This window comes from Sabethes cyaneus, chromosome 1 (genome assembly GCF_943734655.1).
Source record: "Sabethes cyaneus chromosome 1, idSabCyanKW18_F2, whole genome shotgun sequence".
NCBI lineage: Eukaryota > Metazoa > Arthropoda > Insecta > Diptera > Culicidae > Sabethes > Sabethes cyaneus.
In genome coordinates, this window is record NC_071353.1 from 130969305 (window position 1) to 131112325 (window position 143021).

General features: G+C 40.8%; 11 protein-coding genes across 14 annotated transcripts; 5 read left to right on the forward strand and 6 right to left on the reverse strand.

Annotated features, from left to right (window-relative positions):
- Positions 1-23183: 23183 nt before the first annotated feature.
- LOC128741888 (hydroxyacylglutathione hydrolase, mitochondrial) lies at positions 23184-24612 on the reverse strand. Of its 2 annotated transcripts, XM_053838002.1 has the most exons (3): positions 24517-24612; positions 24351-24373; positions 23184-24285 (listed from the first exon to the last, which is right to left on the reverse strand). In XM_053838002.1, the coding sequence occupies exon 3, from the start codon at positions 24233-24235 to the stop codon at positions 23444-23446; it is 792 nt and encodes a 263-aa protein (XP_053693977.1). In that variant the 5' UTR covers positions 24236-24285; positions 24351-24373; positions 24517-24612; the 3' UTR covers positions 23184-23443. The 2 variants fall into 2 exon arrangements, with proteins under 2 accessions (XP_053693977.1, XP_053693969.1); XM_053837994.1 differs by lacking the exon at positions 24517-24612 and having other exon boundaries at positions 24351-24510.
- A 2060-nt stretch (positions 24613-26672) lies between these two features.
- LOC128740830 (coactosin-like protein) lies at positions 26673-58753 on the forward strand. The gene is made up of 3 exons (XM_053836399.1): positions 26673-27174; positions 57587-57910; positions 57971-58753. Exons 1-3 carry the CDS (start codon positions 27124-27126, stop codon positions 58085-58087), a joined length of 492 nt encoding a protein of 163 aa, XP_053692374.1. The 5' UTR covers positions 26673-27123; the 3' UTR covers positions 58088-58753.
- A 2946-nt stretch (positions 58754-61699) lies between these two features.
- On the reverse strand, positions 61700-63068 carry LOC128745199 (replication factor C subunit 5). Its single transcript, XM_053842220.1, has 4 exons — positions 62865-63068; positions 62343-62793; positions 62065-62279; positions 61700-62003 (listed from the first exon to the last, which is right to left on the reverse strand). Exons 1-4 carry the CDS (start codon positions 62959-62961, stop codon positions 61774-61776), a joined length of 993 nt encoding a protein of 330 aa, XP_053698195.1. The 5' UTR covers positions 62962-63068; the 3' UTR covers positions 61700-61773.
- Positions 63069-65050: 1982 nt separating this feature from the next.
- On the forward strand, positions 65051-70384 carry LOC128734852 (uncharacterized). The gene is made up of 6 exons (XM_053829234.1): positions 65051-65609; positions 65669-66481; positions 66554-66665; positions 66727-69581; positions 69648-69916; positions 69972-70384. The coding sequence occupies exons 1-6, from the start codon at positions 65061-65063 to the stop codon at positions 70351-70353; spliced, it is 4980 nt and encodes a 1659-aa protein (XP_053685209.1). The 5' UTR covers positions 65051-65060; the 3' UTR covers positions 70354-70384.
- A 4623-nt stretch (positions 70385-75007) lies between these two features.
- On the reverse strand, positions 75008-87022 carry LOC128738648 (ubiquitin carboxyl-terminal hydrolase MINDY-3 homolog). Its single transcript, XM_053833957.1, has 5 exons — positions 86254-87022; positions 76781-77281; positions 76572-76725; positions 76213-76510; positions 75008-76131 (listed from the first exon to the last, which is right to left on the reverse strand). The coding sequence occupies exons 1-5, from the start codon at positions 86569-86571 to the stop codon at positions 75825-75827; spliced, it is 1578 nt and encodes a 525-aa protein (XP_053689932.1). The 5' UTR covers positions 86572-87022; the 3' UTR covers positions 75008-75824.
- Positions 87023-92772: 5750 nt separating this feature from the next.
- Positions 92773-94410, forward strand: LOC128746236 (putative zinc finger protein 735). The gene is made up of 4 exons (XM_053843285.1): positions 92773-92916; positions 92983-93850; positions 93909-94131; positions 94188-94410. The coding sequence occupies exons 1-4, from the start codon at positions 92773-92775 to the stop codon at positions 94408-94410; spliced, it is 1458 nt and encodes a 485-aa protein (XP_053699260.1).
- A 4320-nt stretch (positions 94411-98730) lies between these two features.
- Positions 98731-100826, reverse strand: LOC128745406 (transcription factor grauzone-like). The gene is made up of 3 exons (XM_053842480.1): positions 100634-100826; positions 99767-100482; positions 98731-99711 (listed from the first exon to the last, which is right to left on the reverse strand). Exons 1-3 carry the CDS (start codon positions 100793-100795, stop codon positions 99186-99188), a joined length of 1404 nt encoding a protein of 467 aa, XP_053698455.1. The 5' UTR covers positions 100796-100826; the 3' UTR covers positions 98731-99185.
- Positions 100827-101227: 401 nt separating this feature from the next.
- Positions 101228-102593, reverse strand: LOC128746237 (zinc finger protein 528-like). The gene is made up of 2 exons (XM_053843286.1): positions 101471-102593; positions 101228-101405 (listed from the first exon to the last, which is right to left on the reverse strand). Exons 1-2 carry the CDS (start codon positions 102451-102453, stop codon positions 101228-101230), a joined length of 1161 nt encoding a protein of 386 aa, XP_053699261.1. The 5' UTR covers positions 102454-102593.
- A 5065-nt stretch (positions 102594-107658) lies between these two features.
- LOC128742331 (zinc finger protein with KRAB and SCAN domains 1-like) lies at positions 107659-109212 on the forward strand. Of its 3 annotated transcripts, none has more exons than XM_053838666.1 (3): positions 107659-107753; positions 107814-108913; positions 108977-109212. In XM_053838666.1, the coding sequence occupies exons 2-3, from the start codon at positions 107835-107837 to the stop codon at positions 109101-109103; spliced, it is 1206 nt and encodes a 401-aa protein (XP_053694641.1). In that variant the 5' UTR covers positions 107659-107753; positions 107814-107834; the 3' UTR covers positions 109104-109212. The 3 variants fall into 3 exon arrangements, with proteins under 3 accessions (XP_053694641.1, XP_053694649.1, XP_053694657.1); XM_053838674.1 differs by having other exon boundaries at positions 107662-107753; positions 107811-108913; XM_053838682.1 differs by lacking the exon at positions 107659-107753 and having other exon boundaries at positions 107772-108913.
- On the reverse strand, positions 108974-110574 carry LOC128742354 (zinc finger protein 675-like). Its single transcript, XM_053838693.1, has 2 exons — positions 109593-110574; positions 108974-109531 (listed from the first exon to the last, which is right to left on the reverse strand). The coding sequence occupies exons 1-2, from the start codon at positions 110498-110500 to the stop codon at positions 109405-109407; spliced, it is 1035 nt and encodes a 344-aa protein (XP_053694668.1). The 5' UTR covers positions 110501-110574; the 3' UTR covers positions 108974-109404.
- Positions 110575-114765: 4191 nt separating this feature from the next.
- On the forward strand, positions 114766-117703 carry LOC128739896 (probable RNA-binding protein 19). The gene is made up of 5 exons (XM_053835402.1): positions 114766-114868; positions 114936-115925; positions 115986-116535; positions 116606-117254; positions 117316-117703. The coding sequence occupies exons 1-5, from the start codon at positions 114833-114835 to the stop codon at positions 117683-117685; spliced, it is 2595 nt and encodes an 864-aa protein (XP_053691377.1). The 5' UTR covers positions 114766-114832; the 3' UTR covers positions 117686-117703.
- The last annotated feature ends 25318 nt before the right edge of the window (positions 117704-143021 follow it).

The following is a 143021-nucleotide window of genomic DNA, read 5'->3' on the forward strand; positions in this document are numbered from 1 at the left end:
CGTTCTTTGGCAATATTGTCAATAATGATTAAATCTTAATTGCCCTACACCCCTTTTTCGAATTCCGTTAGGCTGAGGCGCTGTACTCAAAAGAGCAAAAACGAAGCAAAAAGAGCATGTTATGCCTGTTTGGGCCAATTGATAATATATATATATATGCCTAAATAACTTTATTTTTATTTTTACTGTGCTCAGCAGTCGTTATTATGCAACGCAAATAAAAAATTTACATTATTATGAAAAAATGAACGCATATTCGTAACGCGACTTTATTTTTCAACCTTCTCTTAGCTAAACTTAGGGCCGAAGCATAGCAAGCATCAAACAGCGTTAGTGCGATCAGGAAAGATGGCATTTTGAATATTTCTTAAATAACTTAATAACTTAATCTTAAATATTTAAATATTTCTTAAATAACGCTAAAACAATTTTTCTAATACATCGTTGTGCGTAAAACACGTACCTAATAAGATATGCCACTACAGTAAAGTATGTATTCAAAACCATCTAATAAAAGCTCCTACTGAAAATTTTGCTTCTTTTTTCTCACTCTGGTGCGCTGCCAAGAATGGCTGATGCGTTGTTACTGGCGGTGTTTTAGCTACATTTGGAGGACTCTGAGAACCCGGTTTTTGTGAAAGCTTTGGTGTGCTTTTGTTGGACTGACTGTAAAAGGATAAAACTTATTAGAATCGGTCGAGAATGGGTTAGTCTAGTTTTACCTTTCTCGGTGCCAGGAGCTGCAAAAGTGTTGCTTGTGTGCTAGATAAGTCTTGGTACTGGAGAATCGAATATCACAATTAGAGCAGTAACGATCGACCTGAGGGGGCTGCTGCTGCTGAATCTGTTGCTGCTGTTGTTGAAGCACAACGGATGCTGCTTGTGCCTGAAATTGCAGATGCAGCTGTTGACTAGCGGTACTTATTCGCCGTTAGAAGTATTGTAATTAAGCGCCGGTGATGATTGGAGCATGTGTCGATTTAAAGACTTTCTTGTCTGCGCTGTTTGACCATTGAGTACAGGCATACTGTTTACCGGTTTTGGCAGCCTTAGCTGGTGGTTCCGACCCGTTCGGATCGTTGGAGTGTGAGTTTTTAACACCTCCGGCAGTCTCGTCGGCATCCTTGCGGTGAGAACAGTAATAGGTTTGGTGAGCTTCTAGCGTTAAAGCGGACGAAAAGCGAATTCCACAGAGTCCACACATGGACACTGGTATCTGAAAGGGCCAATGAAAGTTGATTGGGATTGTGACGTTTTCGGTCTTGCATGGCTTTCGAATGACTGCAGCTGGCTGTGGTTGAGGAACGGCTCCGGGGAAGTCCGATTCGATCAATTTTTTCAACTGACTGTCGTATGCAGCGGTAATGTTTTTAAGATCTTTTGCGTTCGGATAGGTCGCCGGGTCAGAAGCTATCGCAATGTTTAGTCTAAGCATAGGTAAGCATAGGTCCAAGGTGAGCGAAGGTGAGCTTTGGAGATTTACTCTCTTCTTCGTTATCCGCTTCGGGTGCAGCTTGTTGGTTCTCAATCAGTAGGTCGGATTCGCTTTTTATTTCCACCTTTTCTGGAAGAGACAAATTTCTGGGGGGTTCTGGTTCGAACATTGTCGAAGCGATTGGAGATGTCGTAGGGAAGGCTACAGATGAGGTCCGACCACTTTTTGCTGCCACCTTTGGTGACAGTGTAGAATCTTCGTGAGAGGGTTGCTGTGCTGTAGGCGGATTCTCTTCCGGATCGATTTGATTCGATGGCGGACGAGAGTTTATCATATCTGTTTCGGGTGCTGTTTGATGCGCTACTACTTTTGGTGCTCCAACTGCTGCTGCTGCCGCTGCCGGATGAGGAGTTCGGTTGGTGTTCCTGTGGTGATGTTTGCTGCTCCCTGCAGCTTCCTCATTGTCTCCTATGGAAGAAAAACGGCAAAGAATGTTGGCATGTACACTCAAAAAATTCGAAACGTTTTATTCATGTTACAACGTGTAATCTGTTTTATGTGAAAGCTTTGGGATGTTTTATACCGACAAATTACATAATCCGTAATCCTACTACATATAAATTTAAAGCAACCCCCTTTTACTTTTGAATTATGATTCCCATAACAAATCAATTATTATTATTTTTCTTGAAACCAATAATGCACGGAACATTCAAAGCATATCACAAAAGCATTACGACTTATTTACATAGGTTTTTACATTTTATGTATTAATGAATATTAAACATAAATAAAACAAACATGCTTTCTATTAGTATAACTATATAACTTTCATACATTTCCAACATAGAATCCAAATTAATAGTTCATCTCATAAAACGTATTAGTTGAGAAAATTATCCCTAATGTCACTATTCAAATGATAATCATGTTTTATAAATGTTAACTTGTAATTATGTGAGGTGTTAAACTGTATTGTGAATGAAAATATATAGTTCAATAGCAACACTAATAACTATTAACTAAAAATCGTTATAGATCCATGCAATAATTCAAAAAACATCTAACATATGTGTGGGCCTCTATGGAATATACATATGTCACTATTTCGATTTAATCATTTTACTATAGGCTAGGCCTTTTTTCGCTTTTGTCTCAAAATAGCAAAAAAGCGAACTAGTAACTGTACCTTCGCATCTTGGTTGGTGTTTTGTTTTCGTACATTTTCGTCGTCGCAGCCAGACCAGAGATTTGAGGTATGTGTTTTCGCGATTTTCACTCTTGGTTTCTGTGAGCTTAATCGTTTTATGTTTGCAGCTCGCGCAACGAATCCGCGCCCGTGCTTTGGAGGAATTTTTCTCCAGCGTCTGTAAAGTACCGAATGTGCGAATGGTAGCACAACAAAACGAAGTTTTTCAAAGGAATAGTGTACATTGAGTTCAAGGATCCCAAATCGGCCTCACTGGCCTTGGGGTTATCCGGCCAACGGCCGCTTTGAATTCCTATCTCGGTGCAAAGACAGAAGAGAATCGATTGGCAAATTCACCACTAGTGGCTCCGTCAAAGGTAACAGCTGGCCCGATAAGATTGTACGTTGTTTCGTTACATTTCAACATTACTGATTACTAAAGATATGCTTCGCGGAAAAATGGACCGTATTCAGCTGCATTCGAACACAGAACGATCAAAGGGATACGGTTTCATAAGTAAGTAAGTATTCATTGTTATTTGTCGCATTCAGCTTTATTTATTTTATTTTTTTCAACTTTTCAGTTCCACAATGCAAATGATGTCAAGAAAGCGCTAGATTAGATTAGCCAAACAAATTTAGTTAGCAGGACGACCGATGAAAATTGGTAATATAACATAACAGTTTGATGTTACTACTCATGCCTCGCTCGACACGGACGAGATGAACCGCCATGGCATTAATCTTTGAGTTACCGGTCGATTAGAGCCGAGGCGGCAGATCTCACAGTTTCTCGAGCAGCACCAGATGCTTTGCTTGCAACTGCTCCACAACCGGCGCCTCAGCAATCATAGTTCAGTAACCGCCATCGATTGCCACCCAGTCCTATGTCTTAATGTCGAATATGTTCCAATTTTGAAAAATTGGAGCAACACGGAAGGACTTTGGGCACTTTGCTGTAATGTCTTGATGGACAGAAGTAAGCAATACATTTTTTAATTTACTGCTCCGGTTTTATTTGGAATTGGTAATATTTTTTTTTCTCTATTCATGTAGGTACAGGGAATAATACCGCAAAAGCGTCGATGTCCATCGAATACTTTTATGAGTTGCAATCGTCCATTATTGAGCAATGCGAAAAATGGACTAGCGTTTTGAGCGGTTTCTGTTTGGATCTGACAGAATGTATTCAACGTTACGTTCTAGATAGCGTAAGTAAGGAGGGATGAATCTCCTAAAGAAAACTATAAAATAGTTTTAATTTCTTTTTTCTTAGCAACTACGTGGCGGTACTTCAGAAAAACTAAAGGCAATCTGGCGATTCCCGATCCTGTCCTGCATATTACCCAGAAGTCGCATCTCGAACAAAGATATCCGCCATGTGTCCTTATCAACGACAATCATCAACAAACGCAGGCAAGCGAGTCTTTTGATAGACACCTAGCTTCTCAGCCACAACCGGATGAGTCGCCGTATTGAACAGCAGCCTGGGGCTAGAGGAAAAGCAACAAACGACAGCAGAATCCTTCATCTAACGCCAGTTCCTAAACTACTAGTGTTCCTACTGGCGAAGCAGTGTTGAATAACGTGCTCGAAAATGGAAATAAATGCTTAATAAAAATTGTGCACTTTTTTGATGGACATTGATATATCACAACAGATATATAAACAATAAAATATGAAACCATACATGTTAAGCATTTTTAATGTATTTTTCATTTTATTTAAACTTTGAATTTTATATTTGATAACATGTATTTTATTCAAAAACTTTTTTATATTTTATATTTATTATTACATTTATCAGAATTGCGCATGCTTAATATAACGTAAACGACTGCATTATAAATCATATGTTGATGAAACATAGAACTAAATGTGACGACACATTGGAGTTATGTGTGGTACACATAAACGTCAAAAGCTCATATCACATAGAATGCATGCGGCGCGAATAATACTTCTCATGTTCGGTGTCTAATAGATTCCAAAGACCATCCTTTATTGCACCATTCTATAAGTGTTTCCTTATAGCTTCGACGTTTAATTTTTTCTGAGTGTAGTAATCAATAGGGAAAGTATGAGAATGTACATTTGTGAGAAATCATTGTTTAATAGACTTACCAGCTGCTGAGAATATTGAATTTTTGCTCACACCAGTTTGAGTTGGGCGCTTTTTTGCAACCGAGTTTTCCCCTATCTTTGGAATCTTAAGCTCAAAAGCCGTTTTGCCGTAGTTAAATTTGACGCATGGCGTACTAAAGTACGCTAATGCGTAACCTTTGTCCTCTGCTTGCTCCATTTCCCCGTTGGCATTGTGCTGTTTCTGAATTTCCGTATATCAACTCACGTATCGTGTCGATCTGTCCAGCAGAATCAGTCGGCAGATTTTGTTCAAACATCAACCGAAGACATTCATCCCAAGTATATTTAGGATTCAACTGACCAATACAACTCCGCCTGTTTCGGCCTTTCGTTTTTCGGTAACCACCATCGTTGTCGTTGTCATCAAGATTCTCCAGTACCAGTTCGGTATCACCGGTAGTTCCCCAGTGGGTAGAAGTTCTAGGCGAATCAAACGACTGCCGACAGTCGAAGCAAACTAAGTAGCCCGCATCAGGACATACTTTGGTACGCAAACAATCAGAAAGTCGGTCTCGGTGCCGTTTACCAGTAATCCATCTCGAAGTACAGACACTAAATTGAAAACACCTCCAGGTGGAACCAGTTCTTGGCTTCCTGCAAAATGTTCTGTTCAAGTCACATTATTAGTATCGATCGAAAAGGTTACACCACACTCCTGCCAACAAGTCAACAACCCTACGTTTCGCACCTTACAATTTGTTCAAATGAATAGTCTCGTGAATTGCTGGTATTCTTGTTTTGTAATTACGGGAAACTTCGCTTTAGGAAGTTTCGTAGCGTGAATTAAGATAGATTAATCTACCTTCATGCGACCAAGCACAATCAGCGCATAGTAAAAAGTTACAGTAAGAATAAATACACCTATTGGGGAGTACAAACCGCACTAATGGAGGCCTCACTTTACCCGCCGTGAGTGACCAGTGATTTAGTGACGCTGCCGGCTTAGCGCACTAACCAACAATATGCAGGGTGTCGACTCAAATCCAAAAATAAAATTCCCTGACTTTCCCTGATTTTCCCTGATGCTTCAAATATTTTTCCCTGACTCTCAAAACTCGATTATCAAGCTTATTTGGGCGATTTCTGGCTTAAGTTTTTAACCCTTTAGCATGGTTTATGCGAGCTGCTGAAAACTAAAGCTAGATTACTTCATGTTTTAAGAACACATATCAAAGATTCTTAACCTATTTCTTACCAGCGTTTCGAAAACGCCCTCTTCTTCCCTCTTATGTTTGAGGTATCAACTTGAATCCAAAGAAACAAAGATTGAGAAATAATCTAATCGATCTGTTTTTGCACAAAGCTTAGATGTTATATACAACAAAATTACAGCCGTGTAAACATAACAAATCTTGCTAATTTTCAGTCAGCTCAAACTAGTAACTTTGCCGCTGGAAGGTGGACACATATCTGCGGTTTTTCAGTTAAACTAAAACAAAACTTTCCTGGAAGTTTCAGCTTGTTATCTTTGCTGCAAAAAGTGTGGGGTTAAGGAGATGATTCCCCAAAGATTTTTGGTACAAAAATGTGCGTTTTTCTGGCTTCGAGGTACGGCAAAACTTTAGCTAGATATATTGTTAGAAAATATCCAAATGGCATATATTTTAACCCTCAATGGTGGACAGTATGCGAAGTTAAAACTAAAGCTGTGTGTCATGATTTCGGATTGCAACTATCGAGGCTTGAGAGCAACATTGACTCGAAGGTAGTTCGGTGGCCGGCCGTTCGGTGCGATGACCGTATATGGGTGTTGAGAATTAAGGCAAATTCTTCAACTACAGCTTAATCAACGTATAGTCACCAACAAATCATAAATTCGATGATACTAGGGACGAATTGAACCGCCCAGTTAGCTTCGGAGACGATGCTGATCTAACAAGCCACTTATGTTCGAATCTCGGCTAGCCGGTTTTTATTAGATAGAATCAGTAGGATCGTTGCACTGACCCCGTAATTTTCCTGTACTCTAACAGCCAGCTGCGTAGTCTGTCGATAAAGAAGGATAATGTCTAGTAACGGTTAATGCTCAAGACTTTGCTTTGCTTTGCTAGGGACGGATTCTATGACAGGTTCGAAAATAAATCCTTTCGAACCTGTCATAGAATGCGTCTCTAGCCCCCCTAGGGGTGCGCACGACTTGAAAATTCAAGACTCTAGCTCCCAGATCGATCCTGTTTAACGGTCAATACTTTTTGGAAGTCACAATATACAGTCTTTTCTTAGCGACTTTGACCACTATCTCGTCGTAAGATCCACGCAAGGTTATCGAAATCGGCGAAGGCCCGCTCTGAGAGGATGTTGCATTTCAATATCTAGCGGTTTACGGCATATGACGTTGCAGTGGAGTAACCAGAAAGCTTGATCAACGAATCGCAGAACAGCAGGACGAAAGGGAATAAGACGTAAGTAGGCTGTGGAGGTTCCGCCATGGCGCCAACAACTACGAGGGAAGTGATAGGCACGACGTGGGGAATTCTGCGAGTCACATGACTCAATACGACAATTGTCACTCGCCGTGACTCGCCACGGCGAGTCGAATTGAGTGCTGTCACCTAGGTGACAACCGTGTCACCTTGGTAACAACCCCGTGTCACCTAAGTGACAAACCGTGTCACCTAGATGACAAAGCAAGTCACCTAGGTGACAAAGCGAGTCACCTCATTCGCGATTACTCCAAATTAGTAACGTCACTCGCCTCGCAGAATAAGGGTGAGTGTAACAGTTTGATGTCGAATGCCAGAAAACGACAGATGAGAAGAACCAGGCCAAGAGTCGCATGCTCACTGTGGATCACGTCAGAACAGAGAAACATGTAAGCTTTCTGCGTATTACGTAACCAGCTGAAGCAGTCCCGAAGGTTGCCAACTTGCATAAACGCAAATTCTACAGAACGTTATTGCTCCCGGTAACCCTTAACGGACATGAATCATGGACACTGAAGGAAGATGATCAATGCTTGGGGCTTCTGAGTGTAAAATTCTGCAATTGGTGAAAACGCTGTAGATCGCGTGTAAATAACAGTCTGCATCACGCTTTGTGCTCTTGATGTCTGCACCGTGAAGTGCGTGAGGCCTGCCATTGCCGATTTCGATTTCGAGCACTACAGCGAGTGAAGTCTGACAATTGTACGGCGCAAAACAAATAAAAAATTTACGGCAAACTGAAAGATAATCGAATCGCCACTAGACAGGTAACAAGTTTTAATTCAACCGATCAATCTGCGTATATTTTACACGAAAATTGATTTGATTCCAAAGTTGATCAACAATATTGCCGGATAAACAAAATTTCCCTGATTGAATTTCGAAATTCCCTGATATTCCCTGATTTCCCTGATCCAAAAATGAATTCCCTGATATTCCCTGATTTTCCAGGTTTTTTCAGGAAATCGACACCCTGAATATGGCATTGCAAGGCATTATTTAAAATAAGTCCGCATAACCCACGACAATTGCGGATCAAAAATTGAAATGGACATTGTTTGTCATATCTATACCTATAAAGAAGGATTTCTGTCTGTCTGTCTGTCCGTATGTTCCTTATAGAATCGAAAACTACTGAATCAATCGGCATGAAAATATGCATGTAGAGGTATTTTGGGGCCAGGAAAGGTTTTAGTGATGGTTAGAAAGCCCTCCCCCCACTAAGAGGGGGGGCTCCCATACAAATGAAACACAAATTTCTGCATAACTCGACAACTAATCACGCAAATAGAACAAAATTTGGCATGTGGGTGTTTTCGTTGACAAGAATTTATTCTATGGTAAATTGAGACCCCTCCCCTCTTTATAAGGGGAATTATAACTCCTCTCCTCTTTAAAAAGGGGGGGCTTCCATACAAATTTCCTCATAACTCGAGAATTAATCAAGAAAATGGAACCAAATTTGGCATGTGAAAGTTTTCTAGGGCATGAATATTTTCTATGGTGAATTAGAACCCCTCCCCACTTTAAGAGGGGGGGGCTCCTATACAAACGAAATACAAATTTCCTCATAACTCGAGAAATAATCAAGCAAATGGAACCAAATTTGACACGTGGGTGTTTTTGGAGACAAAATTTTTTTCTATGATGAACTGGGACCCCTCCTCACTTTAGGAGGGGGGGCTCCTATACAAATGAAATACAAATTTTCTCATAACTCGAGAGCTAATCAAGCAAATGAAACCATATTTGGCATGTGGGTGTTTTTGGAGGCAAGCAGTTTTTCTATGATGAATTAGGACCCCTTACCTTTTTAAGAGGGGGGGCTCTCATACAAACGAAATACAAATTTCCTCATAACTCTAGAACTAATCAAGCAAATGGAACCAAATTTATCATGTGGGTGTTTTTGTAGGCAAGAATATTTTATATGGTATATTTTCTATGGATTTCCCCACTTTAAGAGGCGGGGGGCTCCCATACAAATGAAATTCAAATTTCCTTATAACTTGAGAACTAATCAAGCAAATGGAACCAAATTTGGCATGTGGGAGATTTTGGAGTCTTGAATTTATTTTACGATAGTTAGAGAACTCTCACCCCTGTGGTAGGGGGATATAGACTCTCATACAAATAAAACAGAAATTTTTGCGAAACTCAAAAACTAATCGAACTCGAGAAATTCGAGACTCTTCCATAAAACATTAGTCAATACAAGACCACAAAAACTATCTATAGTAACACTAGATCATTCAGGACGAGACGGTCGCGAGTGTTGCCGGTGACCCGCCGGCGGAAGCGCCGCCCACCGGGGGGCTTGCAAAACTCGAGATTGTGACAAAGATCATCCGAGATTCATGATTTATGTACAACACAGGTTAATTTGTGGCAATACGAAGTCTGTCGGGTCAGCTAGTAGATTATATAAGGCACTAAGCGACATGCTTAGTCAGTCCGCGTCCTTAATCCGCCAGCAGCCATCGTTCTGTCTGTGCCTATAGTTAAATATGTATCTCTGTTAAGTGTAAATATAGTTAGTCTAGTATATAAATGTGTGGTGTATTTGTATCCCGAGAATCCGTCCGATCATCTCCACCGGCGCAAAGACGTCCTAAAGTAAACTACCTTAGACCTTAATTGCCTAGGACAGGCAATTCCCCAAGGACTACGAGACATCCCACCCGGTAATCTGCGCTGAATGGGGGGCTCCGTAGCCGCAAGGTTACCGAGTCTGCTTTGACATGCGAGTGGTCGTGGGTTCGAATCTTAGTAGAATCAAGCCATTCGATGTCAAGTGACTTTAGCATGGGTTTATTCTCAGGCCCCTCCATTTACCCTTCCTTCGTGCTGAATTCTATATTTACCCTCTGAAGCCTCTTGACAGTGCAAATGTCCCTCCTATAGTTAAGTGTACTGGTCAGAGGTACGAATGAGTCCTCACCAGGGACGGCTATAATATGGGATAGTGCTGGCAGCGAGGAATAAGTGGGTAAAGTAGATCAAGCTTTGAAGGAAGGGTAAACCCCAATACACGCAAGCACGCATACAATTTAAAATAAGCATATCGCTCACTCAATAGCGATTATAGCAAAAAAAATGCAGTGCAGGTCATACAGCAAACACCCGGGCGATATTACAATAGATCAACTATACTGGTCGCAGTAATGAGTCCACACATGGAAAAAAAAAAATCTGCGCTGATGGAGGAAATTAACATACTCAACGACAAACATACATACGACTCAAATGGCGGCTCAAAACCAAAAATGATAAAAATATTTGAAAAGAATGAAATTATAGTAATATAGTATTATAGTATTAGTATTATAGAAATTATACTTTAAAGGTACACGACATCCCCCTAATAATTACTATTTTTTCTATACTACTAAGAGGTAAAAATTTCACACGAAATATGAGCATGCCAAAAGCAACTTGTAAAACGTCGAATTACGAAACTGTAAGTATAGGGTTTGGTGCGGTAAGACGGGTCACGAGGTAAGATAGGTTAGTTGCATTAAGATGAAAATTTAAGCTTAATCCAAGCCAGCAATCTTTTTTGTGGCCGCCCATTTGCCACAATACCATTTGGCATAATCCATTTCGCATATTCATAAGGGGCCATTTGGTATAATTTCTAAAACATTTTTACTGCCTCTTGTTAGTACGCACTAAACAAAATCAAATTAAATTATGAATTATGTTTAATGACTATGCTATACGGGGTAGCCTCGATTTTAATCTAGTACCTTAAGTCATGTTCTTCTATAATCATAAATTATAACTTATCTTTAATCCATTTCCAAAAAAAACTACAAGATATACAGCTCTAAGGGTTGTGCGGAAGGGTGACGTGGGACTATATCAGATCATTAGATCAAAGACTAATGTAAACTGCATTTCTGGCATATGTATGTTTATAAGCGTCTGTGGTGACTGACTTCACCCCTGTTTCTTTATTGGGTTCACACATACATGTAAAACGATATATCTATTATTCATTACAAGCCAGCGTCGCGAGCGTTCACAAACTAAAATCTCGGTCGAATAAAAACCCCGTTAAACATTGATAACAAACCGTGCTTTATTCGTTTTCTCGATACAGATCCCACAAATCTGTGCCATTGTTAAAGTGAATGTTTAAAAGAGAGCGAAATATTCAGATTTAATTCTTCATTGAATGCAATAGTGGCTTTGAAAATACGTGGACGGGGGTTCATAAGTACAACGCTTGCAAGCATTGAGACATAGATTTCTTTTAAAAATCACTTGTGTGCACCATAAAGGTTGAAATAGTAATGAATGACCGCCTCCAGATTATTGAATTAAATATGATTATGCGTAGCTTGACATGTTTCAACAATCTTACTTTTACTTGCTTGTGACCTTTAAAAGAACCATTGGTTACATTAAAGCCAAAGCACGTATAATGTGCCATTCGAATGTCCTTCTCTTTTGACATCAATGGCAACAGGCACGTAAGTTAACGGCGTCGATTCACTGTCTTTAGCTCCGAGAAGGTTTTACTAGTTTACTTTCACAGCTTACCGCTTGTTACATAGCAAAAAATATGGCACATACCAGGGTGGCAAATCAACCAGGAAAAGACCAGGAATTTTTTTTCACCAGGAAAAACCGGGAAAAAACCAGGAATTTTTACCCAAAACCAGGAAAAAATTAGATGCTTGCTGATTGCTTAATTACTTGTGTTGGTTCGAAAAAAAAAACAAAAGGTCGGCTTTCCCGACTGTCGACGGTCATATGCCCTGACTTTCACCTGTCGCCAGGAGAGGTTTGCATCAACAGTCTCAATCAATTGACGGACGTTGACGGAGTAACCCACCATTAGCCCCTAGGTTTGCCTCTTCTGCTCTCCCTGTGGATTGCAGTTGAGTTCAGGTTTCCAGCAGATTTCGTTCGATTCTCTTCTCAGAATATGTCGGATAAACCTCTACCTACGTTCCCAAAACTCTGTTTCTATCTGGCGCTGGTGATATCGACGATCGATTGTTAGGCCACCAAGCCCGAATAATGTATTCAGCCAACGATTAATGAAGACCTGCAGTTGTCTCCGCTGAGAGATACGCAACGCACCACGTCTCGCGGGCAATAGACCGGATTTCACGTTAGAATTGAAAATCCGTGTTTGAGTCGGTAAAGTGATCTTATTTGAGCACAAAACATTCCAAAGTAAGATCCAAAAAATCGCCGCTAGTCATCCTGATTTGTGTGTTTATATCGGTCTTGGTACCACCGTCTGGGGTTGTGTGGCTGCCAAAATCTTCCACCTCAACCTCTGCTGTAAAATTGGAGGAATTGTTATTGTTCACTCCCACTGACTTGGTCTTTGCCACGTTGACTATGGTCGCAAAGACCTTGAGTTGTAGCAGAGACCATCTAAATTTCTCTGCATATCATATTGCCATTGGGAGAGCAATAGAATGTCGTCGGCCAGCTCGAGGTCATTTAATTACTCCATTGTAATCCTCGGTTAGGTTTGGTATCAATGCCAATTGAAATTTTATCCATAACCACGAGGAACAGTAGCGATTAAGGTATGTCACCCTGTCTCACTCCTGTAGCAACCCTTATAGGGCCCACAGAAGGATCCAATCCACCGGAAATGTTGCAGTTTTCTAGATATTGCTGAAGAGCTGATGCAACATTTGCGATGACGATACTGGGCAAGCTTTCAGCATCTCGGCTGAAATACAGACTATTCCTGGTGATTTACAAGACTTCATATATCCAATTTCAATCAACGACGGCACCTCCGGGTTGACATGGTCGATGCGACGTACTGTGGGCATCACGCGCTGCTGATTTTTCTAGTCTGCGGATTTTGAGGCACGGAAGAGTTGTTTAAATGTTTAGTTCAACGGTTAAGCTTGTCTCGGTCGGTGGAACGGTCGATCAGTAATTAGCCAGCTCTGCCCGTGGCGACATCCTCGCATTGGTGCTAACACCACTAACGTAGCAAAAAATTTTTTACCATAAGTGGATATATCTGCTGGTAGTGACCCTTTTCAACTAGTTAGTTGACCCTAGCTCTTTTGTCGCATTTACAGCTACAAGCTACAAACTGCTAGCTTTTCTTGCCCATTAAGCCAACTGGCAAGACAAGTTATTGGGCAATGGTCTGTGAAGTAATCTGTGGTCACATTCCGCAACTTTTAATTTTACAAAATTGAATAGCAAGCTTCCCATTCAAGTTACAGAATGACTTAAATTTTAAATAAGTACGAAATTTCTCTTTAAAGTAGTTAATCGTACTAAATTAAGTTAACTTATGAAAACGGGTGGTTTCAATCCTCAGAAGGTGTTTTTGGCTCGGGTGGCACGTTCTTCATATTTATTTTGGACATTTGTGCCTCGCCGCTTTGGCTTCTCATCATCACTTACCTGATGGGAAGGGAAAAGGATCAGGAAGGGAGGGGGATGGTTTGGATGGGGGAAAGAAAACGTCACAAAAACATTTAAATAAAAGAAAACTTGTACTCCCGTATAAAGATGCCAATACTGGGGGGTATTTCGAAAACCGGGGTTTCGGTATTGATGAAAACCGGTAAAAGTTAATAATCAAAAACTACACTTAAAAATTTTGTGATTTGAAGATCTTTCCATAATCAATGGTTCTCAATTTTTTTGGGCATAACTAATTGACTAGTTCATTAAAAAAATTAAGTTTTAGAATGCGAAGAGAATTTATAATGTCATCTCTTAAACGAGAACAAATGTTAATGAATAAATTCTCAAGAAAAAAATTGCGGAGGCAGAGAATTTTCATTCAGTGTCCTCGGAAAAAGGAAGTACCTTACAGAATTTTACTAGCAAAACATCCTTGATGTCATGAAGAATATTACAAAGTCATTTGTTTTTAAATCACGAATAGGGCGGTTAATTATAAAACGAATAAAAATTTAAATATATGAACTTTCTCTGAAATTCTACCAGTACAGTACGGTGGCCGGCCGTTCGATCCGATGACCGTATATGGGTGTTGAGAATTAAGGTAAATTCTTCAACTACAGCTTAATCAACGTATAGTCACAATCATAAATTCGATGATACTAGGAACGAATTGAATCGCCCAGTTAGCTTCGAGGTACGATGCTGATCTAACAAGCCAGTTGTGTTCGAATCTCGGCTAGCCGGTTTTTGTTAGATAGAATCAGTAGGATGGTTGCACTGACCCCGTAATTTTCCTGTACTCTAACAGCCGGCTGCGAAGTCTGTCGATAAAGAAGGATAATGTCTAGTGACGGTTAATGCTCAAGACTTTGCTTTGCTTTGCTAGGGACGAGTTCTATGACAGGTTCGAAAGGATTTATGGGGTGCGCACGACTTGAAAATTCAAGACTCTAGCTCCCAGATCGATCCTGTTTAACGGTCAATACTTTTTAGAAGTCACAATATACAGTCTTTTCTTAGCGACTTTGACCACTATCTCGTCGTAAGATCCACGCAGATCCACTCCACGTTGCAGTGGAGTACATCAGAAAGCTTGATCAACGAATCGCAGAACAGCATGACGAAAGGGAATAAGACGTAAGTAGGCTGTGGAGGATCTTCCATGGTGCCAACAACTACGAGGGAAGTGATAGGCACAACGTGTGGAAGACAGTGTAACAGCTTGTTTGATGTCGAATGCCAGAAAATGACAGATGAGAAGAACCAAGCCAAGAGTCGCATGCTGACTGCGGATCACGTCAGAACAGAGAAACATGTAAGCTTTCTGCGTAGTACGTAACCAGCTGAACCAGTCCCGAAGGTTGCCAACTCGCATAAACGCAAATTCTACAGAACGTTAATGCTTCCGGTAACCCTTAACGGACATGAACCATGGACACTGAAGGAAGATGATCAATGCTTGGGGCTTCTGAGTGTAAAATTCTGCAATTGGTGAAAACGCTGTGGATCGCGTGTAAATAACAGTCTGTATCCCGGTTTGTGCTCTTGATGTCTGCACCGTGAAGTGCTTGGGGCCTCTGCCATTGCCGATTTCGAGCACTACAGCGAATGAAGTCTGACAATTGTACGTCGCAAAACAAATAGGAAATTTACGGCAAACTGAAAGATAATCGAATCGCCACTAGACATGTAACAAGTTTTAATTCAACCGATCAATCTGCGTATATTTTACACGAAAATTGATTTGATTCCAAAGTTGATCAACAATATTGCCGGGTAAACAAAATTTCCCTGATTGAATTTCGAAATTCCCTGATTTCCCTGATCCAAAAATGAATTCCCTGATATTCCCTGATTTTCCAGGTTTTTCCAGGAAATCGACACCCTGAGTAAATCGAACAGCAGTTGTACGATACCTGAGAGGTGTTCCGAGAGCAGCTCTAGAGTCGTAGAGTTTGCAATTTTTCCGGTACAGCACTTCGACAGTAGCCAGAACCAGTGGCAATGCAATGATTTCTTCATTCTTCATGAATTACTCATCGCATAATTAGTACAGCGTATATTTATGATTGGAGCCCGTAGAATTGGCTCAGCCCTGTCAACAGGCTATTCTAACTAATCAGAAAGTTATTTTTATTCCAGTTTGTATTAGCAACCGAACGAATCCTTCTTCCGTGGTGTGTTCTAACATTTCTCTAGAGTACTCCGTCAATTTTCACTAAAGATTTTCTGAACAGCTTCACTGTATATCGCACATTTTTGTTGTTGCGCAATATTCTTAATTAATCGGCACATTCAAGTAGGAAACCGGACGTGGTTTGCCCTTCACAAAACGCTACAAGAAATCAAGAAGCATACGCCGCTGTACGAAGCTGACAATGTACAAAACCCTTATTTAACCGGTAGTTCTTTACAGACTTGAAGCTGTGACGTTACTTACAGTGGAAATACGCGCTCTTGTCGTGTTTGACCGGAAGATGCTGTGGATGATATTTGGCGGAGCACAAACTGAAAGCGGAAAGTGGGAACGTTTTATGAATCACGACCACGAGCTACATACACGTCTTGGAAAGATTGCAATCGTATATCTGGCTAAAGTCAGTAGGCTGAGGTGGGTTGGGCATGTCGTAAGGATGCCAAATGACAGTGCAACAAAAGCGGTTCTTTTCAACAACCCCACCAGCACTCGGTGGGATCGACATGCTCGATTGCTCAACCAGATCAAAAGCGACTTGTAACTACTGGGAAATTAGCGATGAGTGACCCATGGAGTGGACAGAGTTGAATGGAGACAACTGCTTAAAAAGCACGAGGCACTCCGGCTCTATGCTGACAACAGTGAGGTGTTTCAGGGGTTTCCCTTTGAAAAAATTACATGATTGAATTATTATTTGTAGAACTAAAAAAAGCAAAGCAAAGCCTAGGTGCTACATTCCGTTATCGAAACTTGACCTTCTGTTTTTATACGACAGAATTCGCAGCCAGCTTTTAGAGTGCAGGACAATTGCAGGGCCAGTTGCTACAATCCTATTGACTCTAACAGCTTCTCTCAGTCGGGATTCGAACATACGACGACTGGCTTATTAGGTCAGCACCATACCTCGAGGCCAACTGGGAGAACTATCAATCATGAAATTAAGTTTGCCCTAGACTTTCAAAGTTTTACCAGCGATTTAAGCTTCTTTAGTTGTTATTGAATCATGCTAGAAAATACCGGTTTATGATCGTGGAAAAACCAGTAATTCGGTGTTGGAAAAGTGCCTGGCAATACCGGTAAAACCGTCTTCGAAAAGAGCATAAAACTTTTAACTAAGTTAGGAAACTTAGCACCCCCGAGGGGATGACCTAGCAAAGCGTTTAATCCGTCATGCGGAATTGCAAGAGTTTAACCATACCACCCAAAATCTTAATCCATGCCTTTTATAAGTAGACATGAATGATTTGGGGGGTTTGGCACACAGAACCGTGTGCAGGCCTCTGAGAAGCGCATCTTTCAAAGATGCCGTAAAATGACGGCTTACCATCCTAACTTGGAACCGCAGGTCTGTAAAAAACAGACCCGGATGAGAAAAAGTATCTTGTCCGATTTTGTCTCGATTTTGCTTCTTTCGTAGATTTTTCTCATAATGTTTGCCTTTAGCAGAAGTAGCCGACTCATTTTCATGAGAAAATTCTGCTAGAGAAGACTCATCGTTGGTTTCAATCCTAGTCAGTGTAGCAAATATAAATTTTTATCTTTACTCTTTCACATTTAGTGAAAGGGAATAGATTACCCGGCAAACTTTCCAGCATTATATTCAACACAAAAAACTTGTATTTTTCCGTTCTTGATGCTAATTTTGAGTTATATTCGAAAACCAGGATTTTTTCAAAAATCGACCAGGAAAACCGGGAAAAAACCAGGAATTTTAAATCACAGATTGAGTTGCCACCCTGCACATACGCAAAAATTTCTGTTTTATTTGTATGAGAGTTCTTATCCTTCTACCACAGGGGTGAAGGGTTTCAAACCATCATAAAATAAATTCATGCCTCCATAAACCCCCACGTGCCAAATTTGGATCCATTTGCTTGATTAGTTCTCGAGTTAAGAGGAAATTTGTATTTCATTTATATGGGATCCACCCTTCTTAAAGAAGGCAAAGCTTCATAATTCATCATAGAAAAAATTCCTTCCTCCAAAAACCCCCACATGCCGAATTTGGTTCCATTTGCTTGATTAGTTCATTCTCGAGTTTTGAGGAAATTCATGTTTCATTTGTATAGGAGCCCCCCCTTTTACGCCGTCCATAAAATTACTCTGTCGCCCCTCCTTAAAATTGCTGATCATTTCATCTTTCCAACGACATATAAACTGTTCAGTTTCGTTCAGTAGTGTAGTAGTTATTAGCATTTGAAATCTTTCATTCCAACGTTACACCTCCATTTTCGTTTTCACAAAGTGCTACCCAGTCCCAAGGTTAGTCAAGAGAGGTTTTCTGATGTTGAAATTTGTTTTTCACCCACGCTGGGTTACCCTTGACGATCACCGAAATTTTCAAAGCGGAAACTGTTGAATGTATAAACAACGTCGATGGTTGCTAACCAATCGTTCCGCGCTTATGTTCTACAAACTGTGAAAACTAGATCACCTATTCTCACCTTGCCCAGTCCCAGATAGTAAACAAAGACGTAGTCCTACGCCAAAAATTCAATATAAATTTTTGCATTTCTTACGCGATATATGAAACAAACAAAATGAAGTGGACGTATCTGTAATCTGTGGGGGGTTGAGCGCCTAGGCCCGAGGGGTGATCTCTAAGACTCATTTCTATCTGCCGAGACAGCTTACGACATAGGGTTGCCAAGTCTGAAAATTAGAAAAACCGGCCGGTTGGTCCTGCCTTCAAAAATGTGGGGGGGGGGGGGGCGGTGGGGGCGGGGGTTGCGCAGGATATTAGAGGGTTTGTCTGCTGCTGATTTTAGAGTGACAACTACTTGCTTCTGGCGCTAGTGGACAATTTAATGTATATTACAGCCAGAACCAAGGTATTGTCACTGCTAAACTGACTATCTTCAATGATCCACTGCTCAGAATTGCTACTAAATTTATCAGAAAATTTAACAAATCAGGTAAAAAGTACAAATCCGGCTTCACATGTCGGAAAACCGGCCTTTTTGCCGGATTGACCGGTCACCGGCTTTGCAAGTGAAAAACCGGACGGGCCGGTCAAAAACCGGCCACATGGCAACCCTATTACGACAGCCAGTAAAACGCAGAAGCGAATTGACTCTGGAGATTCCAAGATGAGACAATGTCAAGTGCTTGGTCATAAAGTCACGTAGTAGTCTAGTTATCGCAATGTTGTATAAAATGGTAAGCGTTTGAAGCTAAGAGATTCATATTCCGTTCCTCTTAACTTTTTATGATGGATTTTACCTTAATTTAATACGAGTTCCCATTCCCATTAAAGCCGTTATTGCCTTGCTTCCATCAAGTGTAGCTATTTTTGCCCTGCTTAGTAGTAGTACGTCTTGAACCATTCTGCCGCAACTATTTTCATTACTTTCCCCTACCGTCCCTCCATCAATTGTAGAACCATCGTTTCAAACGAATATTAATATTAATGCCTGACCGCACTTCAAGGTCAAAGACTGAAAAAAAGAAGTTTGGTCTATAGAATCAAGAGTGTTAATCTCAATGTGATGAAATTAATGATAATATCACCTAGTGCGCGGCGACTGGTGCTTTCACGGTATCTCCATAGAAAATGTTTCGGTAGCGCAACCAGGGATCGTGCATCAACTTCGAACATTTATCCCGGCTGACGTAATTTATACCCACCCTCCATAAAGTATCAATAGACCCATATTTACTGAGATTTATGCGACTTAATAATATCAGACAATTTGCCTCAGTACACGGCTGAGCTACTCGCCAAACTTCACAGCACCCAATTTCCTTAACTTTTAAAAGTGAACCCTCATTAGGTTTACAGGACGACAGACTTGCCTTGCCAATGTAATTCCCTCGAGTTATATACATAATATTCATATGAACTTCATCCTTCCACGAGTCATCAAATGCTCATAGATGAATGTGGCAGTTCATAAAAACTAGGAAGTCGTCGCAGACAACTGTCGAATAAAGCCTCTGGCAGTCGGAGGCCTATTCTAAACTCGAGCACTGGAATGACTGGAATTGAGACCAAGTATAGTAACTCAAATCTAGTTGGGAAATGAAATGGGTAGACCTTAGCTTCAATTTAACTGTGAACCCACTGAACGTACATACAAGATATCTTTGGCGGGCGTGCCATGAACATCATGCAAACACGGCCAGCAATCCCCAGAGAATTTAGTGGACTCTCCCGGTGCCTTTAAATTAACCAGGTAAGCCCTCCCGGCTGCCTAGACGGGTTTGATTTAGAATTCGATTCAGATCCGTTCAGTTACGCTTTACGAAACACATACTCTACATAAAGGTGAATTATGCAATTCTACATATACATATACCTATCTGACTTAAACTACCGTGCCATGGTATCCATGAGCATAATTAATTTTTTTTTCGACCAGAGTTACAGCAAGAGGTGCTGCATGAGCTAATCCGAAACAAATAAATAAAGTATCGTGCAAGCACCATATTCAAAACAGTACCTAATTCTGAACAGCTGCAATTTTTTCTTATATATTGATAAAACTATAGCTATTTAAGCCATTTTAATAATATGAAATGTGATGTAGTGATTAAATTGTTTAAATAGCTAGAATTTTGTCAATATTTATGAAAAATTTGCAACTGTTCAGAATTAGGCACTGTTTTCAATATGGTGTTTACACGGTAACTTATATTAAGCTTACCTACTAACAAGGTCGTGTGGCTCAGCCGTCATCCAAACCCGCAGTTTTTTAGATGTCTCTCTCATTGCGGGTGTTCTTTTTCTTGACTACCCGACGGAAGCAGCTATTGTTAATGTGCTTCGGCAGCCTGATGTTCTTCACGTTCGATCGGGTCTTGGTGGCAATAACGTAGTTCTACGGAATGCGCCGGAGCGGGCAGCTTTTCCAAGCAAATGACTCGGTCACGAGCAGCAGTCCCGATTTAAGAACCTTCAGCAGGACAACACGACCTGCCGACGTCTTCCGGATGTTACGCTTGTGGTTGCTGAAGCACTGTTTTCCCGTACGCTTACGGAAGATAGCTTTAGTCGACAAGTAGCTCTTGTTTTTCTTCAGAAGCACTTTGTATTCGCTACTGCCAACTTTTTTCTTGACTTCTTGTCACGCACTTTCTTGAGGCCATTCAGAGCAAACATTTTGTTCCTCTGCACTTGTTTTCATTTGAAAAAACCGAAAAAACGATGGACGCCATCGGCCAGCAAGGCGTTTAAAGTGAAACACACTCGGATAACACATAAACCCGCGAGCCGCGATAAAAACCGAATTGTCAAAACTTTCTTTTTTATCTCGCACAAAAACTAAAACGAATCGCGTATAGGGCTTTTCACACTAACACTAATGCGACTTCTGGGGGGCACACATTGCATTAGGCCAGCTCAAGTTAAAATGTAAACATTGAATAAAAAATTGTTTAGCTGCATTTCTCACTGCTTTTTACCATTTGTTATGTACGAAAAGCGAGTAAAAGAATATTGTTTATGTTTAATTGGTTAAATCTTCAAGCCAGAATATAAAAAATGGTATTTTACTTCGCAAAACTTGTGCGATAAATAGACGCGGTGTTCGTGGGGATCATCGAGCAATTTTTATAATATTTCTTATAATACTTAAAATCTACATACTGTAACTACTGAAAAGTTGCAGTGAAAAATTTATTGCTGCAACATGTAAACTTGCTGCTTCCAATCTGAATATTGTCAAGGCAATTGCAATATGAAGTTTGAACCAAGGTTTGAACTATTTTGATAATATATATAGACCTCTTATTAAATCTTAAATCTTTGAAAACGTCTAGTCTACAAGAGTAGCTAAACATTACTTAACTATTTTGCTGACATTAACTATATTTAAATATAGTACTTTAGAAAAATGCCATTAAATTTGCCGCCTTCAATCTTTGATAGTAATTATTAAATTGTTTATTCCTTCAACATTTTGCAAGCTTAAGGACTTATGTATATGATTTTCATAAAAATTGGTTAGATATTTAACGATATCAAATTAGATAACATTTTTCGGTAAAGTATAGGTTAAAAAATACTTTTAGTACAGTTGACAGAAAGCAAGACTTTTCCAAAACTTTTCTAAAGCAAACCAAAACATTGTTCATCATTCAAACTTATCGCTATGATGTTTTCGAGTATCGTAAACGAAATACTTATTTAAAAAAAATTAAAATAAATCTTATTCAACACCTTTCCCATTTATTTTTGCTTGGCTGTAAGACCATGTGTGCCCCCCAGATCACTAATACATTTACACATAGGCAAAAGCCCTATTGAGCTTGACAGTCCGAATGACACCGAGAAGAGACACCGACGAACATAAACAACAAAGTAAAATTCATAAGGTAATATTATAAATTTATCGAATTTACCGAAGTGGTGCCAGTATGTTTTTCATATTTAAATGAGTTATATTTACCTTAAGGTGTTCGTACAAAAAGTAACAGTACATGATTCAACAATCTTATTGTTCTGTTAAGAATTCCATACGTACCTTATGAAATTGAAAATTATTGATTTTTCAAACGTTCATAAGGCAAATCTTATGAATTTTGTCAGGTTATTTTTCTGAGTGTAGTTGTACTATTAAAAAAAAATTCTTTGTTATTATTTTGTTCATTTACATGGAAGAAACTATGACAATCCTAATTTAGGTCCATTTCAAAATCAAAAATAGGTCCAATTCAAGATCATGTTGGATCCATTCAAGATCAAAAAAAGGCTTTGGCAAAAAACGATATATTTAATAAAAGTTTCATCAATTATACATTTTTAAAGTACTGATAATGTAGAAAAAAGGTGGTACTTTCCAACAAATAGTAACATCACCACATATTATTTATAAATGACGAGTAAATTGAGCAGGAGTGCGAGTGGTGGTGTTAAAAAGCGCTAAATAGGTCCATTCAAGATCAATTACCCTACTCGTAGTTACGCGGACGGAACCATGCTACAGTTCTGGGTTGCGTAATGGGAGTAATGGGAAAAATGTAAACATAGACGTTGGAGTGAAAGTTAAAACAAAGAATATGCCCTGAATTCTGTATGTTGTTAATATCGTCGATGGATAACTTACAAGCATTACTGGATGGATTTCCAGAAAGTTATATTCAGAGGCAGAATCACTTAAGTTAGTCTTACCTACTACTCATGAGAACTTAGCCTAAGTAAATTAACGTTCCACAAGAATTTGATAACTATGGAACGCGAAAAATATTGGTATTGCTGATTGAAATTCATGAAATTATTGTCTCAAACTGGCTGGGTTTAACACAACAGAAAATTTGCACCTTTCGCAGTTCCACATATGCTATACCTTTCTCGAGGGAAAAGATGAAAATTCATCTAAATTTTCTCTATTGGGACTAGCAGATTAGTTGCAAAATAAATATTACAATTTAATCATGATCTTAAAATCTATTTTATTGACCCAATAAAATAACACAGTAATTTGATTTTTTGTTTTGTTAGTAATTTTGCCCTCTCCTCCAACTATGTTGGCCTTGGGAGTACCAAGAAATTAAAATTTTAAACCCTTATCAAACGATTTGATAGTATAGAAAATTATAACACACACAAGCTCAGCATGTATCAGATGAAATAGATAATCAAGATGAAATAGAGCCAAACTGGGCAATATAAACGATTCGTAAATCTTATTTCTAGATTTCCTTCAAAATTTATCCTTTGCTGCACGCAAAGCCTGCATCGTATCCAGTGGTACAGTTTTTCCCACAAACTGTTGCACGGATGGTTCGTGCACTCGCATAAACACGTTGGTCCTCTTTTCCTGGCCGATTGTCGACGGTACCATAGCGCGACGTCCGTCTAGGTCGGCAGCCTTAGCAACCGCTAGCAGTTCGGCAATGTCAGCATTGTTCGGTTCAACGGTGCTTGCGAAGCGTAAATTGTTCAAAGCATACTCGTGTCCACAGTAAACTTTTGTATCGTCCGGCAACACGGACAGCTTTACAATTAGTGCATCATACATCTGCTGTGGGGTGCCTTCAAAAAAGCGACCACATCCAGCCAAAAACAGGGTATCGCCTGTAAAGACAACCTTATCTTCGGGCGTTTCTATGTAATAGCAAATATGTGACGTTGTGTGACAAGGCGTAGAAATGCAGCGAACTTTCAAATTTCCAATTTCCAGCGTATCATCCTGACCCACGGGATTGGTAAGATTCGGAATACGGTCATCCTGGCCACCATAGATGGATAACTTTCCGAGGGCGGGATCCGCCTGGTAGCGTTTGAACAAATCGGCATTACCGCCGGCATGGTCCCAGTGATGGTGAGTAGTTAGTACTTTATTCAGTGACACCCCCGACTCCTTGGCCACCTGCAACACACGGTCTGGTTCGACCGGATCTACGATGGCTGCATTTTTTGTTTCGTTGCATACGACCAGGTACATGAAATTATCCTTCAGTGCTGGGATCTTTTTTACCGTTAGTCGAGTCATATTTGTTGTTTGAACAAGCGTCGAACGCTGGCGGAGGCTCCAACTGGTCACTGCGTAATAGTGAAGTGTGTTATTCCGATTTATTGTTAACGCACTGACCTAATACGATACGTACCAGTAAAATACGCTGCGGTAAGACTTTGTGAAAGACGATTCGGAAGCAGATTCAGTAGAGAAGACATCGAAAACAGAGAAAAATAATCGTAAAACAAATCAAAATCCGCTATTCACAGCACTACTACATTTACTCTCGCTAGATAAGGTTATCATCTACAACTTACTGATAAATATGAATGATGTTTTGCTATCAAATTTGTAGGAAAGGAAATTCAACGATTTTGTAATCACACCCTGATGCAAAATTTGACACGACCGGTCGGAATGATGTTGATAAACAGATGGCTGCGTACCGAGCAGAGATGCCAAACCGTTTTGAATTATTGTATTCTGGAAGTGCTCGAAAACCGAGAAAAACTGCTCGAACCCCCAAAACGACGCATTCACACAACAAATATTCCGTAAAAATTTGCACATTTTTACAGATACTGATGAATTTTTTTCTAGTGAAACCAGATATGTGCATATGCTCGAAAACCGAGAAAAACTGCTCGAACCCCCAAAACGACGCATTCACACAACAAATATTCCGTAAAAATTTGCACATTTTTACAGATACTGATGAATTTTTTTCTAGTGAAACCAGATATGTGCATATACCTATAAAGCTGAATTGAAAAAATATCTGGGTAGAGCGTTGGACATAACGAAAAAGAGAAATTCGACTATTCCTTACTTGGCTTTTCCACATAATTAGTTTTACATAAAAATTACGTTTTAGTTTTACATAAAAATTACTTGTTTTGAGTGTACTTTCATGAAAAAATAATCATTAGATTGATCGTAGCATTTTTACGATACTGATTTCATGATTAATTTGTAGTCTGGATTTAAGTTCAGTTTCGCGTTTAATTTTGAGTTCAATATAAAGTTCAATTTCCAATTCAATTTAAAGTAATTGAAGTCTTACTTTACTACGTCCACATTGCCCAAAAACTAATACCAATTTCATGTTAGATCCCGCGCCAATGGTATAGTTTAATTCTATGTTCAATTTAACCGACTCTCGGCAGACGCAGAACCAAGGTGAGTTAAAATAGGTGATCTAGTTTTCACAGTTTGTAGAACAGGAGTGCGCGGAACGATTGGTTAGCAACCATCGACGTTGTTTATACATTCAACAGTTTCCGCTTTGAAAATTTCGGTGATCGTTAAGGGCAACCCAGCGGGGGTGAAAAACAAATTTGAACATTAGAAAACCTCTCTTGACTAACCTTGGGCAGAACTTCACAAAAATGGCCATGAACCATTAGTATCTAGTATTCATAGGCAGTATCATGAGAGCTTTATGGGGGCCCGTGCTATTAAGGATAAAAATTTTACTCCGACATTTTTATTAAGTCCAACTTAAGTTGAGCTTAATTCCGATTTCGAGCAAGTCTTCGATTTTAAGTATTATTTCAAACTCAGTTTTCAAGTTAGTTTCAGGTTATTAATTATTGAGAGTTCAATTTTTATACTGATTTTATTATTGATGATGAAATTAGATTCAAATAAAATTTCGTGTCTAATTTTAAGTCCAATGTCCGCTCCGATTTTAAGTTTCATTTCAAATGCGATTTCAAATTCAATTGTGTCCAATTGCATGTCCCATTTCAAGTCTTATTTAATGTCTGATTTCAACACAAATTTAAAGTCTAAATTCAAGTCCAATTTTAAGTTCGTTGCAAAGTCCAATTTCCAATTTTTATTTGAGATTCGGGTTGGTTTTTCTAAGCTGAAATGTCGGTGCCCCACCTTCTGCTTATGACTGGGCACACCAGTAGTGTAACGAAGCACTGAACTTGTAACTCTACTTATTATTAAATCTTATACACTTTTATTATAAAAAAATATTAAAAATATGTATTTATAGTACTTCAATACTATACTGATTTTTGATTTCTGAACAAACTTAAACTTATAAAATTCGTTTTTTTCTTTTCAATTTATAGAACTATTGTAATGGGATCGAATAAAAATCAATCCCTTCGCCGCTAGTTTTATTGATTCGGGTGGTTTAGGAAGCTTGAAAATTTAGTTTAGTATATTTTTATGTTTATATTCTACATAAATTTATGTAGAATCAAATTAAATTTATGACAACAACTACAGGTACAGAAAATTTTAATTCCAAATTCGATCTTCGCAAGCTGCTAATTCGAAACCCTCACCCTGTCGGAGGAAAGTGAGTGTCGTACAATTGAAGAGAAAGAGCTCGGCTAAATTCTCTCGACATGCGCGTTTTCCGCGGTCCGCGCATTCTCACGCCGGAGAGCGCGAGTGATAGCGGTGGAGTTTTGCTGAGCTTGTCGGTGGCCACCGCGGCAGACACGACGTGGGACAACAGAGAACAGACGAGGCACGGATTTCAACTTTCTGCTGCTTTCAGAGACCGGTTCGAAGCGATTGGAAACAGTCCAGCTTCTTCAGTTATTTCTTTGTTTCGCACGAGTTAAGTGTACTTAAGGCAAAGTAGCTGCTGCAAGCTCACCGGAAAACGTCCTCTATCTGGTAGACGGTGTTGTGTATTTGACTTTCGAAAAGAAGAAAAAAACGAAGTGACGGAACCGGAAGTACTGTATGTGCGTGTAAAAAGTTTCGACTATCGTCGGTAGATGCTAGCTTGTGCTTTTAACAGAACGCGAAACGTGGATTAACGGAGCTCTGCGCGTGAAATAGTGAAACACCAAGAAAGAAAAAATAAGCCTGAGAGTTCCTTGCCCGCACGGAGGAATATAGCCGGACCCACAGGCACATACAGGAAACGAGTAATCGAAAAAATCAACAAAATGACCGAAGCAGTTGAAGTCGAGCAAATCATCGAAAGCAAGCCAAGAAAGGTAATAGTAGTTCTACGCAAGCAGCATGCAGTCTCAGCCCATATGGCCATATTGGGTTTGATTTCTGGGAACGCCTAATTTCGAACATTCAGCTCAAACGATTTAACAGTACCCAACGTACGAAATAAAACTCCATTATCGACTCGCAAACAATTTTAATACTAATAAGAGGCAGTTTAAATTTTTTTAAAAAGGTTTTTAATCAGTGGGATGGGTTCTTATACCAATAGAACTTTAATTTTTTTTTCTTTGTTGAAATATTGTCTTATCATTGTTGTTAGAAGTCTTCGGACGCCTATAATCCTGACAACTGGCAGAAACTTCCCAACATAGGTTTACATATTCATAAAGTTTGAGGAAGAAACAAACGAAAAAAGCTGGTATTTTCAGTCGGAACTATCTATGCATGTACAATTGTATGTGCCTTCAGGCCAGACATGTAAAACATGCGGGAAGAGGATTTATGCGAGTCCCATATACAAGCTACTAAGTAAATACACTATGCTGGCACATGCACATGACGACAGCAGCACGACGACCATCAACGAGGGCGAGACAGATCGATAAAGCCTGCTGGTGGTTACTCCCAACTTACTCCCGATGCTTCACCCGGTGACTATTACACACCAGACCGGGCTCGGGGATGTATGTTCGACGAATGGCAAAAAAAACGACGACGATAGGCGACGGGTGATGATTCTGAACGTAGTGAAGTGCCATCGAATACATACAGAGCCTAGAGCAACCCTGCCGTACATACGGGATAGATGAAAACCCCCGGCGGAAGGTCATGTACCCCTCCGCGGGCGATTATTCAGTCAGAAGAAAGAAGAATCGAAAGCCATGTTGGCTGCTCCACCGCAACAGCTCGAGAGTCGAGACAGAGAAAGAGGAGAAAAATAATAAAAGTTGAATTCTGTACCTCACCTTGCACCCAGGCTAAACCCACCTTTTCCGTTGCCGTCTGCTCTTCCGCGTTTTCGCCTTCCCCAAATCCAAATCTACCGGTTTTTGAGATCATGCTGCAGTTCTTTAGCATTTTTTTTCCTGTAGAGACTGCTCTGTAGACACCGAGAAGAGAAGAGGGCCCGGTTAGTAAACGGGAGGAGTGCGATGCGCTGCTCTTCCTTCATCGTACGTAACGATTAAAGCTATTTTGATTTCAGAACTTTTTTTCGGGCTTCTCCAGTTGTTAACGAAGGTTGAAGTCATCGGAGGGAAACTGCGTGGGCGAACCGATAATGTTTCCTTGTTTTGACCAAAATTTATTTTTTTCTTGGTGGAATACGAAGATTACAGAGATTATTAAATATTAAATCGAACAATATTAAATATTTTTTGGTGCAAATGAAATTTTGCTACACCTTATTCTGCCCCACATAAGTCACTTTGACCGTATTAGGGCAAAAAGTTTGCAAGCTTTGCTTGCCACTTTATAAATAAAATTTATTCCATTACTTCCAGTTACAAACTAATTTTTTTACTGGAAACCAGAACAACTTTGCTGGATTTTTCCGCAGGTTTTGGCAACATCCAGCAGTCGATTTTACTATTTTTACAGTACCAACCAGTATCTCCAGTAGTAACCGTTTCCACATTATGCGGTCTTAGGCTACCGCTCTCCAGTTACCCATAGCACCCGCTGTTCTAGCATCCTCGTCAACAGCGCTCATCCAACGGCTACGGGGTCTGTCTCGAAGTCGCTGGCCTCTTTCGGGTTCTCTGCTAAATATTGTTTTCGCTGGTCTCTCATCCGGTATCCTTGCTACGTGGCCAGCCCATTGTAGCCTGCTGTATTTTAATCGCCTCACAGTATCCGCATCTTTGTATACTTGGTATATCTCATGAGAGGAATGTGGCGCACGTGCCACACTTTGTCTAATATGCCGCCAAAAATTGATCGCAGGATCTTACGCTCGAAAACGCCAAGAGCTTGTCGGTCGCGCTCTTCCAACGTCCACACTTTGTGGCCGTAGAGTACACCCGGGAGAATTGGCGTTTTAAAGAGCATGAGTTTTGTACGGAGTTGTAGGTTACGGGGCCTCACCACCACCACCATATACTTTGCATTGGTAGAATTCTTGATAAGCTCTATCCTCGCAGCTTCCTTCTTAAGACGCGTGCACACTTCTTCCACAGCTCTACGGTTAACATCGATAATATCGATGTCGTCCGCATACCCTAGGAGCATTTGAGATTTCGTGATGATGGTACCGCTTCTCTGCACGCCTTCCCCTCGAATAGCACTTTCCAATGCAATATTGAATAGCAAATCCGATAGTCCGTCACCTTGGTTCAAACCATCTAACGTCACAAACGAGTCCGATGTCTCACCCGCTACCCTGACGCTTGATTTTGAACCATCAAGGGTAGCACGTACCAGCCTAATCAGTTTTGTTGAAAAACCATGTTCAAGCATAATCTGCCACAGCTCATTTCGTTTAACTGAATCGTACGCCACCTTGAAGTCTATAAACAAATGGTGAGTCTGCAAGTTGAATTCCCGGAATTTATCGAGGATCTGTCGCAAGGTGAACAGTTGGTCCGTCGTGGAGCATCTCTCTCAAAAACCGCGCTAGTATTCGCCAACAAAGGTTTCCTGCAACGGCCTCAGTCTGAGAAACAGCATGCGGGAGAGAATTTTGTATGCAGAATTGAGGAGAGTAATGCCTCGATAATTGCTACATTCGAGTCGATGGTCCTTTTCGTAAATAGGGCATATTAGACCTTCCAACCAGTCCGTAGGTAATTCCTACTCAGTCCATACCTCTAGTATAACCTGATGGATTGCACAATACAGTCGTTCGCTTTCGACTTTCAAAAGTTCGGCGGGGATGCCGGCCTTTTCAGCTGCTTTGCCGTTTTTCAGTTCTCTCGCTGCTTTTCTAACCTCAACCAAAGTTGGTGGATCCACAGCTTGTCCATTATCCTCAATCGTTATGCTGTTTCTGTTGACGAAAAAAGGTTTCTGTGCTAAGTTGTAGTAATATATAATTAATGGTTATACTTAACATATTTGGATGATTGTTGACGAAAGGGTTAGATCGAGGATTCGCTTTTAGGTATTCTTTTACACTATCCGTTAGCGCTTCTTTGGTAACTGAAAGTCCTTCTTCTTCCTCCATTGTCAATAACATCCGGCAAGAAAGCCAACGAGCCTGATTCGAACGTCTTCGCGAAAAATGTTTGGAAATGACATTCGTAACAGAGAAGTATTTGGATGATGATATTGAGGATGAAGTGAAGTACTTGGGCTTGACTTTTTAACTTCAAACCTGACTGGTTCATAAACGCTGGCTGCCCAAAGGGCTCAGCATTTCAAGTTATTACTTGGAATGGAAAAAATCAGAAGGGTTATGTTCCAGACTTAGACATGACCACATGGCTGATGTAGTACTACGTCAGTACAGCAGGCACTTCTGGATGTACTCTTCTCGTTGGATTTGCCGGTTGATGGAACCCGTCATAATGTACGAATGGCTTATCTTGCCGCACCGACAGAAGAACTGCCGAACGAAAAACGCTTCACTACCGACTTACAGAAACGGTCAACAGTAATGTGGCAATATAAAACTTCTATCCTACTTCGGCAATTACTCTGTGTCCGTCTTGATGCAAGTCTCGTGGTGAATCACGGCACTCCTGGGTTTCGCCAGGCACTCTCGGTACAGCTCCTTGTTGCAGGTTTTGCCCACCATTTTTTGCTTGTCATTTCTGGTCAGTGATTTTCGGAGCTTGTAGGCGGGGACGCCAGAACGTTTCATCGTATGAACAAACTAGATAAAAAAATTGCCTTCTTCGGCTCATCGCGGATGAAAATGTTCGTCCGACGCTAGAAAAAACTCAACACCTTGCTGACCTACACTAGGTCAGCTATCTTCGATTTTCCGCCGCTACCTGACCGCCGCTAGATGCTCTCCTTGAATGACTTCGCCACCCTGTACAATGCCGAATGATGGATTCCAAGGTATTTCTTAATCCATTTGTAGAATACAGTCAAATTGTGCACGACGCGTGGAACGACCGGGCACATGATTTTTTGGTAGATTTCTTCTTAGTCCGATACCATCTAAATAAGCACTTAACAGATTGTAGTGAACTTCTGCCAACGCAAACATTACTCGCTCACCAGTTTAAGTGCTAATTGCAGTCAAAATTTCATCAATTTTTGTCCACACGCTAAAAAGTTACAAGCTAATCTATATGTGCCTCACTTTTTTAAGTAGGTAAAGCTTTTATATTTTTTTCATGTCAACGTTTGCTGCGATTATGATTGAACACCTTGGAAGTTCTTGGAAGCTTGGAAGTTCCAAGTAGCCAATAAGCACTAACATAAGCAGTAAATCAACCGGTTATTGGCATCTCTATTCTATTCAAATTTTTCTTGTCAGCTTTAAATAAGCATTGTCAGCACTATAAGAAGGTAAGCAGTAAAGTAGTTGTATGTTTTGCCAAAATAGTTTTAAGCAACATTTAAGATGACTTAAATGCTTATTCGCTTGCATTTTAAGAGATTTGGTAATGCTTATTGGTAACTTGAAGTTCGTGAGGAAAATATTTGAACAATTTAGACAGTCTTACTTATTACCCAGTAAACCATTCGGTTTGTATACCTCAATTGCAACCAATATGTACCAAACTGGAGGCGATATGCGTGCGAGAATTTTGACAACTATTTGTAATTCTGTTTTGCGTAGTTTTTATAACACGCAGCTAAATACTCCTAAATATATGATTAGGATATAATCAAATACTGCAATCGTCTATACTCCTTTATAATTCACAGTCATGAATTGTATATGAAGACACGAACGACTGCAAAACAACTTATTGTTCACTTCGGTTTGACATACTCTAATCATTATACAATTCCAATCTGAAATTGGCATGAAAACGATTTAATGTGAACTTTCTATTACGATTTTGTGTTATCTGGGTATCAATTTTCGAAATACGATCCTTTTTTGCAGGTAAATCAACTCGTACAAAAATTTCTGGTTGATTGATGGAAAAATCTTGCTAATTTGTTGAGAAATAAAAAAGTTATAAGCGCGTTATAATGTACCGCTTTTCCACTTTTTAGATTTTGATTTTACCCCTGACCTTCCTGTCAGATGTAACGCTACGTCAAAGGATATCAGTCTCAGTTATCTTATTGAGTGCTTTTACACGTTTATTAGCATCTGAATATGCTAGTTTTTTAAAGACAAAACATGTTTTTAAGGGTTGCACCGTCCAGTGTTAAGAACTATCGAATCAGCAAGGCGTGGATTTCCTTCGAGCAATGTCGATAACTCTTGAGGACTTGAACCTAAACACATATCACTGGTTGTATACGTCTGTTAACTGACCAATCCTATCGTATGGTTATCTTGTACAATGGCATAAAAAAGATGTGGTGAGTGTTTAGACATAGTGGAACCATTTTTAAAGGATGTATAATAGAAAAATCGCAGACACTTACTACCCAGGAAACATTCTTGTTGTATAATAGTTTATCAAGTGCTTTTCTTTTGGGTTTTAGCTATATAACTGTTGAATAAACTACTCTTCACAGAAAATGTTCGCGAGGTATAACCCTAACTATTGCCCAGCTTAGCTCTTGCACCTGGCGTTATAATTTCAAGCGTAGATATAGATTTTATTCAAGCAGCCTTCCTCCTAAAGACTTCAAAAACTGTTACAAGTTACAAGTTACAAGGAAAGGAAAGTTGGTGGCCATGTGTTTTCCTATACCAGTATGGTCATTCCTTGGATGGTCGCGAGGGTGGTGGTGTCTACCATCATGAACCGAAATTGGAGGTTTTCTATGAGCTGAATAATTACTGCGCCGTTTTCCAATCTTTGCATTCTTTGCAATTATGTACAAAATTTCTGTTTATGCTTTGGTTTGGTAGGCAAGATTATTTTATTTATTTCTAATAGGTGGCTATTAAACACTCTTTGTGCGGATAAATCAAGATCGAAAACAGTCATCGCATTCCTTCACACTCAAGTAGAGCATTATGAATCATCATTCATCTGGCCTAGCTCGTCGATCATTCTGCTATAACCCAAGACGAACGAAATGATAGACAACATCTGCCGCAGAAAAGTCAGTTTTAGATCCAAAAATCTGGTTCATCAATGGTAGTAAAATAGTATTGAATATTGTCATAGTAATTTCCGTTAGGATTAGGTGATCTTCAGTTTTCAATTATAACCCATGGCTAACAATGTAATCGGTCATGTTTTGCAGTCTAAACACATCGTTAATGTAAATTAATATAGACCTAGATACATACTGCCGATGTTGCAACTTCAAGACACCGTGAAAAAGAGATGTAAATCAGTTTTAATTACGAAAAAAAGATCAACTACGATGCGAGCCAACTCAGAAGCAGGTCTGAGCTGTAAACGGGGTTGTCTCGTCCCATCTTGTGTCCGCTTTGTTCCTGCAAATCGGTTTCGCACATTTTCCCTGCACTCTTAAAGTTCAATCAAGCAGAAACACGGTTGTTTTGGTCTTCTTCCAAGTTTTGCAGCAAATCGCACATGCTTCGCATGTCCAAGCAGAAGAAGCTGCAAACGGCGGCTAAAAAAACGCATAACAAAGTCCGGAGAAATTCCGACAATAACTGCTGCATTGAACCGGTCACTAGCTTCGAGGCCGCTCTGCGCTACCCTGCTGCCGCACTAAACCCAGAGAAGAAAGTTAAAACAAAACCTGATGCGTGTAAAATGGGCTCACTCCGTCCCTGTCCATGGACTCACCGACTAACCCGCCAGAGGAGATTGATGAATTTTGCAGTCGGCGTGCGCGCAGTCTCTTCATTATTGTGGCCGCCAACGAACGGCTGCAGTATTGTACCGTAAATACCATCGCTATTATATGGTGCAGTGCGCAGCTTTAAAGTACCAAGAGCATGCGAAGAAAAAAAGGCAAATAAAAGAAACTACTAAATCCGCTCATCATCACAAATCTCACCTTACGGCTCACCGAGGCTCCGCTCGGAATGAGGGCGTTCGGGGGAAACGGTCGATAAAGAGCCAACTCTGGACGACTCTGTCGGTCGCAGCCGGTTCGGTTGACTCACTTGTTTAATTGGTGGTGATGTCCAGCTGAAGTATTATGCTCGAGCACATCTTCACCGGTTGATCAAAATCTTGGATGAACGGACGTACGATTATGGATGACCTACGGTTGGCGTGGCTTTCACCTTTCCCCAATGGCAAGAGGGGCAATGGCAAGTTTGTATTGCTGCGCAAATTTCACATTTTGATTGTCGAATTTTAAGCAACAAACATAAACTTAAGTAGTAATTGGGCGCGGAACGAAGATACAAGTTCGCATTTTCCAGTAAATTTTCTACTAATTTCTGGTTGGATTTCACGAACTAAATAAGATTTGAAGGAACTAAATGTTTTTAGATTTATCTGAGTCAGTATTGAAAGGCAATGGCGACATTGTGACCCAATGAAGATCGTACAAACATATAAATATACCCATTGGGGTACCAGATTGATGACGCTTAACAAACAAAGACGGCTCATTACAGGAAGTGCAAATGTTTGGAAAACGTTCGTTTGAAACCATCTTCAAATCTGCAAAACATAATTTGCACTCCATGCAAAAAATGAAGCGTAGCCAATTACCATCGTTATGGAAGTGTTTAGGAAAGGGGAACGACGACTGTTGCATGAAAGCGGCAGCAGAGAAAAAATGGCCCCACACCAATCAAACGAATACGTCAAATTAAAGATAATGCGCACCGCCAAGTGTGAATCATAAAAAAATACGTACACAACATTTCATGAAACGGTTGCAATGAGTGCTTGCGTGAATCTATTTCATATTTTTTTCTTAGATCCTCTCATCCGTTGTATACGCAGAGTGATAAGGCGATAAGCGAGAAAATTTCTGCATAACCAGCATGTGATTATTTGGCCGGAGGTGTCGGTGTTTCCTATCGCGTGTGTTATTATGCAATAATAATAAATATGAATCAATTCGCTTATTGCTACACGCATAACTCACCGAGATATCAGTTTTATTATTCTGGCCATCCCACATTGTTTCCAAAACCGGTCCAACCGAAAGAGAAGTTGCCGACATTCGATACATCGCGGGGCTGAGGTCATTGTTTGAGAAAAGATTGTGCAAACCGAAATTAGATCACTGCTGCAGTGCAGACAATCGATGACAGCCAGATTAAGAGCAAGCAAGCCGGTTTGAACCCCGACTTTTAAGGACAGACGCATTACCAAAACTACATCACTTGAGTGACCCAAGCAGAGGGGCAGCAGCTTGCGCGATCCACAACGGCCCTAGTCCACTGAAGAAGAAGCAAGAAACCAGAGGAACCGGTTCCGTATGATGAGCCCAAATAATTGCCATCACACCGGCAACTATGGCACGAATCTCTGGGCATGTGTGAGGATAAACCTCAGTGTTGCAATGCACGAAAAAAGGCAACAACAGAGAAGAGCAGAGATTGCTTTTACAAAAAATAAATCATACATTTGAGCTTCGTCGTTTTCGTCGAATCACACTAGTTAAAAGTTTGAATGTACGTACCTACCGTGAAACGGAATATCTAACAGTAACATAAGTTCGACCAAACTCGTGTTTTTGCGGTTTGAACTTTAGGGGCCAAAATCAAACGAGGTCGCCTAATCCGAATGTAACGGTAGTTTTGTGAGCTCATACGGGGAGGGACCTCCAAATTAGAGGAGCACTGCAGTACAACTTGCGTGTCATTGTCCCTACCATAGAATTGTCCGTTGGATTATTCTAACTAGGAAAGATTTATACCGAAAGATGAACGAGTTTTCTATGACGCGTTAATATCACGTTCCTTCTAATGTAAGGACTTATCCGGTTGCGTGGATATGTCAAAACAAGTGTTCTCGATCACCAAGGTGATTAAACTATTTTTAATGGGCCATTCTGAGTAACCTTGCAATCCAGGTCGAAGTGGTATTTGTAAACACTCCTTGACGTATATTTTTCAGTTCAAAGAAACAGTTGTAATGAATGGTTGCAAAACTTTATCACAGTTACAAATAGCTTGTCAGACCATAGTCTTTTAACAAAATGTTTCTACCGCCTAAATGGATACTTCAGGACTGATCTAATATTGCTCTTTGCACCGTATTATACTGTGGCCCCCGCAAGCATCATAGTCGAGTTTCACGAATGTTTCGCACTTCGAATTCCTAGCAAGCATCGTATCGTACAGCTTTCGCATTCTGACCCTGATCGATGATTGTTGTTTTAGGGTTCGTTTTGGCTGTTCCTACTTCTTTCACGTTCGCAGATTCAAATGTTAGGTAGAGCATAGGAGTTTAATTCTTTGATCAATTAGAGAAGCAAGATGGAATAATTAGTGATGTCCGAAATTTTTAATTATTCGCTTACCGATTAGTCGGTTAGCGTTGTATGCACTAATCGATTAGTTCAGTATTCGTGCTAGTAGTATTTGATTATAAATATTCGAATATTTCGTTTAATAATTCGATTAATCGGACGATTATGTACGATTAATGGGGATTATTCATATTCCTTTTATCCCATTTGAACTATTCGATTAATGAATTATTCGTGCCGGCAGTATTCGATTACAAATTATTCGATTATTCCATGCTCTAATCGATTACTCGATTACCGGACAGTGCTAAGAATAGAGCAAATTTTTTGGAAGTTTCTTAAATTGTGGTTAGATAAAGAATTAAACAACTCTGTTATATTTATAAAGGTTATTACAAAAAAAAGTTCGTTTGAGCAATGAATGTCTGGTTTTGACGTGTCAACCTTTTTGGCCATTGGCCACATCCCGTACTGAAACCTCCTTGCTTGCTCGAACGCCTTCATTATACGATTATACAAATAACGGCTGGCAGGATCTTTTGACCTGTTTTCGATTCACTGAATTTTCTAATCGATGCATTCGTACGAGTTTCTCTCTTACACCTTCCATTTTCACTAACTTGCTTGGTAACAATCGGGGTTCTGTACACCATCTTTGCACAATTTTTCAACATTTTGCTATTTATAGTCCACGCCTTTTGTAAAAAAAAACTCTGCCGAAAAAAATACATCGCTGGACAGGTGCTGAGAGACAAAAGTAAACAACGGAACACAGCCACAAAAATGGACTAAATCTGAAGGATTGCGAAATGGAAGCGGTTTTGGACTGCACGCAGAATTGACATCGAATTTTAGCTCAGTGAAATGTCGAAAAATAAGTTTTATTAACCGAGTAGGTAGACATTTCCAGAACTGGCTACATCATCTGTTGAGGTCATCACGGTACGGGAGAAAACAATAACTCGCAGCTATATAAACAATCACACTCCTCTGCTTGTCCTTGTTATAGTCGTTTTCTCGAATGCTCGCGTAACTCGCTGAGGATAGAAAACTGGACCATACTGCCTCGTGGTGCTGCACGCTTACGCTTGTATTCCCTTCTATGGTTAACTGAATGTCGCTGTCCCTAAATGGAAGTACCGCCATCGATGACTGTGCCAGCAAGGTAGCGAGGCGGCTCTACCGAAACCTCGGCTGCTAATGGTACATGAATATAACTTAAGGCGTGAAAAGGATCAAGCACCTCCACACGAACCGGTTCCGAAACCGGGCGAGCTGAGCTCTCGATAAGTCATAAACCCGTGCCGTTGATCGTTTATGACCATACCGGTCATATAATTTGTCACCGTTTCCTCCTCTTGAAAAAGACACTGATTATTACTAATAATAGCTATTGCAAAAAGTATCGATTTCTGGGTGTTTAGATTAGGCAAATTAGCTAAATTTAAATTCAAATCATAGCTCGAAACAGGAAACTGTCATCGGAAGTCATCAATACGCTCCGTTAAGACGCTTGTTTTAGCAATGTAGTCACGTGTCCAACCGATAACACCTCAATGATGAAGCTCTTTGCTGCTTTCGGCAATGGCTGGCACTAATCCATCATCGCACAACTTGTAAAATAGATTACACCTGTGGACACGCGCTCCGAATTCATAAATCACGTTCATAATAACTATATCGCTTACAGGTATGAATACCTAACATCGAGTAACAACGCCGTGCTTTTTTGCTGGTTGTGTTATTTTATCCACTTACCATCTTTCCTCGTACAGCTGTCAGTCTCAGTCAGTCCAGTACAAAGAAACATGTCTACTGCCTAGCGAGAAAGCAAACTTGCTTGCCGGCTGCACCCAGTTCTATGCATTCTGCTGCTGCTGCTGCTGATATTGCCATGAATCAATCATCATTCCAAAACAACGCCGGATCGGTCGGGTGTCGGTCGGTCACCATTTGCGATTCACTGTGACGATTGTGTCATGCATGCCTCGATTCATACATTTTTGGACTAGATGGAGATACTAAGCAGTGCGTTATTGCTTACACGCGATGACAGGTTTGGTTGTCTGTCTGTGATGATGAGCCGTAAGCTGGCTAAAATTAGTGGCATTTTAGTGTATCCAGCGATGGTTCGATCGATCACTTTGACTCAATTTTCATTCATTTTACATTTATATATGGGCCTTTTGTAGTACTAGTTATTAGCTTCAATTTTGCTGAATTAAGTTTTGCTGTATTTTTAATGAGGTAGCTGCATTGTAGCACCGTAAAAAAAATCAAAAAAGTATTTTATAAACACTACTGTCACAAACTTTAGAGTTTTTAGGACACAATAAAGTATGTGACAATTGGAAAATTCAAGTTTAAGCTCTATCGACAAAAAACGATGACTCGGAGGATGTTGTCATACTTAAAATGCACAAGGAACAACACTTTAAACATGTGGACTTGATGATCCTATGACCAAGGCTCGGTAGCTAGCAGGAGGCATCGCAATACATCTCATTGATTTGGAAAAAAATGTTTTCCCTGCCAAAGGTTACCACTAGTGAAGCTTATTACAAACGTCAATTAGCAGTTTTCAACTTTGGAATACCCAATCTAGCGACGAAACAAAGATACATGTATCTTTGGTATGAGAAAATAGCTTTACGTGGAGTGCAAGAAGTGAGTTCCGGAGAACAAAGTTAAGTCCATGAAACTGATGTGCTAATCTGATGCATATAGCGGTCGAAACAGGAACATCAAAACCGCTTTGATTTGGATGTATATTGTTGATCTCGAGCGCTCTTTAGCACCATAAATACAAAACATAAAACTATACTTTCTTCAACAATATTGTAGATAATAATCAACTCTACAATTACCCTATGAGTATGCACCGCTTTTTCGAGTTCGGTTTCGTTGAGGCGGTGTAGTCAAGAGCATAAATTCAGCAAAAATAGAAAATGAAGCGGGACAATAACTATTAACTGTAGGTTTTATCCGAAATTAAAATAACCATTTCTACTATCACCCTAATATACATGAATACTAATCGGTGAGTACGAAAATTAAGTCGAATCGCTGGAATGCGTAGTAAAAAACTGTTTCATGACAAGAAGAAATTGAAACAAAGAATGGCAAGCATGAATCAATGTTGCCCCGCCACGCCAGACAGGCGGCCGCAGTTAGTGGATTACAAAAATAAACAGGATAACTCGTCAATGACGTCGTCGCATCACCGCACAAACATTTAGAACATCTTTTCGATCGCATCCAGTGCAGTAGTGTGCAGACTGTGTGAAGCCTGTAATAACAGACATTTACCGCTGCACTGTGCGCCTGGGTATGTCACAATTGAAGCCATTTTAATCGATTAATTTCTCAAACTCGTTAACTCAGTCGTTAACTACTAAACTCAGTCGTCGTGTCAAGTTGTCCTATTTATCGGCATTCTTTTCAAAAGCAGTAGTAGTAGTTTAGTGATGCGACACAACTGATACAACAACCACGAAAAAAATTAATTAAAAATCGCGTTCGACCTCCGTTCATTACAAGACGCCTCTTTGTGCGTTCGCTGGATGTTTCTTCTTCCAGACGCGAAGCAATATGCAAATATGTTGTTCTTTCCACTCCATTTTGCAGTCGTACGCCGGCCGTACGCTCGTCGAGACTACTAATGTATTTACATGCATATATGCATAACATTATCCCTTCGCTTCGTTCAATGGGCAGCTCCAACCGAGAGTGAGAGTGACTAAGCCCGTGTGTGCATGTGAGACGTCCGGTTCAGGGCCGTTAGAACATTCATCGCGCGCTTTCATGATCAACCGGTGTGGATGGCTGAAGAATTGCATATGTGCTGCAAATTACTTCCTGTCTCATCGCATCGGCGACATATTGTTTTCTTTGGCCATCAATTTGCTGCATCGTCAAATGGCGGATTGGAGAAAGAAAAATGTGCGTAGCCTATTTGTGGGATGATTAACGAACGAAAGTTGGAAGATAAACGATCACTGAGCTTCTACGGCAGCTGAAATTATAGAGACAAAAACAAGAATTATAATAGTGATGCATTTTTTTAAACAAAAGAGGAGAATGAATCTTCTTACTGGCTCTTTAATTCATTATAGAAATTTGACTTGCGAAAACCTTTTAAATCTAATAGAAAGATTTTACTGGTTTTTATAATTTTTACGTGAGACTGCATTTTTTTAGTTAAAAATACTGTCAAACAATATTGCTAATACACAATTATCTAATCAAGATTTATAACAAAAATAAACTTGTCAATGTAAACCGCGGTAAAATAGGATCAAGCAACAAACTGCTCAGTTGATCCAAAACGATAAGAAATTACGTGACATTAAACCCCCTTTTGCAAACGTGTTGCAAGCTCGATGAGTCCAATTATCGCAAAAATCGTACCGATAATAAAAATTGAGAAGAATAAAACGAGCAACAATGCGAAGTGTGCAACATTTCGTAAAACGCGTTATCACTTTTCGATGCATCGTTTCTTAGAAAACGTTGCTGCGGCCATTCCGTTTGCGACAGCAACCATAAAAGGGCGTGTTGTTGTTGGGTTTTAATGATTACTGATAACCGACTGTAATCCCATAAAATGAGCGAAGCCGAAGGAAATAGGCGCTCGAAACAGTACTTCCCTAAGCTCTTCAAGGTGGATACTGCAGAATGCACTCTGCTGCTGATAGCAGATATCGCCTGCAGTGTTGATTCAGCTGATAAGAAAACACTGATAGCACATTAGAAATACAAGCTAAACTCTTAATGATACGAACAAGCTGTTTAATTAGCTGCTTCGCCGCTCAGAATGCCACTCAATTCAATTGGAGAGTCGAATCAACCCACTACAGAAACATATCGTTGAAAATTATGTTTCTGGAGCAACATTGCCATTCCAGTTTGACACGTCATGTTTTTCGCACAATTTTATCGGCAGTGCGTCGTACAGGCGTGTCAGACGGAATATTCCTACTCCGGCCACTCGGCTTTTATGTTTTATTATTTTGTGGTTTTGATACTGACTCATCCGTTCTGTCTAGGCAACTGTCATTTGCTACGATATTCGCAACAGCCGCTGTATACGAACGTCTTATATGATGACTCACATGGGTTTCTGTGCTGATCCAGTTTTATTTCTGCCAATCGATTAGATAGGTCTATTTTTACCAAAACAGGTCAAGCAAAATCCCCTTTTCCCCACTTATTGTGAGATTTCGTTCAAGTGATTTTAACGTAGAACTACGTTTTTGTTTTCTATATTGGGGTGCACTTTAGAAGTACGAGAAATGAACATGTAATGAAAAGTGGTTTGTTTGACACGCTTATAACGCAACAATTTTTCAATGGATTTTAGAGATATTTACATTAATCGATCAGACATTTTTCTATACATTGACTGATGTAAAGAATTCAAGAGAAATTTGTCAAATCACTATTGAAATAAGCTTAAATAATTAGCAAAAGCAAGCGAAGCCTAGGTGCTACATTCCGTCATCGAAACTTGAGCTTCTGTTTTTACACGACAGACTTCGCAGCCAGCAGTTAGAGTACAGGACAATTGCAGGGCCAGTTGCTGCGATCCTATTGACTCTAATAAGCCTCATAACCCAATAACAAGCACTGTTAATAATTAGCGAATCAACCAACCACACGTAAGCACGCTTTTGCTTCCCACACCCGAGACGGCAAGTTTATGAAGCTGCAAATTCGACTAGTCCATTTCTAGAAGAAAAAAAACTGACAGAGCCCAGACCAAGTCGGTGTCCTGTACGTAAATAATATTGGAAAAGTCGATTCACGCGATATGAGCATTGAACCTAGACGTACTTGATGTCCTGCACGTAAAATGTGTTTGTAATAAAGACCAACCATAACCATCCCTTCCTTACAATCAATCATTTCGAAATACTTTATTCATGACTGAAGTCTTGTATAAAACAGAAGTCTTGTAGTCTTGTGCATTTGACATGACGCAGCAATTGTCAGAGTGAAGGTTTGTGCAAAAAATAGGTTATGGACGTTTGCTTTGCTGTTTTGCATTAGTTAGTGAAAAGAGGAAAGCTAAAAAACTTGCAAGGTACAGAGAACGGTAACTAATTGATAAACTTTTACCTGCTGTTATTTATGAATGGCTAGCCACATGACATTTGAATGAATGAATGAATGGTGCTTTTAACTATTTTCGAAAGCGAATCGGTGTTGTAAATATAACCCGCCTCGATACTACATGCCGAGCAGAAACGTTTCGAACGACGTGTGTTATAGCATACGTTGTATTCTGAGCGAAGCGCGATTTCTGATCGGACCTGGCTCCGATCGGTATGTTGAGGCGATGATTTTCTTTTTGATCGACAGTTGTTTTCTAAGTATTTTAAGTTTAAGTAGTTAAGCATGTTACCGTTTGTCGCTCATCAACTGGTTAGCAATTTTATTCAAATTATCAAAGGTGCTACAAAACCTGCAAAAATCTTCAAAATGCTATATCATCGCCAATCTCCAGAGGATGTGCAACTGTGGTCTGGTAATTTAACTCTTAGTAGAACTATAAACTTTGACTTTGAAACTGATAAAAAAATACAGTAAATCATAAAGTAGAGTAACGAACTGCTGAACGTCTTAAAATTTTCGAATTATATCTTTATTTGTAGTTCTACGTCAACCACACGTCCGTGCCCCTAGACACAGGCATCCATACTTTTTAATTTTTACGTAGGTTAAAATATATGTACTCGAAAACCTTACATCAAACTATGACGCATATGATGAGCACAAAATTGCATAAATTTTTAATGAATTAATTTAAAAGACACACTGTCTTTTGTTCCCTCCCTCATAATGAGAAAATATCATAACCACAGACTAAGTATACTCAAGGTTGCGAATCGAGTGAGAAGTCAACGATGCCCGCCCACCCACACGCGAGAGAGTATGAAAAGCATAGCAATCAACACTTACACCGCTCACGCAGGCGTAAAAGAAATAGCCGCCGTTGCTGTGTGAAGACATTCTGCTACCCACACACTCGTGCACGCACAACCTCACATTATCTTCCTGCATAGCTCATTCGCGAGTCAAATAACTCCTAAGTAATCAGCTGCCCGTGAGGCTAGCGGCAGATTGGGATACAAACTTTGCATTACTTTTTCCTTTTTTCATTTTCACCCTCGATTCTACTCACGGGTGAGAGTGCGAGCCCTCGCGGGTAATCGATATCAGCAGCTCTGGCTGGCTCTGTTATAAACGTTCGCACCAGCCGCAGTGCGAATATTGATTCGGGCCATTTCCTAGTTGCAGTCCGCATGCGCTCAAAACTCACGACGGTGTATAACACGCGCCGAAGTCGTACGCCGCGACCCAACATCGAGCAGCTACGAGTCACCGGAGTTGCCCAGGAATACGCGCGGTAGCTGGAAGCAGCGCTCCCAACAGAAGACCAACTTGGCGCAGCAACTCATGAAGATGGTTGGAAAGGCATTAAGACCGCCATCGGTAGTACTGTTCTAGCGTCACTAGGTACAATGAATCCGAACCGAAAAAACGATTGGTCCGACGGCGAATACGAGCGATTAGTGCAGGAGAAGAATGCAGCACGTGCGAGAATGCTGCAACACCGCACGAGGGCGAATATGGAGCGATATAAACAAGCACGGAACAGGCAAAACTCGGTCTACCGGAGGAAAAAGCGCCTACAGGAAGAAAGAGATCGCGAGGCGATGGAAGAACTGTACCGTGCTAACGATAAACGGAGTTTATCGTTTACGAGAAGTTAAACCGTTCGCGCAAAGGCTATGTGCCGCAGGCCGATATGTGCTGGGACTCAGACGGTAATCTTCTCACGAACGAACGTGAGGTGATCGAGGTGGAAGCAGTATTATGACGAGCACCTTAACAGCGATGTAGCTGAACATGAAGGTGACGATATGGCAATAGATCTTGGAGCACGTGCAGAAGACGACAGAATACCAGACACCGACCTCCAGGAGATAACAAAAGAGATCGGTCGGCTGAAGAATAATAAAGTGGCTCGGGCTGTTCAGCTACCCGGCGAGCTGCTGAAATACGGTGGTGCTGCACTGGGTCGTTTTCAAGATTTGGGAGGAGGAACTACTACTGGAGGAGTGGACGGAAGGCATCGTGTGTCCGATCTACAAAAAGGGCGACAAGTAGGATTGTTGTAATTATCGCGCAATCACACTGTTGAACGCCGCCTACAAGGTACTCTCCCAACTTTTATGTCGACGATTATCACCATTTGCAAAGGTGTATGTGGGGGATTCACGGATCAGATTTTCGCGCATCGGCAAGTGTTGCAGAAATGTCGCGAATACAACGTGCCCACGCATCATTTATTCATCGACTTCAAATCGGCGTATGACACGATCGATCGAGATCAGCAGATCAACAGATTATGCACTACTACTGATATTCCCCAATGAACTAACGCGATTGATCAAGGCGACGATGGATCGAGTAATGTGTGTTGTTCGAGTATCAGGGGCAGTCTCAAGTCCTTTTGAATCTGGAAGAGGGTTACGGCAAGGTGATGGGCTTTCATGTTTGCTGTTCAACATCGCTTTGGAGGGTGTGATAAGAAGAGCGGGGATAGACACGAGTGGCACGATATTCACGAAGTCCGTCCAGCTTCTTGGTTTCGCTGACGACGTTGACATCATTACACGTACCTTTGAGAGGATGGCGGAAACGGACATCGGACTGAAAGCTAAAGCCAAACGGATTGGACTTGTCATTAATGTATCGAAAACAAAACACAAGAGGTTCTAAAGAAGTGAATGCTGACCTCCCCCTCGGATTCATTTAGACGGTGATGAAATCGAGGTGGTAGAAGAGTTCGTATATCTGGGCTCACTGGTTACCGCAGACGACACCAGCAGAGAAATACAAAGACGCATTATCGACGCAGGAAATCATGCCTACTTTGGACTCCGTGGGATGCTGCGATCGAACAAAGTTTGCCACCGCACGAAGTTCACAATCTACCAGACGCTGATTAGACCGGTAGTCCTTTACGGCCATGAGACATGGACGATGCTCGTGGAGGACCAACGCGCCCTTAGTGTTTTCGAACGAAAGGTGTTGCGCACCATCTACGGCGGAATGCAGATGGAAGACGAAACGTGGAGGAGGCGAACGAACCATGAATTGCATCAGCTGCTTAGAGAATCACCCATCGCTCACACCGCAAAAATCGGTCGCCTGCGATGGGCTGGGCACATCGTGAGGATGTCGGACGACAGCCCGGTTAAAAAAGTTCTCAATAACGATCCGACTGGAACGAGACGGCGGGGCGCGTAGCGAGCAAGATGGATCGATCAAGTGGAAGGCGACCTGCGGACCCTACGCAGACTACGTGGCTGGCGAATTGCGACCATGGACCGAGTGGAATGGAGACGACTTCTTCGTACAGCAGAGGAAACCACGGCCTGGAGCTGATTAAGTAGGCAAGTAAGCTTTGGCTGCAACGACGAACGAGTAGCTGTTAGCTAAACACGCACTTGCAAAAACTCGTTGCAGTGCATGAATAAATAAGGGCGAAAGTCCGAAAGGCATGCTTATGCCGGCGTGTTCGTTAGAATGAGTACGCTTGTGTGAGAAAATTAGACCACACGAGTGTGGGCTCCGCAACACTTGGTATACTAGTATGTGTTATAACCTTACTTTAAAAGCAGTGTTCAATTTTTTAGATATTATAAACAGAGGTTGTTTATTTCGCTTATATCTGAGAAGGGTATAACTGATCAACGTTACTCCGTTCTACGGTATATAGAAAAAAGCCAAAAATAAAGGAAAATTTTAAACTCGTTGTGATTGTGACACAGCCAATATCCCAAAGCAATCATCTTGAACAAGTGAAAAAAATGGTATATATTACTGGGCAATGGGCATGCTATATCAAATATCATGCAATCGTCGAAACCATTGCCACTGGTTAATTGGACCATCAACGCCCCATTTGGAAATCACCTGTCGGAATAATTACAGCTAGCAACCGTCAGCATGTCCAAAATCCGGCGCTTGCCCTCAGCTGCCTTCAAACCTGGTTCCGGTTGGCTTGTTATCGCGGTCAACTTTCTTTCGCGAATTAGATGTGCCTGCTGAAGAGCAAAGCATGTCTTCCCGATTGTTAAAAGTTAGCCGAATCCGAAAAAGGTATTTTAATCGTTGAACTCGACTGGCCATCACGGCACTACTGGCACTGGGCCAAATTAGTGTGCAGTAGCTTACACAATGGGAAACCTCGAACTCGCTCATTTTTCTGGACTCCGGCCGGCTGTCTCGGGGTCATTATACATAACTGTTCGAAACCATAGCAGATCTGGGGATCAAAATACGATCGCAGGAACAGTTAAATTTTAAAGCAAACCATAGCTTCGAAGAAGCGTGAGCACACATTTTCAATGAGTTCGCGTTGTTGTGTTAAGTAATTAAACATTTGCTTTTCCACAGCGCGAAGTTAAGGAAAAGTACCAACCAGCAGCGAACAGCACCGCCGGAGCAAGACCCAGAGACCAAAACAAGTGGAAGTAGAAACAAGATAACAGCATCTCCCAACAGCATTCGATAAGTGCATGCCCGTGAAGTGAACTACGACGAAAAGTGACGTCATATGACGACTGACGGGAATGAAAGTTGTTTCTCGATCCGCCCTTTCCGTTTAGCCCCAGTTCAAGCCAAACCAAGCGACCGACCGGTACCAATGAGCGAGAAAACCAGACCCAAAACACGCAATTGATTCATTACCGCCACACAGCCAACCAACCGGATTTCGGATCTGACACGATAGGAGCACGGTTTTCAATAATACGCGTTTTGGGCTGCGCTGCTCTTGGGGTTCGCCGGTCGCAAGAATGCATTATGTATTTATTTTACGACTGCACTTTAATTTTTTTTTTCGGGAGACCGCTTTCTTTAAATTGGTTTCACAATTTAATACACTGCATTATTGCCGGGGCCATCATGATGATAAATTGTAGGTATATGAATTTTTGATTTATGTTTACTCCTTCCAAACAAACCGGGCATTCGACCGCTTTTGGCATGATCTGTTTCACATTTGGATTGAACCGGTTAGGTTTGTTAGGAAATGCCATAACGAATTAGGCTTTTCTTGTATGGTAAAAACAAATCCGCTAATCTTATTATCGACTAGGTATTTAATGCTGCAAAAAATAGTTATCCTAATGTTTCTATTTATCACTCCAAATTCCATCTGAGAGACCTTACGTCACAATTTTCGAACCTGCGGAAACTAGTTTTCTGCGGCACGTGGTCGCGCGAGAGGTCGACCATCCGGAATACCGCTGCTGCTGCTGCTGCAGTAAGTTATTTTTGCTGGCTGGCCTAATGGTTAGCCTTAACTGCCTTTCTTACTGCCAGTTTCATCAGCTCCTTTTTGTATCACTTAGCCATTATACGAACAAACGAACTGAACCGTTAAGCGAATAATATGGTAGCGGATGATTATTGCTATTTGATTGTTTCTGATGATAGTCAAGCACACACGGCCGCTGCTGCCACGGAGAGTGTGATTTGAGAAAGAGGCTATATTTTTTCCGGCCATAAAAACACAGTTTTGTTTTGACGATTAATTTAAAACCTGTTAGATATAAATAGATACGATTATGTTATTTTAATCTCTCACTGCAACATTGTTGGAAATATTTAAATGTGTTAATACTGTGAATTGCAGCTTTTAATGCATATCGTAACAGGAAGTGGGGATTAGCTTAACAATTTAGTCAAATGGACAAAAGCTTAATGAATAAATCCAGGTTTTGTCAGAAGATGAATAAATCAATAGCGTAATAATGTAATTCCTGGTTTAATTAATACATCAACGTACACTAGAAATTGCATGATGATTTCGTGACCAATTAAGTGCAAACTAATTGACTGATGGCCGCAATTGAATTGATATATTGAAACTACCAGCTACAGGCTTAAGACATGAGTTACTCCGAAGCATAATGTGGCTTAAACCACTTACCAAAACCACCAATGATAAAAAAAATGCCCCTTTATAACGTGCATCAATATCGAAAGGTAGCGCTATCTCTGCACGTTCTTTAAACTATGATGGTGATAATTGTTTTCGTGTTTCACGATTCACCTTGAACCATGAATGGTTTATGGAGCATTTTCAGCTCAACTAGCAAAACGGTTTGTCTCGATTATTGTTGGTTGGAATGAAATTTTGCAGATATGTTGGATACCACGCTAGGATTCCTTTTTCTTCAAACATAATTTTTTACATCAAGTGATAACTTCTCAAATGAAATGACTTTTTTTTCAAAAAATCTTAAAAACCAACTCTTTGATCAAAATGACTTACTTATTTACTTACATAGAAAGGACATGGACCAAGTCCGCCGTTCCGTCAGAACAAAGGGATGAAATCAGAGATCTCCACTGTCGATGGTTACCTACCATGGCTTTCAGCAGTCACCAGGGCAGGTTCACGTCAATAGCCCGAATGTTGTTGGCTGAGCTGCGCTCAGTTATAGGTACTCACTTACGCTCATTAGCCAGTAAGTACTGTTCATAGAAGCAAAATCTGTAAAAGTCATACATGTAACACTTGTAGGGCTGAGCGTAAACTACAATATTTCTGAAAAGAGTACTTTCTGAAAAGAGTCGAGTGCTTCTCGGCAGATCTCGTTCGCTGCCATTTTAACGTTGTCTTCGCTGAGACGCACCACGTTTCACAGGGGTACAGCTTTACGGATTTAACGTTTGAGTTTAAAATTCGGAGTTTCGCGGGTATATCCATCTTGGTAACACCATCGGGCATTGTCTGGCTAGCAAGATATTGAAAAAGGCTTCCACTTGCTTAACTTTTTGTTCTACTACTGTGAAGTTGGTGGGATTGTTAGTGTTCAGTATCACAGACTTAGTCTTTGCTATATTAACTGTGAGACTTGCTACCTGGCAGCTCTCGGAGAGGTCATTTAACTTGCTCTGAATATTAATTCGAATTCTGCGAGCAAGACAATGTCGTCGGCTAGGTCGACGTCATTTAGCTGCTCCATCGTTAGAGAATTCCAAGACCTTGATTTGGTCTACTGTCAATCGCTCCAACTAGTATCTCCTCCATAATGATGAGAAACAGCAACTTTCTTACACCAGCTGTAGCCCTTATAGGCCCTAGCAAATAAACACGGGTAGCTTTTAGTTTAAATCATCGCGATGAGTTTTAATGAATCAACTTTAAGAGATAAGGTAATGCATTATCGAATTTAATCATTAGTTAGGACCACTAAAATACCCTGGCCAGCCCAGCTTTGTATACAAAACACAACCAGAGAAAAACGAAAAAGCAGTTAAAATTTAATTTTTCAGTCATTTAACAATGTGTCATTTTTAAATTTGATTTCGCATTTTATCGCCAACGATGTTTGTGTAACCGCGAGACCGACATTTTTTAAGTATATTAAGAAAGAATTACTTAGGACTTTGCCCTCGGAACTCACGGGAACATGGCACGAAATTTAGAGGATGCGCATTCGCGTATTTTATATTCATCGTGAACAAATGAGTTGAACTATAGACTGCGATGTGTTACGGTTTACGGACATCAAATTAAAGGGATTTTTGACTCATTCCAAACATTTTATCTATTTTTTTATCTCGCGGAAAAATAATTGATTCGTTGTTTTTTTGCATTTGCATTTTGGCGAAGATTTAAATGCCTCATATACTGCCGGTGGAAGCATAACTGTCCCATGTTATATTTTTGTCATTTTCGACATTCTGTTGTCTAACGTTATAACCTGATATATATATTTCTAAAATGTTAATCGAAAACGTGGTATTTATACTAGGAAAACTCGAAAAAATTTGAAGACAATTTATCTCACTGGAAAAATGGACGCATATTTGTCTCACTGCATATATCATTTCATATAAAATGTTTTCAAGTTTAGAAAAATCAGTGTTTCAACTTTGAGTGCGATTTTCCCATTTTCGTGTTTTGTAACATAGGACAGATATGCTTCCAGCGGCAGTATCATGGTGACATAATAAGGACAAATCGACTAAAAGTAGTGTAAAAAGTGGTGCGATTGCATGCATTGGAAAGCAACAAAAATATGTATTTTTACTAGACATATTTAATTTCTTTTTTTTTATATCGTAATTTTTTATCGACATTATATACAATAAAAACTGTCATTATCATTATAAATAAATATAAACTAACGGGTGGCAACTAAAATTTTGGAATTTTATCGCGGCCCTTATGCTCAACAACAAACGAGCTTAGAGTGAAATGGGAGTATGTATGTGTTAGCTCTCTTTCTTCTCTTCCTGTTAATATTTTTTGTTTTGTTCCTGCTTGCCCAGTTTTGCTAAAAATGGCATCGAAACAAGAAGCATTTCGGGAGCGCGTTGTACACTTCTACGAACTGCAACAGAAATCTCGGCAAAAAGTAGATGGTACAACATTTAAAAAGCGAATATGCTGCGGCTTCGTCTGTTTACCATATCCTAAAACGCAGACGGAGAAGGATATCGTTCTCTTTCTCGTTTCTTCAACAACAAGCCCTCTGGTTTGGCTATCAATTAAGATGCACCAGACGAATGTTTGAACAAAATTTTGATCCCGTTTCTATAAAAACATTATGCAGATGGACAATGCGTGTTTTGGCCGGATAGAGCATCATCGCATTATGCCAAAAAAACACAATCGTTCCTGAATACCCATTCGATCCGATTTTTACCCAAGAACCACGACCCGAAAAATCTGTCTCAGTGCGCCCAATCGAAGATTTCTTCGGGATTTTGAGTTCCTTGGTGTACAAAACTAACTGGAGGACCACGAATTGCAAACAGTTGTTTGGTAGAATCAAGAGATGCATTCGCAAAGTTGACATGAAAGCCGTACAACGCTCCTGTTTCGACGTCAAACGAAAGCTTCGCCGAACAGCCGGACGGACCGTTTTCAAATGTACACTAACTTTGTTTCAACAATGGATAATGTATCTTTAATTTCGGTAAATCCGATCTTCTTCATGTATGTCTGTCTTTTTTTGACAGCTTGAGAAAAAAATTCCAAAATTTTAGTTGCCACCCGTTATCATTATAAACAGCACCGTACAGTTGGCTAGACTGGCCCTCGCCAAGGGCGCTAGCTCTAGGGGCGCTAAAAACGGCCTGAACCTCAGTAAGGCACTCTTGAGAGTAGCAAAATACTGAATAGAGGGAGTTGAACGAATCATGTATAAGTCAAAAATAATAAAAATAATAAACCTCGAAGAAAAACTGATTTCCGAAGCCAAATATGTGCCAAATCAGGCTACGGTCTGGAAACAGGGCTAGAATTCAAGTCCAAATTCTGTTAAAAATGTGATCTAAAACTTGATCCACAATTTAGCCAAATCTGTTCCAAAATATAGAATAAAATTTGTTAAAAAATATGGCCCACTAAATAGTTCAGGTCCAAAATATAGTCCAGATCTACAATCAATATGGTCCAGGTCTAAAATCTGGTTTCTGCTGTTTTGAAATCCAACTAAAAATATGGCCAAAAATCTGTTTCAGGTTCTAAATCTGATCAAAAATGTGTTCCAAAATCGGGTTTATAATCTGGCCCAGTTTAGGAATCTGGTCCTAAATCTAATGTGATGTACCGAAATATGGTTCAAAAGTTGATCCCCCTTCTGATTCAAAATCTCATAAAAAATGTAGTTCAAAATATTATCAAAAATTTGGTCCAAATTTGGTGAAAATGTAGTCCAAGATCTGGTCCAGAAACTAGTTCAAAAACTTATTAAAAATCTGGAAATCTGGAAAAATGTGGTCCGCAATCAGGTCCAGGTCCAGAATCAGGTTCTAACTCTGATCCAAAATGTGATTGGTGGTATAAAATCTGGTGGTTCCAGTTCCAGAATCTGGACCAAAATTTGATTCAAAATTCAAAATTTGGTTCATAATCGGGGAAGGTGCACAATCTGATACAGGTACAGAATCTGGTCCAAAATTTGATCGAAAATATGGTCCAAAATATCTAAAATCTGGTTTAAATCTTATAAAAATCAGATCCCAAATCTGGTCCCGGATCTGATCCAAAATCTAAACAAAAGTGAGGTCCAAAATGTTATCGAAAATGTGGTTCAAATCGAATAAAAATGTGGTCTTCAAACTGGCCCAGAATCCATAATGTAGGTTCACAATGTGATCCAAACGAAGTCTAGAATATGGTTGGTTGGCTGGTTGATAGTTTAAATACTAATCAAAAATATGTAGCCACCTGCTGTTTAAAATCTGGCCCAAAAAATTTGATCAAAAATGTCTTAAAAAATCTGGTTTATAAAGAGGTCCAGTTTTAGAATCTGGTTCAAAATGTGATAAACAAAATGTGGATTTGATGCAGGTCCAATATCTGGTTTTGGTCCAGAATGTGGTCCAATATCGAAAAGCGGATCCAATATCTGATAAAAAATGTGGTCCAAAATCTGATCCAGCATCTATTCCAAATCTATTGCAAAATTTGTTACAAAATTTACCGTATGGTCGCCACCTACCGCTCATTTAAAAACGATTCTAGCTTAGTTTGTCCATAGCAAATCTAAATTGAGGTCCATCGAAACCCAATTTGCGTCATGAGATACAAAAAACAATTGTGTTTATAAAAAAAATTTACTTGGTTTCAAAATATTCCATAATAGTGACTTTTTTTAATAAAAAGTAATGCAATCTCATGACCCCTTTTACCGCTCACTTGAAATATGATGATCCATTCACCGCTCATATGGGTGCCATTTACCGCTCATTTTTTTACTGATGCCAAATAAATAAAACCCGCGTCTTGACCCTTGTTTTTGGTTTGGCATTTATATCAGAATAGAACGCTAATAGAAATTCTGTTGACTTATTTCGTGTTATGTAAAAGAATAGTTTCTAAAAAACCAAAGCAACAAGTTCGCTTGAGCTACTAATTCATTTAGTCATTTGCACTTGGCCTTAACAAAAACGCCATCAAAATGGTATTGTTCGCTCCTCGCTATAAAGATTATTCATTTTGGAAATGAGCTTTTATGAATATAGTGGAAATTTATGTTTAATTCGTATCATTAAACATACAAAATTATTGTTTGTTATTAGTTTTTACAATAATGAACCATTTTAAAAAGATATAAGCATTTTTTGTTTGAAATGAGCGGTAAATGGAGCTGAGCGGTGAAAAACAATATGATACAGAATTTAATGCAGGTTCAAAATCTGGTTGGTGGTCTTAAATCTTATCAAAAAAAAAAAAAACTTGGAAGGAACGAGGGAAAACTACATCGGGTCTTCGCAAAAGGCGCTACAATGTTACGGTACGGCTCTGATTTTAAATGCTAATCAAATGATTAAAATTTGTTACAGTAATGAACTAGTTGTAAACATATTTGTAAAATTTGCGTAACTCTGGACAAAATCCATATCTTTTACTGCGTAAGGAAGTATAAAACTGGTGGCGCGGCAGTTCCACGGGTCTTTGGTTAGGGCTCTGGGTGGAGTCGTCTCCGTGGACATACAGTGATTGACACAATTTGGGGCGAACAATTGCCAAAAATAAGTAAGAATAAGAAACCGTTGCAGGAAAAATCGAGGGAATTTAATTTAACAGCACATTCTTTTACTTATTTTTCGAAACCAAAGGCCTTAATTGAAAAGCTCATTTCTAGCGCAAATAACCTTCCGTCGATGAGGAGGGACACAAAAAGCTAATATTCGCCTTAGGGTACTTCAAAGAACTGCGCGACAATCTTTCGCTTCCGTTAGTTAGACTGCGTTGACCGTCTTTTCATCGCTGCCAACTAATCGAACCAAATATTCCGCTCCAGTTGCAACGCCAAATACGAATCTGGATCACGACATGCCATATGGTGGTGGTGCTATGGAGAAATCGCAATTGTCCAAAAAAACAACGAAACAACAAAGATAAATCACCGGATTAAGCGAAGTCGGGCCCGGAATAAATTATCCCGCACCAATAAACCTTCCCAGCGCAGCAGTTTTGTAGTGGTTCGTGCAACGCGCGTCTGAATCTGGACGAGCGGGCATTTCGGGCGAGACCTTGAAACCGTCGTCGTCGCGGAAGGCGGCGAGCAAAGACAAAAGTAATTTAAATTGGAGAAAAAGTCACCTTAATCATCATTACCTACTCAAACGGTTTGGGTTGTGGGATAGATCGCTATCATCTTAGCAAAATCCGTTGCTGCCAGTAGTGTTGCGCACACACAAAAAGGCACGCGAGCGCGTGTAGCGAATAGGTACCTCGCGAGTGACAAAGTAGGCCAGGGTGGCAATTAAAGATGAAACAAAAACGTCGTCGACTCTCTTTCCAAGCGCAACCGAAACCAGTTTAAATATTGATGAGGTGTAATCCTCCTCTTTGAAGGAACATGATTTATGGTGTAAAAGAAACCCAACCGGAGAGTGTGCCGATTTTACGCGGCGTAAGTTCAATTAACGATACTACTGGTGAGAACATGTCCATGATAATTTCCCGCATATCTGCCCTCCATTGAATGCTTAGGGAAATAAATCTCCAATGCGTCAGGCAACATTGTCGTGGAGACTCTAATTATTTCTTTAATGGTTTTTCCAAATGATATACCCGTTAGGCTCCTTTGCGAGTGAAGCTTTCCTCCAACCACCCGGGACTTTCATTTTTTACAGTGCGTTGCTTGCATTTTTGTTTATACCTCGAGGAACGGCACTGATTTAACAAACTTATTTTTAGTCATATGCGTCATAAGCTGATAAGCAAAAATCACTAGTTCCCCTAGTTCCGATCAGGCTTGACATTTCTTCGTCAATAAGAATAGTGTCTAAGCTAAATTAAAAGGCGTTTTTATAGAAACTTAGAACTTAGTTTTATTCGAAAAATAATCCGTTGCCATTTTTATTGGAATATGATTTTCGTCATATGGACTCCTCGCCTGACATGGAGGAAGTCTGGTGTTCGAGCGCTTTTTGCAGCAATCAAGGCCGTACATTATGTATTATGTACATGGCGAATGTTATCTTCCATTTGAAGACATCAGCAGAATGCGGCTTAGCCGCGTAAAGCATGGACTTCACATGGCCCCACAAAAAAACAGTCAAACATCTTTAATTTCACAAAATTTTAGAGGTCAACTTACGCGAAATTTTCCGTTCGTCACACGTTTCCATGAATCAATTATTGTTACATGCGCGGAGTGCCATGTTACGCCGTCCTGTTGAAACAAAAGCCTTTCAAACAAATTTTGACCACAAATCTTTCGGCCAAATCTTCATGTTTTCTAACAGCCACCGTTGGGTCCGATTGAACGTATGACATAGTGCTCCATCCTATTGTAGAACAGCGTATTAATCCTCAATGAAATTGGTCTTCACACAGAAAAGCACTTGAAAATATGGATATACACTTCGGTATTGATTTTAATACCAGCATCAATGACAATAGGTAGCATTTTCAAACCGTTGGACGCCACCAAGCCAAACATCGTGACACCAGCCGGATGATTGGTTTAGAGTATAAGCTTTACTTTATTCGGAACATCCTAAAATTTCTTCGGTGAAATAAATCGATCTTTGTGGCTGTTGGGCACAGCATCGATGCTGAACAGCTTTTCGTCGGAGAACAGGATTATCATGTTTTCCTTCTTCAACAAAAAAAATAACACTAATAATAACGTTGCACTATCAATCCTTCATTTCTCCAACTACCGGTGTCAGTGCAGGTAGTGATCTTTTCAAAGAGGAAATATTTGACATTAGTACAAACGGTTGCAAAAATTAGATTTTCAAATTCAATTAAATCAAACGTTAAATTTGCAGAACTTATTGTAAAAATGACGCGACTTTAAGCCACATCAGCCGCCCAACAGCTAAGGTGGCTCTGTCATAAATTTTGCTCGTAATTCCAGCTTTCATTGTTTTCTACGCCTCGTTACATCGATCATTACACAAAGACGAAGTGTTGTTCGCGTAGAATAGTAAGCGATTAAACCTGTAATTGCTTATTTCTACATCGCCGTAAAGTACAAAAAAGCTGATCAGAATCATGGTGAGTACTCTACTCACCACGAAGTAAACTAACAATTTGTTTTTGTTTGTCGGCCAAAGAAATAGAACGTCATAAAAGAACTGTTTTCTCCAGCTAGCTCTAATTGAGTTGAAATCCCTTTTGTCTAACGGATCTAACAGTACGAAGAATTCCCTCACCATTTTACCGCTCTACTTTGTGGCTACAATATCGCACTGAAACCATTAACTATCCACCTAAGACAAAACCGAGACAGATTGGCGTACTAAATCACCGGATCATATCGGTTGGTGGCCATGTCTAATTAAACTGTCGCACTGACAACTTCGTGACGGTACCAATCGCTTCAACCACAATTCCAATAGATACCGTATTATGATCAATGGACTGGAAATTACCTAATTAGGCACTGGTTCGGTAAACAAACGAAAGTAAGTACCGACGTTTTCACTTTCGCGCGTAATGGCTGTTACGGAAGAATTTTCCCTCGAACCCGTGCATCCACTCGCGTTTCTCTAGCGCGCTCGGCCTTTGCGCTAATCCCGCAGGCTCGACACAATAGGGCTCGCTCGAATCGCATGCCACAAGGGCACACTTGAATGATTCTCCGGTCCCAGAGCGTGGACCGCGAACTGAATCTTGTACGTTGTGCAATGGAAAATGTTTCGCCGGCTCGACGCACGCTCCAAGAGTCTAGTATACATATTAGAAGGCGGCTGAACTATTACTTTCGTTGGATACCAGTCAGGCTTATTGAACATTATAGTCAAAATAGCGGCAGTTGTAGTAAATGCCCATTGTTGTAGCTCATTCCTCACTAACCTACATCATGTCTGAAGGTAAAAGCATATCTAATAAATGAACATCATGTAAACATAAAATAAATGCTACAAATGTGAGTTACGATTTATTGCGATTGCAAATGTTGGTTGCGGCAATGCAACATAAAACCATTGACTGCATACGTAAATTGAATAACACAAATTCTTTTTTTTTCTTCTTTTTTTCTTGCCATTCAGATGGCTCTACCCACCTCCCTGGACAAGGACGCCATTCGGGAAGCGTACGAGGACGTCCGATCCAACCTGACCGACAACGAGTGGGCGGTGTTCAAATTTGACGGTCTCAAAATCATCTGCTTCGCGAAGGGAATCGGCTTCGACGAGTTCTGTGCGCATTTCAACGACGACGAGCGAGCTTTCGGCTACATACGGATACAGATGGGCGACGAGATGTCCAAGCGAAGCAAGTTTATGTTCCTCACCTGGATCGGCCCGGAAGTGGGTGTGATGCAGCGAGCCAAGATGTCGACAGACAAGTCAATCATTAAGGATGTGATCAATGTAGGTCGATCATTTTTTAAAACTGAAGATTTTAATAACCATCTTTTTCTGTTGCAACAGAATTTTGCCGTTGAGCTGCAGGTTGAGTCGAGCAACGATTTGGATCTGGAGATGTTCAAGGAACACCTGAACAAGGCCGGTGGTGCAAACTACGGAACCGGCGTGCGCGAACTATAGACCATAAACTTTACTGCGCATAAGGCATTCAGGCCCCACAGGATATACTAGGGATCGCATCTTTATAAATATAAGCATACCAACGTTAAGGTCTTCCCCGCTACTACCCTCGTTGCAATATGAAGTAATATTCAATTCAAATGCCAGAATGCGTATCGTATGCAATCAATTCAACTTAAATCCTGAAGGCCTCTGTTTGTGTGTATTATTTCCGTAAAACAATTCTTTATTTATCAAAATTGTGATTTTGGAAAACTCTACAGTTTTTTGACCATTGTATAAGCATCCACTAAATCATAACTATTTAATGAATACATAAGAATAAAAAACACAATGATAACCTAATGCGTAAACATCAAAACAAATATCGGATGCAATCTGCAATATTATCATATAAATTGGAGTGTAGTTGTTAAGTTTATGCAAGAAAAGGAAACCCTAACGCGACGCGACGAAACAACAAATTGACGATTATAATAGTTAACACTCAGTGGAAGCGCGAACGAAAGCAGCGCATCGAAGCGATCATGTTAGTACCGAAATCAGATTTCTTTTTTGAGCTATTTTTTATCAATTGTATAAAATAAATAAAAAAGGAAACCTATTCTGTAGAAGACAAGTGTAGAATGCCGCAATTTTGGCAGAACAAATATACCCCAAGAACTTTCAAAACGGAGTGGTATGTAATTTGAGGTACAGTAGAAAGAAATCCGTTATCGCTTTACAGATCAAAATGTCAACAGACGACACTACTGACTATTTATAAAAAGTATGAAGCCTCCCTTTTGTATAAAAGCAACTGTTATTTGCTGGTTTATGAACCTCCAATCAAAGACGCTAGAAGCGCCCTTGGCATAATGATAATTCACTTGTATGCAGTTTCTGAGGTTTGCAGTTACTGGCAAAGTTGCTAGCCTCAGAGACTGACGGACGATGGCCAGTAGCATGTACGCTTTGTCGATTAGCCTGCTTCCCAACATCAGAGGGCTTCAGTGGCTGCAGGCGAAAGGACACCGACCACGACCGGCACTTGTCGGTGGATTCTGCAGCGTGTGATTTGTGATTAATGTAAAGATCCCATACAGGAAACCTTGCGAATATTCACAGCCATCGCGGACATGGAGTCTATCTCCAACGCCAGCTCTGCGATGTTTCCTGTCTCGCTGCGATGAAGTACTCGGCACACTTGTGTAGAGTAGCTGTCGTTCTGATTTTGGAGCAGACGAAGGATCCTCGCGCTCGAGGTATCCACACTGCTTAGAAAATATCCCATCCAAGAGCTTTGGGAGATCCTTCATGGTATATGTTCACAGGTAGTAGCACTTCATCCCACGGATTGGAAGTTGGTAGCATAGCCCCCAAGTAGCCATTTCATTGTCTGCTCGTCGGCACAAACGAGGACCAGGTAGCCGTTCTTGAGTTGGCAGCTACTGAACTTTGGACCTATGGCGGGATAGTTCTATTCCGCAGTGGCAGTTCAGGATTTTATTGTGGGTAGCCGCTTGCTGATTCTCGGTTAGTATAGTGGATGGATCGAGAAGCTGGAATCATAAACCCTCGCAGTGCATGACACCTCTTTATGGGTTTGAGCACAGACAGCCCCTTATTTTTTCGCACTATAAAAATGAATCTATCTTTTAGTCTTTTGGTACTTGGACCTTTAGAGTTCGTGTTTGGCGATATAGTTTCTCGAGCATTGCCGCTTGATCTGCTCGAGAATCCGCGATAGCTGGTCGACAGAACGAAGGACAAGTTTCCTGGCTTTTTCTGTGTATTCCTCACTGAGATACCGTCGTCTTGTGCCGTCTTTTGTACAACAGAGAACCGCTTGAGCACAACACGAGATGACTTCGGTGTCCCAACTCCATCTGGTTGCGTCGCCGCACCGGACAGTTTGTCCTCCATTCAACGAGGTTTATTTGTTTATTTGTTAAAATAAAGTCAACAGATTTCTTGACCCTAATGACCTAAAGATCCTAATAAAAACTACTAGCTAATGTTCTGAAGCGATATTTCAGCACGTTGCGGCTAAAGCCAGAGTCAAAACAGGATACAAAAGGTTAAAATTGCGTTGTAAGCCAGTTAATAGTACTAAAGGTACTGTAGTTGGTTCTCCTGTGTGATATACGTAAGAATAAATTGTTCCGTGTTAAGCGAGGCGGAGCTGAAATGTCGATTCTCTCTAATATCCAAGGACAGTCGATTTCAAGCAGTATATATCATTGAAGTTTTTGGCGATACGCATGATGAATCTCACATTCCTGCAGCAGGTCTTGTCGACAACAAAAGCAACGTATTGTTTGAAGGTCAGTTTGGAGTCGAGTAGTACTCCGAGATCTTTGACGCAATCTACACGGCGTAAAGATATGCTTGATAGTCGGTATTCGAAGATTATCGGATTCAACTTTCTCAAGAACGTAATCACTTCGCATTTATCGGGGTTCAATATTAGACGATTGTTTTTACACCATTCGGCAAATATCGACAGCTGGTTCTGGAGTGCGAGAGTATCAGACGAGTCATTTACTTTTGTGAACAGTTTTAAGTCGTCGGCGATTGCAAGCCGAGGACCTTCGAGCGTTATGTTGACGTCGTTAAAATAGATAAAGAAAACCAAAGGTCCGAGATGGCTACCTTGCGGAATTTCAGAGAAATGGACCCGTTGATATGCCGACCAATGCCGAGTTTGTCCAGTTTAGCGATAGCGATTTGATGATTCCGCTTGTCAAAGGCAGCAGAGAGGTTTGTGTAGATGACGTCTGTCTGAGAACGGTCGTCGAAGTAGTTCATTATGTGGGAAGTGAGCGTTAGTAGATTGGTGGTCGTTGAGCGCTTGGGCGTGAATCCGTGTTGTTCATCGGCCAAATACTGCTGGTCGAACGAGGAAATTGGTGCGATCACAACGAGCTCGGAGTTTTGATAATGCATATGAGGCGGAGATTTCTCTGTAATTGTCCACGTTTTTTTATTACCCTTCTTATGAACTGGAAACATATAAGCGTATTTCCAGACAGAAGGAAATACACCTGAGCTAATTGATAAGCTTCAATACAGTTCTTCAAAAAGATTGATCAAAAAGATTGAGGTTTCAAGAAGAATCCTCTAAGAAGGTCCTCCATTCAACGAGTCACTGTCGAGGTAGAAGTTATCATCCAGCTCTTGCTCTTTGGTTCGATGATTGATTGATTCGATGATTAGGGCGCCTAGGTACTTCAAAGGGTTCGTTTGCGACTGGGATTTATTGAAGCATCTTTTTCGAAGACTTTGGAAAAATATTATTCACTTAAAAAAATGATTCATGTATGGGAAACAAATTTATGAACTTTAAAATTTAGAACAAGTTTTAGAATAAAGTAATTTAAGAGCAGATAACCTGTGGTACAGCGTACGGCTGTTGATATCTGAAGCAAACTTAAACCCATCTTAGGGCTTTGTGCAAATTCCCCAGAAATCATATAGCAGTTAATTACAAAATTTTTCAAGTTTAATTTATGCTGGAAACACAGACAACACAGAGGCATATTTTCTTTCAAATAAAAAATATATAACCTAGTTTGCAAGGAATATTTTCAAAACAGCCCAAAGGCTGTATTCTTTTCCACTGACGAACAAATAAAATGTATCACTTACCAACGAACACCATCTCACCGTGTGCAGAGACAACTGTTCTAAACAGTCGCTGGAGGTTAGCCCTCGACAATAACTTGATCGCGCGCGATTTGAAACGCCGCAATGAGCGATGCCGTTTGAGGCTTCTCCGTGCAACCAGCAGCCAATCGCTCTTCTATGGCTGCCATTTTTATCAACAACTGCGACATAACTCGTGGTGGAAGCTCCATCCGATGGACGTACAAGTGAATCTCAGTAAGAATATCCTCCAGGGCCAGACCCTTGTTGGTTTTCAGTTCTTGAATTTCTAAAAAGCGAAATCGTTATTCGTTGCTTGTTTAAGTAGAAGTTAACCAACAAGAACTTACTGTCAAACGTTTCCTTGAAACTTTCAACATTCAAAAGCCAATTTACAATGTTAGTAATATCACTTTTAAGTGGATGCCCCACACAGGTGTAAACATTGTCCTCAGTCACGTCTTTGTACGCCATCCAGGTGCTTTGAAGAACGTTTAGAACCTTTCTCATATCACCTCCAGCTAATGTCATGAGAGCTTTTTTACCGTCGTCAGAAACTTTAATCCTGAGTTTTCGCATATTTAAAGTAGAAAATTGGAAACCAAAATTTAGGTATGTTACTACTTACCCTTCTGCCTCCACGACATGCTCCAATCGTGGCAAAATCTGCTCAGCCGCCAGAGGCGCAAATCGGAATCTTGTACAACGCGACTGTAACGCTGGAATGATCTTGCTTAGATAGTTGCAAATGATGCAAAACCGGACATTATCCGTGTATTTCTCGATTATCCTCCGGAGAGCGTTCTGTGCATCATTAGTCATTGCATCAGCCTCATCCAGAATTATCAACTTATAGCCACCGCTGAAAATGGTTCGCGTTGAGGCAAAATTCAAAATCTGGCCACGCACTATGTTGATACCGCGATCATCGGAGGCATTCAGTTCCAGTACCATCTGACTGAAGGACTGTGGTTTGTAGAGCTGCCGAGCACATGCCAGAATGGTACTGGTTTTTCCGGTTCCTGGTGGTCCATAGAATAGCAAATGCGGCAGCTGGTCCTCTTGGATAAATTTGTTAACTGCAAAGCAGAATGCAGCAAGAAGATAATAAGCACATCATCCAAACATCATTGAACCGGTAGGTACTTACTTGTGGAAATGATTTCTTCGTGGGATATGAGATCGCTGAGGGTAGCTGGCCGGTACTTTTCCACCCAGGGTAGATTGGACCTACCGTCTTTTAGCATTTTTTTGGCAGAAAATAATTAAATAGTATTATAAAAGTAGCACTAACACCGCGAATTTATCTAAAAGTTTGAGGGTAAACAAGCAACGCTAAACAATAATTGCGCCAACGACGAGCGACCAGCGACACGAACGACACGAACGGATTTGGCATGTCACTTTCTCGATCAGTTTGGTATTTATATCGTTTTATATCAATGAATTTCCAGGGGGGATCTATCGGTAAGGAATTGTGAAACTCACATGTGAAGGGGCAGGCAGGTGACCATAATTTTTAATGCCGCTCTTGCTACTTTTTTCTTATCGATTTGCTGCTCTTGCCTGTATATGTAGCTTTCGAAAAGTTTCTCAGTTTGTTTTATTTACGCTAAAAAGCAGACAAATGCATTATCGGGATCAAAACAATACAAACGACAATTGCGCTGCGTGTTTGGGTTTGAGTTTCTGTCAACTGCAGCAGACAAAAATAGAGTTGCGAGTCCCTTGGCTCGAAATCAATAACACGCCGTTTGGTCCATGACAGTACAAACGTCATGGACCAAACACCATCTGCGGTAACGCACACATGTATGGAATTTGACAGCAATAGATCCCCCCTGTGAATTTCATCGATTTCATCACGTAAACCCCGTAAACCTTACAAAAAACGTAATATTTCTTTTGTATAAAAATAACCTTTGCACGGTACCTAACCCCAGTTTGAAGTTTTTGTGTGGTTTGTTTTGATTCCCTTTGTAACCTAAATTTATTGCTTGTGGATTTATTACAGTAATTCGTATTACTTGTTTACGGAAACTGGAAATGCCCGACTTTTCCGACATTTGTTTGTCATTTATGCAGTTTTTTGCGAATAAGTAACCAAAACAAACCACACAACACTGTAGGGTTGCCAAGTCTCTCCAAATTACAAAAACCGGCCGGTCGGTCCTGCCTTCGAAAAATGCGGCGGGGGGGGGGGGGGGTTGTCGCAGCATATTATTAGAGGATTTGCCTGGAATGTGTAATATGCGTTATTGACATATTATTTGGGTAGTCGCCGGAATCGAAACCACAACGAACATTAAATGGATTATTGAAGATAGCATCTGCTAGCTTCAGAGTGACAACTAGTTGCTTCTGGTGCTGGTGGACAATTTAATTACCGTTAGAAGCAAAGTATTGTCACTGCAAAACTGGCTATCTTCAATGATCCACTACTCAGAATTGCTAACAAATTTATCAGAAAATTTAACAAATCCGGCAAAAAGTACTAATCCGGCTTCATGTGTCAGAAAACCGGCCTTTTTGCAGGATTGACCGGCCACCGGCTTTGCAGGTGAAAAACCGGCCACTTGGCAACCCTACAACACTGTCAAACTTAAGACGAAAAAAAAAATGACGTCTGCGTGCAATTTCGTCGTTTTATTTTTAATCGATGGTTTGTTTCAGTCGCTACTGTATATTCGCGACTACAAAGCTATAACGTTTCAATGAAAAACAATAAGTTTTTATTGCCTTTTATGCACTGGGCTTAGCAAGCTCTATTCTGCTTTTTACGAACTATAATGGCGGACGGCGTTCGCAATTTTTGAACAGCATTTTTGACATTTGCTAAATACATTGCACGTTTTCTTTCCGCACGTTCCTTTAGTTAAACCGTGAACGTCATTATGGCTCGTAAAAAGCTGGATAGCGAATTTGTTTATTCAACCAGGTTTTAGAACTGGATGAAACCCAACAGTCACACTGGAGCATATAAACTCAAAAAATTCTTCATCTTCAATTTTGGGTTGCTGCGACTGAGCGTGTATTGAAGTAAAGATAAAAACGAGATAAACGAGCATAAACGATAATAAAGGATATCCTTATTCGGATTAGAGCTGAACTGAATTAACGTGCAGGGCATTGTTTACGTTCATTCGATTGTTCATTCCATTAATTCATACTTTTGTTTGTAGAGTTTCAGCAATGAGGAATGAAAATTTATTGCAATTTTCGTTTTGTTGCGTGCTTTCTTTACTAAAATTAGTTTCAAAATGTTCGCGGTGTCCTGTTTGAACATGTAAAACTTATGTGTGAAGTATTTTAAAAGAGTGTTAGCTGTTTGAATCAATTTAAAACAATGAATGATTCAGCAGCTGTCAATAATTCGATTCCCCGTGGAATCTTGAATGCCACAAGCTACTCGTTGGGTGACAATACAAACGCTTTCGAGGACAGTGAAATCTGCGACGATGATGTCCTGCAATTGATGGATAAACCGTTTTCTCAACTAGTAGATGGTATGCAACTTCGGCGGAACGATCGCTATGCAGGGTTTGACAATAACGCTGGTGGCAGCTGGATCTACCCGACTAACTACCCCGTACGGAAGTATCAGTTCTCCATCAGCCAGGTGGCCTTGTTCAAAAATACGCTGGTCGCATTACCCACCGGACTGGGGAAAACGTTCATTGCCGCCGTCGTAATGTATAACTTTTATCGGTGGTATCCTCTGGGTAAGGTAATTTTCATGGCCCCCACAAAACCGCTGGTTGCACAGCAGATCGAAGCTTGTTACAAGATTATGGGAATTCCGAAAGAGGATACAGCAGAAATGACCGGAAGGCAAAACAAGAAAAATCGGAGCACTTTGTGGAATGAAAAGCGAGTGTTTTTTGTTACTCCACAGGTATTTTAGGGTATGGTCTTGAACTGTTGAATACTAAACCCCAATATTTTTCTTAACAGGTTGTGCAAGCGGATATGAACAATCCAGAGTCAAACGTTCCCATCGAAAGGATAAAGCTTATCGTGATTGATGAAGCTCACAAAGCAAAGGGTCACTATGCATTCGTCGAAGTCGTTAAAACCGTCGCTAATAGTAATAGGAACTTTCGCGTACTAGCTCTTTCCGCTACGCCCGGGCGTACACTGCAAGATGTAGCTGAAGTAGTTCAAAATCTTCTAATTTCCCACATCGAAGTTCGATGGGAAAACTCGATAGATGTGTCACCGTATACCTTCAGAAAAAATATACGTACGATTGTGATCCCTCTCGGGCCGAAACTAACGAAAATACGCGACGAATTCATCCGCCTGGTGGATCCTTACGTACGCCGATTGCTGGATGCAAACGTCATCTATGGTCACGTCGGTTCTCTGAGCAGCGGCTGGCTGCTGCATCAACGCAAACGATTTCAGGCAGAGTGTCTCATCAACAGGCCTTCTAATTACAGTACCATCAATTCGGATTTCTCCGCTTGTTTGAGCCTGTATCACGGGTTGGAACTGTTGGTTCGGCACGGGATTCGGGCCTTTCTAAATTATTTTGATTCCGATGACGGTAACAAAGAGAAGTTTTTCGTGCTGCAGGATCCCAATCTAAGAAGCTTTCTAGCCGAACTGCGCGAGCAGTATGGCTCGAACCCGTTGGGTGGGACGAACAGCGTAGGTCCAATGCCTAATGGAGAGCTGCCGAAGAACGCTCCAGGAGAGGAGCAGATTGACTTTGGTCATCCGAAGTTTGATGTTCTGCAGCGGCACTTGACCGAACATTTTCAGGTATGATATTACTAAATGGTACCTTTCTTTCGCTTCTAATATTAAGAACTTTCTTTTATCGTCAATTCGTAGAATCATCCGGAATCTAAAGTTATCGTTTTCTGTGAATTCCGTGATTCAGTGGCAATGATTCACCGGCTATTATTGCAAAGTCGACCTACTGTAAGACCTAAGTGCATAGTTGGTGAGTATTTTGAAAGTGAATGTAGCATTAGCTTTTCATTTTATGTTGCTTTTCCTAACAGGTCAAGGCGGCTCGGGTTCGAGTGCTCCGTTACGGGCGGTTACGCAAAAAGAGCAAATCGCTGCCATGAAGGACTTTCGTTCCGGAAAGTTTAACACTCTGATTGCGACTTGTGTGGTGGAGGAAGGTATCGATGTTGGTGAGGTGGATTTGATCGTTTGCTTCGACATTTCCAAGAATCATACTCGGTTCGTACAGCGAATCGGAAGAACTGGTCGACGGCGGGTAGGACGAGCACTGATTCTGGTTACGGAAGGAAAAGAGCATGAGACTTTGAAAGAAGTGCTGGCATCGAAGGACAAAACCAACCAGCAGTTGTCGAAGAGTAAAGATATTTTGAATGCGCTTTATCGCCAATCTCCACGGATGGTTCCACCGGAGTTTGATCCCAAGTGTGTGGAGACATTCATCAAGATTACCGATGAAAATGTTACGGATGCAGGGGCTGACAAAATGAAACGAAAGCGAAATCGTCGTCAGGAAGGAGAGAATGAAGCATCGGAGGATGAAGCATCAACGACTAGGGGAAGGGGAAAGAAACGAAAAAAGGATGAAGCAGTGCGTGGCACACAGGATGTGAGAAACTTCTTTCGCAAAGCTGATCCAGATTTGGATGTCAATGAGAGACAGGTTTTCTCTACTCCGCCGAAAGATACGTCTACAGATTCGGCTAACAATACAAGTGTGAGCTTCAAAATACCCGTTGATGGTTCGATTCGTTTGGGGAAGTCTGAAGAAGAGGAAGCAATTGAAGGTTTAATGAAGCCACTTCTTCGCCACAAAGCAAGACTGGACAGAGAGAGGTACCTCAACGGTTGTAAACTATTATGCCCGCAAAAGAAGAAACTCACTGATTTCTTGATTTGTCCTAATCCGTTGAAAAAATTGTTCTACGAAGCCGACATGGACCAGTTAAGAACCATGGTAGAGAAAAGAAACGTCTTGAATTCGATCGTTGAAGACACTGAAGATGATGTGATTATGCTGAACGATGAGGGTAATTGTTTGAAATCGGAACTACAAGTTGTGGAGAGTATTTTTGGAGGAAGTGCTGCTTTAAAAGATCGTTTTGAAGAAATTCAAGAATATCAAACATATTCCGAGCGTCTAAAACCACTGAAAGAACCTCCACCAACATTCATTGAGGAGATCAGTGAGGCGCAAGTATCGACATTCAACGAGCTTTTTGAGAAATTCTCTGCTTACAGTCTACGGAAAGTGTGTTTACCGCCAAAGAAAGATAACAATTCTCCTGATAAATCGCCTCTGCAGGCCGATACAAGTGCATCGAATTTGTTCGATTCACAGTTCTACCTGCCAGCCATAATCGAGCCGGATAATTCCAGCTATGTGCCCCCGGAACCACCGCCTAAGCTGGAAAAAACTCCAATTCGTCGTGTGAAATCGAAATCGCGGCTAAACGAGCTAGTAAAAAGTGAGAAACGAACGCCCGCTAATTTGGCCAACAGTCCACTACTGAGAGCATTTAATCGATCCGTTCAGAAAGCTAAGAATTCGGATTTCTCCTCCCCGATTTCTAGTCGACAGCGAGCGAGTAACTTATCCTTCCAGATGGTGCTGGAATTCTTTGGTTTGCGTGAGTTGGATCAGATTTTTGAAGACACACGTATTGATGAACAGCCGAAAACATTTACGGATCGCTTGGACGCGGCTGACCAGCGCAACGAATCAGTTCTTGAGACGGAACATATAGCAGAGCTAAGTAAGAGCTTGTTCGATTGCAACGAGCTGGACTTGGAAGCACAAGAGGCGGCCTTCCTGGCAAGTGAATTTAGTCAGGAGAAAATCGAAGGAAATCCATCGAAACAATCCTTATTAAAATCATCATCTTCGGAAGGTATTCAATTGGATGGCTTCCTGCGAACTTTTTCGGAGGAAAAGTCCCCGGTGAAACCCACCTCTTTCGTCAGCGAATTTGGCCAAGGGGAAGTTGCCAAGACTTCGCCGAAAGACGATTTGTGCAGCTCAAAACCATCATCACCGCTGGAAGAAGGTATTCCATTGGATGAATTTCTGCAAACATTTTCCGACGACGAATCGCCTGTGAAGCCAACTTGTTCAGCAGTCAGCAATCAAAGCAAAAAGGTGTTGGATCTGGAAATCCAAAAATGTCTGGAAGACTTGATTGGAGATGAAATGGAAAGTCCCACCAATTGCGAAAGCGCGAATAGTGATGAAATAATTCCCAGTTCACAAGCCGCTGATGTTGCTGAATCAAAGCTTAAAACAACTTTTAATAAAAACTTAGACATTGGAAACCTCGACGATCTTTTCGCCGATAGTGACGATGATTTGTTCGGTGGCGTCAATGACCAATACGATGGTAATGACACCGATAAAACTATAGAATACGATCCAAAGGACGTTCAATCACGCAAAGAGAACTCCCCAAATGTAATGAATCGGGAGCAACTTTTACGCAGCGAAACTGTCCTCAAAACTCCTTCATCCATTAAAAACGCTGCAACGTCAAATTGCGGCGAAGACAGATCCCCCTCCCTGCTGCGGAAAAAACTTAACTTTTCTCGTCTGCGACTGGCCAAACCGGAAGCTGACGTCAGCAAACTAGAAGTTAATTCAGCGCCGGTGGCGCATACAATATCAGCGCCCGTAGATGGCGCAATTAAATCGGCATTTTTTGCTTCCTGTCAACCACTGGAACGGGATCCACCGGCTCGTGTTGCGGAATTAAGTCGGCCGCTTGACGTTCAGTTCGGTTTCCAGCGGAAGCTTGCTACGGCAGACATATCGACGATCTTTCCGCGAACAAAGCGGAAAGCCATCGTTAGCAGCAGCGATTCCGACGAAGACGAAGTTTTCCAAACGGCTCGATCGGTGGGTGTTTTTAAATCTGTATTAAAATCCCCAATTTTAGCGTACAATTTGTTTGAAATTTTTTAGAACATCAAATCGTCATCAGAGCTGAAATTATCCAATGGTACAAGGATAACGAATGGACCTCCGGTCCATCGAAAGAGACGAAAACGAAAGAACAATGTCAACGGGTTTTTCCTGAGTCAAGCTAACGTTTCGGACGATGGAGAAGATCACCAAGATGATGATGACACGGAAGAGGATAGTGCATTGTTGGAAGATGACTCCATCATTCACAATGGCCCGGTGGAAAATGATGCCGTCGATATGCGAGCCAAATATTTGCAGTCAGTAAGGTAGTTTATCCGTTGATTCGAATATTCACAATAGATTAAACCATTTCAAAAATAGGAGTCCCCTTCGCCGGGGTGGCTTCAAGATTCCAGCAGCTCCGCTGCGTCAAATGAACCTGCTGGACATCTATTCCCAGATGCCGGACGAGCACGATCAGTCGAAATTTTACGAAGAATGTTCGTTTATTGTGCATGAAAATGACGAGCAAGAACACGACGAGGTAGAATCGGAGTTGGATGAACTGGACCGGGCGGAAGCTATCCTGAGGGAGCGACGACGGGCAAAACGGAAAGGTCAGTCATCGCCGTCGATGCCCGCGGGAAAACGGAGACGAAAATTTGTCCGCATCGGGAGCGATAGCGAACAGAGTTCGGACGAAGGGCAAGAGTTAAAGGCCTTTCGGCGGCAGATGCTATCCGGTTCGGATGAGTCAGACTGAAAGGTCATTTGCCATGTGAGTACAATCTGTGTTATAGTTATAAAATAAGTAAATTATGGCTTCCATTTTTTGGACGTAAAACTGAACATTTCATTATACGATGACATTTTCGATTAGAATTAAACTCTTTTTCTAGTTTTCCGCTTACTTTATGTCATCGGTCATGTTGAGGCCTCCGCAGGCAGCTGGGCCACCTGGGTGAGATCTCGTGCATTCGAATCGAATCGTTTACGTACTTTGCTTACTTTTTCGACGACAATACATTTATTGAATCAGTGCCGCATTTAGGACTCGTCCCCACACTTGCAAGTCTTGGGTTGCCGCTTTTAAATCGCCCCTAAGACCCACTGTTCTAGAATCTTGGTCAACAGCGATCATCCAATCGCTAGTCGCTCATTCGGCATCCTTGCCACAGTAACCGGCCGGGTTTTAGTCACCTTACAATATCCGCATTTTTTTTGCCCCGGTTGGCAGCCGCTATCCGGCTCATATAGTTGTCACATACATGGCATTAACGTACCATTAACTTAGACAAATTCGTCGGCCAGTTCAAAAGTATCTCCATCTAATACCACCGCAGTTTCAATAGCCGACCGGCGTTCATGCTTTCTACCAGCGTATACTGACTTTGTTTTAATAGAATTTATGATAAGCTTTATCCTCGCAACTTCCTCTTTGAAATACGTGTATGCCTCTTCCACAGCTCTACGTTTAATGTAAGATTTCGTGATGATGGAGCGCTTTATTGTACGCCTGCCCTTCGAATGGCACCTTCCCATGCAATGTTGAACAGAAAATTCGATAGCCCGTCACCTTGCATCAAACCGTCTAACGTCACAAAACGAGTCGATGTTTCACGCGCGATTCCGACGTTTGATTTTGAATCATCAAGGGTAATTCGTATCAGCCTAATCAATTTTGTTGAAAAACCAGGTTCAAACATAATGCGCTACAGCTCATTTCGTTTAACTGAATCTTACGCCTTAAAGTCTGTAAACAAATGGTGAGTCTGCAAGTTGAATTCCCGGAATTTATCGAAAATTTGTCGTTATTGGCTCAAGGGACTGAGGGCTCGCGCTGAAGTACTGATCGTGTCGTGGTTGTGCTTCCACTGTTCGTTCAGGGTCTCTCCAAATTGTTTACCGGTTGCCTCATCAGTTTTCCGAGAGTATCCTGCAGCAACTCCTTTCGCTGTTAACCGCTGAACGTGCAGTCTTATCTTCCTCGTAGGACTCGATTTGAATACGTTGAACAACCGGCCGCGAATCTTGCTTACTATGAGATAGTGGTTCGAGTCGACGTTTGGTTCCCGGAAGGATCGCACGTCTATGACATCAGAAAAGTGCCGGCCATTAACCAGAATCTGGTCGATCTGAGAGCGGGCCTCTCCATTAGGGTGTTTACAAGTATGCTTCCGAATGTTTCGTCGTTTCGATAGCCATTCCTCTGACTGCAATGAGGTTGATTAACCTCAGGCCATTGCAATTTGTGGTAGGATGGAGGCTATCTCCACCAGTAACGGGGCGAAAAAACTCTTCGCATCCGACCTGTGCATTTGTATCCTCGATGACTATCTTCATGGTATGTTCTGGCCAATCTTCAATGCAATTCCAATTCAACGAGTCGACCATGTCAAAGATCTCAATGTATTATAAGATGTCAAGATAGCCTTCAAGCAGCATATATAGTGTCTAAAGTCATGAATGGTGAAATCGATTCCTCACAATTTTTATCGCTCATAGATTTGCGCGCTTCACAACGTAATTTGAGATCGACCGGTTTACTGCAAGTACCATTTCATCGTGCTGCTTTTGGATGTAACGAACCTGTAACTGCCTGCTTTAGACTGTTTTCGAGAATAGAACTGTTCAAATTTAGACAGTCATCGCATAAATTTGTGCAGAGAATACGAAGTAGCAATCTTTTATAGCAATTAGTACTCATGTAGACCATTATAGTCAGATGAATTAACAAAATAAATAAATAAATTATCGAATGCTTAGTAATGCTCTATGGGTCACTTGTTCGGTCTTCATTAGAATATTGCTCAGCTGTATGGATTTCTCACTACAACAATGCCATTTTTCGCATCGAAAGCATCCAGCGCCGATTAGTACGCTACGCGCTTCGAATGCTTCCTTGGGGACAACCGATCAGGAATACACGATACGAGGATCTCTGTCAGCTTATTCGAATAGACACGCTTGAACTGCGCCGAGAAAGAGCGCGCGCCATAGTAGTTTCTTATATCCTGACTTCCAACATCGATTGCCCCGTCTCGAGTCCCGACATTCTTCGCCAGATTAATATAACCCCTTCTTGAAGAGTGTAGCGGAGGATTCCTTTACTCAAACCTGCCTTTTCGTCGCACCAACTACAGTGCCAACAGCGCCATCACTGGTCTGCAATGTGCATTCGAGCGAGTCTCAGCAGTGTTCGACTTTCATCTGTCTCAGTAAGCGTTACGTTCTAAATTTATTTCAATGTCTATGTTTACTGTTTTAAGTTAAGGGGCCATTAGGGCATTGTTGCCTGTTTGTAAAGTTATAATAAAGTAAATAAAGTAAAACTAAAGCTGGAGACGACATACGAGATACGACAGTGTTCGACACGGAAAATCAAGATCGTCATCGGTAATGAACGCGCAGGCCAGTATAGAAATGATGTATAGACTGGTGATTGGGCCCATAGCCTTCACGCCAACACGAACGATAATGGCCAGCGATGCATCAGCTTTGAAGCTTTCCGAGACCTGTGATCAGAAGCACTTTCACGATGTTCAAAATACCGTTATTAAAAAATAAAATAGGCCATTCAAACGGAAAATGCCAGTTGGTTTGTATTGCCATCCTACACCTCTGAGCCAATTTAAAAAAAAAACGATCGACGAATTTTTGAGTTACGCCCTTTTGAAGTTTTAAAGGGCAGATAGCTAATATAAAGTAAATGAAAATCTCCAATGACACTTCCAAAATGAACGTAAATCACAGCCAGTATTGATTTTTTATGCAACATATGCCAATTGCCGACCATTTTAGGAGTTTTACGCTGTATTGGGACTTACCGGAAATGTTCCGGATTAAGTTATTGCTGTGGAAAATAGCCAGTATCGAACATGAACAAATACCCATCATGCGACACCGCAAATTACGCCAGAATTTAAAAACTAGATTACTGACAGTCAGATCAACTACCTAGCACCACGTTGGTTATATGTGGACAAGTTCCGAGGACTTCCGGGAACACCCAGACGAGTGGCCAATTTCGTTCATAAACAAAAGTTTATCGTGCGGGGCCTTATATCACACTAGAATTCAATAACTAGATTAATGGAAGCCAAATCTGCTATCTAGGGTCAGGTTTGGTCATATCTGGACATATTTGGTGGACTCTGGGAACCCCTGGGAAGTCAATAACGCAATGTGGTACATTTTTGATAATTTAAGGTGCCGCACGATAAGCTTTTGTTTATGAACGAAATTGGCCACTCGTCTGGGTGTTCCCGGAAGTCCTCGGAACTTGTCCACATATAACCAACGTGGTGCTAGGTAGTTTATCTGACTATCAGTAATCTAGTTTTTAAATTCTGGCGTAATTTGCGGTGTCGCATGATGGGTATTTCTTCATGTTCGATACTGGCTATTTTCCACAGCAATAACTTAATCCGGAACATTTCCGGTAAGTCCCAATACAGCGTAAAACTCCTAAAATGGTCGGCAATTGGCAGATGTTGCATAAAAAATCAATACTGGCTATGATTTACGTTCATTTAGGAAGTGTCATTGAAGATTTTTATTTACTTTATATGAGCAATCTGCCCTTTAAAACTTCAAAAGGGCGTAACTCAAAAATTCGTCGATCGATTTTTTTAAAAATTGGCTCAGAGGTGTAGGATGGCAATACAAACCAACTGGCATTTTCCCTTTGAATGGCCTATTTTATTTTTTAATAACGGTATTTTGAACACCGTGACTTTCTTTCCCCGCAAAGATATCCACATGGCCACCTAAAGATCACCTGACCAACAAATATTGAACTAAATTTAGCCAAATCCCATCGATGGCCGGTTTTTCTTAATATCGTTTACATACGTTCCTGTCTGACTGGTTTAACGGGGAATGCTAGCATTCAATGAGGAAAACTAACCTAAAACTTGAAAAAACTATCTCAGAAAAATTTGGCCAAGTATCGACCAGCACAGAATGAGTTGACCATAGTCCTGAGGACAGAGATTGTGGAGAACTATAACAACCATTCCGAGCTTTCATGAGAAGGTGAATCAATTTCGTTAAGGATACATATCCAAGCCTGATATGGCTAAGGATAAGGAAGAAAATCTGATCACAAACGAGCGTTCGATGAGCTTTTCAATGCCGGTATAATAGAAGGAGGTAGTACGGAAGTTAGCTTGACCCACAAACGATAATAGCGTCCCAGATCCCGATCTCGAAGAATCGCAGTCAGAAATCGGAGAGCCGAAAACCAATAGAGTCGCCGAACAGAACGCGGCTGCCACGCTCAGTGAACGGAAAGAAATTCTTGATACAACACAAGCCATCCCGACACCAAGCTTCTAGAGGAGGATGATGACTTTCATATGCCTTTCTTTAGGTCTACTCCGTTAACCTGCATAGAAGTCGTCCGTATAGGGTTAATAGTTTTTAATATATATTTTCGATCATTCCACGGTACAATATCTTTGATTTCGATTTCGGATATTCTTCCTACTGTAATGGGATTTTATTTTTTCTTTCTTGTCTCGCTTGTCGAAATTTACTAGTACTTTCTTCCGTTCTTTTTTTTTCTGTTTTACGCGCTGCAGGAAAGGGGAATAAATTAAAACATTAAACCGTTGCGTTCCTTTCGAATATTTGCGTCCCTAACCTATACATCGCTTCGCTAGTAGTTCGTTCATAATCGCAGGTCACTTCAATGTATGCAGATTTCTTTCCAGCTACATCTATTGTTATTCCGTTGTTATTCGGATTTGGGGAATAGTTTTAGCTTGCCCTATTTGGTTCATGGTTCAATTGTTTAGCGGGAATATCTGTTTGCTATGTTGGGGGCTGCTAGTACCTATATATCAACAGCGTTCTGCTCTAGTATGGCTCGTAGATTAGCTACTTTGTGTCCAGTTATCTGCTGAGATTAGTTTGTGTGATTGTTTGCATAAGCTGTGTGTAAGAGACAAGTATGTAAATGAGCGGTATTGCTTTCGAATCACTTGGTTAACAGCAGTGACTCTGACTTGTTGTCTAGGGGGAAGAGATTTTAATAAACACCATTAACTGTAACTGTGGAGCGGAATGGGAGGTACTCTCAAAGCTATCGGATTGTTAAAGGGGCTACCACACGCACACAGAAAGGAGTGTGGGCATCGTATTCGCATGTGTGTCACAAAAACAATCACTTGTGTGTTTCTGTGTCCGTTTCTAACGTGTCAACTGCAATAAAAACCACGCACTGCTCGGTCAATTCAACGAAGGCGTCCGAGAGTCATTCCAATTGACCTCGATGTTTGGCCATTTTGTCTGTAGGCAAGTTAGCATCGGATCCGAAGGGTTACACATCCGCACATCACTTTCCAACAGAATGGCATGACCCTTGTTGAAGCGTACCCGGTTCTCGCAGTTAGAATTTGGTATGCCATTGTAATGCAGCAGATCAAACGTGTCAGGCACAGATTTCTTCTCCGATGGAAAGAACTCGTACATGAACTCGTTGAGCAGGATAATACCGAGATTTTCCGGATCCAGTTTCTTACGCATCAATTCCACGCTGAAAAGTTCACGCATGTTTATTAGAAACACTGACAGAGGGAATGTAAATGTGAGGGATTATCATAGAGGTCGTACTTACTATTCCGGTTCACTGACCAGATCCAGTGCGCACAGCACATCCTGCAACAGAGGACTCGGTATGAAGTTGCTTCCTTCCGTATCGAACTGCCGGAACACTCGTCGAGCAATTTCACTTGGTGTTTCCGGCGAAACCAGTCTCTTCTCGTTGCTGAAAAGCACTGTAAGATGCGTTTCCGAGCCCATTACCCAGACTGGATTTTTTGGATTCTTGTAGAAGAATCCGACGGTACAGTATTGCATCTGTTCCATAAGTGTGATAAATCCAATATCCGACTGTTGTGTGATGCCTTTTAATTCTGTAAAAAAGCCAAGTTTGTACCTGATTCGGAATCATTAGCAAGTTTAACCATCACTTACTCAAGCCTCCAACATCCTGCTCGTTATCCCAGACATACGGGACAGCGCGTCCAGTTAACATAAGATTTATCAAGGCCTGGCTGCCATAACCGTAGGTCCCATGTATCAAAGGTTCCGAAGTATCCGATACTTCGCTCAAAACGTTATCCAAACCCTAAATTCATAGTGCAACATTAGTTAAAAAGACAAAATCAAGTCCCAGTCGTTACCTTAGTCAACAGAACCGTATACAAGAGCAGCAATACACCACATTCCTCGGCTAGTACATTGAAATGACTAGCGTAATACTTCTCCACATCGTCTATTTGTTCTAGCTCGGTAACGGTTAATCTCTCGTGAAATGCTTCCGGAGTCCACGGTCCAGGTGCACCTGTACCACCGGCACCAGCAGCACCCGCGTCCGGCGACGCGGAAGCGGTATTCTGATTTTTCAAATCGGACTCGGCCACCGCTGCCGCTGCAGCCATAGCTTCCACTCCAACTTCGACTTCCTCGTTGCCGTCGTTCGGTGGGAGATTTTCGAGCGCATCCATCATTTCCGCATCGCCATCCATCTCCTCCGCGGGACAGCTAGCGTCCCCGGCAGCCACACTGGCCGACGGGTCCTGTCGAGGCCGGAGGCTTACGACGCGATATTTGGTGTACTTGCATTTCGTCAATATCTGGCAAATTGCCTGTATCAGCAGCGCTTTGCACTTGTCGGTTGTCAGCTGAAAAAAATCAAAAAAGGATGATGGTATAATAAATATTGTAAAAAAATATGGACATTTAACTCATTTCAGGGTTGTTGTTGCTGGATGGAATTTCATACTACTGAGAAACAGAGAAGAGAGAACAGTCCAAGGGCCCTAAAATGAGGCGGGTTCGTCTACCGTACCGTAAGTACCGTAGTGTTCGTTTTGCTTCATTCTAACCCGCAGCTTTTGGACAAATCGCTTTCCTTCCATGAACGAAAAGTGTAGGTTCGTCAAGATTCATATATTGTTGCCATTCAACGAATTACCTAATATCTTCCTCCATCGCGGTTTTCTGCGACTTCGCGGCTAACGCTCAGTCATCATAGAGTAGTAGAGATGAAACTCCCTTGTTGTTCCTCGAAGAACACATGACATCGCTTTTTACTTTTACAGCCGTTTCATTCAGCTCCTCTAAAATCCCCTCCCGGATCATAGAAAGATTTTCCGCAACAGTTTCTTCATCCGTCGCAAATGTGTTGTTTCCACTCAGGAGGTGAAAAAACTCATAATCAGGATCCAAAATAACACTCTGGTGTATCTTCTTCGAGATCACTATCTGGGATACGATTTTGTTGTACAGAATGTGGAATTTGGCCTAGCTGGTATTTAACAACCGATCCGTCTTCCTTAATGCACGGTGACGTGTATCATCTGGAACAAATCACACACCCCGACTTACTGTCAGGTTGTGTGCCATCGCATCAATCAATCTGTAGCCCTATGGCAATCAAAATATCCAACTATGATCATCTTTACAGCTTTGGGATCCAGCTTCGACCTTTTCTCCTTGGGAATCTGGACAAGTTTCTGAGGAGTTCAACTTTTAGTTTCATTTTGGCAGTTACGTAACCATGAAAGCATGGGAAGTTTAATATACTAATAATACTAATACTAATATACTAATAAATCTGGATCTTTTCCTCATAGTAAAGTAGAAAACAACGCCCCGTTGCTTAACCAGATAAAATAAAGCGGATAGCACTTAAATATTCGCCGTGATTGTATAACATTTTGCCGAATACCAGTTCGCGAAAAACCTAACGCGGAATGCACCATTTCACGGAAAACTTTTTCGTGGAAAGTACTATTTCGCAGGGGTAATCCTCTCCTTACTCTCTGTCGCTCGTTCGGGCCCAACTGAAGGAAAGTAATAGAGGTCAGTAGACCTAGGAAAACAAAAAACCTAGACAGAGGTGATTTCTGCGGGGGGGGGGGGGGTTGCAAATAGTTTTTGGTGGTCTTGTTATTGATTGTTATGTTTTATAGAAGAGTCCAAAATTTCTCAAGCTCGAGTAGTTTTTGAACTACGCAAAAATTTCTGTTTTGTATGAGAATCCTTATCCCTCTACCACAGGGGTGAGGGGTCTCAAACCATCATAAAATAAATTCATGCCTTCAAAATCCCCCAAATTCCTAATTTGGGTCATCCATTTGCTTGATTAGTTCTCCAGCTATGAGGAACTTTGTATTTCATTTGTATGGAACCCCCCCCCCCCCTCTTAAAGTGGAGAAAGGTCATAATTTTCCATAGAAAAATTCCTACCTCCTAAAACCCCACAGCTAAATTTGGTTCCATTTGCTTGATTAGTTCTTGAGTTATAAGCAAATTTGTATTTCATTTGTATGGGAGCCCCCATTTTTAAAATGGGGAGGAGTCCCAATTCACTATAGAAAAAATTCTTGCCTTAAAAATCCCATACATGTCAAATTTGGTTTTTTTGCTTGATTAGTTCTCGAGTTATGAGGAAATTTGTATTTCATTTGTATGGTAGCCCCCCCTCTTAAATGTGCTGTCTTAAATTACCTCTGTCTAGGTTTATTTGTTTTTCTAGGTCTACTGATCTCTTACTTTCCTTCAGTTGGGCTCGAACGAGCGATAGCGAGTAAGGAGAGGATCACCCCTGCGAAAGTACCATTCCCGCATAACGGTTTTTCGCGAAATGGTATTCTGGATCATGGTTGACTTAGTGAAGGCTATGATTCTAGAATTGCTTTCGTAGGTGCTTTGCCTTCGATGCAACAAAGAGTGCAGCGTTTAACGAATTCCTCAATATTGCCATTATTTCCAGGCCAGTAGAGAAAGCTGCGTGCGATTGCTTTCATTCGTGTCATTCCGGAAATTGTTGTAGAATTTGCCGTCGAAACTTGTCTGGAACTATTACTCTGTCATGGAACATTACACAACCGTCTATTAAACTAAGTGCTTCACGTCTGTTGTAGTAATGTCGAACTTCAGCTGAAAGACTTTGGGAGCATGCAGGTCAACCGTCCCGAATGTGGTTAGCAACAGCTTGTAGTACAGCATTTGTTGATGTAGCCTTCTGGATGTGCTGCAAAAGAGAAAGTAACTTTTTCTGCTGCATCAGAGAGAATGCTTGAGAAATCGTCTTTCGTAAGAGTAGTTGTTTAGTTCGATCAATCAATCTGGATTACAGGTCTGTCAGGGTGTCGATTTCCTGGAAAAACCTGGAAAATCAGGGAATATCAGGGAATTCATTTTTGGATCAGGGAAATCAGGGATTATCAGGGAATTTCGAAATTCAATCAGGGCAATTTTGTTTACCCGGCAATATTGTTGATCAACTTTGGAACCAAATCAATTTTCGTGTAAAATATACGCAGATTGATCGGTTGAATTAAAACTTGTTACATGTCTAGTGGCGATTCGATTATCTTTCAGTTCGCCGTAAATTTTTTATTTGTTTTGCGCCGTACAATTGTCAGACTTCACTTGCTGTAGTGCTCGAAATCGGCAATGGCAGGTCTCACGCACTTCACGGTGCAGACATCAAGAGCACAAAGCGGGATACATACTGTTATTTACACGCGATCTACAGCGTTTTCACCAATTGCAGAATTTTACACTCAGAAGCCTCAAGCATTGATCATCTTCCTTCAGTGTTCATGATTCATGTCCGTTAAGGGTTACCGGAAGCATTTAACGTTCTGTAGAATTTGCGTTTATGCGAGTTGGCAATCTTCGGGACTGGTTCAGCTGGTTACGTAATACGCAGAAAGCTTACATGTTTCTCTGTTCTGACGTGATCCGCAGTGAGCATGCGACTCTTGGCCTGGTTCTTCTCATCTGTCATTTTCTGGCATTCGACATCAAACAAGCTGTTACACACACCCTTATTCTGCGAGGCGAGTGACGTAACTAACTTGGAGTCATCGCGAATGAGGTGACAATTGTCGCCTAGGTGACACGGTTTGTCACTTAGGTGACACGGGGTTGTTACCTAGGTGACACGGTTGTCACCTAGGTGACAGCACCCAATTCGACTCGCCGTGGCGAGTCACGGCGAGTGACAATTGTATTGAGTTACGTGACTCGCAGAATAAGGGTCATGTCGTGCCTATCACTTCCCTCGTAGTTGTTGGCGCCATGGCGGATCCTTCACAGCCTACTTACGTCTTATTCCCTTTCGTCCTACTGTTCTGCGATTCGTTGATCAAGCTTTCTGGTGTACTCCACTGCAACGTCATATGCTGTAAACCGCTAGATGTTGAAAAGCAAAATCCTCTCAGTGCGAGCCTTCGCCGATTTCGATAACCTTGCGTGGATCTTACGACGAGATAGTGGTCAAAGTCGCTAAGAAAAGATGTATATTGTGACTTCCAAAAAGTTTTGACCGTTAAACACAATCGATTTGGGAGCTAGAGTCTTGAATTTTCAAGTCGTGCGCACCCCATAAATCCTTTCGAACCTGTCATAGAATTCGTCCCTAGCAAAGCAAAACAAAGTCTTGAGCATTAACCGTCACTAGACATTATCCTTCTTTATCGACAGACTTCGCAGCCGGCTGTTAGAATACACGAAAATTACGGGGTCAGTGCAACGATCCTACGATTCTGTCTAACAAAAACTGGCTAGCCGAGAGATTCGAACACAACTGGCTTGTTAGATCAGCATCGTACCTCGAAACTAACTGGGCGGTTCAATCCGTCCCTAGTACCATCGAATTTATGATTTGTTGGTGACTATACGTTGATTAAGCTGTAGTTGAAGAATTTGCCTTAATTCTCATCACCCATATATGGTTATCGGACCGAACGGCCGGCCACCGAACTACCTTCGAGTCAATGTTGCTTTCAAGCCTCGATAGTTGCAATCCGAAATCATGACACACAGCTTTAGTCTTAACTGTCCACCATTGAGGGTTAAAATATTTGTCATTTGGACATTTTCTAATAATATATCTAGCTAAAGTTTTGCCGTACCTCGAAGCCAGCAAAACGCACATTTTTGTACCAAAAATCTTTGGGGAATCATCTCCTTAATCCCATGCTTTTTGCAGCAAAGATAACAAGCTGGAACTTCCAGGAAAGTTTTGTTTTTAGTTTAACTGAAAACTCGCAGACATGTGTCCACCTTCCAGCGGCAAAGTTACTAGTTTGAGCTGACTGAAAATTAGCAAGATTTGTTATGTTTACACGGCTGTAATTTTTTTGTATGTAACATCTAAGCTTTGTGCAAAAACAGGTCGAGTAGATTATTTCTCAATCTTTGTTTCTTTGGATTCAAGTTGATACCTCAAACATAACTGTCCCTATTTATTTATTTATTTACTATTTGATGGAGCTTTCAACCGTTAGTTGGTTCGCCCCAAATAACTGTCCCTAGACTCGATAGAAGAGGGCGTTTTCGAAACGCTGGTAAGAAATAGGTTAAGAATCTTTGATGTGTTCTTAAAAACATGAAGAAATCTAGCTTTAGTTTTCAGCAGCTCACATAAGCCATGCTAAAGGGTTAAAAACTTAAGCCAGAAATCGCCCAAATAAGCTTGATATTCGAGTTTTGAGGGTCAGGGAAAAATATTTGAAGCATCAGGGAAAATCAGGGAAAGTCAGGGAATTTTATTTTTGGATTTGAGTCGACACCCTGTCTGTACATCCGAACTCGTTCGTTGAAACATGAGGGATTTCAAAGTCGTAGTTTAGTATTATGAATTCCCAGCGTTGCAACCTGTTTACAGTGTGTAGTGGAATGCCCTTCTTGGAACCAAAAATGGACAGTAACGGCTTGTGATCAGTCAGCAATGTAAAGTGACGGCCAAGTAAATATTTATAGAACTTTGTTACTGCATAAACCAACGCAAGTGCCTCCTTTTCAAGTTGTCCATAGTTACGTTCTGCCGGTGCAAGCGTTCTTGAAGCATGTTGCACAGCTTTCATTTTGCCACCCGGAAACTAGTGAAAGATGACTGCCCCAATTCCAGTGTTTGATGCATCTGCAACCGCTACAATGGGTAGCTTTGGGTCGTAGTGCGTTAGTAGTAAATTTGATTGAAGCGCTTCCTTGAATTGATCAAAAGCTTTCTGGCACTCAGGAGTCCACCGCCACTTTGTTTCTTTCTTCAGCAATTGGTCCATCGGATGACGCAGTGCCTGTAAGTTACATACGAATCTTCCGTAAAAGTTGATGACGCCTAGATACGAACGCAGATCGGTGATGTTGGTTGGAGGTGGAATTGCAGCAATACTCTTCACTTTCTCAGGATCTGGATGGATGCCTTGATTATCCACGATGTGTCCCAAGTAACGAAATTGTGGTTGAAAAAACCTGCTTTTCAGCTTTAACATGCAACCCATACTCCTTGAGTCGTTGAAAAAGCTGATTGAGTGATGCTGCATGCGACTTCATATCCTTCCCAAACACGATGACGTCGTCGATAAAAGAGCGAACTCCTGGTATGTCCGCGACCAAGCATTGAAATGCTCCCGATGCTGACTTCACTCCTGAAGCAAGGCGATTGAATCGGAACAAACCACGATGCGTATTGTTGGTGAGAAGTTCATCAACTTCAAGTTGTAGATATGCGTCTGAGAGATCGATGATGCTGAAAACGGTGCTGCTATTAAGGTGGGCGAAAATTTCCTCTGGAGTGGAGTAGGAAGCGGATAATGATTAGCTTCCAGTGCTTCGTTGAGCCCTGTTGAATAGTCTGCGCAGACACGAACTTTTCAATTAGGTTTGCGCCACGATAGAAGCGGCCCAATCGGAGAAATCGTCTGTTTCGATGATACCCAGCGATTGCAATTGCGTAAGCTCGGCATCAACCAATGATATCGTATTGAAAGGAACAGCTCGTTTTGGACAAAAAATCGGTTTGGCATTTAATTTTAGAAAAAGCCTTACCGTCATTTTCTTGCAGTGTCCAAGTGAGTCTTTGAAAACGTCTGCATGCTTCGCTCAGAATTCAAGAATTTATTGATCGATTTTCACTTGTACTTGATTGCAGATGGAGCCGATGCGAACTGACCATAGTCCAAACATTTCTATCCAATCAATGCCCAGAAGGTTGAGGTTTGGAGTCGTTGTGACGAAACATTTCGCGCTGAAACTCGCCGATTAGTTTAAGTGGCTGACCTGATGCGTTGACTGCTGCAATCGTCGGATTGGTTTACCCAAATTGTGCCAGGTCTGCTTCGAAATTACCGTGTTATCGCTTGCTGTATCGAGCTGAAGTTTGGTTTTCACACCGTTGATGCTGATCGGTATAAACTTCCGTTTGCTAGATTCGCAACGAAAATTTCTCTTGATTTGGTCCTTTTCCCCTCTTGTTCTGACTTAGAGTTGCTAGTTGACTTGGAAATGCAACTACAGTAGCCTTCCTTATGGACAATACGGTTGCATGTCTTACACTGGTGACTCGAAAACCGACAACCGCGCACGAAATGCATTTGGCCGCATTGCCAACAAGGTGCGCGTGGAGATTTACCAGCTACAACCGTTGAGCGATTCTTAGAAGTATCTCTATCACGAACTGCGTACACCGTTTGTTTCGAGCTTGATGGTTGCTCGATTAATGTGGTATCTGCTTTGAGATTGACCAGTCGTTGATACTCCTCGAAAAAATTTTTTGGCGCTTCAGCTGTCTCGGTTTCAATGCGGGAAAGTAGTCTAACACATATGTCTGCATAGCGTGGCGCTTTGAGACCACAAACGAAAAGCAGGCATTTGAATTGGTCTATTGTAAGCTTTTCAAATTTAAAAGCTTCACAGGCGCAATTCACCTTCCCTCCGTAGCTGATGATGTCGTCTGCTTCGGACTTCAATAGTTGTAAACACTGGTAACGTTCGTTGAACACGGTTGTCTGGGTGCCGAAAATTTTCTTCAACGTTGCTATGGTAACGTTAAAACTTTTCATGCCTGGCTCTTCCGGAGGGATGAAATTGATGTACCGGGTGTGCAAAGGAGTATCCAACTTTCGAAACAGGAGTCGTACCTTTGCCGGCTCGTCCAATTTCGAAACACTATGTTCGAAAAGGTCCTTGTAGCGATTGTACCACCGGTCAAAAGTGATTCCGTTTTCGGGATCGAACGAAAATTCAGTAATATTGTTTGCAAGATTTTCGAGAACTTGTTCGGTATTGATTCGTGCTGGAGCTGGCTCCGCCAATTTTTACAGTAACTCCGTTATCCGTAGGATCGCTTCGTTAATTTCAGCCATTCTTTCGGAATTTTGCAGGCTTTATCCTCGTCGCCAATTTGTTGTCTTAATTGAATGAAAGACTGTTCAACTAATGAATCTAATGTATCTACGTCTATTACTATTAACTAACAAACCAATAATGAATAACCTAGAGTGTTATGATCTAACACCACTTAAAAGGAAATTTCGTCCTAAATTTTCAATTATGCAAAATTCAGTAAATTAAATTCTAACAGATCTAGACTGGTTTAACCTAGCGCACCCAGCTTGGATCTACGGCGATTGGTTATTAAAGCTTCGGAACCGTCCTACAACATCAACGTTTGGACGCAACGGTCAAACACAATATGACACCGAATCATTCTTGTCTGTAATAAATTATTGTCCTGTATGTAAGGAATGATGTCTTGTCCTGTGATGTAAGGAATGATGCCTTAAAATTTACATCACTTTTCACAATTATCCCATTGTTGGGCACATCGTTTTTATTTTCGATACGTAAGACGTTATCTAAATTTACGCCAAGGCAGATATGCTGCAAGTAGTGTTAGTTTAGTTTAGTTAGTTTGAATTTCCAAGCTGGTGGTGTTTCGGTACAGTTGAAACATGATCGCTGTTAAGATTTTGCTACCGTCAAAATAAAAAAGGCGCGATCCAGCTAGAAATTTCGACAATTTGTTAAAGTAGAGCAAAAATAGCAGCAGTCTAAGGTAACTTCCTTGTAGCAGACTAATATTGCAAAACGATTCGAACATTCGAGTCTGCGGTTTATCATTCAGATACTATTGTATCTATTTAGAAAATTCGGTAGAAATGATAGCGCGATCCATTGAATCGAATACAGCTTTCAGATCAAGTTATTTAAATAAATATTAGGTAGTATAGTGTCTTATTGCAGTCATCTCGCAAGCATAACGAATCAAAATCAACTATAAAAGAGACCGCTACAGAAACCTAATAGCTACAGCCATATCAAAGCTGCATTCACAACCATTTTAAGCACCCTGACAGGCACGTAACACTTTAAACACATTAATAATTTTCAGTGCATTGCTTTACCACTCTTCTTAGGCACTGGAAACGTAATCTCTCAATAAAGTAAGAATAGTGCAGTGTCAAATATGTAGAGAAATTAAATAAGCCATTAAGCTGTTTTTTTTTCTGTGAAATTTTAATAGAACATTGCAAACGATGAACGCCATTCACAAACACTGTCCAACCGATAAGCTACCATGATTTCTAGTCAAAACATATCTTAATCGGGAAAAAAATTGTGTATTGAAATCGAATAACAAAACTGACACCTACCACAACGATATTTCCACAACTATAACTTTTTTTCTGCAGTCAGCATAAAAGATCGTAATATTGTAAATAAATTAAATAACAGCTCATTCCCACTGGCTATGCTCATTCATCAGACATCTGCTGCTTTTATGACAGCACGTCAAAGGAGCTAAAAGCGATAAAACTTCCAGCACCAAAACATTGCATTCTTCCATACTTACATCACTGAAACTGTGCCCGGGGGTTTCCATCAGCAGAATCTTCAGCAGGTACGCTTGCACCGGTGCGATTACACAACACGGTCCTCCATCGCGCTGGACCAGTGCCGACGGTTCGCACTGGCTAAACTCGAACCCCTGGGACCATCGGCGAAAAACCTCCTGCCGGATGGAGGAGCCCCACAGCAGCTGGCAAATTTCGCGTAAATCCTGCACGCCCTGCTGCTGCTGATTGGACGTTCCGGCCGCTTCGCTCGAAGGTGCCGCTGCCGGTGGCTGCTGCTCTCCTGCTGGCTGGCTCTGCAACGAGTGCTCACCCATCGTGGCAATTCCTTCGTGAATGGCCCTTGGAATCCAATCCCGTAAAAAGCCAAAGGTCAGAGCAGCGCAGAGGCAGAGGATGAAAAATCCCACACACAGAATTCCCAACACTTTTACGGTAAATTAATTGATATTATTAACGGAGAAAGTTAGCTACCGTGCTGTACCCTGCGGATGTCCGCGAAAATAAAACACAGTCTACAGATACACTCGGGGAATGCAGCCCTAGATGTAAAAAGCTGATGATGGTTGCCTACTTTGTCTTCTATAGAGAAAAAGTTCGATTTTTCTTGCCAGATTTCTTGTCACACCACGGCACACGCTTCTTACTCGTCTTGCACTCCGCACTTCTTCGATCACTGAAATCCGACGATTGCTACCGAAACTAGTCAGCAAAATGTATACACAAAACGAACGCAATTTTCCAAAAAATAATAAGAATCTCAGACATTTGCAATTTGACGCGCGATGAAACTGACAGCTGCATGCAGGGTTGCGCAACCAAACCGATACGATCAATGTAAACATATCAAAGGTTAATAATACCGTTCCCATTTGGGAACATCCGGTAGAAACCCAAGAGAAACCTCACCGTCCGATATTTTGCAAAACATTTGCCATCCGATTAGGAATGTAGGCAAATGTAGAAAAAAATGGAGTGATTATTTTTAGCAGAAATTTTATCTAATATTACTTACACAGGGTGCGGGACATGGCAGATTTATTTAATAAACGAAGGTGGAAATTTGTTAGGACTAAGTACGACCTTTGAACACGCTGTGTGCCCTGATGGGTCGTGCCGGCCGTGCCCCATCATCTCGTACACTGTAAAGATATATATGTAATTTAGGACTTAGCGGGGATCATGGCATCATTTTTAATTTGATAAAGCTAACTCTAGTCCACAATTTATAATCTCAAGCAGGCTTGGCATACACTTTTCGCTTCGATTTTGCTCTTAGGATTACTGCATCTCAGCCAAGCAAAATTTGAAAAAATGATGTATGGGGCGTTTGTAGAATTTGTCATTATCTACAATATTGCTGAAGTAAGCATTACTGTGCATTTTGTATTTATGGCACTATAAGGCTGCTACCCTCTTGGTAGCAAAAAGAGCGCTCTTTTTGCTATCAACGGCATTGCTGACCTACAGCGCCGTAAATACTAAAGATAAAACTTCACTTTCTTCAGCAATATTCTAGACAATTACCAGCTCTACAAATGCCCCATACACCACTTTTTCAAATTCTGCTTGGCTGAGGAGCAGTAATCAAAAGAGCAAAATCAAAGTGAAAAGTGTATGCCAAGCCTGATCTCAAGTTCAATTTCAAGTCTAATTTTAAGTCCAACTTAAGTCCCATTTCAAGTGAAATTTCGTCTCCAAATTTAGATTCAATTCGAATTGAAACTACATTCGATGCACCATTTACCAGAACTGTGGTAGTACACACGAGCTGGGTACAGCTTTTACCGTGATGGGCGATATGCAAAAGAGTGTGATTGGGTAGTGGCCAATCGACAGTCGTATGTGCAAGTTGAGGATTAGAGGCCGTTTCTTCGACATTAGCATTATAAACGCGCATCGCCCACACCTAGGAAGTGACGAGGACGATATGGACGCTTTTTATGCGCAGCTTGAACGTGAACGTGACAACTGCCCAAGACATGACATCAAAAACGCTCAAGTTGGTTAAGAGGAGGAATTCAGACCAGCTATTGGAAAGTTCAGCGCACACCTGATTACGAATTAAAACGGCCATCGAGTCATTGACTTCGCCGCTATGACTATCTGAAGTACCTACTTCCGGCACAGGCTCTCGTATCGGTACATCTGGAGATCCACACAACAGACGGGCTCACAAATCGACCACGTTTTGATTGATGAAAGGCACTTCTCCGATATCACCGACGATAGAACCTATCGTGGGGCAAACATCGCAAACCTTTTGATGGCTAAAGACTTTCCATTGTTACCAACATATTCGATACCGTTAGATAAGTTAGATAAGAAAAATGCAGCGCGGGTGTCGATGCTGCAGCAGGGCACCCGTCAAAACGTGGAACAATATAGACAGAAACGAACACAGCCAACCTAGTTTTTCGAGATAAGAAGCGCCGCCTGATAGAAATGGAGTGCGAGGACATGGAACAGCAGTATCGTTCTCAGGAAACGCGTAGATTTTACATGAAACTGAACGTAGCCCGTAAGGGCTTTGTGCCGCGAGCTGAAACGTGTCTAGATAAAGACGAACGGATCTTGTCGGATGATCGTGAGGTGAACGAAAGGTGGAAGGTGGAAAGGTGGACCCTCACAATAGGTGAAGTGGTCGAAGGCATCAAGCAGCTCAAGAACAACAAGGCAGCTGGCAAAGCTGGTATCGCAGCGCTGACAAGACTGATTAATGCCACAATGGAAGGAGTACAGTGCTGTTTGAGGATATCGGGAGCGTTATCATGCCCGTTTGAAAACTTCGACAAGGCGATGGTATTTCCTGTCTCCTGTTCAACATCACGCAAGAAGGTGTTATGAAACGTGCGGGCTTTAACATGCGGGACACGATCTTCAATAAATCTAGCCAATTTATCTGTTTCGTTGATGACGTCGATATTGTCGGAATGACGTTTCAAGCGGTTGCTGAACAGTATACCAAACTGAAACGTGAAGCAGCAAAGGTTGGATTAGTGGTGAATACGTCTAAAACCAAGTACCTGTTAGCAAGCGGAAACGCACGCGATCGAGCTTGCATAGGCAATAATGTGGTAATCGACGGAGACGAATTCGAGGTGATGAACGAATTTGTATACCGCGAGTCGTTGATGACGTCAGATAATAACTGCAGCAGACATATTCTTACCGGAAGTCGTGCTTACTACGGACTTCACAAGACGCTAAGGTCTGGCAATCTTTACCCCCGTACCAAATGTACCATGTACAAAACGGTTATAAGATCGGTAGTCCTCTACGGGCACGAAACGTGGAGAATACTTGATGTGGACTTGATAGCACTGGCCGTTTTTGAACGTCGTGTGCTTAGGCCAGCCCGCCCGGTTAGCTCCAGGATATGATGCGGGCCATCGAATGTTCGAATCTCGACTAGGCGATGCCGCTACAGGGTTAATAGAATCTTTGCACTAGCCCCGTAATTTTCCTGTACTCTAATAACCGGCTGCGAAGTCTGTCGATGAAGAAGGATCAAGTTCTGAAGGACGTTTATACCCATGACTTGCTTTTTTGTGCTTAGGACTATCCTTGGCGGTGTATGTGAGAACGGCGTATGGAGGAGAAAGATGAACCACGAGTTGGCGCAGCTCTTCGGCCAAACCAGTATCCAGAAAGTTGCTAAAGTTGGAAGGGTACAATGGACGGCATATGTTGTGCGACTGCCAGACAACAATCCCTCAAAAATGGTTTGGACGCAGAGGAGCGCAGCATGCTGGATGGTTAGACCAAGTGGAGCATGACCTGGGAAGTGTGGGACAGTCGAGAAATTGGAGACGAACAGCCATGGGCCGAGTTTGTTGGCGGAACATTATTATGTTGGTCGAATTCTGAGGGACATCGCACCAGCATAGGTAAGTAAATAAGTCGAATTAAAACTTCAAGTTTAAAATTATTTCAAATTTATACCCAATTTCACGTTCAATGCCAAGTGAAATACGTTCAGTTCAATTTGAAGTAAATCTTCATAAGTCATAAGTCCAAATTTATGTCGAATGTCAAGTCCAATTTCTAGTTCAATTTAAAGCAAAGTTTCAAGTCTAACTTAGTACAAATTTAAATCCGATTCCGTGTTCAATTTCATGTCCAATTTGAAACGAAGTCCAAGTTCAAATACGAATGCAAACTCAAAATCAAATCCAAGTTCTAATAACAATGTTAAGCCTAATTCCAAACTGGAGTCGATGGAGTTCAGGCTGAGGCAAGTGTCTAGCTATCCCGATTAAGTTTAATATTAAAAAATACTTATGGTATTCACCGAATATCGGAAGCTTGTAATATATAAATGGTTGGTACTTATGCAATGAGTAAATTAATCGCGTAAAGATTCAACGATTATTTTAGTATTTCCAATCAACATTTTTGTTGTATAATAGCTCAGTTATTCCACGGGAATTAGCTGTACAATAGTTTAATAAACTATTATACAACAAAAATGTTACTATTACGAATCTAAAACATGCTTTTGACTGGTTACTGTGTCACGGTCTATTCATATCTGGGTACACTAGCATTTGGATGGCAAAAATCGTTTACAAGTTCGGCAGATACCATAATCACGGTATTCGTCCGGTTGGTCCGGTTTATGGATAGCAACAAGGTTCGAGACCACGTGCCAAGTCTTAACTGTAAACGACCTTGAACTCTATTTATGATTGCTAGTGACAAAACGTTAGAGTAGGGGAGAGTAGTCAACAGTGAGACAGCAGGAACAGTGAGACAACGGGCATAACTTCGCCATAAAGCATTCAAGATCCACGATGTTTTCCTGGAAAGTGAAGTTTGTGAACCTATATTACATAATGTAGTTTGAGAAAAATTTGGTAATTTTTCAATATATTTTTCAACAAAAGTCATTTTTGGGGAGGTAGAAGTAAATTTTAATGTAATAATTTTGAGGTGATTTTGAACAGCAAACCGCACATTAAATCAGAATTGAATTTACTACATGGCAACACATAGTAATGAGAGATAAAAATACAAAAAATATGACAATCGAATTGTTTGCTAACACCACTATTTCACTATTTTTCATAAAACATTCCTATTGGAAACAGTGAGACACACTGGCAATGCTCACACCATGCGTATTTTTTTCAATTTTTTTTTCTATTAAATTGTTAATCAATCCATATGAATTGACTTTAAATTAATTCTGAAGTGTTAGTTAAAAGTCCAATTGACTAGAATTAGTCCTTTATATGAATATATATGTAGATGTGAAAATAGTCGGAATTTTCAATCATACCCAACAATAATGTATCGTTTATACTGACAATAAATAGCACGGCCTCTAAACTACTCCTTATATCCAAAAAATATTGTTTGAACTGAATTGAAATATGTATCTCAGCATTCAATACTCGTTGTCTCACTCTTCCCACCTAGTAGGGAACAGTGAGACAAAAAGACACCTTCACATTTGTGGCTGTAACTAATTTAGCTTATGACTAAAACGACTGAAACTTTTTTTCAGAAAACTAGAATGATATACCTTTCAAATGGATTAAAGCGCTCGTTGGTAGCTATCACCAAAAAAATTTTAAAATTTTTGGAAAAAAAGTGTCTCACTGTAGACATCTCTCCCCTATATCCTTTCGAATTGACGCGAATTATTTTCTTCAAAATTTATTTATTTAACATCTCAATTTATATTTTCCTCGCAGAATGTTGGAAATCTTTCAAGGCGCAAATAAACCAGACTAAAATCCTTTTAAATTCAGTCCGATCCATCCAATTTAATTATTTTATGAATTTTATAAAGTTTGTAGAATTATAGTTTCAGTCAATGTTGCTAATCTCTTTTAATTTGTCATGTTTGTTGATGATAATATTTATTTCACTGTATAGCCGAGACTTTTTTTTTTCATTACGTTTTTTCGGTTCAAAGCCGTGTACTGCTGCTGGCACTATTTACACTGAAGACTGAAGTTTTTGGAGCGTCTTTCTTAGTAGAATATGAAACCTGGAAATTAAATAAAAAGAAAACTTATCCAATTTAATTCTACTATGTATATGTTATTCTTGACAGATACGTATTTAGCCTACGACTTGCAGGCTTCCTCAGTGTCTGTTTTCGAACACAGACACTGAGGAGGCCTACAAGTCGTAGGCGAAATACGTATCTGTCAAGAATAACATATACATAGTAGAATTAAATTGGATAAGTTTTCTTTTATTTAATTTCCAGACTATTTACACGTTAGAGGAGTGGAAAAAACATTTTTTATAATGTTGGTAAAGTTACTAGGGGTAGGGTGCTTTGCTACAATATCTTCCAAATTATGCACATGGCGTTAGGCTTCATCAATCCACGTGTACTGCTGCTGGCAAAAAACAACGTTTTGGTACCGACCATGCGCACTATAGCTCCAGGCTGCTGCTGTAGCCCACAAAGAGCGCCCGTCATCTGGTCCCGTCATAACAAACCCGCAGTTACCACTGGCAAATGTGAGTTGGAATAAGTTCAAAAATTTTCCGAAATGGAACCATGTCGGAATGTGATCAATGATCCGCACCAGTGTCGTTTGTGCCTGCGTGTTTGCGATGATAACTTTCTCGAAAGTATTTTCTCCGAGAAGGAGTACAGCATAGCACATCAGATTTTTGAGTGCACATCAATCAGGGTGAGTTTGAGAAAAAAAACTGGCTGCGAAAGCAATGTTCTAATGCAGGCACCTTATTTCGAATAGGTAACCAAACAGGATAACCTAACAAAGATCTGTAAAAATTGTGCCACTCTTTTGTTTATTACAACCGAATTCAGAAATGCGTGCTTTAAAACAAACCGTCTCTTGTTGGAAGATTTTGTCATACTGGAAATGGGAGAATGGGTTGAGCCTGAAAATCAATTCACATTGCAGAGTTGTTCCGAGTTGATTGTAAAACATAAGCAGCAAGTAGACTATCTGTACGATAGTATTGTACCGGAATCGGAAGCATACTTGGCGGGCTCGTTTGAGATCGAACGTGAGCTCTTTAACTCAGTCAGTGGAGTGGAAAAGAATAATCACTCGCTGCAAATAGGAAGAGATGATGAACAACAAACCATCATCTATCCTGATGAGTTTGAACCAGAGGAACCGGATCCGGAAATTATTCAGGAGATTACAAAGTTTTTAGAGTCTCAGGAAACAGATAGCAATAATGAGTTTTGTCAAGTTTGCGGGTTGGACGTGGCACGAGAAACCGACATTGAGTGGAGTGGGTTTGATAATTCCTTCAAAAGCCTAAACAACCACGATTTAAGAATATGTGAAATGTGTCAGTTGTGCTTGGAATTGCTAAATTTATGGCAAGATCTCTCAAGAACTGCTAGAAGCAGATTGGTGCAGTCATCTTTATCAGCTAGTAAATTAAGCGCGATTAAGGACACACAACGGCATTTGTTGAAGCAATTGGGAAAATTGAAGGAACAATTATCAAAGGCAGAAAAAAGCCCCAGAGCCAAAAACGGTAGCCAACAAGTGAAAAACACCAAAAGAAGAAAAGTTGCGTGTCATATTTGTGGGAAACTGTATGACAGCTGGAAGCTTAAGGCCCATCTAAATGATCACGAAAGTAAGCTTTGAAGTTCCTCAAGTTTTTTGAACTGTAGAACTGTGTTTGTTTGTTTCAGATCGCAAACCGTATGCATGTGACAAAGCCGGTTGTAACAGTGCATTTAGCGGAGTGGATTTACTAAACCGGCATAAGAAGCTGTGGCATTCGGATTACTACTACAAGAGCTGCACAATTTGCGGCAGAAAATGTAAAACACAGGGTATTTACAAGACTCATATTTCCTACCATGAAGCACCAAAACTGCCATGTGAAATTTGTGGAAAACTGATGCGAAATAAGTAACCTGGCTTTGGATACGCATGAAGAAATCGATTGATTATGTTTTATTTTTCAGGCGAAGCATGTGGAAGCACATGAAATCTCATGAAAACCCGGAAGATCGGAAGCATGTCTGCGACGTCTGCAATAAACGGTTTGCCGTTGCGTACACCCTTCGCGTCCATAAGCGCATTCACACCAAGGAGAAACCATTTGCCTGTGAATGTTGTGATAAACAGTTCCAATATAACTGTCTGCTGAAGAACCACATGGAGAAGCATCACAAAGCAGCGAAATAAATAAATACAGCTTTTAGAAGCTATAGCTAACCAGCCAGCCACATCTATCTACGCGAAAAATATTATCTAATGGACACTCTTCTGGACTCCCTTTCTTATTTTCCAATGCACTGCGACTAGCTTTTGCAAGCGTGCATTTAACTATCAACCAAGATTGTCACTCAGCAGTAGATGCCGCAGTGCTCGCGAGGGCGCGCACTCTTACCCGCGTGTGCAAGCAAGGGCGTAAAATGAAGAAAATAAGAAGTGAAGCGAAATCTGTATCTGTATCTATACATCACAGTGTGCCGCACGTGCTTACGAGCTGTTGTCGTACGCTTTCGATGCTATGCTTCTCACACTCACTTACATAAAAGTAGGCATCGATTGCTTCTCGCTCGATTTGCAACATTGCACAGGATTATGCGTTCAAAAATATCTAGAGCTCGTCGGACGCTCTCCCTCAACGGCCACGCTTCATAGCCGTAGGGTGCCTTCATAGAGTGGTAGAATTAGCGTCTTAAAGAGCACGAGTTTCGTAGTCACTTATCTTTTAAGACTGACAAATTCGTCAACCACTCCATAAGTTTCTCCGTTTATCGCAGCATACTCTTTAAGATGCGAATACACCTCTTCCAAGGCTCTTCGGTTAACAGCGTTGATATCAATGTCGTCCGTGAACCCTAGCTCTAGGAGCATGTGGAATCTCATGATGAATAATGGTACCGATTTTCTGCCTGCTTCACTAAAACCTCTAGCTGACGTCGCATAAGATGCGCAATCCGATGATGAACACGTCAACTGAGTCGAACCAGTTCAGTGGAATGGTGACGCAGCAGCGGTTCAATGATGTAGACGTCGGCATTTCAAACGATCCTGTCACGCCCCAAGAGGGTATGTCTCCGATGCCGAGAAATAGGACGAGTACTTCTTACTTCCAACAGCATAGAGCCGGGGTGGCTTTTGTCGTATCAAGAATTCCACTGTACTCGGTCCTGGGCTACTTGGCTTCAACTTGGTCAAGCCATCTAGCACGTTGAGTCCCTTTATTTTTGGTGCCGATGGGGTTCTTGAAGAGAACGAACGGATTTCACTGAATACCCGTCCGGCATCCTTGCGACATAGCCGGCCCTCCGTACTCTTCTAATTTTCCTCCGGTATACTATAGGAATCTTTCCAAGTAGTGCCTGCAGTTCGTGGTTCAAACGCCTATGCCACTCTTGGCTTTTCGTTTGAATTCTTTTGGCGGAAATCCGCGAAAAAAGCAAAGCCTTGGGCTTAAACGTCTTTCTAAAACTTGACCCTTGTTTATCGACAGACTTCACAGCCGGCTAATAGGCTAATAGTATAGGACAATTACGTGGCTAGTGCCCCGCTAGTGTGAAGTTCGAGGAATTGCCTGTGTTTACTGCCATAGATTTAGTCTTTGCTATACTGTGAGCCCTGGGGCTTGGGTGTTCTCGGAGAGGTTACCTAGCTTGTTCTGCATATCTATTTGGCATTAGTCGGGCAAGATAAAACAAATAAGACAATATCGTTGGCTAGGTCAAGGTCAATTAGTTACTCAATGCAGGTCAAGAGGATTCCAGAGCAATCCTTGATTTGATCTTTATAGGCTCCCAATAGCTAACTGGTAAAAGCAAAGTAAAGCAAAGCCTAGGTGCTACATTCCGTTATCGAAACTTGACCTTCTGTTTTTATACGACAGACTTCGCAGCCAGCTGTTTGAGTGCAAGACAATTGCAGGGCCAGTTGCCACGATCCTATTGACTCTAACGGACAGCTCCAACTGGTATCTCATTCAAAATGATTAAAAACAGCAGTGGCAGCTCTGCCTCACACCAGAAGTGACACTTATAGGATCGAACATGACTTCATTAGACAATACTTAGCACGAGATCGCCTCGTATACTGAGCCTTAATGAAATGGGCTAGTATATCTGTAACACTATTTCGTCTATGTGCAATCCAGTAGATGTTTTCATGGTAGGGTCAATCAAACGCTTTTTCAAAACCAACGAACTCGAGCAGAAGAATCCCGGTAAGCGTTGATCTGTTCAGTTGTGATGCGAAGTGCTGTGATGTGGTCTAAACGTAATCGGTCGGCACGGAATCCAGCTTGCTTGCTTTTACTTCTTGCTCAGTGCTATTGTTCTTCGACAGTTTCATCTGAAGACAGCATCATCTGGGAGGCTCGGTATTCAAGTTGTTCGACAAAGATCCCTTTTGAACTCAGCATTCTCTAGTTAGCGGACGTTATAACGACATTCAACACTCTCCTTCAGTCTTTGGAGATATGCGACGTGTATGTGATATCTCAGCGATAACAAGGTGATGATCGGATGCAATATTGACTTTGCGTTCGTTGCGGTGCGCACATCTGCCTCCCACCACGAGTGAATTGACTGTAGGGTACTCGAGGTTGTATATTTGAGGTTCCGGTAATCCCCAATAACAACACTTTGGACCTGTCGTCTTCGTCAGCATAGAGCCGAGATAACTCGTAATATTTTTAGTAGTCGTCTGCGTCTCTATACAACTAGATCTAGGGTCACTCGTCGCCAATATCTCAAGTGTCTCAGAACTCGCAAATCGATTTCGACGTGGTGAGGTCATCTTAAATGTTGGGCTCCTCTGTTCCTGATCGTTTTCCGTTTCCTCACATTACTGTCGTCCGGAAAACTTACGACGTGTCCGGTCCCGTCTTTCCAAGAAGTATTTGTAGCTCGTGATTCTATTCTTACGTTTCCGCCACTCTCCGCTTTCAGTTTGTACTTCTTTAGACATCACCCCTAGCAGCTTTTGCTCAAGCACGGCAAGGACGCGTATGTCCTCCGTGAGCAGCATCACAGCTTCAAGTCCATCAAAAACTACCTGCTTAAGTGTTGTATATTAGGCCATATGAATAAAAGAGTTTATTTTTCTTCTTCCATAAGGTTTACACGGGAAAACCAAAACAATCTGTTTTTATTCATACGGGCTATGGTCAGCTTCGTACAGTGGCGTATGCTTCTTGATTGTGCGTTTTGCAAAGGGTAAGACCAATTTCCCGCTGGATCTCCACAGTAGTGTTGTCTGCTGTTACCACCAGTCCCAAATGGTTACCGTCCGTGGAAGGCTCTCGTTTATGACCTTTGTCTTCCTTTCATGTACTTGGTATTCGACGCAGTCTTCAGTCTGGCGTAGATTGGGTCGTAAATTTCCTGGGTATAACCTCTAAGTCACCTGCCAAGCTTAGGAGTTGGTTACAGTTGGTGATTCGTCGGATCACCCCCTCAAGAGTTATGTTGAATAACGTGCAGGATAAGCCGTTATCTTGTCTAAACCCTCGCTGCCCCTCGAAGGGACCCGAGAGTGGCTTCAAGTTGTGCACGAAACACATCACTCGATCCAATGTAGCTCTGATTAGTCGCATCCGTTTGGCTGGAAAACCATGTTCGTACATTATCAGCCACAGCTGATTTCGACAGACTGTATCGTATTGGTTTACAGAACACTAATCCGACTTTCCTCGATACAGAGATACGGACCATGTCTGCAGAAGAAAATGATGCGCACTGTCTGTGGCTAACTTCATATCGGAGACGAGAAAGAAGGCGATCGAACCAAAAACTGCATTAGTTGCTCGGAGAACCATTCGTGATTCATATTGTAAAAGTCACCACCAGTCGGCAGTGACAGCTCAGCACGTCATAAGAATGTCGAATAACAGCCCAGGGATACCTGTTCTCGAAAGTAATTCGACTAAAACGAAGCGATGTGAAGTACAATACACAAGGGGGAGGGGGCTCCAAAGATGGCGAGTGATCTTCGGAGCTTTCACAAACTGCAAAGCTGATGGCGTGCAACCATAGAGTGAGCTGACAGAAAACGTTTTCTATGTACATCAGGGAGGAATACATGCATTTGTAACTCCACCATTTTGTAGATGAATCTGGGAAAAAAGAAGGGCTCTGGTATACAAAATTCTGTCAGGATTGTAGTGTCTGTCTCGGTTGCCTCCGACCGAGCCCTCTGGATTGCGGAAAACAACGTCCGTAAACGTCTACGTTCGTCCAAAAACTGACTCTGTGTTTAGAGCAAGCTTTATCATGCCATGTGCCAGTGCCAACAAACATTTTTGCTGCATAATTGCATCTTAAGCGTGTGTTTCTTTGATATTGGCTGTATAACAGCTGCATAAACTTATATTCAAATAAAATGTTTGTTGGGACGTGAGTCTCATATTAAGCGATTCAAGATTGCTCTCCTTGTCTTACCGTTTGTATGACAAATTCTCGCAACACATGCAAAGCAATTTCAACTACACTGAAGCAAATAATTTAGTTTCATTAGATTTATTTTTACGTTAATTCTTCTAACTTCATACGTTCCCTACAAGGACTGGTGCGATAATTTTTGAGAAGTCCATTGATTTTGAAGAAGCCCATTCTTCAAAACACATTTTAAGTTTCAATTTGAAAAAATAAACAATATAATCTTTACAATTTCTTTAGTTGTCAGTACCTCTTAGGTCACGCCCCCTTAAGGAAATCATTCAATACAATTTTCCGCCAATAGATATTAGTTATAAATCTATAATTTAGTGAGGTGTCTGGGGAATTTCGGTACAGATTATATCGCTGTAACTCGAAGTGTACATATCTGAAAAGATCCATGCAATACGTATATTGCATCTTGATTTCGATTTCGCAGCAGTTTGAAGACGCTTTTCGGCCATATACGAAATTATTATCCTTTTCGTCAAGGAACTTGTTTAAAAAGGGAATAGAAATGTGGTGCGCAGTTCATTTTTCTTACCCTTTTTTAATCAAAACCCGCTCTTTATTGGCCAACCACTCCTGGTAGTGCATCTTCTTGCGATGCGAGTGCATATTTGCGTTCGAATTGAACGTTTTCGGACAGTGAGGACAGGTGTACAGCATCGCTCCGCTGTGGGACGCCAGATGTTCCTTCAAATTTAGAGCCCGCCGGAAGGCTTTTCCGCAAATGGTGCACAGAAATTTTGCTTCCGAATGCGCGAATCGCACGTGACTCCGGTGCGCAAACACGTTAGGTGATTCTTTGCCGCATATGTCACACCTGGTAATCGGTGAGCTGTGGCGTTGAATGTGTTTGTTGAGATAGGTTTTCTTCATCCACTGAGCGCAATACGGACACTGACTACGCTCAACCGGTTCCTTCGTTGGGTTGTGCTCTTGAAGGTGTTTTACGAAAAGCGAACGTTGATTGAAACCTTTGGCACAGGTATCGCAAACGAACTCGAAGTGTGAAGCATGGGCGTTTCGCACATGTGATTTCAGTAGTGAATTATTGCCAAAACTGGAATTTTTTAATTGATTGAGCATTGTTAAGTGAGACATGTCATAAAACTTACCATTTTTTACATTGTTCGCACTGATATTCTTTGTTTTCCATAGCAATATGATAGTTTGTGTGGAGGACCAGGTCTCCTTGGGTAGCAAAAGCTTTAGGGCATTTTTCGCATTTAAAATCTCGCTGTTCCTCAGGAGTGTGTATTTTTAGCTTATGTCGTCGAAGGCTTTCGTTATCCAAACAGTTTCTTTTGCAGATATCACATTGGTAACACTCCGGGTTCACGTGCAACAGAACGTGCTCATATAAACGTGTTCGTTGATTGTATCTTTTGTCACAGCAGTAGACATACGCCCGACGCTGGTGGACTGCAAGTGAATGGGTTTGCAATTCACTGAATGTAGGAAAGTGAGCACAGCAGTGATCACATATCGAGTTAATGTATTTAGCAATCAGCTGGTCGTTTTCGGCAAGCTTCGTTTTTCTAGGCCTGCACCGCACTCGTTCTTTCTTTTTTTTCTTTTTGAACGGTTTCTTCTCCTTTTTTAAACTAATTTCCGTACTTTTGACTTCTGTTTGATGTACAGTTTTCTCAGAAATATCCTGTTTTTGATTGTCTTCGTTTCTGACTGGAGTCTCGGATTTGTCACCTTCTAGTTTCACGGTAAGTTGAGCAGCATCCCGGTGGATTTTTTCTATTTCACAGTAGAATTGGTGAAAATCTTCTATTTTAGACCAACATCCAGGACAAATTAGGCTACCCAAAAGGTCATTCATCTGAAATATGAGACAAAGTTATGATAATAAACAAATTGATTGCAGAAATTCGGTTTTGGTCAAAAGAATGTTTGGTTAGTTTCAGCCCAGAACGAAGAATCTATTAGCGTTCCGCAATTAGTGAACAAAATATAATTACAAGCATGATTACCTCAAACCAAAAATGCTTTGCTATTATTACTCCTCGATTGGTAGAATTAGTAACACTCTTCTGCAACTCGTTTTCTTCATGGTCGTTTATTAGCGGTGTCGGCTCACTGGTGCTGTGCAGACAAATGCAGCATATTCCGTGTTTTTCGCCTTCTATATCCATTTTTAATAGTTCGATAAAGTATACCAAAGAACCGCAAAGATTTATCTATTTCAGTTTCAAGTCGGCTTCGATTATTTCCTCTATTTTCCAAAACATTGAGAACCGTCAAAAACAGCTGACTTCCACAGGGGACGTTAATTCGATCAACTGCTGTAGAGGGGATGTTCAACAATTACATTATACGTTTGAATTCATATTTTGAAACTGCAATATTTCAAACGAATTAAATAAAAAAGCACTGTATTTTTGTTTGAAAGCTATGAAGTTTTAAAATAAGCGTCAAAACATCATGAAACTCGGAAAGACTTCATTAAATTTTTCTTAGAAAATATAATTTGTTAATTATTTTAAAGTATGAACATTTTATTTTTTTTACTAAGACAAATAATTGTCAGATAGATTTATTCATGCTATTAACAACAAACAATAAGGTTATTTAGACGATCGCTTTGATCGAGTTTTAACGACTGCATGTGCATTTTCCACCGAAAAACGACATCTTTTTCTGTGAGTTAATAAATTAGCTTTCGCTCCATAGCGTGACCCACAATCGGGACATTCGTGGAGCATTTCTCCGGTATGTACCGACTGGTGATCCTTCAGGTATGATCTGCAAGCAATTCGGGACGTAAATCGTAAATGTTATCTTACTTAGATGATCTATAGAATACTTACTTATAAAATAATTTATTACAAATTGGACACGAAATTTTGCGAGGATTATTTTCACCGTGACCGTTCATGTGCCTTCGGAAGGCATGTATTCCTTTGAGCAATTTGTCGCAAACCTCGCACTTTAGTAGAGCGGTTTTGTGTACTTGCTTTTCGTGCGCCCTGCAAGTTTTAAGCGAGTAAAATGAAATACCACAACCTTGCTGCGGGCAGAGATATGGTTTTACTCCAAGGTGAAAGTTCTTGTGATGTTCAATCTTTGTGTTCGGCACAACCTTGCCACATTCTTCGCAGAAATAATGCGTTGATTTCAATTGTCGTGGCTCGAATTCCAGATCCTCGCAGAATGTAGGTATATTTTCGAAATAGTTTTCATCGTCAGCTGAATCGTCACGCGATTGTACAGCCATACCGGGAAGTGAAATTGACTCGTCCTTAATAATCATCGGTAGTTGATCCACTTCGTATTCCTCTTGGTCCACTTCATGCTCTCCTGCATCGTCTTCGTGAACTTCCTGACTTTCTTCACTTCGAACCTGTTCCCTTTCGTATTCTTGATCCTCCTTCTCATATTCCTCTTCCGATGTCACATCGTATTCCATTTCAAAATTGTTGGATTTTTCAAATCCACAGCGGTTATGCAGAACTTCCATTTCGTTACAATGACTTTTAACAACATGCTGACAATTTAACAGCACTTGGCAAGTATCTTCGGACTCCCAGCTGCCTTTCGGCATAATCTGTAGAACACTGTTGGTCAGTATTGCATTCGCTCGTTGGCATGCCGTCCGAAACCGATAAACTATATCAACCAGCCGAAGACAATTGGTACACACAACCGTCGTATGATCCTGGGCTTGGATATCTACGTCTACAGACTCCAATATTTTTAGGTGAAGCTCAACTTCCACTTGGATTTCTCTAACCTGCTTTTGCGGTTGAATGCGTAAACAAAGCCGGCACCAGAACACTTTTTGCAAACTCATAGCAACTTCTAGACTTAATTCCACGAGTTTGTGTTATTGCTTTCCGTGTGTAGTTTCAGAACTTTCGCAAGAACGCTTTTGAAAGATCACTCTATTAATTTAACAGGCAATGCCGGCAACTAACCGAACTGATGAGATTTTTGCTTTTTAAAACATTCAAAACAATGCAGAGCATCAGACAGGGCAGAGATGAGACACCAGCCAACAGGGGCTTGCGATGGGTGCCATGTTTTTGTTGCCAACATCCTCAGCACATCTCGGCAAGGTTGGCAGCAAATTTACCTGTCAGACGGGCGCTATTTCCTGCATTTTCTGCAAATAGCGCCCTTCGTTAAGTCGACTGTCAAACACCGTTCGTTAAGATAAGGATAGCACCCCGCTGGTATTTTTGGAAACCAGCGGGGTGCTATCCTTATCTTAACGAACGGTGTTTGACAGTCGACTTAACGAAGGGCGCTATTTGCAGAAAATGCAGGAAATAGCGCCCGTCTGACAGGTAAATTTGCTGCCAACCTTGCCGAGATGTGCTGAGGATGTTGGCAACAAAAACATGGCACCCATCGCAAGCCCCTGTTGGAAACGGTTTGCAACTACCTACATGCTGGTTAGATTTTATTCTAAACAGGGTAAATTATACCTATATACTCTCTTCTCGAAAAATAATTTTCTGTACACTCTTAAATGTGTTTACCTCTGAATTGGTTGGATTGGTGGACCATGTCTGTGAACCATTTCGCGAAATTTTTAACTTTTTAGTTATTGTCAATTGCAAGGAAAATTGTACCATCCAAAGTGCGATATCGCTCATAAAAGCGCTATTTTGCATTAAATCGTTTCGGTTTCTTCGGCACACTTATTGCTTGGAATATAACAAAAAAATACGCCGAAGATACCGAAACGATTTAATGTAAAATAGCACTTATAGGATCGATATCGTACATTGGATGGTACAATTTTCATTGCAATCAGCAATAATGCAAAATACAGCACTCATGCGCTAATTGCACGTCCTCTAACCGCACCGTCTTTTAATTGTACACTCTTAAATGATTCTACCTGTAAATTGGTCGGATTTAGTTAAAGTTAGGTTAAAACTACTCAAAATGCCCTTAAAGTGTACAAACTCAGATTTTGAGTTGTTTTTCAACCAAAAAATTGGTAGTAGGAACTTAAAATTGCGTTATTTGTCATAGAGAATAATTCAATTATCGGTAGCAAGTAGCCAAAATTGGTTGAAATTTTTACCCAAAGTTTGAGTTTGTACACTTTAAGGGCATTTTGAGTAGTTTCAACCTAACTTTAACTAAATCCGACCTATTTACAGGTAGAATCATTTAAGAGTGTACGTCCGCTATGTAGTGAATAGCATTGGCGTGGTAGAATGAAATCAAATTAATAGCACTTAGCATATATGAGTTGACAAACTTGCTTAGCTATGAACTTGGATAGCAGATGAAAACAACACTTATATGGTAGCACTGCCCAAGTACTAACTCCAAGTAAGACGTGACGTTTGGCAACCTCGTACAGAATCCCTTTGCGTGTATGCAACGTTTCCCGTAAGGTCGGGTAACATGAGAAAAATGAGATATGTCATTCTGTGTGCTACTTTCGAGAACAACAGATGTGAGATTCGAGATTTGGATACGACACGCTAGTTGCACGATCGTGCAATTAAAAAGCAGTTATTTGTCAAACTACACGTGGTTTTCCGAGTGGTTGCTATAAACAAAAATGCAGCGTTGCCTAATGCAAACTCTCTATCTCTGCAGTACGTAGATAATTTACAAACAAATTCATGTAAATTTGGCTAAACTTTGACTAATTGAACACATGTTCATTAAGCTTTTAGTTCGTTTGTAAAAATTTAAATGTTTTTCCCAAAATTTAGCGTACGTGTGAATGTATGTGAAGAATTCTTTACAGTGATAACGCATCACGTTTTTCAATAAATATTGGCAACTATCGTGCAATTAAAAAACGAAAGTCGCTAATCGCATCGCCTCATTCGTGCAATTAGCGAACGAGTGCTATAGCACTTTTATGAGCGATATCGCACTTTGGATGGTACAATTTTCCTTGCAATTGACAATAAAATTTGACAGTTTGATAGTTATCCAAGGGTAACTGAGAACGTACCGTTCACCTCATTCATAGAAATGTTTTTCAGTCTGTGCTTTATTGTGCCGCTAAGGTGCTGATCGTGTGAAACCTGTTAAAATCGTCTGCGCCCAGCCAGACTGTTTTGATCACGGTCCTGATAGGCAGCCATGTTTTTGCAGCCAACATCTAACCATTTGCCTAAATGAAACAGCATGACACCGCTATACACTCACAATATCCTGCACATAACTAATAGTAAATTTCCATATGAAATCCCACACACTTAAACGATTCGGTAAAATTTACCGAAATCTAAACAGCTGAACGTTCGGTAAAATTTTTTATTGCACCAAACTTTACTAATGATCTGTAAACGTCGATTGGCACCATCGAAATTTTTACCGAACGTTCAGCTGTTTAGAATTCGGTAAAATTTTACCGAATTCGGTGCTTTTTGTTAAGTGTGCATGATTATCATGAGCCGCATATAAACACAAACAATGTCTAATCTAACTAACTAATCATGCGGAAAACTGAAAAGTTGGCAACACTGTTGAGAAAAACCTTGATATACCGTGGACCACCGTTTGTTTGGCCGTTTTAAATCTGAACACTTTTTAATTTGAACCCCGTTGGTTTGCACGACGTGCAAATTAAAAATGGTTCAAATGTCATTCTCAACATGGCATCATTTGAAGATAGAATTAACAAAAGGGCGAATGTCGCAAGCGTAAACAAACCGAGTTAGGGTTGATTTTGCTATGCTGGCCCAGCAAAAAATAACTCTCACTCGTTTTGTTTACATTTGCGACATTCGCCCTTTTGTTAATTCTATCTAGAATTTGCTTATGCAGACAATGTACATATTGCTCTTTGCATTGAAAGTTGGATTTTGAACACACTTGTCCAGTCACACATTTTGTAGGTGAGAAAAGTTGTCAAAATTTCGTGGGAAAAAAACCATGAATCTTGGTTGATTTCTATTTAAATTCTAATGCTTACGAAGAGTTGTTATCGACGCAAACAATAATATAAAAATAGTTTCTAAATACATAATTCCACGCATAATTCATAACTTGAATAAATATGCAGCATATATGAAATAAATGAAAAATTAAATACTATTTGCTTTCCCTACAACTGGTACTGGCGCCACTGCTAAATCAAATGTCAGCTCAGATGGGAGAGTTGTAATGATGGGAAATGTCGGTCAAAATCTATAACGATTATTGATAAAGTTTTGTTATCGTTAATAATTAATAACGATAATATGGCAATATAAGCAAAAATACGTAAGAAATAGAACAAAAATGTTAAAATAATAAAAAATCAAGAAGAAGATTTCACTTTAAACCCTCCAATTTTCGATATTCTTCCATGACGATAAAGTTTGATGGTATTATCGATATAAGATTACTAGCGATATTATCAGTAGCACACTTTTCATCACAGTTTTGAAGGTTGCACTTAATAACTGTGCAGTCCAATTGAGTGTGAAGAGCGCAATAAACATAATTTGTTTGTTCTGATATAGCGTGTTTAATCTGTTTTACAATGCGTTTTCCCAATGATTATGGTAGAAATTCAATCGGAGAATGAAATATTCGCTGCTTGCAATAGAGGTTTTCCGTCAGATCATACCCCACCTTTTCTTATTTTTTCTCAAAAGTACTCCCAATACGAGTGACAATGGTGCAAAAATATATTTTTTTCGTTGACTCTAGAATTTACTACGATTTTTTAAACAATACAAATTGCAAGAATGTTGAGTTTCTTTTCACCAAATCACGAATGTTGAGTTTTAAAAAATTCGTTTCGGCTGCACTGTTTATCAAAATTTTCAGATTTTCTGGCAGCATTGCATAACAGTTTTTGACATATGTGTCTCAGCGGTAGAGTGAAAAGGATAAAACGAATGAAAAGCTAATGATTACCTTCTTTTTCATTTCGTTTGTTGCTTGCCACAAGAGTAAAGAGTGGCACAAATGGTTTCGAAGTGGTGAAAATAGAGGACACTGGTACAAAAAGGCATGTAAGACATCCGAGAAGTGACCGGTTGAAATATACGTATTTTAGTTTTTCATTTTTACAGTAGTTAGAGGCTTTAATAAAGAAAGTTTTATATGGGTATCATTTCTAAGAGTCAAAACCGAACATTTAGTGAAAAAAAAATTTTTGACGGAAAACCTCTATTGCCAACTGAATCAAACCACCAAAACAATAACAAAGAACAGGACAGCCAGTTAACACAAGTTCCAGCATATTTAAGGTAACCAGTTGTTCAAATTAAAAACTAACCCCGTTAGTTTGCATGAGGAATCGATCAAACCAACGGGGGTCCACTGTATATGACCTGACGAATTTTCTAGATGATGTTAACTTTGGAGTTGATTTTCCCGAAATTTACTTTTTGTCACTTACACCCCTTTCTTTCTGACCCACTCATATCTTATTGGCTCTCAGAAGGGACCCATCGAACTGACAAAACTAACCAACTAACTCCCGAGCAGGGTTATTTTCGACAGAAGGTGAAAAACCATCTAACTGTCAAATTTTAACCAAAAATTTCGCGAAATGGTTCACACCCTGAGAGAATTTCTAGTTTCAATCACGGGGCGAATCACTTTAAATTTATTAAATATATTTATTTATTCACATACTTTTACCCGGGTGCTAAATATATTTACCGGTATTGATGAATATTTTACGAAAGTTTCCACCTTTTTCAATACGATCTTGAGCTGTCAAGTCCCATAACAGTTTGTGGCAAGAGTTGTTATGATGAGGTGGACACATTTAAAATAGTAAATATATTTATCACATATTGAATATTTATGCGGCAAGTGATTTACCCGATTTACCCCGTGGTTTCAATCAAGTTTTAGCTAAACCTAACGTATTTACAGGTAAACACACTTAAGAGTGTAAGTAAATTAAATTTGAGATAAGCAAATAAAAATTACTTTATTCTAGCAAAACTGCATGAGCGTGTGAAGCGATTTAACCCGGCTTACTACCAAAAATATTTAAACGTGTACTCTGGAGAAACATATGTTTCTGACGTTTCTGATGTTTCTCTTTCTAGTGATATCGTTTATTTTTGCATGACCAAATAGTCGAAGTCGAATATTGTTTTAAATATAAATTCCATTGTGTAGTTTCCTGTTTGAGATTTAACCGATTTGGCTGATGATCAGGTTTGAAATAAAAAATATTGTGCAAGTTTAGATGCCTTACTGGTAATTTTTCGCAAGTAGGACATATGAAAACTAACCACAATGAATGCCCACCAAAGGTTCGTAAAAGTAAAACGGGAAGTAGCTATGAATTCCACAAAAATGCATTGCTGTCGGCTTTGCTTGCGGCTTCAACCGCAAATGCAGTTCCGCGAAATCCAGGTGGAGGTTGAGCTTCACCTGAAGATACTGGAAGCTACAGACGTAGACATACAAGCTCAGGATGAAACGACGGTTGTGTGCACCAACTGTCTCCAGCTGGTGGATATAGTGTACCGGTTTCGGACGGCATGCCAACGAGCGAATACTATACTGGCAAATTGTGCGTTGCAGGTCCTGCCGGCAGGCAGCTGGGACGACGAAGAAACTCGTCAGGCGTTGGTCGATTGTCATGATGTTGTTAAACGTCATTATAGCGACATAGAAGACCTTTACAATCGTTCTGGACCAGTAAAATCTGAGCATTTTGAAATGGAATATGTTGTGACATCGGATGACGAAGACGAAGGAGAAAATGAAGATGACGGAGAGGAGACCATTGATTACGATGAGGATGTGATTCAATACGAAGAGGAAACAGGTGAATACGAAGGGTATACGGAAGTATATGAAGAGGGAACGCGAGAATACAATGGTAAAACGAGTGACTATGTTGAGGAAATTGTGCACGAAGAATTAATTATTAAGGATGAATCGCTTGTACTATTCGATAATAAATCACATTCAGACCAAGATTCAGATCGTGATGAAGATGACTATTTTGATAGGCCTCATGAATTTCCTGAGCCTTCAAAAACAGACCGTATACCAATCAATACAAAATATTATTGTTGCGATAAATGTGGCAAACTGGTACTAAAAACATCGAGCGAGTATCACGAAAACAAGCACCAGGGAATAAAACCGTATTCCTGCCCGCGGGCAGAGTGTGGTATGACTTTTTATTCGCAGAGGACTTGCAAAGTTCACGAGAAACAAGTGCACGAAACAGCTCAACTTGAGTGTGAAGTTTGTAACATTTTAGTTAAGGGAATACACGCCTATCGAAGGCATATGGATAATCACAGCACAGAAAACCCCAGAAAAACTGAGTGTACAATTTGTGGCAAGTTGTTTTTCAAGTAAGTATATAGAAGTATGAGCTACAGTTTTGAAAACTGACCTTTATTACAAATTGCTTACAGATCATATATGAAGGACCATATGTCGGTGCATTCCGGACAGATGCATTTTGAATGCACTGATTGCGGACAACGCTTCGGAGCAAACGCCTATCTATTGAAACACAGAAGAAGGTATCACCGTTCTTAGAGTGAACGGCGCTGCCAACTGAACCGACTAATGTTAAGGCTGAATCTAATAGAGTTACGTTAAGGCCATTCTAAGTTAATTAAGCTTCAATCCAGGTTCAATACAACTATTCGGAATAAGTAATTCAAATGCTTTATTTCTTTAAGAAACAGCCCATTTTAGGAAGTTTGTCCTTTCCCTACAAACATTTCATATCGTAGTTGCAAGTATTTGGGATTTCGGGGAAAAACTTCGGATTGATTGGCATTATTAAGATATTTTTATACCTTGACATAATCCTCCAAGCATTCCACCGAATTATTTAGAGATCGCGGCACCTTTTCACATGAGTTGTGTAATTAGTTTTTGCACCAAATAGTTTACCGCATTTCTCGCAAGCGTAATTTAACGCTCCAGTGTGTACTGCTTGGTGGTCTTTCAAATACGACCTGAAAGGAGATTTTTTTTAGTTCGTCTCATGTCAAGTTTCGAGAACAGTTTAGCAATTACCGAGAGATCTTTTTTCCGCAAATCGGACATGGCAACTTATATGGTTCAGCATTTTCGTGAATCAACAGATGTTTGCGGAAATGGTAAAGAGTTTTGATTTTTTTCTGACAAACATCACAAGTGTAACGTGATTTCACATGTGTTTTTTTCTCGTGCTGGATAAGTGCACCCTCTGAATAGAACGCCATAGAACAGTTTTGTTCCGAGCAGTGATAATCTTTTATTCCCGCGTGTCTGTTTTGGTGGTATTCCTTCTGCGATTTATCCACCAGTTCTCCACATATTTCGCAAATATACTTACGTGATGGTATGCTTCCGTTCTTATTTTTCCTTTCTATTGGAGCATCTAATTGCTCTGCTACAGCTTTGGTCATTTCCGGATCGCTATCGATAATTTCGCTGGCCTTTAGGTCTGAACTATCTTCAAGCTGGAATATCAAATTTTGTTCTTCAGTCTTCACTACTTTCGCAGGCGGTAAGTCAACTTCATCTTCGGCCAGTTTAGAATAATCATACAGTCCATCGATTTCCCGTCGGTGCAACTGAACCATCTCCTGGCAATTTTCTAGCGATTCCTGATTCTCCTCACTGTTCCAACTGCCTACGTCCATCATTAACGGCTTATTGGTAAATATGGTATTCGATTTGTGACACGCCATCCGAAAATTGTAGATTATATCTACTAGCCTTACACAATTCACACAAACTACCGAACTTTGATCGTACGCAGTAATCTTCACCTGAACGGCATCAAATATTTTACGTCGGATGTCCCCATTGGAACGGGTACAACGAGCCGCTTCCTTTGGAACGATCCGCAAGCACAGACGACATTGGCGAATTTCAGACAACTTAACACGTACTTCCTTTTTAACGGCTTTTAGCCAGCTCTTCTCGGACGTACTCATCGCGGCCAGTAAATTATCGGAAACACCCGAAATCCCTCAAAAGAATTCAAAATAAAAAGCTGGTCATGTTTCGTGTTTATCCTGTTTATCAAACAAAAACAATAAACGAGGGATAGGTGGATGTGCACTCTAGAATGCCTGTAGTGTAATTTATGTTCCATTTATGTGTAATTTATATCCACACGTCCTTTCCACGTGAAAAATCACGTAAATTTCTCTATCCAGTTTTTTACGCGCTACACACTTAACAAAAAGCACCGAATTCGGTAAAATTTTACCGAAATCTAAACAGCTGAACGTTCGGTAAAAATTTCGATGGTGCCAATCGACGTTTACAGATCATTAATAATGTTTGGTGCAATAAAAAATTTTACCGAACGTTCTGCTGTTTAGATTTCGGTAAAATTTTACCGAACCGATTAAGTGTGTATTGGTAGCCGCTATAAATTGTGTTCGTAATATGCGAACAACTGTTTTTTTCCCAATCCCTTCAAATTGACCTGTAATCACATGTCATCGCAACGACAGCAGCATTTTGTTACACACGTTGGATCATCGACTAGTGGAGCTTCAAATAGTTATTTTCAGCCGAGCGCTGATTCTAGTTTTAATTATGGTTCATCGTCAAATGCGAGCAATTTCACCGTGCTATCCGATGGATTCCGGAATTTCATTAAAGTTTACCATCAATCCAATGAGGATGTTACGATTATGAGTTATTTTACAACAATACCAATTTTGTGGGACCTACGCTGCCTTTTGGGCATTTGTTTCATCAACCCGTAGCACCAGTCACAGCAACAGTTCCATCGGAGAATGCAGCCAGCAATATTAATCTTATCAACCAACCATATCTGAAATGTATTCACCCAGTGGTAGTGGTAGTGCATCGTATCTCGCCGAAGGTTTACCGCGATCTTCATAGGAAACATTTTTGTAAGCTAATCAGTCGATTCAACAACTATCAATCTTTACCCGAACAACAGTCTGCGCAAAAATCTCACGTAGATCAACCTTCCCAAATGATGGTTTCCTCCGTTCCGACTGTTAATCTTACGCAACCTACTAAGTAGAAGTCTTCTACTAATATGAACAATTACAACCAACTAAACGATGACAACGATGCTAAGCTGAATCAGAATGCCAACAAAAAGCAACGGATCGTAGCCGAGGAGTACCAACACAGTACCAATAAGTAGCAGTTCATTGAAAATACCGGCGGTAGTTCTAAGTTATCCAATGCAGCAGAAAAATCGACTACAAAACTGGGGGAGGCAAAATCATCAAATGGCGGAAACGGCTAGGCTTTCAAGAAGAATCGAATGCGAATGACCAACAATCTTAACGATACTCATGTTGAGAAGATTGTATCGGAATGCGTGGCTCATATGAGCGTGGCGGTCGGGCCACGGGTGCGGGTCGAACCAACATGGAAAAAATCAACCAACAAACAGCGGGGACAGCGTCCAAGGAAGAGTCAAAATTACGTGATCATTCAGAAAATTGGCAATGCGCCTTGATGGATAATACTCGGAAGTAGGTTCCCAAATGAATAACATTCATCAAAGATTTAGTCACTGTTTTCAACTTCGTGAGTTCAAGCGCTGGAGGATTCCCAACTACCTATACAATCCCAATCCATTCGCCAACGATTATAAGACAACTAGGATTTGAACTTCTAGTATACGGATGGAGTATTTGGCATGACTCTTTCGCCAGTTCATCGTGATGTATGGTTTTCTATCATCCGAAGTCTAGTTTTACGAATTTCGAAGACCCTGCATCGGTACTACAAAACGAAACAATCTGGCAAATCTGACGTGGTAAAAGTTTTCCAACCGATCGGAAACCGTGGCAAGGGTGGTCAATCGTTCACTTCCAAATTCGAAAAACGACGTTCAGTTTTTCACCTTGGTCCATCAATCAGGCGACCATACGGTACAATCGTTGTAATCTGGGTGTTGTTGAGAAGAATCCGGACAAGCTGACGTTCCCGAACAGTTTGAAAGTGGATTGTGAGGCGAAGCAGTTAATTCGGGTCATCACCAACAAGTTACCGATTTTCCTGTACTCGCTGTTGAATTACAGCCAGATCAATTTTCGTGTGCTGTGAGCTGATGTCCACGGTACGGTTTTGGACTCGATTTGCGATGCGGAATATAATAGTGTCAATTTCGCATTCAGTTAATTGGTTCGGTCATATAAATGATGGCTACATAAGTTTTGGCTTTGTAAAATTGACCAATACGTATTTAAGTAATTATTTATACAGTGGACCCCCGTTCGTTTGAACGATTCCTCATGCAAACTAACGGGGTTAGCTTTTAATTTGAACAACTGGTAACCCGAAATATGCTGGAGCTTGTGTGAACTGGCTGCCCTATTCTTTGTTATTGTTTTGATGGTTTGATTCTATTGGCAGTTGCAAGCAGCGAATATTTCATTCTCCGATCAGAGTTCTACCATAATCGTTTGGAAAACGCATTATGAAACAGATTAAACACGCTAGATCAGTTGAAACAAATCGTTTTTATGTGCATTGTCTGCATAAGCAAATGATGTCATATTGAGAATGACATTTGAACCATTTTTAATTTGCACGTCGTGCAAACCAACGGGGTTCAAATTAAAAAGTGTTCAGATTAAAAGCGGTCAAACGAACGGGGGTCCACGGTAATTTATTTTGCATGAAATTATCTCATTTTACGAAAATACACTTATAAGATAACGAAGTTTAAAAAAATTGTTTCAATAAGTTGGTTGGTTGTTTCAAACAACATTGTTGGTTACATTTAACGCTGCAAGGATTATTTCAAAAAACAATATTGTCAATTGCAAGGAAAATTGTACCATCCAAAGTGCGAAATCGCTCATAAAAGTGCTATTTTGCATTAAATCGTTTTGGTATCTTCGGCGCACTTTTTCGTTATCTTCCAAGCAATAAGTGCGCCGAAGATACCGAAACGATTTAATGCAAAATAGCACTTTTATGAGCGATATCGCACTTTGGATGGTACCATTTTCCTTGCAATTGGGTATATTAGTTTGTTTCAAACGTTTCAATGTTCAACTTAAAAGAAGAATCAGTTTGTTTAAAACTAAAATCTGTTTAGATCAACCTATCCAGCTTTCCACGAGCGATAATGGCGGATATTGAGCACAAGTGGGCACAATCTTTTGACATTCATTGGAGGAGCGTCGAGTTCGCCCTGATGGAGTTACTATGGATACATTCATGATTGTTGTTCGAGCGTAAAAATGTAAACATTGTTTCATTTTGCAGATCAGCTGAAGTGGAACATAACTAAACGGATTCAAACTTTCATAGTGGTTTGCGGCCACAATTTGCTGAAGGCACTGGCTCAGAATACTTTTTCACAATCGTGCGAATTAAACATTCGAAACATTACACATTAACGCAAACATTAACTTCATGTTGGTCGAGCCGTTGTCAAGTTTGCTCTCGAACAGCGTCTCGACTTGATTAGAAACTTTCCGTTGCGTATTTGGACATTCTCCCTGAAATTTGCGAAAACTGCAAAGCAACAATCCATAAAACATGTTGTCCGTTAAATTATGTTCCTCTTTAGCTGATCTGCAAAATTTAACAATGTTTACATTTTTACATTCGAACAACAAACAATCATGAATGTATCCATGGTAACTCCGTCAGGGCGAACTCGACGCTCCTCCAATGAATGTCAAAAGATTGTGCCCACTTGTGCCCAATATCCGCCATTATCGCTCGTGGAAAGCTGGATACAGTTTGGTTGATATTACCTAAAAGATATCAGCTGTCAAAATTAAACAACCAAGATTCTGGTTACTTCAAGCAAATATTTGTTGAATTGAAGTGAATTCCTAAAGCAAAAACAACCTAATATTTTAGTTAATTTCAAACGTCGCGGTTTGTCAAAGTAACCAAATATATATTTACGCAAATTTCAATTTGAAAACCTGGTTGAAACAACCTAAAATATGGTTGTTTTTAGCATACATTTTTCTCCGTGTCGCAGTTTCAAAATTAATTTTCAAGGTAAAGTTTACCTAAATTAAACACAATGCAAAGTTACCTAAATTTACCTAAAGTTTACCTAAATTATAAATACCCTTTGAGTGAAAACCACATAAATGTAGGATTTTGTACCACGGTTGTAATTCCATTCGCATCGGTGTTCCCCTCGTTAAATACCACTTTAACGTGTTGATGGGTGGATGGGTGGATCTGTCAAATTTCGAAAAACAAAACATTCTCACGTGCGAACGTGCGAGTCGCGGTCGGATATGTTGTGAATTTTAGTGTTTTTCCAATTCGAGCATATTTAGTCTAAGATGTCGCGAATAATTATAAAAAATTTACCGAATGGGGTAAGTATCTCTAGTAGGAAAAATCACATTTTACTTTTCACTGTAATTAATGCGTCATTTTCTGCAGTTCACAGAAGCCAAATTGCGCGATCATTTCAGCCGGTGCGGTATCGTAACGGATGTCCAGCTAAAGTACACACCGGAAGGAAAGTTCCGTAACTTCGGCTTCGTCGGGTACGAGTCGGAAGAACAGGCAAATAAAGCGATCCAGCATTTTAACAACACCTTCCTGAGGACGTCGAAATTGAGTGTGGCGGCTTGTGTAGCACTGGGGGAAGCCAAACAGTTGAAAACCTGGAGCAAATATAGTGGAGAAAAAAAGGACCTTTCCGAGGTAAAGCAGAGCGTGGATACGAAGAAATCCAAAGAGAAGGTAAAAGTCGAAACGGCAGACGAGATTCTGAAGAAGCACAAAAACGACCCGTTGTTTAAAGAGTTTGTCGAGGTTCAAAAAAAGGCCGGATCTGCTGTTTGGAATAATCAAATTCAGCAAGAATCGAGTGAGGCTGAATCCGAAAATGAAGAGGAAGAAGTGCAAGTGAAATCGCTGCCGCAAGCGGAAGAAAAACAGGCGGAGAAAAAACCGAAAGAAAGGAAGATAACCAATTTATTTGTGGTCAAGATCCACAACATTCCATCGTCGATAAAGCGGCAAGATTTGTTTCGATTTTTCAAACCAGTAAAGCCATACTCAATTCGGATACCGCCCAAGCAAAAGGGATTTGCCTACGTGGGTTACAAGACGGAAGGGGAACTCAAGAAGGCTCTACTGAAGGATAAAAGTTTTCTTGGCGGTAAGCAAGTGAAAGTAGTAGATTTCACGGCGAAGGATCGTTTTCGGAGTGAGGATGAAAAGAAATCGGCGAAGAAAGAGAATCCCAAATGGATCCGACAGAAGGAATCGGTTTGTAGTGAGAGCATTGTCGACAGCGGTAAACTATTTTTCCGAAATTTGGCCTATTCGGTCAAAGAGGAAGATCTGAAGGAGTTGTTCGAAAAATATGGTCCTGTAGCGGAGATCGATTTACCGATTGCTGCCAACACGAGAAAACTTAAGGTAGTTTAAGGTATGACTATGGTTAAATGTTTAAACTGACATTTTCTTAATCTTTAATAGGGATTCGGAACAGTTACCTTTCTTATGCCTGAGCACGCAGTGCTTGCGTACAATGAACTGAATGGTACTTTCTTCCACGGTCGAATGTTTCATATTCTTCCTGGCAAGGTTAATGAATCGGAACAAGAGCAAAAGGAGGAGGACGAGTCCGGGCTGAATTTTAAGCAAAAGAAAGAAAAGCAGCTGAAAAAATTGGCTCAATCGTCGCATAACTGGAATACTCTGTTTATGGGAGAAAATGCTATCGCTGAGGTCGTCGCGAAAAAGTATGGAAAAACCAAGGAAGAAGTACTCACTGCTGAGGGTGGAACGACTAGTGCAGCGGTTCGATTGGCTCTGGGCGAAACCGAAATAGTGATGGAAATGCAACGATTTTTGGAAGACAATGAAATTCATCTGGATGCTTTCAACGGTGTCGTCAAGAGCCGATCCAATTCGATTATTTTAGCGAAAAATTTACCTGCTGGAACCAAGGTGACTGAGTTGACCGAACGCTTTTCTCCATTTGGACTGCTGGGTCGTGTTATTTTACCACCAAGTGGTGTTTCGGGTATGTTGATTTAATTATGACAATATTATTGTCTCTCTTACATATTTTGAAAATGTACAATTATTCGCAGCTATTATTGAGTTTGAAAACCCAGGCGAAGCCAAGAAAGCATTTAAGAAACTAGCCTACACTCGCTTCAAGTCATCACCACTTTATCTGGAATGGGCTCCAGCTGATACTTTCAGAAAAACGAAAGATGTCACTAATATTGAAACCCAAACAAAGGATAACGAAGAGCAGAAGCAAATTGTTGACAAGAAAGAAGAATTAAAAGACAAGGAAGTTTTATCTGCTAACAAAGAAGTTGTGGATAAGGCTTCCGAAGTCCCCCCGGAAGAGGGCACCACGCTGTTTATCAAGAACCTCAGCTTCCAAACCAACGAGGAAACGATTCGGCAAGCATTTGCTAGGATTGGTGAAATTCATTCTGTTCAGGTTGTGCGTAAAAAGGTCGGAGAGCGAACCGAGAGTCGTGGCTATGGTTTTATACAGTTTCAACTGCGCCGTTCGGCGGATACGGCATTGAAGAATCTGCAATCTCTGCAGCTGGATGGTCGTAAGGTGGAATTATCGCGCAGCGATCGAACGTTGAGCGTGGATAGTGCATCAGCGGCTGCCGGCAGGAAGGAAACGAAAGTCAAAAAGCAAACCGGTACGAAAATACTCGTACGAAACGTTGCTTTCCAGGCAAATGTCAAGGAAATACGGGATCTTTTTAGGTATGTTTGTAGGTTTTTCCAATATTTAGCCACATATTAAATTTAACTTATTCATTTAAAGTGTCTTCGGGGAGCTTCGATCAGTTCGATTGCCAAAGAAGATGGTATCCGGTGCGGATGAAAGCCATCGAGGTTTTTGCTTTGTCGATTTCGTTACGGAAGCCGATGCCAAGCGGGCCATGGAAACTTTGTTCAAGAGCACTCACTTGTATGGGCGGCGCTTGGTGTTGGAGTGGGCCGAAGCGGAAGACGGTGTTGAAGATTTACGGAAACGTACGGCGGAGCAGTTTACTGGAGACGCAAGGACGGCTGGTTCGAAAAGAAGTCGCAAAGGCGTGTTTGACACGTCAGAGATTGGAGATAGCGGGACTGCAGCCGCTGACGGTTTGGATGCTGACGATGGAGATGATGATGTTGGAGGGTTTGATTAAAGATAATCTTAAGTTAAAACCAGTGTTGTTATTATATGTTCAACGATTTATCCGTTTTTGTAGATTTATATATCCGAATTCCAACATCTTAAACGTGAAAGTGACTTCAATCTGCTTGAGTAGCTTCCTGTTGCAAAAAGAACTCGCCTCATCATACTTTCTCTCCAAAACCGAAGGTTTTTATCTGAGATGTACGCAACAGAATAATGCTGGATTTCGACAGAATAACAACATTTCGCGAAATGGCTGCATTATCGCTGCTAGACCTAGTGTCTTTACAGATTGGTGTTGAACAGCCGGATTTATTGAACCAAGACTGAAAATGTTCGGTTACAACATGAGCAGCAGATTTGGCGACGAATGTTGGGTCTCTTGACTCGAAAATGTAACACGAATTTAAAACATTAGGATGCTGGATGTGTCTTGCTAAGCGGCTGTGAATCGTCCACCGAATGCACCACATCCAGCTTTGGAATAATCTTCTCCACAAACTTTGGGGAATCTTTCCAAGCAGTGCCTGTAGCTCGTGATTCATAAATCTCCACCATTTCGCTTTCAGTTTGTACTCCACCAAATAAGTCCACAAAGAACTACTTGTATAATAAGGGTTCTGCACAGGGCGCTCCGCAGCCGCAATGTTACCGAGTCTGCTTTGACAAGCGAGTGGTCGTCGGTTCAAATCTTAGTAGAATCAAGCCATTCGATGTCAAATGACTTTAGCATGCGTTTATTCGCAGGCCCCTCATTTACCCTTCCTTCATGCTGAATTCTATATTTACCCTCTGAAGCCTCTTGACAGTGCAAATGTCCCTCCAATAGTTAAGTGTACTGGTTAGAGGTACGAATGAGTCCTCGCCAGGGACGGCTATAATAAGGGATGGTACTTATAGCGAAGAATAAGTGGGTAAAGTAGATCAAGCATTGGGGGTAAAGGCCACTGCGACAGTCTTAATGATCGTCTTTTGTGGCAGGCCCCGATTCCTGTACACGTAAACTCTTGTGGCAGTTTACGTGTACAGCAATCGGGGCCTGCCACAAAAGACGATCATTAAGGCAGTCGCAGTGGCCTTTTAAACCCTTCTGGCATACAAAAAAAACGATGACGAGTAGCTGTCGTATGTTGCCTCCAGACTCGCGTAGAACACTTCCTTCTCATCGACGGGTCTACCTTCGCGCGGGCAGTGCACGTTGATGATGGTGTGACACATTCTCTCGTTGATTACCTTCCCATCTATTACGCGATCCTGCATTCTGCTCAACAATACAATGCCCGTTTTTAGTTCGTTGGTGATGTCACCGCTCTGGTAAAACTGCCTTTTCTGTTCGAGTAGCTCACGGTCACCACTAGCGAAGTTTAGCGATCAATTACCGGGTATCTATTCGTTGTCCTTATTTCGTCGCCTGCCGTCGATGCCGAATATTCCGATTCATGTTTGCTTAAATTCTCGTAGTCTTATTTAATTTAGGTAGATTGCTTTACTAGGGCCACACTACCGAGCTTTGAGATAGGGCTACTATTTTATAGTGCCGAAACAACATTGTGCCTCCGTCCCTGTCGGTATACGACCATCGTTTCCACTGGGGTTAGTTACCCGATCTTGGGCTTCAAATGTTAGGGGCGGCTGATTATTATACTCGTCCTAGTGCCAGCAGGGACTCTAAACAGTGCTGTGCACGATGGTCCTCCGGCGAGACAGACAGTTAGGGGCAGGCCCAAAAAGCTGCCCTGGAAAACAAAAAGTTACCAACAACGAAGAAGAAAATAGGGATTGGAACAATCGGCGTCGTCCTACGCGACAAAATAGGGAGAACGATTGGTAACTCGGGACATGGAATTGCAAATCGCTCGGCTTCCCAGGTTGCGATAGGATAATCTATGATGAACTACATCCCCGAAACTTCGAAGTCGTAGTACTCCAGGAACTTTGCTGGACAGGACAGAAGGTATAGAAAAGCGGGCATCGAGCGACTACTTTCTACCAGAGCTGTGGCACCACCAACGAGCTGGGAACCGACTTTATAATACTGGGAAAGATGCGCCAGCGTGTGATTGGTTGGCAACCGATCAACGCAAGGATGTGCAAGTTGAGGATTAAGGGCCGTTTCTTCAATTACAGTATCATCAATGTGCACTGCCCTCACGAAGGGAGATCCGATGACGAGGAGGAGGCGTTCTACGCGTAGCTGGAACAGGTGTATGATGGCTGTACGCGACGGTACGTGAAATGTACGTCATCGGTGACATGAACGCGCAGGTAGGACGGGAAGCTATATCCAGCTTTTTACGCGCTATAATAATGGCCGCTATAAATTGTGTTCGTAATATGCGAACAATCTTTTTGACAACTCTGCATACATCAAATCTGGCACTTTTCTCTTGCAACACTACCGTGCTCTTTCTTTCGTTTACGTCAAAGAAGGAGAGCAAAAATGTGCGAAATGTAAACAAAACTATTGCTCTCCTTTTTTGCGTAAACGAAAGAAAGAGCAACACTGCCGTACATGAGAAGAGTGCCCAGTTTTGATGGATGCAGAGTTGTCAAAAAGATTGTTCGAATATTACGAACACAATTTATAGCGTCCGCCATTATAGCGCGTAAAAAGCTGGATAGACCGGTCATCGGACCAAACAGCCTGCATGCCACAAATAACGACAACGGCCAACGATGCGTAAATTTTGCAGCTTCCCGCGGTGTGGTAGTCCGAAGTACCTTCTTCCCTCGCAAAGATATCCACCTGGAGATCACCAGACCAACGAACAGAAAACCAAATTGACCATATTCTAATCGACGGTCAATTCTTCTCTGATGTAATAAACGTTCGCAACTACCGCAGTGTGAATATAGATTCGGACTATTTCCTAGCTGCAGTCTGCATGCGCTCAAAACTCTTGACGGTGTATAATACGCGTCGAAGTCGTACGTCGCGACCCAACATCGAGCAGCTACGAGACACCGGAGTTGCCCAGGACTACGTGCGGCAGCTGGAAGCAGCGCTACCAACGGAAGAGCAAGTTGGCGCAGCAACTCTTGACGATGGTTGGAAAGGCATGAAGACCGTTATCGGTAGTACTGCTCTAGCGGCACTAGGTACAATGAATCCGAACCGAAAAAAGGATTGATTCGACGGCAAATGCGAGTAATTAGTGCAAGAGAAGAATGCTGCAACACCGTACGAGGGCGAATGTGGAGCGATATAAACAAGCACGGAACCGGCAAAACTCGGTCTTCCGGAGAAAAAAGCGCCAACAGGAAGAACGAGTTCGCGAGGCGATGGAAGAACTGTACCGTGCTAGCGATAAACGGAAGTTCTACGAGAAGTTAAACCGTTCGCGCAAAGGCTATGTGCCGCAGGCCGATATGTGTCGGGACTCAGACGGTTATCTTCTCACGAACGAACGTGACGTGATCGAGAGGTGGAAGCAGTATTATGACGAGCACCTTAACAGCGATGTAGTTGAACATGAAGGTGACGATATGGCAATAGATCTTGGAGCACGTGCAGAAGACGACAGAAAACCAGCCCCCGACCTCCAGGTGGTAGCAGAAGAGATCGGTCGGCTGAAGAACAATAAAGCGGCTGGGGCTGATCAGCTACCCGGCGAGCTGCTGAAATACGGTGGTGAAGCACTGGCTAGAGCGCTGCACTGAGTCATTGTCAACATTTGGGAGGGGGAGCTACTACCAGAGGAGTGGACGGAAGGCATCGTGTGTCCGATTTACAAAAAGGGCGACAAGTTGGATTGTTGTAATTACCGCGCAATCATACTGTTGAACGCCGCCTACAAGGTACTCTCCCAACTTTTATGTCGTCGATTGTCACCATTTGCAAAGGAGTACGTGGGGCAATATCAAGCGGGATTCATGGGTGCCTGTGCTACCATGGATCAGATCTTCGCGCTTCGGCAAGTGTTGTAGAAATGTCGCGAATACAACGTGCCCACGCATGATTTATTCATCGACTTCAAATCAGCGTATGACACGATCGATCGAGATCAGCTATGGCAGATTATGCATTACTACGGATTTCCGGATAAACTAACGCGATTGGTCAAGGCGACGATGGATCGAGTAATGTGTGTTGTTCGAGTATCAGGGGCAGTCTCAAGTCCCTTTGAATCTCGAAGAGGGTTACGGCAAGGTGGTGGGCTGTTCAACATCGCTTTGAAGGGTGTGATAAGAAGAGCGGGGATACACACGAGTGGCACGATATTCATGAAGTCCGTCCAGCTTCTTGGTTTCACTGACGACGTTGACATCATTACACGTACCTTTGAGAGGATGGCGGAAACGTACATCGGACTGAAAGCTGAAGTCAAACGGATTGGACTTGGCATTAATGTATCGAATACGGCGGAGCGCAGATGGAAGATGAAACGTGCAGGAGGCGAACGAAGCATGAATTGCCTCAGCTGCATAGGGAACCACCCATCGCTCACACCGCAAAAATCGGTCGCCTGCGATGGGCTGGGCACGTCGTGAGGAAGTCGGACGACAGCCCGGTTAAAAAAGTTCTCGAAAACGATCCGACTGGAACGAAACGGCGTGGCGCGCAGCGAGCAAGATGGATCGATTAAGTGGAAGGCGACCTGCGGACCCTACGCAGACTACATGGCTGGCGAATTGCGGCCATGGACCGAGTGGAATGGAGACGACTTCTGCGTACAGCAGAGGAAACCACGGCCTGAAGCTGATTGAGTAAGTAAGTAAGTTACCAGATCTTCGCTAAGGTTGCTCGTATTCCGGCTGGTTCCACGAGGAGGTAGGAATTATTATTATTATTTATTATTTATTTGTTGGGAGGGCCAGTGCCGATGAGGATGTTGAAGCGCGTGGGATTGAGCTTAAAGAAGCGAGGTTGGCTTGTCAAGCGCCATTTTAGGTGTCGTAAGAAATCCTGTTTCCTATGCTGATGTGCTATGCCGCCATGCGGACTCAAACCCCTGGAGCAGTGCCTAGGCAAGTGCACCGTCAATGCTATCAAGTCAATCATAGAGAGGGCCGAGTAGGCAACGGGGCAAAAAACGGGGTGACAGATATTGTTCCATAGTCACGATTGATGTCACAAACGCCTTTAAAATAGATTCTAATTTTTCTAATTTTTAATTTTTCTAATCAGTTATCCTTTTATACACCTCCATTACACTAGGCGGGTTCAAAAGCCAACACATCCGATACATCTCAATAGCAGCTAGAACAACTCCGGAGGTTGATATGTGTAGTTGCTCTGAGATTAGCGAAATAAATCCCTAGCGACGTCTTTAATCCGTAAAGTTAATGTGTCCAGCATGACAGGTAGTGAACCAATGATGCTACTTTCTTCAATAGAGATTATCGCCATACACCTTGGCTTCAGGTTCGGAGCAGAGCCAGTATTCTCTGCTCGGAAGCATCAGGGACAGTCCGACAGTCAGCCCAAGCTATCAGCACGAAATGTAAACATTTATCTAATTAATTTATCCTAAATCCACTCGTTTATCTCCTTCAGCTTTCTGGCGCGCAAGGTGTTCTGTTTGTGCGCTACGATGTTCGAGCCAGAACCGAAAGATGTGGCCAGCTGGCTTGGGGGGAAAAGTTCTCCGTTAATAGTTCTGCTGTATGGCTCGGACACTACTCGGAGTAGCACATGTGTGGCACAGTGTCATATGGACACGCTGGGTACGGAAACAAACTTCGAACGCATTGGATGTCTAGATACCTACAAGCTTTTCCTAGCGTAGATGGGCCAGATGAGAACACGTGTTCAGAGCTGCTACATGTGTGTGGTGTGTGAAATTTAATTATAACACAACACTTAACGACCACTGGTGGTTGGTTGTTGGAACGAAACGCTGCTGATGACGATTTTTTCTTGTCTGCTCTATTGTCTGTTAATGTGCGAACATTTTTAGAACAAAAACAAAACTTAATCTACGCTTGAAGATGTCGTATTATATCGTACCCGTATCCGGTAAATAGCTTGGGTCAAGTGCAGTGGCAAAGCTAACGAATCTGCTGCCTGTCTACAGCAGGAAAATCTTGTTTTATTGTTTCTATTCTGATTTGTATCTGCATTGACGGTGTCATTGATATACCTATTTGTTTGGTTTGAGGGAAAGTTTTGAATAAATTCTACCAGCATTTCAAAATAATCGGCTGGAAGGGAGGGGTTGACGTGCAATTTTTCAAGCACGGTTTACTTTGGGGACATCAAGTTCCAGGTTTATCAGAGCAAGCCATTCTCGCGGGCTTGAGAAACTGATTAATTAATTTTCTCAATGCTCGACATGCCGTTCATATATATGATATGATTGAAAAATATTTACGAATTTTCATTTACAAATTGTTTTAAAAATATATTACCATGCCAAATCCCATGTTTCGGTGTATTACGTCAACGTAACGGAAAAATCCGTCCTCCTGTCATCTCACAAATGGTCTGTCCTTTTGTTTTTAGAAGCAATATTGACTTGGTACGGTATGTAGGTATTCGTATGTAAGCAGAAGTGTGCAATTTCGCAGGAAAAATGAATGTGGAATGCTTGCAAGAAGATTTTCACCCCAGCCAGCGCGGAGGAATGCTCCCTGCATAACAGATATTAATTCAGTTGCTTCGTCAATTCACTATCTCCCTCGTGCGAAGCGGCATCCCCCCTATATCTCGCTACAAACAAATACGTTGTAACACAACGGAACTGGAAGGATATCGAAGACCGACCACGTCTTGAGACTGCTAGGAGTTCGTTCCTTCGCATGAAGATTCGGATGATGTTTATCAATCTGCGGAGTTGTAGCGAAGAATGTGAAGAACTTTTCTCGCCGCCAACCGCTCGTCCGTGTTCCGATAGCGGCGGAGAAAAATGAGACGTGAAGAGATGACATTAAAATCAATGGCACCATTTCGTTCCGATGTAAGTTGATTAAACTTTTCACCCCATTAACGCAGCGATGTAACACTCGGCAAAGACCGTTAAGTTATACACCCTACACTATTGAACAGCGCTCAGTAACGTTTATAACCGAGGCAAAAATTGGAAAAATATTGGTTTTATGACAATTAACATCCACTTGTTACGAAATGGTGTTATGGGTAATCTTGTTACAAATCCATTTAACCGTTTTTGATCAGAAGAAAAATATTGGCGAAAAATGTTTCTTTTCTTAAAGGCTACCCATAAAGTTCCTACAATTTTACATCCTGTTTCGTCCTGTGCTCATCTAGTAAGTAACGCACTTCCGCTCAACTCATCGACACCCCTGTTTATCGAATAAACTTTTCCTCGTGCTTAGGAAGCTTCAATGTTTGTTTTCTTTTAGACAGCATCGTTTGTAATGAAATTTATATCACTTCACGCACGCACGTATTTCATCCTCGTCAGCTTCTTTCACTTGAGTGGAACTCTACGAAGGCCACCACTGAGCTAAGCGGCTTTTTTGAGAGCTTCCGAAGAAAACCCCCAGACAAGTGCGATTGAGTTTATAAGCTTGACATTGGATCAGGTTTATCGTTCGTTTGGACAGAGATTTCACAACATGCTGCGGCTATCCTCTATTCTAGATACGACGAGACTCAACTTATTGTAATCCGAGTTGATGCTCCTGATGAAATTGGCAGGATTGGACTTTCACAAGCACTATCCACAGACATTTCACTCCTCTCAACACGAATAACTATTTTTAACTAGAAGACAAAAGTGTTTGCAAACTAAGCGTATTTTACTAATATCGTAAAATAGTAAATCAATAATCAATATTTAAATAATATGTACCTTTCAACTGGCAAACAAATAGTATCAATTTTCGGCAGAAAACACACTTCTGCATCCCATCAATCGTATGTCGATTATGCCCATCAATCGGCAGCATTAAATTTGGCAAACGGCAACAGTCTGTGATAGCTCCGGTCGTCGATACAGATAATTGCACACTGTTAATCAAATTTGGATCAGTGCAATAAATAATATTCGCCACTTACTGCCGGCCGCCGGCACTGGGGTGGCCCATAGCCGCGAGTCAAGCCCATAAAAATAACTGAAAATTGATTTTGTTTCACACTGTCGCTATTTTTATGGGCCATGATAATCGCCATGATAATAACTGATAGCGAAAATTATTTATAGACCGGCTAACGATCGCCGTTACAGGGCAACTCCGGCGTAATCTACCCATTACTCATTAGCTCACCGCATCTCGGGATCTGGTAGCGAACCGGAGTCTACGCTTAAACAGCAGCACAGCCTATCAGGATAAGCGAACCTTTCGTCGTCCGGGTAAACATTGATACACATCAGCTTCACTTGCGTTGCAATGCCAAACCAAGCTGTACACTACGATATACGGGAGTGGAATGCTAATAAACCATTGGCAGTATTTTGCGAACAATGTCGCAGAGAAAGACTGAAATACCATCGAGCACCCTAGTAGCGCATTCATGAGAAGAGTAAATAGAAAAAAAAAACTAAATGAAGCCAGCATTCATATGAAAGGGAATAAATTTTAATTTCAGCAGATAGAATGTAATTAATTATTGCGAATTTCCCGACCATGCTTTCGCACCACAGCGAATCAACCAACGACCAAAGTGTCGGAATGCCAATTCTATTTCACACAGCATGTACCTACCTATTTTATGGTGCTTTGCGGAAGTTGCAAATCGTCACCAGTAGGTTAAAAGCAAAGATTCTACTCTTGTACTAGTCAAAGTATCAGACTCTCAAACATAACATATTTAACTCTCCGTTACTCGCGCTGTTGCATTTTGTACAACGCCTGTGAGCCGTTAACTTTATCTCGGTCTAACTCGGTATTTCAGCAATAAAGAAAATTACTGTTTACAGCAAAGTTGATCCACGGTCCAAGATATTTCAAACGTCGGAAATAGTTTCATAAGTTTTTCACCAAGTGGCATTAGTATTCGAGTGAATTCTGTTAGGTTTTAGCATGCCTATAAATCGAAGTTGGCGCGAATAACGAAAGGTTAACAGCAACAGTTAAAGTAAATGAATTGAGGACAACAGGGACATCAGGTTAAACTAGGCCGATACAGAGACTATAGATTACAGAGGCGCCGAGACACTCAAAATCCGCTAAATTTTGAAACAAAACGGAGAGTACCATCATAAATAAAGGTAACTCTCCGCTTTCAAAATTTAGCGGTTTTTGAGTGTCTCGGCGCCTCTGTAATCTACAGTCTCTGTAGAGGCCGAGCAAGGTGTCTAGTCTTTAAAGAATTCAAGAACGATCAATTCACGGGTAATTTTTCAAATAGACCTATGTGACAATGAGAGATTCTCTTCGCGTCTCCCCTCTTGCGCTTTTTATGGCTACCTAAATGTATAGAAAAGAAAATTTTCAAAACATTTAGCTAACTAGGGACCTCGGCAACCGATTCACGATAAGCTGATGTGTTAAAATGCATTAGCATCGTCGTGAAAAGCGGAAGAGAGGACACATGAAGAGAATCTTTCATTGTCACATAGGTCTATTTGAACAATTACCCGAGAATTCGTGATGTCAATACATCGACTATGAAGACAGCTCTGATGCAGGGGAATCAGATTGAAAGGTCTTCAGCGCTTGCAACGATATCATGGTAACCTTCAAAATTTTTCTGAACGTACCGCACTTCCTAGATCTTGCTCGACTTGGTCTAACCAGCCTGCTCGCTTTGAAAGGACTCGAAAGAACCCCCGAAAGGCCCATGTAAGGTAGCTTTGACTTTGATTAGTCACGTCAGTTAATTGGGAAAATCGTTCTCCGTGTTTGCGATCGACCGTATCGTACGCTGCTTGAAATCCACGACAATCCAAGCAACTCAATTTATGGGTAGGTTTTTTTGTATACAAATATCAACAGGTTTTTCGGCCCTACTTAACCTATTATCTACGTGCTAGTGCCAGGAAACGAGTTTTCAGTACCTCGCGGCTAACGTTTAAGTCGAAGGTAGGTATAAAACGATTGAAATGGCGTTGTAGACCGGTGATTGTACTAAAGGTGCTCTAGTTGTTTCGCTGAAGCGGTATGCGCAGAAATCGACCATTACGTAGAACACGACTTTGAGCGTATATGTTGAGGTTCGCGAGTAGGCATGAGCAATCCACTGTCAAGGTCAGCATATCGGCGACAGCCATTGCTCTGATCACGTCGCGGCGAGTGTTCAAAAGGCCAAGATCGATGAGTCTGCATCGTTGTTCATAGCAGGGCAGCTGAAAGTGGTCATAATAAGGACTCCACACTGGAGCGCAGTACTCAAGATTGAACCGGACAAGAGAGCAGTAGAGAGCTTTGAGACAGTAGATGTCGTAGAAGTTTTTGGCGATCCGTATGATAAATCCCAGGTTTCTACCGGCCTTATCGATAATAAATGCGATATGCTGTTTGAAGTCAAGCTTAGAGTCGAGCATTATTCCCAAGTCCTTTACATCACGGGAAAAAACACTGTAGGAAATTACCTAGTTTAACGATCCTTTTCAAACTTTCAGACAATGGAATAGAACCGATTAGTAAGCTTTTGGCATATGGGTCACGAAGTGTCCGATCCCCGTGTAATCGACCTTCACGAATTTGAACCAAATTTCGCCAGATTGTTCGTTTTCGGTCAGAAAGTAAAAATCGAAAATTTGGTGCCGATCGGACATTCCCTCGATTAGTGGAAGCACCTCCATTTTTAAGGAAAATACCCGTTTTTGTCAAAACCTCTTATTTTCTTTTGCTGATCTCGCGCTGAAACGCTGTATCTCGGGATCGGCAAAGAACACCTCGGGGCGATGAGTGATTCTTATGTAAAAAAATCTGCGAAACACGATGAAGTTGAAATTCTTGAGATCAAATTGTCTTCATCAAATTGTCTTCATCAAATTGTCAAATTGAGTTTAAAAATATTTGGCAGCACTGGTGCTTAAAAATTATACTTTTTCGAATTCCTTGGGTAATTTCTTTTAAAAATGTGAAAATAGTGTCTTTCTAAACCCAATATTTCCGAAGATATCAGCAAAAGAAAATAAGAGGTTTTGACAAAAACGGGTATTTTCCTTAAAAATGGAGGTGCTTCCATTAATCGAGGGAATGTACGATCAGAACCAAATTTTCGATGAAGTTGAAGGCCGCTATTCGCCAGCCACGTAGTCTGCGTAGGGTCCGCAAGTCGCCTTCCACTTGATCGATCCATCTTGCTCGCTGCGCGCCCCGCCGTCTCGTTCCAGTCGAATCATTATTGAGAACTTTTTTAACCGGGCTATCGTCCGACATCCTCACGACGTGCCCAGTCCATCGCAGGCGACCGATTTTTGCGGTGTTACCTAAGCAGTTGATGCAATTCATGTTTCGTTCGCCTCCTCCACGTTTCGTTTTCCATCTACTCTCCGCCATAGATGGCGCGCAACACCTTCCGTTCGAAAACACTAAGGGCGCGTTGGTCCTCCTCGTCCATGTCCCATGGCTGTAAAGGACTACCGGTCTAATCAGCGTCTGATAGATTGTTAACTTCGTGCAGTGGCGAATTTTGTTCGATCGCAGCGTCCTACAGTACGGAGTCCAAAGTAGGCACGATTTCCTGCCATAATGCGTCTTTGTATTTCTCTGCTGGTGTCGCTGTCTGCGGTAACCAGTGAGCACAGATACACGAACTCTTCAACCACCTCGATTTCATCACCGTCTAAATGAATCCGGAGAGAGAGGTCAGCATTTACTTCTCTAGAACCTCTTCCTTTCATGTATTTTGTTTTCGATACATTAATGACAAGTTCAATCCGTTTGGCTTCAGCTTTCAGTCCGATGTACGTTTCTGCTATCCTCTCAGAGGTACGTGTAATGATGTTAACGTCGTCAGCGAAACCAAGAAGCTGGACGGACTTCGTGAATATCGGGCCACTCGTGTCTATCCCCGCTCTTCTGATCACACCCTCCAAAGCGATGTTGAAGAGCAAACATGAAAGCCCATCACCTTGCCGTAACCCTCTTCGAGATTCAAAGGGACTCGAGACTACCCCTGATACTCGAGCAACACACATTACTCGATCCATCGTCGCCTTGACCAATCGCGTTAGTTTATCCGGAAATCCGTAGTAGTGCATAATCTGCCATAGCTGATCTCGATCGATCGTGTCGCACACCGATTTGAAGTCGATGAATAAATGATGCGTGGGCACGTTGTATTCGCGATATTTCTGCAACACTTGCAGAAGCGCGAAAATCTGATCCGCGGTGGCACGGGCACCCATTAATCCCGCTTGAAGTTGCCCCACGAACTCTTTTGCAAATGGTGATAATCGACGGCATAAAAGTTGGGAGAGTACCTTGTAGGCGGCGTTCAACAGTGTGATTGCGCGGTAATTACAATAATCCCAACTTGTCGCTCTTTTTGTAGATCGAACACCACAGCTCTGGTGGAATTGAGCCCTGCCCCCACGGATCCTTCATGTCTTCTCACCCTTGCGACAGATCTCCTGGAGTGCGACGATGCCGAACTTTCGGGGTTCTAACTGTTCGAGCAGCATCCTGTCACCACCCACGAAATTCAGCAATCTACAGTTCCAGGTACCAAACATTCATTCCACGTCCATATTTCGTCACCTTTGTCCAAGCCCATACAAAATCTCGTGATGGAGTTGCCATCTCAGGTGTAGTGCCGAAATTTTTTTAATTCAGCTGAACGAATCAGACGCTGTCATGGGCCACTCCTAACCTGGAGTATAACCGCACACTTGGTTGAGGAACAGTCAAGCCACCAAGAACCGCCCCTGACAAGGGAACAGACGCTCAAGGCTGACCCTTCCTCGTTGCTACACTTAGCGTTCGCATGAGTGCCTGCTTCGCTGTCGATATACAACCTTAATTTTCACCGAGGTTGGTTACCTGATCTCTGCTGAGGTTGCTCGTATTCCGGCTGGTACCACAAGGAAATAGGGATAGAAGTTGCTGGAAGCTTTATCGTGCTAAATTCGTCCTGCTAGCAGACAATTGGTTTTTGACGTATTCTCTACCGATTCAGCTTTCTCTGTTTCACGTTTCACGTTTGGTAAACTGCTTAGCAATCGCCTGGAACATCCTTCTGACCTTGTTGGAGTAGATCTTACGGTTCAGGCTTGCCAGAAATTCTCGAAGGGACGCAGCTGGGAGGGTTCGCCGACTTCGATATTCAGCCGCTCCATCTCCTCCAATGATCGCTTCCAGTAGTGGGCCGACACTAGATCCGACCAGAACACCGCGTCTTCGCTCTTATGGTATTTCTTGATGAATGACGCAACTTCCGGCAGGCACTTTGTACTATAAATTCCCCGTTCACGGTCAGTCCGGAGCTAAAGAAGAGCGGCTTTGACATTCCCTTTTCGCTGATTGTTAGCCACAGTAGCACCTGCTTGGGAAACTTGGTGTGTGAAATAAACTTCACCTCGGAGCACACTTCCTTCGTGGGGGATGTACAATACGAAGTGCCCTGCTAGTCGTTGTTATCCAGGGTGAGATAGGTATCGTCGTCCTTCGTCCATCACCACCACCATGTCGCGATTCGCCGGGAAAATCGTCTTGCTCATCTTATTCAGCCGCTGCAGCTGCGCCATTGCCTTCAACTCCGAGACCACGGGACGGGACTGCCGCTTCCTGACATGTATGTCTATGTTCGCCAGGTACTTTTTCACTATTTGGCCGGTTGCACCGACCTCTCGGCCAAGCGCACACAGTGATGTAGCCACTTTCCTCTTCATTATGGAGCTTCTTGTCGCTCAGAGTCGTCGGCCGTCCGGAACAGGGCTTTCTTTCGATGATCTGATTGTTGTCCAATAGTGCCAAAATGTTGTAGATGCCGGAACAGGCGTATCCGGCGTACACAAACTGACATAGTTGTCTTTTTGAATCTTAGTCATGCCTATAAAAATCTAGTGTTAGCTAATTTATGTGCGAACTTATGTCAAACAGGGTTTCAATATCAAGTTATTGCAGACAATTATTAGTCCATTGCATCTAAAAGTTGTTCGTTGTAAGTCTCATAGCGCCGGACAAAACGTTTTTGCACCCGTTCCATACGCAGACTCCATGCCCGCTGATAAGGACATCAAACAATGCACACATTTTCGATCCGTGGACATACCAGGGAATAGTGTAGTGCCTTCAAATAGCGAGGATCACTGAAATCACAAGCAATCTAAGCGATTAAGCCAAGCGGTCGGAAAGCTTTCGATATTGCCGTGGTTCGATTTAAATTAAACGTCAGTTTGGCATCTAAAGTCATTGACTTGGACGACTCTTGAAATTGCATGTTCCTTTATCTGGCAGTTGATGAAGATTTGGATATGTTCACTGACTGGTGCAGGAAAACCAGTCAGCGAACATACCCCAAAAGCCTCCGAAGCCGCATACAATTTCAAGTCATTAGCATATATTAGCTTGCATCCAACAGCAAGCAGCAAGGCGTTATCGGTGAAAAATAGTACAAACAGGGGAGGTCCCGTGTTGCTGCCTTGAGGCACACACACGCAGAACTTTGTTGCATGAATAGAAACACAGCTATTCCATGAAATTTCGTGTAGCACCAAGTCGCAAAATTTTCTGTAGTACCGTCACCCGGCACTATGGGCCAGAAATTAAAATTTCGGGACAAAAATATTTGCGGTTAGACAGCATGTCTCAGCTCAATGTGGTCTTCGGCAACTTTTTGAATAAAAAATTGATGCATATTTTGAAGGGGTCGTCCAATATTTAAGCGTTACTTAAACAACAATTTAGGTAATAATTTTTTGAGTAAACTTTTTTTCACCTTTTTTGTCTCAAAATATTAAAGTTAAACCAATTTCAAGAAATTTTTCTGAAGATATGAAACGTCTACCTTTTACCCATTTTCAGCAATAGACCTTTGTTTATAAACGACCCCTCAAATCACATTTCTTCTTGTAACATGTTTATTTCAACAGACAGCTCAATGTGTTGTTCTAGAAAATATTTTGCACATAAAAGAGGAATATTTTTGCTGAAGACTGTTTTGCTTTATATGCATTAATTAATAAGATATAACTGATTTTAGGTTAAAAACCGTCTGATGAAAAATCCGAATATCTTAGCCATCTGCAAGTATCTGCAATTAGTTTACATACCAATTTATAGGGAATTATTAAAGCTATCTGCCCAAATATGTATTTCAGAGAATACCTGGGAATGCCATGGCTGGGAATACCTGGGAATAGTGCGAATTTTTTTCTCATACATTTTATAAATAAATAAATATGCGTCCTAGCGTCAAACAGTCTTTACAGAAAATACGTATTTCAACATACTAAATAACTTTGTAGAACATTTGAAAGCAATAAAATAATCGTGTGCAAAGTTATTGAATGTAATTGATTTTTAAGTGCTCTTTTTTAACACATCATTATATTTCGTAACCGGTAAGAGATAGATAGTTACTTTATTTAGCAAAGTTGCTTATTTTAGTATTTTCTGCAACTTTTGGAGAAAAAAACTTTTTTTTAAAATTATTTAAGAAAACAAAAGTTTGTATCACCCTAATAGGTGAATTCATGGTCATCCTAATAGTGCAGGAAGATGCGCTATATTTTATTATTTTACTTCTCCAAAGACACCACCTTTGAAAATATACACATTTTTCATCAAACGGTTTTTAGCCTAAAAACAGTTGTTTAGTGCAGAAAAAGCAAAACAGCCTTCAGCAAAGATATTGCTCTTTTATGTGCAAAATGTTGTCTAGAACATCACATTGAGCTGTCTGTTGAAATAAACATATTACAAGAAGAAATGTGATTTGAGGGGTCGTTTATAAACAAAGGTCTATTGCCGAAAATGGGTAAAAGGTAGAAGTTTGATATCTTCAGAAAAAATACTTGAAATTGGTTTATCTTTAATATTTTTAAACCAAAAAAGTGAAAAAAAATTTACTCAAAAAGTTATTACTTAAATTGTTGTTAAAGGAACACGTAAATATTGGACGAACCTTCAAAAGATGCATCATTTTTTCAATCAAAAAGTTGCCGAAGACTACATTGAGCTGAGACACGCCGTTTAACCGCAAATATATTTGTCCCGAAATTTCAATTTCTGGCCCATAGTGCCCGGGGATACTTGTAACACCGGGGTTACTTACAACACTTCTGCACATCGCGCTTTTGACAGCTCTAACGCATTTGTTTATTAGCACAAGCTTTTGTACACACTTAAATAAAAGCACCGAGTTCGGCAAAAATTTTCCGAAATCTCAACAGCCAACCATTCGGTAAAATTTTTTAAGTTGCCAAACGTTACTATAAAGATCCGTAAACGTCGATATACACCATCGAAATTTTTACCGAACGTTCGGTTGTTGAAATTTCGGCAAAATTTTGCCGAACTCGGTGCTATTTTTAAGTGAGCCAATGCCGTTTTGAAGAAGAGACGTTTAACTATTGTTTTGTTAAGTTTAATCCATTATATCATTGTTTTGCTTGTTTTTACACGATTGGAAAGTAATTTCACTTTCAGAGTAGGAAAAATTGATGTGCAAAGTTGCGTTAGTTCATTGACATGGAATTTTTTTTTATCGTTTGGTTCCTGTACACAATTAGTGCTAACAAATATATGCTAACAAATCATATATGCTAACAAATAGCAACTTTGAGCTTTGCTTATATTTTGAACTTGGAGAGAAACAATGAATTCGTGTTGTTATTTGCAATATGAGATGACGCGGCTTGCAGCGCTTGTAAAATAGATAATTATCGTAATAGACAGAATGTACATAGTAGGTTTGCATCTGTAAGATGTTATTTTGTCTACTGCCATCTCCAGAAAAATTGAAATTGTTAAAAATTCCACGCGCCTTGAAACAGCAATTTGGAGTTCGCTGACATGCTGCATTTCCACCGAATTTCTTTTAAAAAGCGATAGACGAATTTGGGAAACAAAATATGCCTCCAGTATTGTAGTGTCGTTTCCTACAAGTATCTCTTGTTTTACTACAAATACACTCAAAATATAAAAAATAGTCATTCGCGGTTTGGAATCAAATTTAAAATCATGAGAAACGCAAAATCCGAAAAGTGTTGCAAGTAACCCCGTTTACTGGGTAACTTGCAACACCCTTGTTTTCAGTTCATTCTACAGATTCATCGAGTTGATATTTTTTCTCATTATCATAAATCAAAAGTACTATCCACTATACAAGTTTTGGCTACTTACGCTTTGACCTAAACGAAACTTTGACCTAAACGTCGAAAGTTATACCAAGTCAAAGTTCAAAAGTGTTGCAAGTATCCCCGGATGACGGTACAATGTCTGTGATGTGTCCACTTTCTCTTTGTTCCAGTTACACGCTACCAGCTGCTTTCCCAAAAATTGTGTAAACATCCTATTACACATTTTAGGAAACATTCTAATGTAATGTGAAAAACAGGATTCCACAACGTCAAATCTAATCAAAGAAAAAGGTCAATGACACAAAACGAATCATGACGTAATTTGTTCAAATTTATATTTATGTATCATAATTTTTGCATTAGGGTTCAAAGACTCTGACTGTAGCTAATAGGATATGACGCGTTCTCCTTCGGTACACATTTGAATACATTATTCATGGTTCGAGTCAATATGAAAGGAATAACCTACCGTCATCCATACCGGAAAAGCACACCCATAAACCGAAGGAACATTAGAAGAAGCAAATAGAAAGTACATTTATACAAAACACTTCAAACGGATATCATTCCGGTTTTGGGCTGACTTTCACTTTCACTTCCATTGTATCCGGTTGAGTAACTACCACAGCCGGCAGCTTCATGCACTACTTACGTTGCTACCCCAGGTATTTGCATAATGTGAATAACTTTTTGCTTTTAGCGAAAACTTTGTTCTTGTTCATATAAGTATAGGTACCTTACCTATCTATCCACCACGGGGAGCCTGTTTCGCTCGACGTTATCGATTTCAAAGTTTTTCAATGAAGTTTTTGGCTGGATAGGCGTGCAGCTTCCGATTTCGGGTGTCATCTTTCAGTGCAGAAATCGATCAGAGAAGTTTTATCTCTTTTTCGACTGAATTTGAGGTTAGCGATTGTAAATCTTAACAAACATATCTGTAGCATTGAAAAGTTGGGTCTCGTTCAGCGTATATGTGTGATGCATACTATTCATATAAGCAAGGATATATAACACTGCAAATGGTTTCCGATTTTTAAAGACGATTTGTAGGAATTTACCAGTAAAATAAAGTTGCGGCAACAGTTTTCTGTTTTAAATTTTAGCACTAATTTTGTATGTATATATTTATGACAGTCTTGTTTTGTCTACTGTATCTCACATAGAATTTATTAAAACAAACACTCAGAATTAAAAATGAAAGAAATGTGACTCTAGAAGCACATTATTGGTACTGGTAAATTTGCCATGAAAAACTCAAATTATTGCTAATCTTAACGAACTTTTTGTTACTCTATTAGCTTTCACATAATTACACTTTGTTAAAAATTGTAACGCTACATCTGAGCACTCGTTGCAAATTTATGACTACCGAGCATGATTTACGATGATGCGGCCCGTTTTTCCAGCGGGTGACTAGCCTGGGAATGGCACGGAATCAATGCGTTCCGGAAGCGGTTCCTTGGTACCTAGTTTTTTCTTCTTCTTTTACTCCTACCATGGCTTTGGCAGACATTAATGTATGAGCCTGGATGGTTGCTCATTTTGCGCTACCGCACTACTTTTAAACACACTGCAATTCGGATGCAACCTGATGCCAACACTCCAGGACCTAACCTGCTGCTGCTGCTGCTGTTGCTGCTGTTCACCTACTTGTCCATGGGAGGTAGTATCTGCAACATGCAAAGTGAACGTATTACCATGCACACGGTACACGGATTTTTCAGTCTCGCTGAGCACAGACAACGGGATATTTCCACACGCCTGAAATCATCCTGCCGAGAAGAAAAATAACAACGCGAAGGAAAATTAATGCTCACGTACCCAGTGTCCGTAAAGGAAGGGATGCTCGAAGTATTACCGTTGCCACAGAACCAATTCGTTTCAAAAGTAAAAAGAATCATTTGGTAGTTACCAACGATTTAATTGCACCAAAATTTACAAAACCAAGTAGAAGATAAGTGATCAACCCTAGCCAATGGAGAACCCGTGCCCTCTAGTCGCAGTCTTTCGGCTTGGCATGTACTTTTTTAATGTATCACATGACGATCGTATCCATTAAAATTTATTCGTCTAGATTGTTTCCCTCGCCAAACGCGGGCCGATTCCTGCTGCTGCTTTTTAAGCTCTCTCTCCGACGATGCCGGTAGGTTGTAGATTCATTAGTTGAAGCATCCTGCGCAAAATAAAAATAAAACTACAGTAATGGTAGGTTTTAAAGAGAATGAAAACATCATTTTGCCCCCATTGCACTGAATGCTACATTGTGTTGCCACTGGCATTAGCAGATTGAACCGTTAAACATATGAACTGTTATGCCAAAGAATGGGGAAAAACATATTTGGTAGAGTTTCGTGGTTATAAAGCAAAACTCGAGTTTAGTAAAAGTCAAGTCAAGAATTTAGTCAAGCTGAATCTGATTTGTTGAGAGTTATTACTTTTCTAATGTAATGGAGCATTTTTCTGAAATTAATGGATGGTTGATAGACTAATGAACGAAAAACTTTGAGATCTCCTATTTTACTAGAAAATTACAATGGAAATTGTCCGGTTTTGTTGGTGCTACATTTCACTTTCGGAACTTGACCTGCTGTTTTCATTCGACAGACTTTGCAGTACAGTTTTCGATTGCAGAGTTACCATTGCGATTCTACTGACTCTTACAGGTTTAGGTTTACAGACTCTGTGCTTAATGTGCAGTTGTCGTAGCTCTGTGGTTTGCGGCGTTGTCGGCTGTTCTTGAGGAATTACGACAAACGAACTCAATTTAGATTCCCGATCATGTCAACTTTTGTCAAGGAAAAAAGCGATTTCACTATTTTCCGATAGAGGTAGAGGTAATATTATTTTTATCGTGAGCTTTTTCGTGTATTCGTATAGTGCATGAAGCATTTTTTAAAATATGTTCTTGGTGGTCTTGTTGATGGTTGACTAATGTTTTATCACAGACAAACAGACATTACACTTGGAAGAAAAATCAACAAAAATGATCGTACCACACATTTTGCCTGAACACTAGTACTATCTATGAACGACATTACCAAATATCAAAGAGCAACAGGAGGATCCCTCGAACTAGCAAATATTTTTTATGGGGGACATCCCCTTCCGCCACATGCCAAATTTGGTTACATTTGCTTGATTAGTCTCGAGTTTTGAAGAAATTTATATTTCAGTTGTATGGGAGCCCTTCCTGTTAGAGGGGGGAGGTGTCTCAGCACACCATTGAAAAAATTACTGCTTCCAAAAACCCCCACGTGCCAAATTTGATTTCATTTGCATGATTAGTTCTTGGGTTATGACGAAATTTGTATTTCATTTGTATGGGAGCCCCCCTTCTTAAATAAGGAAGAAGTCCTAATTCAAAATAGAGAAAAATCGTGCCTCCTAAAGCCCCTACATGCCAAATTTGGTTTCTTTTGCTTGATTGGTTCTCGTGTTATGAGGAAGTTTGTATTTCATTTATATGGGAGCCCTCCCTCTTAGAGGAGGGAGGGGTCTCACTACACCATTGAAAAAATCCTGCTTCCGAAAACCCTCACATGCCAAATTTAGTTCTTTTTGCTTGATTAGTTCTCGAGTTATGCAGAAATTTGTGTTTCATTTGTATGGGAGCCCCCCTCATAAAGGATAGAGAAGTCTCTAACCATTTGGTCCTGAGATTAGACTTGGAATTGCATTTGGAATTGAAATTCAAAAATCCTACTGACTCTATCTAGCATCATCGCCTAGCCGGATTCGAACATACGACGACTGGCTTGTTAGACCAGCATCGTACCTCGAAGCTAACTGGGCGGTTAACTTCAACTTAATGTGAAACGGTACTGAATCCCAACATGGCCGGTTCGATGGCACTCATATCCTCACATGGACGCTTCCGGCCATGTTGGGATTCAGTATCGTTTCACCTTAAAATTGGACTTAAATTCGACCGGTTCGATAGCACTCATATCCTCACATGGACGCCATTTTTCCGGCCATGTTGGGATTCAGTATTGTTTCACCTTAAAATTGGAATTAAATTCGACCTGATATTGGGATCTCACATATTTTGCCTCTTTTCTGTTCCTCTATATGAAAATTTTTTCAAGGTTGCTGAACAAATTTTTTCCAAATTTCCCCCGGAAGTGAAAATTCATATATACGGTGATTTCAATCAACGCAATGCCGTGTTTATTCCAGACACTGAAAATGAGGACATCTTACTTCCAATTGTAGGCGAAAATGAAACGCTACAGTTTATTTTTGACAAAACTTCTAGTTTAGGACTTAATCAAATCAATCATGTGAAGAATCAGCAAAATTGCTTTTTAGATTTATTGTTAACAAACATGCATGAAGACTTTTGTGTAACCGCTTCATTGACTCCACTATGGAAAAACGAAGCATTCCATACAGCCATTGAATTTTCTATATTCGTACATGAAAATAAGAGACCCCTTGATTGGGAATATGAAGATGTCCACCAGTTTCATTTGGCAAATTATGATATCATTAAATGTTGTCTTAGCACATTAGATTGGCAAACCCTTTTCAATTGTGATGAAGGTATCGAAACCTCTGTAGAAATCTTTTACAAATTATTAAATGAAATTATAAATGAGCATGTCCCCCTAAAGAAAGTAAGGCGACATGGCTATTCAAAATATCCTATTTGAACTTGAAAAATCGCAAACAAAAAGCCCATAAAAGGTACAAGAATAATGGCAGTAACGCAAATCTGGCCCTTTACTTAGATATTTGTAACCAACTAAATGTAGCCATTGATACAGCATACGAGCAATATAATTCCAAAACCGAAAGTGAATTAAAACGTCATCCAAAAAATTTCTTTAATTATGTAAAAACTAAATTGAAATCGAACAATTATCCGACAGAAATGTATCTCAACGAAACGGTTGCTGATAACCCAGATGAAATTTGCAATCTATTTTCAACTTTTTTTCAAGGAACTTATACTGCTTTTTCGGAAACAGATCGGGATTACAGATATTTCGATTTCCTCCCAGAATTTACTACTGATATCACTATCAAAAAAATCGAAGCACATGTTATTTTAGAAGGTTTAACTAAGTTGGATGCCTCCAAGGGTTGCGGACCCGACGGTATTCCTCCCGTGTTTTTGAAAAAGTTAGCATTAGAACTTACAGCTCCATTGTATTGGCTTTTTAACATGTCACTAGAATCCGGCAATTTCCCTAAGGCATGGAAAGCCTCATACCTCATTCCAATTTTTAAAAGCGGTAAAAAATCTGATATAAGTAACTATCGAGGTATTGCTATTATTTCTTGTATTCCCAAACTTTTTGAAGCAATCATTAATGAATCGTTGTTCAATCAAGTCAAAAATAGAATATCTAATATGCAACATGGGTTTTTTAAGGGCCGCTCAACTAATACAAATCTAATTGAATTCGTTAGTTATTCGCTGAATGCAATGGACAAAGGGAGCTATGTAGAAGCATTATATGCTGATTTCAGCAAAGCATTTGATCGCGTTGATATACCCATGCTATTATTTAAATTACAAAAAATAGGAGTCCAATCAGATCTGCTTAAATGGATCGAATCCTATCTGACTAATCGTCAGCAAATAGTCATATTTGAAGGGAAAAAGTCAAACCCTCTAGAAGTAACCTCTGGAGTTCCCCAAGGTTCACATTTAGGCCCTCTTTTGTTTATTTTATTTGTGAACGATATCTCTTTCTTGCTGAAAAATGTTAGGGTATTAGTATATGCCGATGATATGAAGCTCTTTTTAGAAATAACAAACGAGGAGGACGTCAGAGTATTCCAGCTCGAAATACAGGTTTTCTATATTTGGTGTAACAAAAGTCTTCTTCAACTTAACACTCATAAATGTAGATCAATAGCCTTCAGTAGAAAAAGAAACATGCCAAACATTACAATTTCTCTAGGAAATAATTTGGTTGAAAAGTGTGAAAAAATCAGAGATTTAGGAGTTATATTAGACTCAAAACTAACATTTATTGAACATTATAATACAATTATCAACAGAGCTAACAGTATGCTAGGATTTATAAAAAGATTTAGCTACGACTTCCGTGACCCATACACAATAAAAACACTATATCTTGCATATGTGAGGTCAATATTAGAATACTGTAGCATAGTCTGGTCACCATTTTCATTAATACACCAGGAACGAATAGAATCAGTACAAAAACAATTCGTGCTGTTTGCTTTGCGTAAACTAAATTGGACAAGCTTTCCTCTTCCCTCTTATGAAGCCCGCTGCTTGCTTATAAATATACAGACATTAAAACAGCGACGTGAGTTCGCCAAAGTGTCATTTGTAAACGATATTGTTTCACACCGTATAGATTTTATGGAAATTTTATCCAAACTCAGCTTTTATGTACCGAACCGTCAATTGCGGAACCGAAATATATTTAGCATAAGTCACTGTCGCACAAACTATGCCAAATTCGGGCCTTTAAATCAGATGATGATCGCCTATAACCAACATTGCGAAAATATTGACTTTACTATGTCTAAATTAAAATTAAAACAATACTTTAATTCTACGCGTTAGATGCAAAAAATGTAAGCAATATTATGTAATTTAAAAGTTGCACTGTTCAGTTTTCTTTGTAGACTGTGTTGTAGTGATAGAACTAATATAATGTAATAACTAATGTAAAAGGTCTACTATGATTTGACGACTAAATAAATAATAAATAATTTCTCTTTCCAGATCCGTTCATCCACTTTTTCTTCCGTTTTTTCTCCTATGCTGTACCGTTTTTTGGTTTTTTGGTACTCTCACTTTTCTTCTTTTTTCTTCCGTTTTTCCCTTTTTCTCTCGTTTTTGTTCCGTTGTTCTGTTTTTCTTTGTTTCCTGTCCCATTTTGGCTCTTGTTTTTCACTCATGTTTCATAATTTTCTTTTCCGTTTTCCGTATTTTCTTAAACGTTTTTTCTTTATACAGTTTTCATCGTTTTCTAGCTTTCCTTCTCGTTTTCGTCTTTGTCTGTTTCGAATTTTCTTTTAAAGATGCCTCGTTTTTTCTTTTTTTCTGTCACGTTTATTTTGTTTTGGGTCCCTTTTTTACTTTGCTCTCTGATTTTCCTGTTGTATCTTCCGTTGTTTTAGATCAATTTTTCCTTTTCTGTCCCGTTTTCGCAACCCATTCTCACTTCCCAATTCCATTCCCATTTAATCCCACCTTTCTACTTGAATATCCAGTTTGACCTCTTTTCCCCGTTGTTCCCGTTTCCTCTGTAGGTCTTCTTTTTCTCTTTTGGCATCTTTTTTTCCCTGTTGGTTTTACTTCTTCTTTGTTCCGTATTTTCTTTCTAGTTTCGATTTTCTTTGTTTTTTCTCACTTTCCTACCGTTTCTCTCACGTTTTTTCTTTTTCTGTCCCGTCTTCCCTCGTCTTCTTTCTTTGTTTCATCTTCCCTCGTTTTCTCTTTTGTTTTTCGTGTTTTCTGCTCGCTGCTTCTTCTTTCACTTCTTTTTCTGTCCCATTTTTTGTCCTTTTTCAGTCCCGATTTTTCGCTTTCCTATTCCTGTTTTTTTCATTCGTTTTTCCTTATTACCAAGCCCGTTTTTTGTTTCCTGTCCCCTATACTTCTGTTTCTATTTTAAGTTTTCGTCTGTTCCGTTCTCCCTATTAATAGGTCCTGCTTTTTCTTCTTTTTTGTCCAGTTTGTCCTCATTTTCTTTCTCGTTTTTCTTGCCTTTCACTTTTTCTATATCGTTTTTCCTTCGTTTCTGTTCCCTCTCCTTCTGTCCAGTCTCCTCTTTTTTGCCTCGTTTTCAATTTTTCTACCGTTTTCGACTTTTCCACCTTTCACCTTATGTTTCCCGTCCTATTATATCTCGAATTTTCTTTAGGTTCTCTTTTTTCATGCCCGTTTTGTTTTTTTTCCTCTCTCACATATTCTTCAGTGTAAATATGCAGGAAGCCCGATTTCTTCAGCCATAATGCAGTAGCAACATTATATGTTGTCAAGAACATTTTATCATTAGGTAAAGGATTAGAAATTTACTAACCAGAAAAAATATTTCGAAAAAATGTCCATATTATAGTGCATAATTTTTATTTTTCTTGGGAGTTTTCCGCCATCTTAACTAATAATTGAAAAAACAAATACAAATTAGTTTTGAACTGGATTTGAAACGGAACTTAAAATCGGACTAGAAGATAAACTTGAAAGCATTTAACTTTAACATTTAGCCCAAGCAACAATTTAAGTTTTATTATGTTCCTCTAGCGGTC

Coding starts and splice junctions, on each gene's coding strand:
- LOC128745406 (XM_053842480.1), bottom strand. CDS start 100,795: ATGGATATAGAAGGCGAAAAACACGGAATATGCTGCATTTGTCTGCAC. Junction 100,483..100,633: donor CAAAGCATTTTTGGTTTGAG/GTAATCATGCTT, acceptor CTCATATTTCAG/ATGAATGACCTTTTGGGTAG. Junction 99,712..99,766: donor TGCGAACAATGTAAAAAATG/GTAAGTTTTATG, acceptor AAAAAATTCCAG/TTTTGGCAATAATTCACTAC.
- LOC128734852 (XM_053829234.1), top strand. CDS start 65,061: ATGAATGATTCAGCAGCTGTCAATAATTCGATTCCCCGTGGAATCTTG. Junction 65,610..65,668: donor TGTTTTTTGTTACTCCACAG/GTATTTTAGGGT, acceptor TTTTCTTAACAG/GTTGTGCAAGCGGATATGAA. Junction 69,917..69,971: donor AAATATTTGCAGTCAGTAAG/GTAGTTTATCCG, acceptor TTTCAAAAATAG/GAGTCCCCTTCGCCGGGGTG.
- LOC128742331 (XM_053838666.1), top strand. CDS start 107,835: ATGAATGCCCACCAAAGGTTCGTAAAAGTAAAACGGGAAGTAGCTATG. Junction 108,914..108,976: donor TGTGGCAAGTTGTTTTTCAA/GTAAGTATATAG, acceptor AATTGCTTACAG/ATCATATATGAAGGACCATA.
- LOC128746237 (XM_053843286.1), bottom strand. CDS start 102,453: ATGAGTTTGCAAAAAGTGTTCTGGTGCCGGCTTTGTTTACGCATTCAA. Junction 101,406..101,470: donor TGTAATAAATTATTTTATAA/GTAAGTATTCTA, acceptor AATTGCTTGCAG/ATCATACCTGAAGGATCACC.
- LOC128745199 (XM_053842220.1), bottom strand. CDS start 62,961: ATGCTAAAAGACGGTAGGTCCAATCTACCCTGGGTGGAAAAGTACCGG. Junction 62,794..62,864: donor CGAAGAAATCATTTCCACAA/GTAAGTACCTAC, acceptor TCTGCTTTGCAG/TTAACAAATTTATCCAAGAG. Junction 62,004..62,064: donor TTTCAAGGAAACGTTTGACA/GTAAGTTCTTGT, acceptor TTCGCTTTTTAG/AAATTCAAGAACTGAAAACC.
- LOC128739896 (XM_053835402.1), top strand. CDS start 114,833: ATGTCGCGAATAATTATAAAAAATTTACCGAATGGG. Junction 114,869..114,935: donor TAAAAAATTTACCGAATGGG/GTAAGTATCTCT, acceptor CATTTTCTGCAG/TTCACAGAAGCCAAATTGCG. Junction 116,536..116,605: donor ACCACCAAGTGGTGTTTCGG/GTATGTTGATTT, acceptor AATTATTCGCAG/CTATTATTGAGTTTGAAAAC.
- LOC128741888 (XM_053837994.1), bottom strand. CDS start 24,417: ATGTCTTCTCTACTGAATCTGCTTCCGAATCGTCTTTCACAAAGTCTT. Junction 24,286..24,350: donor TACCGCAGCGTATTTTACTG/GTACGTATCGTA, acceptor ACTATTACGCAG/TGACCAGTTGGAGCCTCCGC.
- LOC128738648 (XM_053833957.1), bottom strand. CDS start 86,571: ATGGGTGAGCACTCGTTGCAGAGCCAGCCAGCAGGAGAGCAGCAGCCA. Junction 76,726..76,780: donor ATACGGTTCTGTTGACTAAG/GTAACGACTGGG, acceptor CTATGAATTTAG/GGTTTGGATAACGTTTTGAG. Junction 76,511..76,571: donor GCAGGATGTTGGAGGCTTGA/GTAAGTGATGGT, acceptor GCTTTTTTACAG/AATTAAAAGGCATCACACAA.
- LOC128746236 (XM_053843285.1), top strand. CDS start 92,773: ATGGAACCATGTCGGAATGTGATCAATGATCCGCACCAGTGTCGTTTG. Junction 92,917..92,982: donor TTGAGTGCACATCAATCAGG/GTGAGTTTGAGA, acceptor TATTTCGAATAG/GTAACCAAACAGGATAACCT. Junction 94,132..94,187: donor GGAAAACTGATGCGAAATAA/GTAACCTGGCTT, acceptor TTTATTTTTCAG/GCGAAGCATGTGGAAGCACA.
- LOC128742354 (XM_053838693.1), bottom strand. CDS start 110,500: ATGAGTACGTCCGAGAAGAGCTGGCTAAAAGCCGTTAAAAAGGAAGTA. Junction 109,532..109,592: donor TGCGGAAAAAAGATCTCTCG/GTAATTGCTAAA, acceptor ATCTCCTTTCAG/GTCGTATTTGAAAGACCACC.
- LOC128740830 (XM_053836399.1), top strand. CDS start 27,124: ATGACCGAAGCAGTTGAAGTCGAGCAAATCATCGAAAGCAAGCCAAGA. Junction 27,175..57,586: donor TCGAAAGCAAGCCAAGAAAG/GTAATAGTAGTT, acceptor CTTGCCATTCAG/ATGGCTCTACCCACCTCCCT. Junction 57,911..57,970: donor TCATTAAGGATGTGATCAAT/GTAGGTCGATCA, acceptor CTGTTGCAACAG/AATTTTGCCGTTGAGCTGCA.